This window comes from Esox lucius, chromosome 13 (assembly GCF_011004845.1).
Source record: "Esox lucius isolate fEsoLuc1 chromosome 13, fEsoLuc1.pri, whole genome shotgun sequence".
In the NCBI taxonomy this organism is placed as follows: domain Eukaryota; kingdom Metazoa; phylum Chordata; class Actinopteri; order Esociformes; family Esocidae; genus Esox; species Esox lucius.
In genome coordinates this window covers 3,179,838-3,324,016 of record NC_047581.1, presented here as the reverse complement: position 1 = coordinate 3,324,016, position 144,179 = coordinate 3,179,838, and the positions used below count along the sequence as shown (strand labels likewise).

Genomic DNA, 144,179 nt, shown 5'->3' with positions numbered 1-144,179 from the left:
TTCACCTATATAATTTACATCTGATTTTGTTGCATCGGAACTACAATCAAATTCATCATTGTTTCACATAAAGGATCAAATACCTTATTTAAAATCAAACATTTCACACCATCTTGAAGGTCAGCTATCATAACTGTTATTTAGCCTAATTTCTCTACAAGATGAAACTCAGTGTGAATGTCTCCAAATCTCTTCTTATTATCCTAGCACATCAAACACACTCTGAAATCCTGTCATAAATCATGACCCTTTTACGCCTTTATCACCTCAGGGCTCTCCCTGGAGTGGGGGGTGGTCTACTAACCTAAGGGCAGACCCTGGTCTTGAAGAATGCTCACCTTGTCAATAAGGGACACATTGTTATCTTGAGAAACAACCCAGGCATTGACAATAGTAAAACAACCTTTTTTCTCTTCATTGACCTCAAAGAAACCTCTGTTAACCATTAACTTTACAATGATTGCCTACTAGGACAGAAATTAAATTAGAATTAGAATACCCAATTTTGATAATGTCTGTTTCTCTTCTAAAGAGTCCAAACAAGTTAAAATCCATCTCAAACTGTTTTTTGTTTCAGTGAGTGGAGTGCTCCAGTGGGTCTGTACCTCTCTTTACAAGACTTCTCAACTTGGTTTTCCCGAAATATAACTTGATGCAGAATTATTTTCTCAATATCAATTGAAACATGGCAAAATTTAGTAAACATGTAAGAAATAACAAAATGTGCTCCCTGCACGTTTTTACCCACTTATTCCATAATGCATGAGATTAATATGATTACTTCTAATCAAATATTAAACTAACTGAACAGTAACACACCCTTCAAATTAGTTATTGCTTAGCTAAACCATTTCAAAATGGCAAGATGTATTCTACTCAACCATAACCATGTTAGATTTCGCATAAAACATTTTCAATAACCCAATTAGACAAATAGATTATTCACGTAACTTTTTAAGTACCTATTTAATTTGCTTTGAACTCTAAGTTCAACTCTTTTTCATTTGAACTCCAAGTTCAACTCTTTTCCACTATAGATAATCATTTCATACAATCCCCCCTGCTTTCAAGACAGAGTCAACGAAAATGACTCAAAGTGAAAGCAGAACCATTACAGAACCGAAATTAAAAAGAAAATCGATAGTTAGGAGGAATCTAACATACATCCAGTAAACGTCGCTTACTGAATATCCAACCAAAACAACCGAAAATAAGAAAAACATCCTCAAAGGAAATAAAAAACTGTACCACACACACGGTCGCTGAAACATCTCCCAAATTAGCATATCAAAATTAGCATTTCCACAGGCAATGGCCAAACTAAATTGAGACCAACAAACATCATGACTCAATTTACCTCCTAAAGTCTAGGGAATTTACTCAATTTTAGATGGCTATGTCACTCAAAATAGTGGCGGTCAGCCAAACTCGCTACTTTTACGCATATCTCATGCAAAGACATCGAATTTGTTCTAGCAATTAACAATGTTGGATGACTTAAGGTCTCCACCCTTACTACAATTTGATTCGAAATCATAAATGTAAACATTAAAGCCAGTGAGAGGAAAACTTATTTAGCTTTCACTTAATGTCTGATTAACCCAAAACTAAACATGCTTGTGTTGGTAAAATTACCACGGGTGAGAACAGGCTGAACACTCAAATTTAACCCTTAGTAATATGCTACCTTGATGTAATGGGAAAAGTTGCTACTCTGAGCTCCACCCATTCATGGTAGGCCATCAAAAAGGCCAAATGTTCGTTTATGGTCCTCAGACTATCCTATCAATTTAGCCTACATCGTTCGTTAACTGAAGATTTTAGATTTAGTGTCCAACCTATCTAATATTTTCGCAGTTTGTAAAAATGTGCTTATCATTATCTATACAACAACTCAACATTATGGTGGAAATTCTACCGAACAGCTCAGCACACAACAGTCGGCTACCACATGGTGGGCCTTCCTTAAGGCCTACCTACATCGTCGTCAGACCCCCCTTGAGGCCTTACGGTTTTAAACATTATCATCAACGCAATAAATACGTTTGCCTCAAAATGACATATGTAGACATGACAAAGCACAACTAAACAGGTTATTTCTTGAATACCTATTAAAACATGGCCAAGCATGACAGAACAAACCAGGCTATTTCGAATGCCTATTAAAACATGCTATATAACATCCAAGTGCTTCTCAAACTACATGTAATATTCAATTAAATAAGCTTGGCTATTACCGAGGAAGGTGATCAGGTTTCCTTGATAAGTTCCAGCTTCATTTAATGGTTAGACACGATACATTTTAGGAAATAAACATTTAAGGAAATCAATGATTATGAAAGCACACCTCAGTTTCAAGTATCGTCCATGATTCCAGAGACCCCATCTTGAGACTGCTGTTGTTCCCATAGTGTACCAAATTAGAGAAGCAGCATTATACCAATTACCAATCTATCCCATTTATTAAATTTAAGACATTACTTTCGCATACACCCCAGTGGACACCAAACAAAGGAAAACCTTTCCAAGGTAACAACAACCTTGAACAAATACACATATCCCACCAAGGAACATACAATGCAGCCAGTCGGAACCCCCGTGCACAGGGATTACCAAAATGGACAAATGCATTTACTAGATGATGACCACAAACAGATAATGACAAATGACCGTGACTCGGGCCATAACCACATACAGAACAAAGACAATTGGCGCGCGCATACACAACGTCAGTAGCATAACTACTGATCCAAACCATAAGCTGACCAACAATTGCGGCAATTTACAGGAGCAATCCCTACTCCCTTACAGGCACTGAAAGTATGAGATCCAATCTCAATTGCATATTTAAGTCCAACCTAAATTGCAGATGTTCAAGCAGTCCAACCGCTTATAATCCAATACTAATCGCAACGCAATAGGTTAGCTGCATAGGAATGGTTGTCAGGCCTAACTACAGTCGCTATTAACCAAAACACCACAAAAATAACTTCTATTTACCATACTTTCTCAAATCCATCTATCAACTTCCACAAAACCATCAAATCTGACATACAAAAACAACCACATTGTTTACTAAAGCATATGAAAACTGTATTAAGGAACAATCTCACCGGTTGATGCTCCCTCTGGTCCCCTGTCTGACCGTCCGGACCCCTCCCTCAGGCGGTTCAGCGTTCCTGCGTGTTCCCGTTGGATCGCTCATGGCGAGGCCAAAGATTCTTGAGGGAACAATACATCTGTACAGCCGTTGTCTTGATTCGCACAGGCATCTTCCCAAATCCAATGTCCAGTCGAATGTCTAGCGGTAGCTTCATAACTTTAAACGTAGCGGTTAGCACAGTCTCTTCCTCAACCTCAATCTGTAGTCTTCTTTGGTCTCAGCCGCAAACACCAGAGATCACGGATGTGTACACCTGGTGTGTACAACTCCCCACTTATGGAACTTTTCTTGACTCAAACAACGAAAAAAGTCCATAGAGCTTGGCCACATCGACTGTACAACTCCAACGATGCAGTCGCCGGGCAGGATGGGACCATGTATCGGTCCAGCTGAACTCCGCGGGGTGGGGTGACGGGCGATCAGAGGAGAACGAGCCATCTAACCTGAGCAAAAAAACTAATACACAGATCAATATACTCCACACAAACTTTCCCAAAGCTTCCATCAGTCAACACTCCCTACACACCGTAGCCTACGCCTTCCAAACAACTTCACATCATGCCACCTGCAACTCCCATACGTTACCACGTCCACCAACCCCCAAGCAGCCCGACAGGCCGCGCATCCATCACCGAACAAAAACGCCAGTCGCGGAAAACCTAATAACACTCAAAGAACATTTGTTCACATGTCTAAACACCAGAAACAGAAACACTGTCGCCGAAAACTCACCACAACGCTTACCCAACATCAAAAGTAGCAAAAAAAACAAACGCAGCAAAACAAACTCTATTCCATTAACAAATCCCATAACCATCCAAACCTAATGTGCCCTAACACAAATACCAGCGCCCTAACGCTGTCATCTCAATCAACGTGCCCTAACATCGTCGATAGACCCGTCGGCCCGTAAGTGAGATGTTCAAGGCCCTAACCTTGTCCGCAGAATTTAAATGTGCCCTAACACATACACTTGCGCCCTAACGCAAAAAGGAGCCCTAACCCCAAGTATACTCACGCCCTAATGCAAAAAGGAGCCCTAACCCCTAGTATACTCGCGCCCTAACGCAAAAAGGAGCCCTAACCCCAAGTATACACGCGCCCTAACGCAAAAAGAAAGTGCCCTTACCTCCCGAGTTCGAAATTTAAGTACGGGTACCTGTACTGTGGAATCCCAAAAAGTAGGAGACCACAGGATCAGTAACCGAGGACCAGCCCCCAAATTGTGATGGTAATTCCATATATCGACACTCGAAGTAAGGGACACTGAGACAAAGTTCTCTTCGTACATTATAACCGTTTTATTAATTAAAATGCACAGAGACTGTTATGAGAGACACGTCAACCGCTTACACACACATAATCGCCTGAGGACTCTCTAACTCCATATAGCTCATTCAACCGTATATATCACATAGGAAAAAGGGGTGTGGTAAGATGCTGCCATCTGTCTCATGTCAATCAAACACATTCCCTTTTGTTCTATCACACAAGTCAAATACTATCTTCCCCCACCTTATCCTTTCTGCCATAAATTACCTCTTCAATTCTTAGAGTTCTTACAGTATCTGGACAGACAATAGATGCCCCCTATGCAAATACCAGATCCCCCACATTCCTTTACCTATCTATACAATGGGACTCAAGTCCTTTAATCAGTAAGAATGCATCAGGCTTCAGAAACTTCCCCAACAGCACACATGCCCCTATATAACTGAGTGACCCCTACACTCAGCATCCCTTTTTCTTTAGCAAGCCTTACATCACTACTATTATAGCAGTTTTTTTGCCGCCATTCTTTCTTTATGATGGCGTGGTCAATTGACAACCTGATCGCGGCTGGATGCCGCTGCTCTTCACTGGCTGCTCCTGCGGACCCGCATGACTCCTGTGTGGCGTGCCTTGGACCGGAGCCCGCTAGGATGGGCCTGTCTGACCCCCCGGAGTGTCAGAGTTGCGCCCTCCTTTCCGTTTTGGTTAGGAGAGAGGGTCTTTCTTAGAGGAGAGGGTTGCTTTAGAGGAGGTCCTCTAAAGAAGTCGGCGCCTACGGCCTCTACTGCCTCTCTCCCCTCCCAAACCCCTGGCCATCGGGACAGATGCGCAGACGCACCTGACTAGGCGTGGCTGCGGAGTTCCAGCTGTGCCCCGCCTCCCAGTAATGTGTTTTTGAATTGTATTAAAGCTACGGCCGATAATTACATTTTCAAAGAAAGACGAGTTTCCCTCCAGTCTCAGCCTCCTGAGGTTGCGACTGTTATTCCCCTGACTTCCCAGCCCCATCCCCTGATAGTGGGCAGAGGAGATCACACTTCGCACAGGCCCTGCGGGGTCAGGACGTGTTGGTGTGGTCAGACAACCGCAAGGCGGTCGCTTACGTGAACAGGCAGGGCGGGGTCAGGTCTCTGCCCCTCCACTTGTTGGCGGTGCAGATTTGGGAATGGGCGCACGTGCACTTCAGGTCTCTGAGGGCCCTTAACATTCCCGGAGAATTCAATGTGGGCGCGGACTTGCTGTCCCGGGGAGGTCCCCGCGACAACAAGTGGCGTCTTCATCCCGACGTCGTGGCCGAGATCTGGAGACGCTTCGGGGAGGTGCAGGTGGATCTGTTCGTGTCCCGGGTGGACGCGCACTGCCCCCTGTGGTATTCTCTTCGAGCGCGAGACAGGCCACCGTTGGGCGTGGACGCGTTGGCTCACCGGCCGTGGCCGAGAGTACTGTTGTATGCGTTTCCCCCTCTACAGTGCATTCTCCCTGTCATGTCTTGGGTGCGTTCGGAGGGGTTGTCGCTCATACTGATCTCCCCCTTTCACCCGGGTGCCCTGTGGTTTGCATAGGCGGCCCAGATGGCGGTGGGGACGCTGTGGCCGATCCCTTACCGCCACGTTGTCACAGGCGAACGGTTAAATTTGGGACGTTCCCTGTGCTGGGTCAGCTCCTGAGAGGGCCAGGCTGCTGCGCCAGGGACTGACTGCGGAGTTGGTCACGACCATTCAGGGAGCGAGGGCAGCCTCGACGTCGGCTAGCTATACTAGCCGTTGGGGTATCTTTGCCCACTGGTGTGAGGACGCTGGGGTTGACCCCCTCTTTTGTGACGTAGGCAGTGTCCTGTCATTCCTGCAGGGGCTTTTTGAGCAGCAAAGGTCCCCTGGCACGCTCAAGGTGTATGCGTGTGCAATCTCAGTGTGTCATGAGGGGTTCAATGGAGTGTCTGTGTTTAGTCACCCCTTGGTTAAACGGTTTCTGGCCGTGTCCCGCCGTCTCTGGCCGGTGGCCCGGCGGACATTGCCTCAGTGGGATTTGGCTTTGGTTCTGGAGGCGTTGTGTGACGCGCTGTTCGAACCGATTGATCAGATACCGTTGAAGATGCTGTCCCTTAAAACTGTGCTTTTGTTGGCTCTGACCTCTGCTAAGAGGGTCAGTGATCTTTGTGCGCTGTCGACGCAGCCTGGCTGTCTCGCCATCAACGGCGATGGCAGCAGGGCCGTGTTGCTCCCTAACCCGGATTTTCTGCCCAAGGTGATCAAGGCGTAATTTCGTTCCATGAAGATGGTGTTGTGGGCGTTTTCTCCTCCTCCTGGAGGACATTTGTGCTTCCGCGTCTTGAGGGACGCCGTCGCCGTTTGTCCGATTTTATTTGCGTTACATGGCCACAGGCACGTTGGCTCATTCTGTGCTCAGTGTGGCTGAGTCTCGGGTGTGAGTTGGGTCCGTTGAGCTACTGGGACGGCACATTTGACATGGGTCCGTCTGCTACTCCGGTGTGCCTGTGCACTTTTGTGTGTGACGCTCGCGTTGTGTGTGCTTGAGCGTCTACTTGTGCGCTGGGTCCGGGTCTCGGAGTGTTCTATGGGCTGGCATCGGACTCTTCAATTCAGTCGAGACTGATTGAGGAGGTACAGGATGGGTTGGTGCCGTGACTACATTCGTTTGGGGGCTGTGGTCAGCACGCAACCGTATGTGTTTAGTGTGAGCCGGGTGGCAGCGGCTGAGTGTTGTGGTTTCCACGCCTGGGTCGTCCTGTTTGGCACTTATCTCTTTGGAGAGGTGGGTGACATTTTCATCGCAAAAGTCAACAGGCTTCATCTTAATAGACTGATGGTAGCTATGGTTGTAAACATGGACCAAATCTTGAATCACATCAACATAACGAAGTGTGTTGGCAGCCATGAGATATCGCCACATTTGTGATTTAATTGTTTTATTAAATCTTTCAACGATGCTCGGTTTGACATAATTTCCCGTAGCTAAATGTTTTATGTTGAACTTCTTCATTAACTATTCAAAATGTGAATTAAAAAACTCCTTCCCCTTGTCTGTTTTGACTTTTTGGGGGGTTCTTCCTTCTTTTAATATGTATTCAAATGCCCGCTTTACTTCTAGCACTTCTATTTTTCAGCACACGGACCCAGGCGTATTTACTTAATACATCTATACATGTTAACATAAATTTCATGTTATCATTTTCCGCACTGTAAGCAATCATGTCGACCAAATACAGTTGAAATTGTGAATTTATATTGTACACAATAACTATGTTTCTTTGAAAAATAATAGCTACAGATCTGTGTAGCGTGTATGAATCCTGGGCCAATAGCCAATCATTTGCCACACCATTTTTGAGGATCTCCCCAGTTTTTAGCACCAGGGTTTGCCGGGTCATAAATACTTTTCATAATCTGTTCAGATATCGTAGAGCATTGGGTCATAATGAGAAGTAATACGTGTTTAAAATCATTTCATTCAAGTCCTTGGATTTTTACACATCATCCAAGAATTTGCTACGCAGACATTCAGATTTCTGCTGATAAGAAAATCTGAAAACCATACCATCATCTACCGCTTATCCGAGGCCGGGTCGCGGGGGCAGCAGTCTAAGCAGGGATGCCCAGACTTCCCTCTCCCCAGACACTTCCTCGAGCTCAGACATAGTCCCTCCAGCGTGTCCTAGGTCTAACCCGGGGTCTCCTCCCGGTGGGACGGGACCGAAACACCTTCGGAACACCTTCCCAGCAAGGCGTTCCGGAGGCATCCGAAACAGATGCCCAAGCCACCTCAGCTGACCCCTCCCGATGTGGAGGAGCAGCGGCTCTACTCTGAGCTCCTCCCGGGTGACCGAGCTTCTCACCCTATCTCTAAGGGATCGCCCGGCCACCCTGCGGAGAAAGCTCATTTCGGCCGCCTGTATCCGGGATCTTGTCCTTTCGGTCATGACCCAAAGCTCATGACCATAGGTGAGAGTAGGAACGTAGATTGACTGGTAAATCGAGAGCTTCGCCCTGCGGCTCAGCTCTTTCCTCACCACGACAGACCGATACATCGACCGCATTACTGCAGAAGCTGCACCAATCCGTCTGTCAATCTCCCGTTCCATCCTTCCCTCACTTGTGAACAGGACCCCTAGATACTTAAACTCCTCCACAGGCACTCTCCACCAACCTGAAGTGGGCAAGCCACCCTTTTCCGACTGAGGACCATGGCCTCGGATTTGGAGGTACTGATTTTCATCCCCACCGCTTCACACTTGGCTGCAAACCGTCCAAGTGCATGCTGAAGGTCCTGGCAAGAAGGGGCCAACACGACAACATCATCCGCAAAGAGCAGAGACGAAATCGTGTGGTCCCCAAACCTGACACCCTCCGGCCCCTGGCTGCGCCTAGAAATTCTGTCCATAATAATTACGAACAGAACCGGTGACAAAGGGCAGCCCTGCCAGAGTCCAACATGCACAGAGAACAAGTCTTAGCAAAGGACCCAGGACCCCATATTCCCGAAGCACTCTCCACAGGATGCCGCGAGGGACACAGTCGAATGCCTTCTCCAAATCCACAAAACACATGTGGACTGGTTGGGCAAACTCCCAGGAACCCTCCATCACCTCGTAGAGGGTATAGAGCTGGTCCAGTGTTCCACGGCCTGGACGAAAACCACACTGCTCCTCCTGAATCCGAGGTTCTACTATCGGCCGTATTCTCCTCTCCAGAACCCTGGCATAGACTTTCCCGGGGAGGCTGAGAAGTGTGATCCCCCTATAGTTGGAACACATCCTCCGGTCCCCCTTCTTAAAAAGAGGGACCACCACCCCGGTCTGCCATCCCAGAGGCACTGTCCCCGACTGCCACGCGATGTTGCACAAGCGTGTCAGCCAAGACAGCCCCACAACATCCAGAGACTTGAGGTACTCAGGGCGAATCTCATCCACCCCCGGTGCCTTGCCACGAGGAGTTGTTGACCTTACGGCCGCTTCGGTGGAGAACATGGTCCACTCGGACTCAATATCTCCAGCCTCCCTCGGGATCCAGTCAAAGCTCTGCCGGAGGTGGGAATTAATGATCTCTCTGACAGGAAACTCGGCCAGACGTTCCCAGCAGACCCTTACAGTACGCTTGGGCCTGCCGAGTCTGTCCAGCTTCCTCCCCCGCCATTGGATCCAACTCACAACCAAGACATGTGGCCACAGGTCAGATGAAACGACAACAAAGTCGATCATCGACCTGCGGCCTAGGGTGTCCTGGTGCCACGTGCACTGATGGACACCCTTATGCTTGAACATGGTGTTCGTTATGGACAAACTGTGACTAGCACAGAAGTCCAAGAACTGAACACCGCTCGGGTTCAGATCAGGGGGGCCGTTCCTCCCAATCACGCCCCTCCAGGTGTCACTGTCGTTGCCCACGTGGGCGTTGAAGTCCCCCAGTAGAAGTCCCCCACTTTCCAGCACCCCTCCCAGAGACTCCAAGAAGGTCGGGTACTCTGCACTGCCGTTCGGCCCGTAAGCACAAACAACAGTGAGAGACCTATCCCCGACCCGTAGGTGCAGGGAAACGACCCTCTCGTTCACCGGGGTAAACTCCAACACATGGCGGCAGAGCTGGGGAGCTATAAGCAAACCCACACCAGCCCGCCGCCTCTCACCATGGGCAACTCCAGAGTGGTGAAGAGTCCATCCTCTCTCAAGGAGTGTGGTTCCAGAGCCCAAGCCGTGCGTAGAGGTGATCCCGACTACCTCTAGTCGGAACCTCTCAACATCACGCACAATCTCAGGCTCCTTCCCCGCCAGCGAGGTGACATTCCACGTCCCTAGAGCTAGTTTCCGTGTCCAGGGATCGGGTTGTCTAGGCCCCCGCCTTCGACTGCCGCCCGATCCTCTCTGCACCGGCCCCTTATGGTCCCTCCTGTGGGTGGTGAGCCCACGGGAGGGCGGCCCCATGTCGCTCGTTTGGGCTGGGCCCGGCCGGGCCCCATAGGGAAAGGCCCGGCCACCAGGCGCTCGCGAACGAGCCCCAACCCCGGGCCTGGCTCCAGGGTGGGGCCCCGGCTGCGCCATGCCGGGCGACGTCACAGAACACACGATTTCTTTCATCATTAAGGGGCTTTTGAACCGCTCTTAGCTCTGACCCGTCGCCTAGGACCTGTTTGCCTTGGGAGACCCTACCAGGGGCATATAGCCCCAGACAACATAGCTCCTAGGGTCTCTCGGGTACTCAAACCTCTCCACCACGTTAAGGTGGCAGTTCAAGGAGAGGAAAATCTGAAAACATTTTAGAAATATATTCTACACCCACAGCTTCATTACTCAGCAATTTTAACATACAAACATCTGTTACATATGTAAACACACAACTGGTTCCCAATTTTAAAGTCTTTGTTGTCAGCATTTAAAAATGTTAGATGTTCATTAATAAAGTTGTTTCAAAAAAAAATCTACACAGTTTGACACCAATTGCAGCCAATCATCAGATGTGTTCCTGACCATTTCCATTTGCTATTAAAACATGGTCTTGGTTATTAAAAAGTCTACAATCATCAAATCCACTCTTGATAGCTTTGTGCATCAACTGTTTCATCGCTAACGCCACATAGAATTTGTTTAGATACATGTAAACATGACAGCTGAAGTTACCTATCCTTAGACGACAGTCTCCTTGTATTCGTTGCACCAAGACTCTTCTGCATTGCATACAGCTTCCTCAATAAATGTATCCATGTATTCATCCCTATTCTCACTCAGTCTCTGTTTGATGTTCGGGTCCAACTTGAGTTTGTGCATTAAGTTCTTTGCTGCCACGTGAACTTTGATCAGCGGTGCTTGAAAACCAGATGCATTCAATGCCTTGACCAGCACCAGTTGCGCTGTTAAAACTGTCTCCACAATGTCATCATAATGGATCGCAAAAAAATAATCCGTCGGTTCGAGACAAGAATGTCTTCTCTGGCCCGGGTGGTCCACTTCACATCCAATGCATGATTTGTGTAGATTTGGCCGCAACAACGTGTTCCAGGATCATACCCAATGTTGCTTTGATGATCTTTAAAACCTGTGGTGCGAGGCTTTTGTCCATTTTGTGATATCTCTTGTCAGCCTTTGAAAGGTATGATAGATTAAGAGGTCCTAGCTGAGCAACAAGCCAGTCAAGCCAATGGTAGTTTCTTGGTGGGTATAACAGTGGAATCGAGCCATCAGGGTCCAGGGTACCATAGCAGGGTTCAGCGTTGTCATCCAAGGCATCACACAGCCAGTCCTCAGCCTTGAGTTGTTCAGTTGGTTGTATTCTTGGGTCATGTTTTGTAAAGTCTGCTGGCTGCTTGATGGTAACAGACGGTCTGTCAGTTATTATGCTGTGTTGAGGAATGGGAAAGGGTTGTACGTCAGTTGAACAGTGTGCAGACACAATCACACTCTAAACTGCTGACATTTTCCGGAAATAGCTCCAATCTAACAGAGTCATACAGCTTCATTCCTTCGATGACTTTAAACAACAAATCCATCATATTATGGGTACCCGGTTTTGGCCCCAGATAAAACACTTTTTGAAAGGTGCTCCATAAAATAGCACTAAAGGTAATTTGATCAGCCAAACCCTGTTTAAAGACCTCGCCTTCAGATAATTCATAAAATCAATTGAAAATGTATCCACCGATTTGCCCGTCTTCCAACTTCCACTCTTGTGCCAACGTATCCTGATGTAGTTGATTAACAATTTTATTCTCTTGCACAATTGCTGTGCAATTGTTAAACTGTTAACCTTGTTTTTATGGTAATTTTGAACGAAGGTGCATTTGAGAAATGTCTGCTTTTCTATTGCCTGGTATGTAACTATTTTCTTTGATTTTGACATACGTCTGTATAAATATCAGCATCACTAGGTACTTTGATAATCTATTCTTCTGCCTAGACCAAGAAGGGTATCAGTTCTTTGTTCCTTTGTAATGTGGCCTTTGGGGGATGTAGGGGCAGTTAGTCTCTTTAGGTAAACACAACAGTAAACATTATGTCAGGAAGGATAAGGTGGGGAGTGTTGAAGTATAACACTTCCCCGAGTTGGTTTGTTGGAAAGGAGAATAAAACACCAGGAGTCAGGGCAAATACCGTATTATACGTCCATTTATTACAAAAGCTTTTGGAGACAAGGTGTCGCCGCACAATGTCTAAGGATCAACAGTCAAAACATCATTTTTATACTTCTACTACGCCCAAAAAGATAGAGGCGTTAACTTACAAAGTGTGTGCCATTGGCCCAATTTATTCCTTATAGGATATCTGCAAGTATCTTCTTGTCTCCTCCTGGTATCTGTCTGGCCTGTCAGACTATGTGTGTGTGTGTCTCTAACCTGTGTCCTGTTTCTCACAAAACAGACATACTAAATCTTTCTCTCCCCGGCAACTGCTTAACCAGGGTTTCCTATTCTCCTACTTGCTCCTTCAGTTTCGGTTCATATTACAGACATTTAATATTTTGTTTCATTGGTTACAACAGCTTATAACAGTTCACTAACTTATATAATCAATACATCTACATTGGTTACAACAGCTTATAACAGTTCACTAACTTATACAATCACTACATCTACAGGAGACAGCCCCCCCTTTGGTTAAAACCTATGTGACACAAGACAGATGGGCAGCATCTTACCACACCCCTTTTCCTACTATGAGTACTGATGATTGTCATGTATTAAGTTAGAGACTCCTCAGATGATTATTTTGTAAGCGTTTGACGGGTCTCTCTATTTGCAAATAAAGTATAACATTTTGCCTAGGGTTTAGTATGTTTGATGGAAGTAGATAGGTGGTTTAGAGAGTACAGTTTGTAGGAGTAATCTTTTAATAGTATTTCTGTTGTAGTAACTGTAGTGAGGAAACAGTCGTTGTTGTTCCGTGTCCTTTAAGCCCTGGTAACGCTCTCATGCTGTCTTTGCGGGGCGATTCGTGCAGGATTTTAAGCAGCTCTCTGTTGGTGAAATTGGTTTCTGTGCCACTGTCTGTACAAAATTCAAGAAAGATGTCTCATTTGTTTTTCGACAGTAGGGGAATTGTGCCCCTATGGCTCCTCTATAATCTGTATTATAGGTTAGGGAGATTCAGGCTAGCGGTGTGCAGACCTTGATTTCCAGCCACGTAGTAAGAGCACCGATGGCTTAGGGGCTATATCTGTTGCTCATCTATGTGGTGGGGTATAACCACATGCTATGCTCAGAGGACCTCGCAGATTTTATCCAGCTCTCTCCGCGGAATTGAAACTTGCCTTCTAGTGTTGTGCTGGTGTCTGGCACACATGGAGGTATTCGCCTGATAATTTAGGATTGTATACGAAAATATATATTTTATTAGAGGGATAGATTTGAAATTGGTACAATGATGCTTTCCTAATTTGGTAAAATATGATCTTGTGGTTTCATTGGCCCTCATTTATCAAAAGTGTGTACACCAAATTTCCAGCGTACACCTGGCGTACACCCAAAACCACGGTGACTTTGAGATTTATCAATATGGACGTTGGCGTACTCTCAAATCCTACGCCAGCTCAGGAGGTGGTGTACGCACGTTTTGAGTTAGTGCGGAAATGCGCATGTTGAGTTATATGTTCTCATCATTTATGTCATATTATGTTGTTTAATTATGAAACTGACTGTTGTATACCCAAAATTGTGCAAGAGTTAATTGTGCGCATATGTGAAGAGACGGGACTTTTATTTTGACCTGTCTCAAGTAAAAAATGTGTAGCCGTATACTCAGCCCCTGCTGCAGTTCCCTCGTGCACTGATGTTATGCCAGTGCAAAATAAAACAGTATTAATAGTTATATTTGGAGTGATCTTTGGTGGATGGATGACAACAAAATATTGCACATGGACATGGCGGAGAGAAATGAAACCTTAACAGCGCAGAAAAGAAAATCCTAACGCACTGACAAACTAAAAGATGTGATATATTATGACCTACTGTAAAAAAAACAACAACATAATTACAAACTTCAGTGTTTATTTTTGTGCAACATGGACTTCAAGGTTTCATTTGTGTGACTTTACCAAAGCATTTGACTTATATGTATTCCTTCAGATGCGAGTCTGTGCGCTTTACATGACGTTTCAGGGTTAGGCCCGGCAGTTGCGCATGGACTGGGTTCAGTAATAAAAGGCTTTGAATTACCAAAATATAATTCATACTGACAAAATAATAAAAATGACATTCTTCTTCTTTTAGACAATAATATAAATAATAATAATAACGACATTCTTCTTCTAAATAACAATAAACGTCATTGATAAATATCATGAAATAATAAGACGAATATTACAAATTGTCATGCAGTTATTAATGTGAATGAATGGTACTCCACATCACATCATCATCTTTTATTCCGCTTTTTAAACTGCCAAATGAAACAATTTTATTTCTTTCTACCTCCCTGGTGATCGTCTCAATCTCCACGTCAGAGAAGTTTCTCTTTTTTGCCGTCTTCCGTGTGTCCATGGCGTAAAATGAGGGCATGGGGGAAGCGGAGACTTGAATAGGGCGTGTTATTCTAATGAAGATCGTTTTCATCCGCGGCATTTATCAAGGGAAGGTATTGCGTACACCTGGATTTTAAAGGTACGCACAGTTTCATAAATCAGGCGATGAGAGGAGTGTAAGCAAAATCTTACGCCAAAATATACGCCCGTTTCTACGCAAGAATGATAAATGAGGGCCATTATGAGGGGTTAAAATATTGTCTTTCTCTCTCCTTTGTCGTGGAAAACCCAAGTCCACAACGACTAAAGCAAAGAGCACTTCAACTCAGAAACTTGTGAAACCAATAGACTTTAATGAAAATCATACAAGAATGACAGACATTAAAGCCAGGTCCTTCTGCAGATAAACCCCCCAACTACTGAGTCTGGGACCATGGCTTTTATACAAAAACTTCTACCCAGAACGCCATCTGACCATCTTTGGAGAGTCCCCTGAGGTGGGGCCCTCTCCCTTGTTCTCTAGTTCTTCCTGCATGTTCTTAATTAAGATTGTGCTTACTCTTGACAACCTTATGGTTCACTTTTGGGTCGCCCCTCCAATGAACTCATCATAGTCATACATTTTCAGGGTCGTAACTGTTGTGATGGCAATTTCTAAAATTCCAAAGTTCTATGAAAATGGTAGGTAAGACAGGAGAAATCAATTGCGCAATAAACGGTTTTAATCTTGCTTGCAAGGAGAAAGTATACAGGTTACAAAGTAACGGTGGATAGTTTCTATATAAAAACATCATTTCGACAGTATTTATTACATAGGAAGAAGGGGTGTGGTAAGATGCTGCCATCTGTTTCATGTCAATCAAACACCTTTCCCTTTGTTCTATCACACACGTCAAATGCTATCTTCCCCCACCTTATCCTTCCTGCAATAATGTTTACCCAAAGGGGCCAACTGACCTTACTGCCCCCTTGCTGTATCTTCTCCTATCCTGTCCTAAAACCCATTGATCTCCATCTGGACAGACAATAGATGCCCCCTATGCAAATACCAGGTCCCACACATTCCTGTACCTATCTTAACAGTGGGACTCAGTCCGTTATACAATCAGAATACATTGTATAAGAAATTTCCACAACAATCCATCCTCTTGATACCATGTCAAACCTTGGTATCAAACCTTAAACAGTTCACTCATTAGGATGTAGACTGCAACAAAACAGTACTCTTTAACAACATGACCCAGTCAATATTATTATCCTTAGTGATTAGAGAACTGAGCAAACTGAAATGTCTGGATCCTCCCTTACATTCTTCTAGATCATTACCTTCCGTATAAACTCCAAGATCACACATTGTCATCATACAGAATCATAACATAGTACAGCAAAACTTTTATGTTAAAATCATCATAAACACCTATCACTGAATGCATCCTTCAATTTATCACTGTTACAAAGTTCTCTCATGCCAACTGCTCAATTCACTGAAAAGTCCTCTCCATGGTTCCATTTGGATGTCATCTCAAATGTTCTGCTCTTCCAAACGTCAGACAGTCAGTTATGAACCATTTCTTTGACAGGTCGATGTAACAGAACGAAAAAGTCAGATGTATATTCCAAGGTGTTGTCCTTCATAGCTCAAATGCAGACACAGCTCTTGTTGTCTCCATTCTAGCTGCTTTATCAGCCAGGCCAGGAGAATCTGTGTGTTCTCCTTTGTGAACTCCAAGATGACCAGTTTTAGCTAAAGGTTCTAGAGCTAAAGGCCATGTAGAAAGTGACTGTTCACTTTCCCTCAGTGACTTCAATTCACTGTGTCTAACCTTCAAACACTGCAATCCTCGTGTAGCGTGTCGTCGACCCCAGGTTCCTCTCTCAGCTACCTGGACAGCAGATGAGATGTACCTGGTATGGACCCAATCAGCGTAGCATGATGTTGTGCAGTAGATCTTTCCTACGCCTCCATCCTCTCGGTCGGAGGTTGCCTTCTCCATCACATTGCAGAATCATCAGGACTCGAGTCAGTCCAGCTCACAGGAACTCAGCATCCTGTAGACGTGCGGCACCTAGACGTGCAGCGCTCCAGAGTCGACTCCTCTCTCAGCTGTAGGACAGTTTGTCTGTGTGTCTGTGAGATCTATCTCACCTCAGCCACCTCACAGTTGTCCTTTTAAGCCAAGCTCAGTCTCTCTCTGGGCTCCAGCAAGTCCTCTGTTGCCGAATCGCTTTCAAGTGTTCTGTATCTGAATGTGTGAATTATCCTTGAGAAGATTAGTTCCAACTGCACAGTACATCATCACATATGTCCATCACGTTAGCTTGTTGCATCTCGCTGATACATTTGAACCACACACTACCAAACACTCAAACCCTATATTTCCAATATCTCTCTACTTCTTCTCTCCAAATAGATTAGAACAGTTGAAATCAATAACAGTATCGTTAAAACATTAACATCTCTGGTGCTTCTGTTCTGCTAGTGTAGCAAAATAACAATTCCAACCTTTTCTATAGTTGGTGTAACAACCAACACAAAGAACAGAAGAACACAATTTCACATTTCTTATTACTGTTCCAAAAACTCATCAGTTAAGATAGTTTGCTACCACTCTCTAAGAGCAGTTCATGAACAATTCTCAGTTCACCTATATGATTTACATCTGATTGTGTTGTATCGGAACTACAATCAAATTCACCCATTGTTTCACATATAGGATCAAATACATCATTTCAAATCAAACATTTCACACCATCTTGAAGGTCAGCTAACATAACTGTTATTTAGCCTAATTTCTCTACAAGATGAAACTTAGTGTGAACTCTCCAAGTCTCTTCTTATTATCCTAGCACATCAAACACACTCTGAAATCCTGTCATAAATCATTACCCCCCCTTTTTACTCCTTTACCACCACAGGGCTCTCCCTGGAGTGGGGGGTGGTCTACTGACCTAAGAACAAACCCTGGTCTTATCAATAAGGGACACTGGTGTTATCTTGAAACACCCCAGGCATTTGACAATAGTAAAACAACCTTTTTTCTCTTCATTCACCTCAAAGAAACCTCTGTTAACCATTAACTTTCCAATGATTGCTTACTAGGACAGAACTTAAATTAGAATTAGAATACCCAATTTTGATAATGTCTGTTTCTCTTCTAAAGAGTCCAAACAAGTTAAAATCCATCTCAAACTGTCATAGAGTGGAATGCTACAGTGGGTCTGTACCTCTCTTTATGCAATTTAGACTATGTAAGACTTCTCAACTTGTTTACCAGAAATATAACTTGATGCAGAATTATTTTCTCAATATCAATTAAACCATGGCAAAATTTTGTAAACATGTAAGGAATAACAAAATGTGCTCCCTGCACGTTTCTACCCACTTATTCCATAGTGCATAAGATTAATATGATTACTTCTAATCAAATATTAAACTAACTGAAAAGTAACACACCCATCAAATTAGTCATTGCTTAGCCAAACCATTTCAAAAATGGCAAGATGTATTCCACTCAACCATAACCATGTTAGATTTTGCATAAAACATACATTTCAAAAACCCAATTTGACAAACTAGATTATTCACGTAACTTCTTTAAGTACCTATTTAATTTGCTTTGAACTCTAAGTTCATCTCTTTTTCATTTGAACTCTAAGTTCAACTCTTTTCCACTATAGATAATCATTTCATACAATCCCCCCCTTGCTTTCAAGACAGAAAATGACTTCAAGCTTGAAAGCAGAACCATTACAGGACCGAAATTAAAAAGAAAATCGATAGTTAGGAGGAATCTAACATACATCCAGTAAATGTCGCAAACTGAATATCCAACCAAAACAACCGAAAATAAGAAAAACAAAGGAAATAAAAACCGTACAACACACACGGTCGCTCGTGTGAAGGAACTCCCAAATTAGCATATAAAAATTTGCATTTCCCCAAGCAACGGCCAAACTAAGTTGAGACCAACAACATCATGACTCAATTTACCTCCTAAACTCTAGGGAATTTTCTCAATTTTAGATGTAAGTCTACGTCATTCAAAATAGTGGCGGTCACCCAAAATCGCTACTTCCATGCATATCTCATGCAAAGACATCGAATTTGTTCTAGCAATTAACAATGTTGGATGACTCAAGGTCTCCCCCCTTACTACAATTTGATTCGAAATCATAAATGTAAACATTAAAGCAACCAAAAGGAAAACTTATTCTGCTTTCACTTAATGTTTTATCATCCCAAAACTCAACATGTGTTGGTAAAATTACCACGTGTGAGAACAGGCTGAACACTCGAATTTAACCCTTAGTAATATGCTACCTTGATATAATGTTAAGGGTGGCGGAAGCCATCCCAGTGGACCTGCCCACCCTTCCTGAAGCTCTGAGCTCAACACATATATGGTAAGCCATTAGCAAGGCCAAATGTTCCTTTATGGTCCCCAGACCATCCTCTCAATTTAGCCTACATCGTTCGTTAACTGAAGATTCTAGATTTAGTGTCCAACCTATCTAATATTTTCGCAGTTTGTAAAAATGTGCTTATCAGTATCTATACAACAACTCAACATTATGGTGGAAATTAAGAAACTCTTAAGAATGGCAATCCAGGCAGAAAACAGATTTATGACGTCACTATAATCAAGGTACAATAAGTAATCCAAAGGAAAACTCAATGTAGCCTTAAACACCTTTACATCAATACCCTATTTGTTCACAAACGTACCATTCCAGAATTTAAATTCCATGAACGAGTAGCAGGCGCTGGTTTTTTAAAAACACAAGTATTATCCCAGTTATCGTTGGAAAACACCTTTATTTAACCAAACTCAATTTAGCATTTAAAATAGGACGTCTAATTTTACGGTTTTATTTAAACGGGGAATAAACTGGCTTTGGCTATTTGGGGAATAAACAGACCGTAGTCATTTTACCCTCTTTTGCAGGCTATGACTATATTGGCTGAATCCAGTCTTCATGGAAAACAGCATGTTATCTTAATACTAAAAACTTTTGCTATCGTCTGCTTCCCACTCCATACAAGGAGAGAGAAAACACTATTTTAACCCCTTATTACGAAACTACATTTTACCAAATCACAGAATCATCATTATACCAATTTCCAAGCTATCCCTCTAATTATATTTCGGACAATATTCTCTTAAACACTTAAGTTAGCAGGCTAACACTCCCACGTGTGCCAGCCATCAGGCAAATTCAATTTCAACACAATTTCAGCACAAAGGGAAAAGCCAAAAGAGTAGGCCTCGCATAATAACCATGTTAACAACGCAATGTAAGCGTTCGCCCAAACGCACACCAAACAAGAAGAAACATTGCGATTACAAATACTTCCAAGTTAACACCAACCTCGGTAAACGAGATCCAATATTCTATCAAGGAATACTCAATACAGCCAATCGGATCCCTCGTGCACACGGAATACCAAAATGGACAAATGCATTTACTAGACCGACCACAACCAGACAATGACAAATGCCCTTGACTCGGGCCATAACCACATTCAGAACAAACACGAGTGGCGCGTGCATATACAACTTCTGTAGCATACTGATCCAAACCATAAGCTGACCAACAATTGCGGCAATTTACAGGAGCCTTCTACAGGCACTGAAAGTATGAGATCCAATCTCAATTGCATATTTAAGTCCAACCTAAATTGCAGATGTTCAAGCAGTCCAACCGCTTATAATCCAGTACTAATCGCAACGCAATAGGTTAGCAGCATAGGAATGGTTGTCAGGCCTAACTACAGTCGCTATTAACCAAAACACCACACTTCAACATCCAAACATACAGGAGCACGCTATACTCCATCACGCAGTCCAACTGCTGCACGGGAATTGGTGTCAGGACATGGAACAAAAACGACATGTTTCTAACTACAGCCGCCCTGACTGCAATACTCAAAACTTCTAGTCACAATACTTACTCAAATCCATCTATCAATTTCTACAAAACCATCAAATCATCAACCACATTGTTTACTAAAGCATATGAAAACTGTATTAAGGAACAATCTCACCGGTTGATGCTCCCTCTGGTCCCCTGTCTGACCGTCCGCACCCCTCCCTCAGGCGGTTCAGCGTTCCTGCGTGTTCCCGTTGAATCACTCGCGGCAAGGCCAAAGAGATTACGGGTGTGTACACCTGGTGTGTACAACTCCCCACTTTTGGAACTTTTCTTGAAACTCGTAGACATGCTCAACACTTCCAAAGCGGAGCAGAAAACGGCCTCCAGCGGCCCACAGCATTTCCACGTTCACAACGAAAAAGTCCTCAGAGCTTATGACTCCAACGATGCAGTGTCCCGATCGGGCCTCCAAGGAGACCCACCTATCGGTCCAACTGAACTCCGCGGGGTGGGGTGACGGGCGATCAGAGGAGAACGAGCCATCTAACCTGAGCAAAAAAAACTACAACACAGATCAATATACTCCACACTGTCTACACACCGTAGCCTACGCTTTCCAAACAACTTTTCATACGTTACCACGTCCATCTACCTCCAATCAGCCCGACAGGCCGCGCATCCATCACCGAATGAAAAAGCCAGTCGCCGGAAAACCTAATAACGCTCAAAGAAACATTGTTCACATGTCCAAACACCATATACGTCAGTGATAATTTTTGCCGGTCCAGCGTAAACACGAGAGACCGGCAAAGATTTACTGTCGCACGTCCCCATGTTTCAGATTTACCCAGTAAATCTAATTTATACTCAACACAACCAGAAAGCGAAGTCAAGCTCGTCAGCCCACAAATGAGATTTTAAAAAGGTCCAACCTTTTACTGCAGATTTTAAAAGTCCAACTTTAAGTTTTTAGACCGAATTGCGTTCTTGCCTCCAAATTCAATTTCCGCAGGAAACCTGTACTGATCAAGCACGAGTCACAGCTCCCGTCAGGCACTCTTTCTCAGCCCGTCAAAGGATAAGCCTTTTCTGGACGGTACTAGAATTCCAGAGCTTTCTCTGGCCGTGCACGGTTAACCTGTTAGGAAAGGACTCGAAACCGATCAGGATTAGGATCTCGGACGTGCCCCCAAATTGTGATGGCAATTTCTAAAATTCCAAAGTTCTATGAAAATGGTAGGTAAGACAGGAGAAATCAATTGCGCAATAAACGGTTTTAATCTTGCTTGCAAGGAGAAAGTATACAGGTTACAAAGTAACGGTGGATAGTTTCTAAATAAAAACATCATTTCGACAGTATTTATTACATAGGAAGAAGGGGTGTGGTAAGATGCTGCCATCTGTTTCATGTCAATCAAACACCTTTCCCTTTGTTCTATCACACACGTCAAATGCTATCTTCCCCCACCTTATCCTTCCTGCAATAATGTTTACCCAAAGGGGCCAACTGACCTTACTGCCCCCTTGCTGTATCTTCTCCTATCCTGTCCTAAAACCCATTGATCTCCATCTGGACAGACAATAGATGCCCCCTATGCAAATACCAGGTCCCACACATTCCTGTACCTATCTTAACAGTGGGACTCAGTCCTTTATACAATCAGAATACATTGTATAAGAAATTTCCACAACACTGTCCGTGTACAGGAAGATACTATATTAGGGAGTCTTCCTATGGTGACCCCTGGGTCAAGATGCACATATCATGGTGAGGGCTCACTGTTCAGCTGAGCGTGTGGGTGGAATATATCATGTGGGGAGTTGCTGCCAGTGTGTCTGGGCTTCACATTAGTAATATTTCATAAACTTAAACATGCATAATGATATATTCATAATACGTGTGATTATAAGCAATTTGCAGAAAATTCCCTCACACCTTGTTTGGAGTAGAATGCAGAACCACATGGCGATAGTCTTTAACGTTAAGAAAACAAGCTGTTACCCATGAAGACTGGATTTGCATCCAATATAGCCACGCCCCGTTTATTCCCCAAATGGCCAAAGCCCGTAAAATTAGATGTTGAATTGGGTTTGGTTGAGTAATGTACAATGATAACTGGGATAATACTTGTGTTTTCAAGATACTCTTAACTGGTGTTTAAATTCTAACCTGGTAAACTGAAAAATGGGGTAGATTGATGTTACAGTGTTTAGAGCTCTAGATTGAGTGTCCTTGGGATCACTCACTGATTGTACCTAGATTTTAGTGACATCTTGCATCTGTTTTCTGTTAACTTGTTTTTTCTTGAGAGTTTTTTCTCCCTGCTGTTACTGTGTGATATTAAGTTTTTTTTTTACAAACAACAACGATATTAGATGTGTAGGGTACTAACTCTGAACCTTCAGTTAATGTAGGTTATCGATTAAGTTAAAAGCATGACGTCTTTTATTACAGACTGTCTGACAACCATGTCACGTTTTTGTGTGGAAACTTCAGTTTCATGTAGATTTTAAACAATCCTTTGGGCCTTTATGGCCTACCAGAAGTAGGTTGTGATGGTAATTCCATCGATCGACACTCTTAAAGGAGTAAGAAACAGAGATAAAATTCTCTTAGCACAATTAACAGTTTTATTAATTATTTGCAAATAAGAGAGACGCGGTGTTCAGTTATTGGACTTCTGTGCTAGTCACAGTTTGTCCATAACGAACACCATGTTCAAGCATAAGGGTGTCCATCAGTGCACGTGGCACCAGGACACCCTAGGCCGCAGGTCGATGATCGACTTTGTTGTCGTCTCATCTGACCTGCGGTCGTATGTCTTGGACACTCGGGTGAAGAGAGGGGCGGAGCTGTCAACTGATCACCACCTGGTGGTGAGTTGGATCCGATGGCGGGGGAGAAAGCTGGACAGACTCGGCAGGCCCAAGCGTACTGTAAGGGTCTGCTGGGAACGTCTGGCCGAGTCTCCTGTCAGAGAGATCTTTAACTCCCACCTCCGGCAGAGATTCGACTGGATCCCGAGGGAGGTTGGAGATATTGAGTCCGAGTGGACCATGTTCTCCACCGCCATTGTCGAAGCGGCCGCTCTGAGCTGTGGCCGTAAGGTCTCCGGTGCCTGTCGAGGCGGCAATCCCGAACCCGGTGGTGGACACCGGAAGTAAGGGATGCCGTCAAGCTGAAGAAGGAGTCCTATCAGGCCTGGTTGGCTTGTGGGACTCCTGACGCAGCTGACGGGTACCGACAGGCCAAGCGGGCTGCAGCCCGGGTGGTTGTGGAGGCAAAAACTCGGGCCTGGGAGGAGTTCGGTGAGGCCGTGGAGAAGGACTATCGGCTGGCCTCGAAGAGATTCTGGCAAACCATCCGGCGCCTCAGGAGAGGGAAACAGTGCCCTACCAACGCTGTTTACAGTAGAGGTGGGCAGCTGTTGACCTCAACTGAGGATGTCGTCGGGCGGTGGAAGGAATACTTCGAGGATCTCCTCAATCCCGCTGTCACTTCTTCCATTGAGGAAGCAGAGGAAGAGGGCTCAGAGGTGGACTCGTCCATCACCCGGGCTGAAGTCACTGAGGTGGTCAAGAAACTCCTCGGTGGCAAGGCACCGGGGGTGGATGAGATCCGCCCTGAGTACCTCAAGTCTCTGGATGTTGTGGGGCTGTCTTGGTTGACACGCCTGTGCAACATCGCCTGGCGGTCGGGGACAGTGCCTCTGGGATGGCAGACCGGGGTGGTGGTCCCTCTTTTTAAGATGGGGACCGGAGGGTGTGTTCCAACTATAGGGGGATCACACTTCTCAGCCTCCCCGGGAAAGTCTATGCCAGGGTTCTGGAGAGGAGAATACGGCCGATAGTAGAACCTCGGATTCAGGAGGAACAGTGTGGTTTTCGTCCGGGCCGTGGAACAATGGACCAGCTCTATACCCTCTACGGGGTGTTGGAGGGTTCATGGGAGTTTGCCCAACCAATCCACATGTGTTTTGTGGATTTGGAGAAGGCATTCGACTGTGTCCCTCGCGGCATCTTGTGGAGGGTGCTTGGGGAATATGGGGTCCTGGGTCCTTTGCTAAGGGCTGTCAGGTCCCTGTACAACCGAAGCAGGAGCTTGGTCCGCATTGCCGGCAGTAAGTCAGACTTGTTCCCAGTGCATGTTGGACTCCGGCAGGGCTGCCCTTTGTCACCGGTTCTGTTCGTAATTTTTATGGACAGAATTTCTAGGCGCAGCCAGGGGCCGGAGGGTGTCAGGTTTGGGGACCACACAATTTCGTCTCTGCTCTTTGCGGATGATGTTGTCGTGTTGGCCCCTTCTAACCAGGACCTTCAGCATGCGCTGGGACGGTTTGCAGCCGAGTGTGAAGCGGTGGGGATGAAAATCAGTACCTCCAAATCCGAGGCCATGGTCCTCAGTCGGAAAAGGGTGGCTTGCCCACTTCAGGTTGGTGGAGAGTGCCTGCCTCAAGTGGAGGAGTTTAAGTATCTAGGGGTCTTGTTCACGAGTGAGGGAAGGATGGAACGGGAGATTGATAGACGGATCGGTGCAGCTTCTGCAGTAATGCGGTAGATGTATCGGTCTGTCGTGGTGAAGAAAGAGCTGAGCCGCAAGGCGAAGCTCTCGATTTACCAGTCAATCTACGTTCCTACTCTCACCTATGGTCATGAGCTTTGGGTCATGACCGAAAGGACAAGTTCCCGGATACAGGCGGCCGAAATGAGCTTTCTCCGCAGGGTGGCCGGGCGATCCCTTAGAGATAGGGTGAGAAGCTCGGTCACCCGGGAGGAGCTCAGAGTAGAGCCGCTGCTCCTCCACATCGAGAGGGGTCAGCTGAGGTGGCTTGGGCATCTTTTTCGGATGCCTCCGGAACGCCTTCCTGGGAAGGTGTTCCGGTCCCGTCCCACCGGGAGGAGACCCCGGGGAAGACCTAGGACACGCTGGAGGGACTATGTCTCCCGGCTGGCCTGGGAACGCCTCGGTGTCCCCCCGGAAGAGCTGGAGGAAGTGTCTGGGGAGAGGGAAGTCTGGGCATCCCTGCTTAGACTGCTGCCCCCGCGACCCGGCCCCGGATAAGCGGAAGAAGATGGTATGGTATGGTATAAGGGGTGTGGTAAGTTTTTGCCCATCTGTCTTGTGTAACATATACCCAAAGGGCGGGCTGTCCCCCCACCTTAACCTTCTCAACTCCTGAGGAGACACAATGTCTGGATAATCAACAGAGATACTAAAGAGTTATACAGATTTACGAGTAACCCTCTAATCCACCGGTGCCGGTCAAGAATGTCTCCTATTCAAACACCAGATCCCTCTCGGCATCTTTAACTAGTAACTCATTCATACATGTATAGGACGACCAAGAATACATTAGTTCAAGAATTTCCACAACAAGGTATACTCCTGGGCTCTAGGAAGAGGGGCATCTACCAACCTTTCCCATTAAATCAAAGTAGTTTAGTACTAAGGGTTAAATTCAAGTGTTCTGACTGTTCTCCCCTGTGGTAATTTCCCCAACATGAGTGTGTTCGGTTTTGGTTTAATCAAATGTTAAGTGCAAGCTGACTATGTTTTCCTCTCAATAGCTTTCATGTTGGAATGTATGATTTTACACCCAACTTATAGTGACGGGAGAGACCTGAAATCATCCCCCATTGTTAATAACTAAAACAATCTCTCTGTCAATGCTTGAAATCTGAATAATAGTTGTGATTTTGGCTGACATAGACATGCACCAAAGTTGGAAAAGTTCCCTGAACTTTTGGAGGTTAATTGAGTCATGATGTTTGTGTTGTCACCACATGGTTTGGCCCTTGCCTGTGACAATGCTAATTTTGGTTACGGTCCATATGCAAATTTGAGGGTTGTTTAAGACACATTTGTCGATGGTTTATAATTCCTCCACACGAGCGACCGTGTGGCACATTTGTAGTTTTTGGTTTTGTTTATGGATGTTTTATCATTTTCAAATTAGTTTTTCGATGAATATTCAGTTTGCGACTCTTTACTGAATGAATGTTAGATTCATACCAACTATTGATTTTCTTTTTTCATGTCAGTCCTTTAATGGTTCTGCGTTCATGCCTGGAGTCATTTTTCATTGACTCTGTTGTGAAAGCAGGGAGAGAATGTATGATATAATTATATATGATGAAAAAGAGTTGAACTTAGAGTTCAAAGCGAATTAAGTAGGTATTTAAAGAGTTGCATGAAGATTTGAGTTTTTCTGTTTCTAAAGTTATAACAGAAGATTGGCATCTGTTAAAATTGGCATCCCTTAGTGTCCATTCACAGTATTTGTCTAAATTTGGGTTTTTGGTTTGATGTAAAATCTAACATGGTTATGGTTGAGTATAATACATCTTACCATTTTAATTCGGTTTAGCTAAGAAAGAACTAATTTGTTGGGATGAATAGTGAATATGAGAACGTGTTCAGTTTGTTTGATATTTGATTAGAAGTAATATTAATCTCATGCATGAAATAAGTGGGTAAAAAGGTGCAGGGAGAACATTTTGTTATTCCTTACATGTTTACTAAGTTTTGCTATGTTTTAATTGATACTGAGAAAGCAATTCTACATCGATTCCTAATCTAGAAAACCAAGTTAAGAAGTTTTAGATAAATTGTAAAGAGAGGTACAGACCCCCAGGAGTGCTCAACTCACTCACACAAACACCAGTGGGGGGGGCGGGGGGGTGTTTAAATTTAGACTAATTTGAACTCCTTAGAAGAGAAACAGACTTACTGGTGACATTATCAAAATTGAGTATTCTAATTCGTCTACATTATTCTGGTTTTGACTTGATGCAATCGGAAATGTCAATTACGTGTTTATTTACATATTCAATGACTCTTCATTATTTTTTAGAGACATATATACCTATGTACTTCATTTCTGTCCTAGTATGCAATCATTTGAATGTTAATGATTAACAGATGTTTCTTTAAGGTGTGAATGATGAGAGGTGTGCTTGCTATTGCCTAGCTGGTTTGTTTCTCAAGATAACACCAATGTGTCCCTAGTTGATAAGGTGTCCATTCTTCAAGACTAGGGTCTGTTATCCTAGTAAACAATACCCCCTACTCCAGGGTGAGCTCTTGGGAGATAGGGCATAAGGGGAGGGGGGGGTCATGATTTATGACAGGATTACAGAATGTCTTTGATGTGCTAGTATAAATAAGAGGCTTGGAGATTTCCTCACTGGGTTTCATCTTGTAGAGAAATTAGGGTAAATAACAGTTGTGTTAGCTGACCTTAAAGATGGTATGAAATGTTTTGATTTGCAATAAGGTATTTGATCATTTAATGTGAAACAAATGTGAATTTGATTGTAGTTCTTAGACAACACAATCAGATGTAATTATATATCCATTGAGATCTGGTTAAATTATGAACTGAGAATTGTTTGTGAACTACTCTTTGAGAGTGATACTTCAACGTAAGCCAACTATGTTAACTGATGATGAGTAATTGGAACAGGAATAGGAAATGGTGTTCTTCTGTTCTTTTTGTAGATTTGTTAATTGTTGGTTGTTAAACCAATCATAGAATGGAGTGGAGTTGTTATTTTTCTACACTAGCAGAACAGAAGCACCAGAAATGTTAATGTTTTAACTATATTGTCACAGTTTACAACTGTTCTGATCTATTTAGACAAAGGAAACAGAAAGACATAGGAAATATAGGTTTTAGTGTTTGGTTGGACTGGGTTCTAATGCATTAACAAGATGCAACAAACTAATATAATTGACATATTGTTGATTGTGTACTGTGCAGTTGCAACTAATCTTCTGTTGTGGAAATGTCTTTAATAATGTATTCTAACTGATTAAACGACTGAGCAACTGTTTAGATGAGAAAAGGAATGTTGATTGTGCTGTGGGAAAGGAAGTATGAGGTGTTGAGGTAAACGGGAAGCTCCAGCAGGATGGGGGTAGATGCAGATCAATGGGTTTTAGGACAGGATAGGAGAAGATACACAACAGGGGGTAGGAAGGATAAGGAACATATGTGGTTTTATGGTGCGACCATGTGGGTTCCTAACACCACCCATTTCTCTATAAGTATTGAATGTATTGAATGTGCTTTAGAGACTATTCACTGTTACTTTGTAAACTGTGTACTCTCTCCTTGCAAGTATATTAAACCGTTTATTGTGCAATTGATTTCTCCTGTCTTACCTACCATTTTCATAGAACTATTTGGACTTTAGAAATTACCATCACACTTCTCAAGGAGAATTCACTGACAGGTACAGGACGCTTGAAAGCGATTCAGCGATAGAGGACTGGTTGGAGCCTGGAGAGACGGAGTTTGGCTCAAAGGACAATTGTGAGGTGGGCTGAGATAAGATGGATCACACACACACACACACACACACAGACTGTACCACAGCTACAAGGGGACTCTACCCCGGGGTGCCACACGTCTACAGTAACACCTAGTTCCTGACAGCTGGACTAATTCTAGTCCTGATGATTCTGCCATGAGATAAAGATGGCAACCACCAACCGACGGGGGAGCTAAGGAAAACTCTGGTTCTGGACAATGTTTACTGAGGTGCGGAAAGACCAACTGCACGACATCATGCCATGCTGATTGGGTCCCTACTAGGTACATCTCATCTGCTGTCCGGGTAGCTGAGAGAGGAACCTGGGGTTGACAACACAAGCAACAGGAGGGCTTCAGTGTTCAAAGATTAGGCACAGTGAATTGAAGTCACTGAGGGAAAAGTGAGTTTTCTGGTACTGTTAACCATCACTTCCGACCTGCAGCTATAGAGCCCTTAGCTAAAACTGGTAATTTTGGCATTTACAAAGGAGAGCATACAGATTCTCCTGACCTGGCTGATGAAACAGCTAGAATAGAGACAACTAGAGCAGTGTCACGGTAACCTGCATTTGAGCCATGAAGGACAACACCTTGGTATATACATCTGACTTTCACGTTCTGTTACAATGGTCTGCCAAGAAATGGTTCATTACTGACTGTCTGACGGTTGGAGGAGCTGAACATTTGTGATGACTTTGGAAGTACATCTAATTGAAACCATGGAGAGGACTTCTCAGTGAATCAAGCAATTGGCATAAGAGGACTTTGTACCAGTGACAAATTAATGGATGTATTCAGTGATAGGTGTTTACACAACCATGTGTCGATCCTACATACCCCATACTGTCATATATGTGTCACTTGAATTAATTTCCTTTGACCGATGATTTTAACATGAAAGGTTTTGCTGTACTATGTTATAGTTCTGTACAATGAAAATGTGTGATCGTGGAGTTACTACGAAGGTAATGGCCTATTTGAGGATCCAGACATTTATTTATATAAACATTATGACAGGAAGGATAAGGTGGGGGGACAGCCCACCCTTTGGGTAAAACCTATGTGACATAAGACAGAGGTGCAGCCTCTTTCCACAGCCCTTTTCCGCCTTAAAGTACTGAAGATTGTCCTGTGTTGATTTAGAGACTGCTGAGATGATTATCCTGCAAGCTTTTGACACGTCTCTCTATTTGCAAATAAACTATTCAATTGTGCCAGGAGAATTTTGTCTCTGTCCTTACTCCTTTAAATGTTTGATTGATGGAATTGCCATCACAGTGTTTCAAACCCAATGTTGATCGCTGTGGAATCCTCCATGTTTTTTAATGCACATGTAGGTTTACTCAGGCTAGTCTGAATGGCCAACACCTGGGGTCTGTGTGGTTTAAATATACTGACCAAGCCAGCCACCTATGCCGTTGTAAAATCATGGGAAAGGTACCAACAACTGGTTATAGATCATTTGTTGTAACATGATTGCCTGCGGAATTAAACATTCCAGAAGCCTGGCGCCCTTTTGTTGAACAGCAAACATACCACTACATATCGTAACATCTTATGCCTTGGAAATTTAGTATTCCCCAATCCGGTTTGGATGATGGTTTTAACAGACTGATGGTTTTAACAGATTGACAGATTGATTGAGGACCCAATGATCCACTGATACCATTCAATGATGACCATTAACAAATACCAGGTCCCCCTCTCCTACATTCCTTTTCTTATCTAAACATGAGGACTCAGTACTTTTAACTAGTAACTCATTTATAGAATTAAGTATACATGAATTAATCATTTCCATCATTATGCTATTTAAACATCAGAATGCAACTTTTACCTTAGCCATTACATTTTTGCTGAAATAACGTGGACGACAGAACATTTATTAACGGAACTAAATAGTTGTCTTGTACAAAGATTGCTGTAGATGGCTAGCTAATAGCTGTACAGCCTACTTATAACAAAAACAATGACTCCAATCTTTCCACTGCTTATTTGTTTCTTTGGAAAACAATAACAGTATATAAGGGTCACATAAAACAATTATTCTCTTAAATATATGAGAATCATGGTATTGCAGAGGAGATATATATATTGTTGTGTGAAGGCTGAAAAGTACAGAGGGGATATACATTTCTGAAATACAAAATTTGGAATCAGAGGGGAATCAAACCAGGGTCAGAATATAGAACAACCAGGATGTTCCCACTATACCACAAAGGCTGCTTGCAGGCCCCATTGCTCTCTATCCTCTCCAAATGTAAATGTTACCCCAGCAATTACAATTTTGCTGGGATAAAGTGACAAAACATTTGTAAACAGAAGCACATAGTGGATAAACAGTCCTGAGATAAAGAATTTGGTATGTCTGAGAAGGGAATCAAAACAGGGTCACAATTTTGAAAGACCAGGATGTTCCCACTACACCACAGGGCCTGCTGGCAGTCACTGCTCCTCCGAATAGTCTCAAGGGGTTGTGATCTATAATACCCCAAATAGCACCCACAGATGCATACTTTGAAAATCCACCAGAAACATTCACAATATAACCGTAAACCATTTTGTTTTAGGCATACTATAACACAGCTACTGAAGGTTGCAGCCAGCACAGTGCAAACTTGTCAAAAGTGTCTACTAAAAACTCATCTCTACAGCACAGTTTATAATTAGGTGTAGCCTGGCCCGGGGCCTGAAGGTGACCAGTAGGCTTGATACTGTCCACCCTTGCTGTCTTGCCAGGTGGGCTCTCGTCGCCACTGGGATGCCCTCCCTCCAATGCCTTTCAGAGGAAGAGTCACTGGCTTGTTGTTGACTCTCTGTTGCGCACTTGTGCAATTGGGCTGTACACTGCTGGCAATACTCGGCCCTCATTCAGGGGGGTTGCGGTTGGTGGGTGTCCCTTTGGTTGATGCCTGGCAATGTGGTTGGATTGATTTCCTGCCTGTTGGGCCCTGTCCGGGGCCTCCCCCGGGTAGGGCCACAGTGTCGCCGGACCCCCCCGTCTCAGTTCCAAGGTGTTACGCTGCTATATTATTGTGCTGGGGGATATGAGGAATGCACTTTCTAACTTTTCTCAGTCTCCTCCAGTTTTAAATTTTAGGAGGAGATGAGGTCCTGGTCCACACCTGCGGATTACCTGGTTTGGGGGACCCGTTGCTGTCCCTGTCCTTGTCCACCTGGTCATACTTTTGACCTAGTCTAGAATCAAATAGGCTCTGGATTTAGCCCAGAGAAATGTATTTATTATTCTAATTGGACTCATAATATCTCACCCGGCACAGCCAGAAGAGGACTGGTCACCCCTCTGAGCCTGGGTCCTCTCTAGGTTTCTTCCTAAAATTCAGCCTTCTTAGGGAGTTTTTCCTAGCCACTGAAATCCAACACTACTGATGTTTGCTCCTTGGGGTTTAAGGCCGGGTGTCTCTATAAAGCACTTTGTGACAACTGCTGTTGTAAAAAGGGCTTTATAAATACATTTGATTGATTTGCCTATTCTGAACAAATCTTAATACGTAATTTGTTTTGTTTTTAGCAAGGCTAGAACAGCAGTTGGCTGCATGGCAGTCTGTGTCTCTAACCACTACGCTATTTAACAAGGGATAGCCTGTCACTCCCTCACTTACTCAGTAAGAGACATTCGTTCTTCTTGGCTGGCTTCGCTTACACGGTCTGGCAAAAACCATGTGTGTATAGAGTGGAGAATGTGTGTATGTGTTATGTGTAGCGATATGGGACATAGTGTTTGTGGGAGAGGAGTCGGGTTTCTTGGATGAAAATAGGAATGTCTGTATGCTGAGTGACAGGAGAATGTGTGTGATTTTATGTGGAGATATAAGAGAGTGTGTAAAGAGAGACGATTTAAAGACAATGGTCCAGTGGTCCTTCACACCAATAGTCATCCAAATCCATTTTCCGGTTTCTTCTGAGATGTCGTTTAAGTGTGTTTTTATCAATGGCATCCCCAAGCGGTATTTCTGTATCAAACTTTTCCTGTCCATTCCTAGCAGACAAATTTCTGAGTATCTTTTGTTTCGTAGCTGTTTGATGTTCCATTTGGGATTAATGAACTTCTAAAGTCATAGACCCGTGTGATGGCAATTTCTAAAGTCAAAACGATTAATAAATTTGGGGTAAGATAGAGGAAAACTCAAGTGCACAATAAACAGTTTATTCTTGCAAGGAGAGAATACACAGGTTACATAGTAACAATTAATAATCTCTAAATTAGTACAGGACAATCGTCAGTATATAAGGGAGGAAAAGGGGTGTGGTAAGATGCTGCCCATCTGTCTTATGTCAATACAACACATTCCCTTTGTTCTATCACATATCCTAGGCTTCACACAAGTCACATGTTGTCCTCCCCCACCTGGGTAACCTTCTCAACCCTTGAGGAGGACTTAAAGCATCTGGACAAACTACAGATACAATTATGATTACCCTAAAATCTGCTGATACCAATCAAGAATGCCCCTTTAGACAAGTACCAGATCCCCCTCTCCCACATTCCTCTACTTATCTAAACAATGGGACTCAGTCCTTTAATCAGTAAGAATGCTTCAGTTTAAGAAATTTCCCTGACACCCGCCCAGCTCAATTTCATTCCCTGATTTTGGCAATACTGTTTGAGATATCAACTTTCCTTATATAACTTATAAAGATATTGGTTCAAAGGTATTTCACACCAAATGGCATGCAAATCCGTTCAGTGATCTCAGAGGTTTCTTGGTCAACATGAGATGGGGTATATCTGGAACTGAATGTACTTGCATGTTACATTGCAATAATAATCTGGACATTTACCTCAAATGGTATTATAATACAATATTCTGCATCAGATAAAAATGCATGCTTCATATGTCTGACACTATCAGAGCAGTATAACACCTTAAGCACCAAACAATGTAACTAGGTAGTTGCTTGAAATTTACAGAATGTAATAAATGTAGCTTAATTGTATAGTAAAATAACTGAATGGATGTGTAACAGTCTTCCCCAGCACAGAGCAACTTAATGAATTCACCTTTTGCTTGTTGTATGATAATGATGGTGTCAGAAAAGATAATCATTATAATTTTCAAAGGTATGTTTACTTAAGTATGTATATTAACATTAATGACTGAGCAAACTATTTCTTTTAGAATTGCTAATTTCAATGATCAAAAGACTACTATAGGTAGCAACAATAAAACCAATACCTTTCCAGATTTTCATTTATTTGGAAAATGCCCTCCCTATTCTTACTATAAAAATATGTTGACTTTGGTAGGGCATGGGCATATAGCCTATGTACCCATGCTTTATTGTTAAATTACAACTCAGATTTCATTTTAATCTAACTGTCATGTCTACTATTTAAAGGTGCAATTGATAAGTTTAGCCATCAGTTACAAGTGGAGCTGTAGAAAACATTGAAAAAAGAGAAATTACTTTACTGAAAATGGATTATCCACTAAGGCTTAAACACATAACACCCTCTCTACCAAAGGCACATTTTTAAGAGCTAAATAATTGGTTATAATGTTCATCTAACCAAAATGATTTAAGGTGAAATAATGATAGTTTAGACTGAGACTCTTCTAGCATTTATTTTTGATGAAATAATCATGGCAACTTTGCATTCCACTAAACATTTGCTTATATTAGCAAGTCATTCTACCAATGAAAACTGAGAATTAGCTTAGCTACATGAGCATAGATTAGCTACTAAGGCTTAAAAGCATGACACCATTTCTAAATGGTCAAATAATTATTTGCTAAAACATACAGTAGCGAGAACAAGTATTTGACACACTGCCGATTTTGCAGGTTTTCCTACTTACAAAGCATGTACAGGTCTGTCATTTTCATCATAGGTACACTTCAACTGTGAAAGACGGAATCCAAAAATCCAGAAAATCGCATTGTATGATTTTTAAATAATTAATTTGCATTTTATTGCATGACATAAGTATTTGATCACCTATCAACCAGTAAGAATTCTGGCTCTCACAGACCTGTTAGTTTTTCTTTAAGAATCCCTCCTGTTCTCCACTCCATCCATCCATCCATCTTCTTCCGCTTATCCGGGGCCGGGTCGCGGGGGCAGCAGTCTAAGCAGGGATGCCCAGACTTCCCTCTCCCCAGACACTTCCTCTAGCTCTTCCGGGGGGACACCGAGGCGTTCCCAGGCCAGCCGGGAGACATAGTCCCTCCAGCGTGTCCTAGGTCTTCCCCGGGGTCTCCTCCCGGTGGGACGGGACCGGAACACCTTCCCAGGAAGGCGTTCCGGAGGCATCCGAAAAAGATGCCCAAGCCACCTCAGCTGACCCCTCTCGATGTGGAGGAGCAGTGGCTCTACTCTGAGCTCCTCCCGGGTGACCGAGCTTCTCACCCTATCTCTAAGGGATCGCCCAGCCACCCTGCGGAGAAAACTCATTTCGGCCGCCTGTATCCGGGATCTTGTCCTTTCGGTCATGACCCAAAGCTCATGACCATAGGTGAGAGTAGGAACGTAGATTGACTGGTAAATCGAGAGCTTCGCCTTGCGGCTCAGCTCTTTCTTCACCACGACAGACCGATACATCGACTGCATTACTGCAGAAGCTGCACCGATCCGTCTGTCAATCTCCCGTTCCATCCTTCCCTCACTCGTGAACAAGACCCCTAGATACTTAAACTCCTCCACTTGAGGCAGGCACTCTCCACCAACCTGAAGTGGGCAAGCCACCCTTTTCCGACTGAGGACCATGGCCTCGGATTTGGAGGTACTGATTTTCATCCCCACCGCTTCACACTCGGCTGCAAACCGTCCCAGTGCATGCTGAAGGTCCTGGTTAGAAGGGGCCAACACGACAACATCATCTGCAAAGAGCAGAGACGAAATCGTGTGGTCCCCAAACCTGACACCCTCCGGCCCCTGGCTGCGCCTAGAAATTCTGTCCATAAAAATTACAAACAGAACCGGTGACAAAGGGCAGCCCTGCCGGAGTCCAACATGCACTGGGAACAAGTCTGACTTACTGCCGGCAATGCGGACCAAGCTCCTGCTTCGGTTGTATAGGGACCTGACAGCCCTTAGCAAAGGACCCAGGACCCCATATTCCCCAAGCACCCTCCACAAGATGCCGCGAGGTACACAGTCGAATGCCTTCTCCAAATCCACAAAACACATGTGGATTGGTTGGGCAAACTCCCATGAACCCTCCAACACCCCGTAGAGGGTATAGAGCTGGTCCAGTGTTCCACGGCCCGGACGAAAACCACACTGTTCCTCCTGAATCTGAGGTTCTACTATCGGCCGTATTCTCCTCTCCAGAACCCTGGCATAGACTTTCCCGGGCAGGCTGAGAAGTGTGATCCCCCTATAGTTGGAACACACCCTCCGGTCCCCCTTCTTAAAAAGAGGGACCACCACCCCGGTCTGCCATCCCAGAGGCACTGTCCCCGACCGCCACGCGATGTTGCACAGGCGTGTCAACCAAGACAGCCCCACAACATCCAGAGACTTGAGGTACTCAGGGCGGATCTCATCCACCCCCGGTGCCTTGCCACCGAGGAGTTTCTTGACCACCTCAGTGACTTCAGCCCGGGTGATGGACGAGTCCACCTCTGAGCCCTCATCCTCTGCTTCCTCAATGGAAGAAGTGACAGCGGGATTGAGGAGATCCTCGAAGTACTCCTTCCACCGCCCAACGACATCCTCAGTTGAGGTCAACAGCTGCCCACCTCTACTGTAAACAGCGTTGGTAGGGCACTGTTTCCCTCTCCTGAGGCGCCGGATGGTTTGCCAGAATCTCTTCGAGGCCAGCCGATAGTCCTTCTCCATGGCCTCACCGAACTCCTCCCAGGCCCGAGTTTTTGCCTCCACAACCACCCGGGCTGCAGCCCGCTTGGCCTGTCGGTACCCGTCAGCTGCCTCAGGAGTCCCACAAGCCAACCAGGCCTGATAGGACTCCTTCTTCAGCTTGACGGCATCCCTTACTTCCGGTGTCCACCACCGGGTTCGGGGATTGCCGCCTCGACAGGCACCGGAGACCTTACGGCCACAGCTCCGAGCGGCCGCTTCGACAATGGCGGTGGAGAACATGGTCCACTCGGACTCAATATCTCCAACCTCCCTCGGGATCCAGTCGAAGCTCTGCCGGAGGTGGGAGTTAAAGATCTCTCTGACAGGAGACTCGGCCAGACGTTCCCAGCAGACCCTTACAGTACGCTTGGGCCTGCCGAGTCTGTCCAGCTTCCTCCCCCGCCATCGGATCCAACTCACCACCAGGTGGTGATCAGTTGACAGCTCCGCCCCTCTCTTCACCCGAGTGTCCAACACATACGGCCGCAGGTCAGATGAGACGACAACAAAGTCAATCATCGACCTGCGGCCTAGGGTGTCCTGGTGCCACGTGCACTGATGGACACCCTTATGCTTGAACATGGTGTTCGTTATGGACAAACTGTGACTAGCACAGAAGTCCAATAACTGAACACCACTCGGGTTCAGATCAGGGGGGCCGTTCCTCCCAATCACGCCCCTCCAGGTGTCACTGTCGTTGCCCACGTGGGCGTTGAAGTCCCCCAGTAGAACAATAGAGTCCCCAGTCGGAGCACTTTCCAGCACCCCTCCCAGAGACTCCAAGAAGGTCGGGTACTCTGCACTGCCGTTCGGCCCGTAGGCACAAACAACAGTGAGAGACCTATCCCCGACCCGTAGGCGCAGGGAAACGACCCTCTCGTTCACCGGGGTAAACTCCAACACATGGCGGCAGAGCTGGGGAGCTATGAGCAAACCCACACCAGCCCGCCGCCTCTCACCATGGGCAACTCCAGAGTGGTGAAGAGTCCATCCTCTCTCAAGGAGTGTGGTTCCAGAGCCCAAGCCGTGCGTAGAGGTGATCCCGACTACCTCTAATCGGAACCTCTCAACCTCACGCACTAACTCAGGCTCCTTCCCCGCCAGCGAGGTGACATTCCACGTCCCTAGAGCCAGTTTCCGTGTCCAGAGATCGGGTTGTCTAGGCCCCTGCCTTCGACTGCCGCCCGATCCTCTTTGCACCGGCCCCTTATGGTCCCTCCTGTGGGTGTTCTCCACTCATTACCTGTATTAACTACACCTGTTTGAACTCATTACCTGTATAAAAGACACCGGTCCACACACTCAATCAAACAGACACCAACCCCTCCACAATGGCCAAGACCAGAGAGCTGTGTAAGGAAATCAGGGATAAAATTGTAGACCTGCACTAGGCTGGGATGGGCTACAGGATAATAGGCAAGCAGCTTGCTAAGAATGCAACAACTTTTGGGGCAATTATTAGAAAATGTAAGAAGTTCAAGATGACGGTCAATCTACCTCGGTCTGGGGCTCTCATGGGGCATCAATGATCATGGCCAACAACCTCCTTCCCTCAGTAAGAGCATTGAAGATGGGTCGTGGCTGGGTCTTCCAGCATGACAACGACCCATAACACAGCCAGGGGAACTAAGGAGTGGCTCTAAAAGAAGCATCTCAAGGTCCTGGAGTGGCCTAGCCAGTCTCCAGACCTGAAGCCAATAGAACATCTTTGGAGGGAGCTGCAAGTCCGTATTGCCCAGCGACAGCCCCGAAACCTGCAGGATCTGGAGAAGGTCTGTATGTGTGTACAAACCCCAAAATCCCTGCTGCAGTGTGTGCAAACCTGGTCAAGAACTACAGGAAACGTATGATCTCTGTAATTGCAAACAAAGGTTTCTGTACCAAATATTAAGTTCTGCTTTTCTGATGTATACAATACTTATGTCATGCAATAAAATGCAAATTCATTACTTAAAAATCATACAATGTGATTTTCTGGATTTTTGTAAAGTGGTACAATTTGGACTTGTCATAAAAATGTCATTAAGTTTGTCAAATACTGTCAAAAAGATGTAAATACATCTGTCAAATGCTTTTAAATACCTTAACAAAAGAAATACATTTCCTTTATTGTTTTTGCACAACAAATGTTTCCCAAAAAAAAATACATATCTTTTTTTTCTACAATCCTACTTTGGTAACACTTTCCGATAAGGGTACATGAATAACAAATGCAGTAGTTACCTTGAACGAACACTGATGAAAAATGATTAATAAGACATTAACAAACGGTTAACAATGATAACCCTTACTTTATTAATTGTTTAAAAATGCATTAACAAACAGATTGTATTGTCATTCGTTCATGTTGACACAGGACATAAACACATGTCGTTTTTTGCAAGAACACAGTTAGTACTGTAATTTCTTAAGGTTGATACAGGACATCCATTCATGTACAGTACCTACTTCTTTGCATGAACACTAGCCTAAATAATAACCTATTCACTATAAACAATTCATAACATAATCACATTGAAAACATTATTTATCAAGTAGACTAGACAGTTTAACAAATTACCTTCATGTTAACACAAATAGAACATGGCTGAGCAAGTTAGCAAAGTGCTACCCGGAACTGACAAACACTTGACTGGAACAAGCATACAGCTAACTGGAGCCAGCTAATAACCAACCGAAGCCAGCTAACAACAAGGAACAAGAAACTAGCTAATTGCTAACCCTTACAGTCCAACGACTGCAAAGTTCCTGAACAATACAGTTACAAAATTCAATTATATTATTTCTAGTGATATTGTCAGGAGTGATGTTTTTGGAAAAAAAACTATTCCGTACAGTACAGTAACAAAGGAATGCACCACCGTCATGGCATTTTAAATAGACATGGGTCTCTGTCATAGTTACACTATTGCCACGCTTTTCCAACCCTCTTCACACACTTTAACAGGCAAGTTATCAAAGTGTATCGAAAGGTCCAGTGTACTTTTGTACTTTACCGACCAGGAAAAACTGATAAATTATGAGAAAGACATGTCTTTTCCTTGAAGAGTTCAGAGAACGCGTAGGTGTTTTGATCATTACCAGTCCCAACATAACCTCACCATGTCAAACGGCCCCCTATAGGCCAACCATAGTACAAACCCGATTCCAAAAAGGTGCTGAGTATGAGCACCAGTCTCAGGATCAGAAAATGCCCTTTTATGGCAGACAGAATAGTGTCTAAATCAGGGATGTCAAACTGGTTCCATGGAGGAACTGCAGAGTCTGCAGGTTTTAGTTTTTTCCTTTAAATTGGTTCCCAGTTCAGACCTAAACAACCAGGTGAGGGTAGAAACTAACCAATTAGTGAACTAATTAATCAATCAAGTACAGGGTGAGAGTGAAAACCTGCAGACACTCGGCCCTCCATGGAACTGGATTGACACCTGTGGTCTAAATAGTTTCTTCAAGTTTGATTGTTTAGGCCCATGTTTATGACAGGTTATGTTGTCTTGGTTACTGTCATGTTGTCATAAAAAAAGACACTGATATTTTATGTTGTCTCAGTTAATGTCAAGTTGTCATAAAGACATTGACAGGATATTTTGTCTCAGTTAATGTCAAGTTGTCATAACAAAGACCTCCCAAACAATATCAACCTTGCATAAAAAATGACATAATCAACCGAATGACACCTAATGACAACATTCATAAATGTTAAAAATTATTCCTTCGTGTGTCATGTCATGGTTATGACGGAATCATGACTGTGTCATGTCACTCTTATGCACACCCCTTCAAAATAAAGTGTTACCGACAATACCTTTTTCTGACCAGCTTGCACCACTAGTCTATATCTAGCTAAAAAGCAATGAATAGTTTTCTTCCAAGCAATAGTTGCTTATGCATTGGGTTTTCCAGCAGGACATGGAATCAAGGAGTATCTGATCGAACACATAACATAGACAGCTAACATTAGCTAATTTTCCCGACTGCAAAAGTGTAATTCCAGTATGTTTTATTTACATTTGTAACAAGGCATTGTGTAATTATATATAAAATAAAATGAACTTACCTTTGATTTCTCTGGCGATGACTTTGCCAACTAATGCCATCGAAGTGTACTTGTTATGATTGTCAGATGTTGGTTTTCCAAGACACCTTAAGAGAAATGCACTTACTGTACGTCGCTCTGGATAAGAGCATCTGCTATATGACTTAAATGTAATAAATGTACAAAATGTTTGTGTAGTGTATTTCATTTCAATGTGTTTGGGTTTTATGCATTGTCTTATGGTTGTCTGTCTTGTTTTTATACTTTCCAGGAAATCTACCTGCACCTGTTGAATAAAATGTTAGTTGTGACTAGTAACATGTCTTTTCTGGTTCAGTGCACATTTCACAGAAGTCCAAAGCTTTATTTTATTTTTTTGAAGAGTTGCCTGTGTTACAATGAGCTCTTCCAAGATCACTTCAAGAGTTTATTCAGTCTTCTTTCAAATACAAAAAAACATATCTCTTCATCAGACTCTAACATAAAGACCTTCAATAATGAGTCAAAAACAATCATTCAGACCCGATTCCACCTGGAAGAGAGAATAAACTACACATCTGTTTGCAAGGTTATTTACACAACAGTATTTACATAATGAACTACAGTTGAAACATGCTTTTAAACAGAAAAGATATACAGTCTTGAAAAACCTTTACAGATGGTCTCAAAACCATCTCCAAGTAATGACTATACTTCTCGGTTCTACATGCAACTCAGTGGGCTATCACAGACTTTTTCATACATTTTCCTCTTTCATCTCAGTTGTGTCATATCCAATTCTCCATTATGAGCTTGCCTGACAACAACTCCACAGTAGGTATTGAATAGTTAATGATCAAGATAAGCTTTTTGATTTATATCACACTAATCGCTCAACCAGACATTAGCTAATACAGTGTGCCTGCGGGTTTGACAACCACAATTGAGATGGCAGCACCCATCCTTACTCAAAGGAGTCACTAAAGCATAATGTGGCAAGTATGCCCTGTCTAAATTTCCACCCATCCACCCAGGACAGTGCTTATTCAAATTGAAAAGCATTGCTACAGGTTGGAACCCCAGGCATCAATGTGCCACCGTGACACAGTTGTACTGCAAGGACAGCAGCTTAGATCACCTGGTTTTCAAGTGTTCTTACCTGGATTTCACCTATTGGATTGATTACATATACAGAAATAGATCAGACAATAGACTTAAATTGGTACATCTGTTCCATGCAATATATTTCTAGGCACGAAATAATTCAGGTGGGTATCTATTTGTATGCAATCTATTTCTATACATTTAATAATCTGTGATTATTGCATATACTATTTTCATAAGAGAAGATGATAGAGAGATGATAAAAGAGAAGGTAATGCAGGAAACAAAATGAAAAATATAGCTAAAACAATGTACAAAAATAAGATATTTAAAACAATGTATGGAACGAATATGGCAAAAACAATGTACAAAAATAAAAACAAAAGATGAATTACAGTTGTGTACAAGCAATTTGGGGATCTGTGTTAAAATGTATCTTTAACAGAAATACAACAATGCAAATTTGTTTTGACACATTTACCAAACGTTTTATTACTGCCTTGCCTTCCTTGCCTTACCTGACTTCCATACCTTAGACTACCTCAAGCACTTGCTCAGACAGGGGTCTACCTTGAAACAAGCACCTGGCCCTTTGCCCATCCATTTGTTCAGTGCTCTTTTCAGTGGTGATACATTTTTTGGTACCTTTATATTATACTCAATACTTCCAAGTCAGTAATTAGAAAGATATAAGTAATAGGGACTTTCTAATTGTTATGACATTTCACATTATTTCTCAGATGCATTAGTGGGGATTTTGTTTGTCCTCCATTATATTCACATTTCCATATTTCTGTATATCTATTTAAAATAAAATGGGATTGTGTTAACTGCGCCAAAGGAATGTCTATAACTTTATGAGCCAACCAGCCTTTGTACTGAATAAATGGGATTATTTGTGTAAAAAAAAAGAAAAATATTGACATTTCTTGGTAAAATATGCATGAACGCATATGTACGCATATACAGATCTGGAAAAAATTAAGAGTGGTCTCTTAATTTTCAACCTTCTGTTCCTCATTCAAAACCTTCCTTTCCAACTTTTTTGGAAAGGAAAGAAAAAGGTGCAGTGGTCTTTAAATTTTTTCCAGAGCTGTATGTGTGGTTTACATCATGATGAAATGACTGCAAAGAAAATGTAAAACAGCTATTGGGATTTTTAAAACACACAATATGTTCTTATTTGTCTGCTTGGTCTCAAACACATTGTTTTATTCATCTTTTTGTGGGCAGTCATTTTTATTTAACAAACCAATTAGCCATTTTGACCATATATCTACATTTGATTCATGTATTTATTTTGTTTTGAGAATATTGATGTAGATTGAAAACATATTCACTGTTACACAAAGCCAGAGAGTTCTGTCTTATGAACTCTGACAACATTGATCCCCAAAACATTAAATGTTTTTTTATATAATTATAATTATATAATTTGAAATATAATTCCAAGCTCAGAAATATATCACATCATATATGGAGAGAAGCTCTGTCTACAATTTGCTGTATCTACATTAACACTAGGGATGTGCATGACAAATATTTTCACTATCAATAATTCCTCAGCTTTTGTCGTTGAATAGTCGACCCCACCCACTCATGCCAAAAAGAGAGGTACTAAATGGAAAGAAATAATGTAAATTGTTATATGCTATACAATAAATTCAACCTTTTATTTAAATGTATTTAACAACCTCATTAACGTTTTAGTATAAACAATTTGGCTAGATATACTTTTACTTGGGAGACATTCAGATTCAGAAATTCCTTAACAGCAGCAAATAACCTAATGCATAGGCCTGTCAAGTCGTTAGTATTTTACAGAAAGTGATTTATTTCATATTATTGTTGCAAGCTTTTAAATGAATTACAATTGCAAATGAACAATAAACATCTTCAAAAACGTGCATTGTCTCCCATGAATTAGCACAGAGATATGTATGAACTGCATGAATTGAACTACACTTTCCAAAATAAACTACATCTAATATATAGAATAACAGAGTTATGTCCTTGGAAGGAAGCTTAATAGGAATAAATACTAGAAAATTAATGAACAAAAACCAAACTAAATCTGGCTAGCGCATCCATAGATGCAAGATCTGAACTAAAATGAATCATCAGGCAATGTCCATATTATTGTGGTATGATTGTCAATCAGTTAGACAGTCGGTATTACAGATTTTCTTTTGTAACTTTTGAAAATTTGATTAACTTGTTGATAAATGCCAACCTTGACTATTTGTTCTCCACCCTAATTAATACCAGATGTCATATTATACAAAGTAATGCATAGACTACCATTAAACCTCAAATGGCTCCTTGACTCTATTCTGGCTCTAGTTCTACGAACTTGTAAGAATGGGACATAAATACATTTTGTTGGTTGGTTATGATCTCCTTTTAAATCTTCTGACAAGGAGCAAAATGGTTTGCTTCCAGAGATCATTGTGAGAAATGATCAACTCTGTAAACATGGAAAATGTACACTGTTTAGAACTCCAACAGACTTCTAAGAATGTGGGGTCCTTTCATCAATCTTCTGGCTAAACTGATTGTGAACTCTATGTAAAAGTGTATGTTAGATTACTTAAATGGAAACGTAACTCTTACATTAATATAGTGTTGTTGTCACGATATATTGTTGTGGCATTGTTCTTGTATGCTTCTGGCATACATTGTATACATGTATACTACTTTATATATAAGAAAATTAAAAGACCACTGCAAATTGAACGCCTCTGTTCCTCACTCCAAACTTTCCTTTTTTTTTTTTGGAAAGGAAAGACAAAGGAAGGTGTCTCATATTATTTTTTCTAGAGCTGTGTGTGTGTATATATATATATATATATATATATATATATATATATAAACTAAACTCAGATAAACATTTTCCTCTCAACAATAACACGCTCTAATTCAAAACATGATATAAAACAGCAAAAACCTCTGAATAAGTCTATGTAGCTGAAGCACTTACAGTTCTTCCTCTCTCATTAATGTCTGTCTTAACACTGAGACAGTTTATGTCCAGATACAGCTCTATAGGCACAACCCTCATCAACAACAACAGAATACCAGCACTATTATCTTCTGGAGAGGGGGGTCCATAAAACATGCTATCGTGTGTGTTTGTATATTTATAAAATCCAAAAGTTCTTCCATGACATAACTTGCATAGGGCTAGCCGTACTCTGTGAAGTCAGGCACCTTTAAGGTCATGCTGATTTTCAGGCTACCTGGCTGCTCCATCCCAAATACAGGGTGGCATGGTTGCATGAAGCAGTGGGGGAGGGTCCCTAGCAGTTGGCCACTCTGGGCGTTATAGAAGGAGAGACGGCCATTCTGGAAGTCCAAAAATGTGCCAATACGAGAGGGCACATCCACCACGAACACATCAGTTAGAACATTGCCATGAAGCAGCTCAAATCGACAACTAGAGAGAGGCAAGAGGGGAAAAGAAGTGAGATATTAGCATGGTGGGAAATTATTGTAAGATATTATTTGTCTAGCAGCATTCCTTTGTGTCATAATGGCTTGGTAAAAATCAAAGCAACTCAATGTTTTTCAATTGGTGTAGAACACTGTGGAAGGCTTGAAAATCGAATTAAATTGAATTAAGCGCATATACTTCATTCAACATATCTAGACATTGCCAGTGAAATGATAACTTATCATACTATCTCCAACCATACAATAAAACATAAAAAGGATAAAAATAAGTTAAGTACCTAATAAAAAATTAATCGATCTATACAATCAATCAAGCAAGTTTATTTATATAGCACAATTCATAAACAGAAGCAATTCAATGTGCTTTACAAAGAAAATAAAAAATATATAAAAATAGCATAAAAACAAATACTCAAATGAAAACATCAAAACAACATCATAATAATAAAACATAGAATAATAAAATACTGTCCTGGAGAGTCCTACCCAATTTTCCAGCCTATCTAGAAGTGTTCTATGATCTAGAGGGTCAAATGCTTCACTGAGATCTAATAAAACCAGAGCTCTTATTTTATCGGAATCAATATGCAGCCATATATAATTAAAAACTATTATCAGGGCCATTTTAGTACTGTGGTGAGATCGGAAGCCTGACTGAAATTTGTCTAAGAGACCGTTTGAGTTCATAACATTGCTGAGTTCACTGAAGACAACATTCTCCATGATCTTGGCTATGAAAGGGAGATTTGATACAGGTCTATAGTTCTTCAATATACAGCTCTGGAAAAAATGAAGAGACCATTTGTAATTTTTCTTAAATCAGCATCTTTACATGTGTGGCAGCCATTCCATTCCAGTGTCTGATAAATTCCAACACAGGCACACCTCATTTTACTTAATGAGGTACTGATTTGGTGATTACCTGAACCAAATCTAATTTAACGAGGAAAAGTATATAAAATCCACTATCCTCTTGCAAAAGGACCAGCTGGGTGGCAAAAACAGTGCAAGTAGTATCTCAAAGGTAATTTGAATAAAAAAATGACTATTCAACATGACAAAAGAGTTGAAAAGAAAAGCTTTGATTGAGGAAAAGAAGGGTTTAATTCTTGCAAAAGACCTTAAGGATTGGACTGTCGAGGAATCAGAGGTGGGGGACTCGAGTCACATGACTTGACTCGAGTCTGACTCGAGTCACAATTTTCAGGACTTGTGACTTGCTTGATTAAAGTATGAAAATGACTTGACTTGACTTTGACTTGAGAACAAGTTGCTTAAGACTTGACTTGACTTGAAGTGGAAGACTCGACAATGACTTGAACTTATAATAAACAAACAGCAATAAAATAATTATATATGTTGTGACATCAGCACTACTAATCACCGTATGTGCCTTTAACGCTGCACAATTCAAACCGCGCCAAACATGGCAGACAGTAACGTTAGTCGAGCTCCACAAATTGTACCATTTGGATACAAGGACTTTAAACTGGACCGTGTGAATAAAAAAAGATTTGCCAGATGCAAAATATGCAACAACGTCAAATTTCATTCGTCATTTTAAGAACCACAAGGAAAGGTAAGAAAGTAATCTCTTTATATTCAGTTTCACTAAGATCTATAACGATTAAGTTACTAATGTAATTAATTAATCTTTTGTTTGTCAGAATTTGGCCTTGGTTGCATTTTATGTTTTTTTTTTCTTGTTAGAAATGTGACCATTATCATTACTGAATACGTCTGGTAAATAGATGTAAGGGAATTTGACTATAACAGTGGCATAGCCTGAATTTTAATGTTGATGGGCATCTTAAAATGAGCGGGCATGTATATTATTACACGTAGGCTATAATGTCTGTATTAAATGTGCGCATTTTCAAGTGTTTGTGGACTGCGTGTGGAAACTTAAAAGCATTGTGCTTACACCATAACAGTTAACTTTACTGCATGAAAGGCTAACATGGAGGCGCCGATGTGATTACTAGCACCTAAACATTTCGAAGAGTTTTTTTTTTTACTCATACAGACAAGAATAATTACAGCGTAATTACATATTAGGCAGTTTTTCAATCACAATAATTAGTTTATAAGGTTGTTATTATTAGTCCTTATTACATGGATTGGCTGAATTCCAGTGCAGAATGCGTGTTATTTCTTGATAACAGACCGTTGCCATGAAAAACAGCGCGTTGCTATGGACGCAGCAGGATTCTAATATTTTGTGCTAATTATTGATTTATTTGGTAGGTAGCCATGTAATAAGCGGGATAAGGTATAGCGAGGTGGTTGTTATAGCGAATACAACCCCTTCAGGCTGATTCAAGATCCCTCCGCTTCGTCCCCCCAAAAAATTGTACCGCGGAAGAGAAAAATATTTGATTTTGAAATCGAGGTTCGCACCGAGCGCACGTCAGAAACAGAGGACAGTGTGTGTGTGTGTGTGTTCATCTTTTTAGTACTGTGACTTGACTTGACTTGAAACTTATAAGGACTCGACTTGACTTGCTTAGGGTGAACCCTTGACTTGACTTGACTTGCTTGATTTATCTGGACTGTGACTTGAGACTTGACTCGAGACTCGATGGTTAAGACTTGAGACTTGCTTGGACTTGACCATGACTTGTCCCCATCTCTGCGAGGAATCGAGTAAGGTAGTCAAGTTTTCAGATTTGCCCAACAACTGGTCATCTATTGGTTAGAAGGAGAGCTGGAGAGGCCTATAAGCCACAATGTCTCGCACCCACTGTTACATTTGGTGGAGGATCGGTGATGATCTGGGTATGCTTCAGCAAGGCTGGAATCGGGCAGATTTGTCTTTGTGAAGGACACATGAATCAAGCCAAGTACAAGGTTATCCTGGATACTTCTGATCTGATAATGTTCCCAACTCTGAGAATAGTTTTTTCCAGCAGGACAATGCTCCATGCCACACACGGTCAATCAAGGTGTGGATGGAACACCACCAGATTAGGACCATGTCATGGCCAGCCCAATCTCCAGACCTGAACCCCATTGAAAACCTCTGGAATTTGATCAAGAGGAAGATGGATGGTCACAGACCATCAAACAAAGCTGAGCTACTTAAATTTTTGTGCCAAAAGTGGCATGAAGTCACCCAACAGCAATGTGACAGACTGGTGGAGAGCATGCCAAGACACATGGAAGCTGTGATTAAACATCAGGGAAATTCCACCAAATATTGATTTCTGAACTCTTATAAACATTACTATTTTTTTGTTGAAAAATGAAAATGAATTTGTTTTCTTTGTATTATTTAAGGTTTGAAAACAATGCATTTCATTTTGGTTATTTTGACCATGTAACGAGGACGCGCGCCACCCCTCCCGACATGGTGTTCGGCGCGCGTCATTGCCGGCCTTCTAGCCACGCCGCTCCTCCTCCCACGACACTGTCCTGTCTTGTTATTGCACACACCTGGTGTCCATTCCCTCATTAGATCGCATATATAAGTTCCTGTGTTTCTGGCTGTCTTTGTGTGGTATTGTTCTATGTGCGGTGTACATTGTGTAAGCTGTCTGCACGCTTGTTTTGCGCCTGTGCGCCTGAGTATTTTACGCGTGCCTTTTGAATAAGAATATAGAGATCGAAACTTCCTCCCCTGCGTTGGCTCCTTATTTTACACACCTACTACACCGGTTACAGACCAGTTGTTATTTTCTACAAATAAATACTCTAAATGACAATATTTTTATTTCGAATTTGGAGTAATGTTGCCAGTAGTTTATAGAATAAATCAAAACTGTTAATTTCACTCAAACACATACTTATGAATAGTAAAACCAGAGAAACTGATAATTTTGCAGTGGTCTCTTAGTTTTCCAGAGCTGTAGATGCATCCAGTGTTCTCTTTTTTAATATGGGCTTAATATTTGTATAGAAATATAAATCACACATTCAAATTCATTTCAAAATGCCTTAGAAATATGTAATTTGGTTTCACATTTGATATGTACAATGCCGTCCGTAAGTATTTGTTTTGTTGTTTTGGCTCTATTCCCCAGCACTTTGGATTTTGAAATGTTACAATGACGATGGGGTAAAAGTAAAGACTGTCAGCTCTCTTTTTGTGTTAGGGGGGTGGAAAACATTTAAATAACTATTTTCTACACTGTTCACTTTTAATGGACTCTCAGCTTTGATTTCTGAAGTGATTTCTGGAGTTTACGGCGCTACTGACACCAGATCAAGGGAAGACTTTTCTTGCCAAAGACATTCAACATTATGTGTTGTCACTTAAAGCCTGAGAAGCTCTAGATCAGCTACTCCAGCGTAGCAGTGAGGAACTTGGAGCAGAGCAATGGCAGCAATGAACACAAAGAATCCACTCGCACTAATATATACTAATAAAGCATGAAATTCACACAGACACAGCAGCCCCTATCCTGATCGAAGGTTTCAAATGGCCCCAAAAGTCATTGGACGACTCCCTGTAGTGTAGTTAAGGAAGAAAGACGTGTCCCTACAATTCAGAATGATGGATTATTTGAGTAACGAGAAGCATACCACAATATGTTATTTGATTTTTTTTTTAAATGTAATTTGCTTATGTTAGGAAAAATATATAAGAAAAACTGCGATCCTGAAAATGTATCTCATACTGCATTTATATCCAATGTCAGGCCACTTTTGATGATGATTAAAAAAAAATTATAACTTAAAAATGTGCAACGGTGGAAAGCCTTTGAAATGCAAGTGACAAAAGTTTTTATTGTATCTATACAACATAATATCTATGAATAAATTATTTTCTACATGTATAGTAAATTAAATAGAAAAATAATCGTGATCAATTATTAACTAATTGACTGTCCGTAGTGGTTCCGTCTATACTTCACCAAACTGTAACACGAGTCAGTAAATCAGTGCTACCTTTGTTAACGTAACAATTTGTTAAGTACTGTGAAATTTAAAACAACAGATAATGAAGAGGAAGTAGATTAATAAATACATTTACCTGGAGGGTGTAGGGACACAGTGCAGACACCAGGACATGGTGTTCTCCCCCAGTGGGCTATCTCTGTTGGCTGTCCCATATGCAACTCCCACCCGGTAGGCAGGACTTTCAGTCACAATGGTCTCCCAGTAATGATGCCCTGTCATGGGTAGTAACTCACCCAGGACAGACAGACATCTAGGGGTTAAACACAAACCAAACTTTAACAATTACCATTACATTTCCCCAGAGGCCTAACATGACAGCCAAGTAAAATCATTTAAAAACGTAACTGAACATTATATTAAGGACAACGATGCACACACACATACAAGTTATCCAAGCAAGATTAAACTCACTCATTAGCTGCTTCATCTCTCTGTTTGTATGTGGCCAGGGGATAGTATATGGTGGTCTTGTCCTCTGATAGTTTCAGGATTGGGTGAACCGAACCTTTCAATAGATGGAACCTAGTTCCTGGATACAGAGTACATAGGTTAGTGTGCTTGTATGTAGCTTTGTGTTTGCAGGTGTTGTGTCAACCTCTCACCCCTAGTAGATATGAGAGCAGCCTCGCTTTGTTCACTGGCTCCGGCTTTGTTGACAGCTTTGATGTAGAAGAGGTAATTCTCATTTGGATGCAGTAGTACCCTTTGTTGTCTGCCCAGGATACCGGAGATAGACCTGCAATACACATACATTCATGCAATCATTACACACCCAACCACACACATACAAGTGACATAGTTTGACAATAAAGAGAGTTACTAATGTTATAGAAGTTCCTGAACTGATGTGTTTTTTGTGTTCTACAAATGTGTCAAGGAATTGTTGGTTTAATTATTGAGTTCAAGAAATGTTACTGAGTCCCTGTGAATAACAAAAGGAAGAATGTTGGTTGTGCTGTAACTGTGGGAATGGAAGTGTTGAGGTAAATGTAAAACTTTTGTCAGGATGGGGGTAGACACAGATCAAAGAGTTTTAGGACAGGATAGAGGAAGTCACAACAGGGGGTAGGAAGGATAAGGAACATATGTTGTTTTTGTAGTACGACCATGCAGATTCTTAACCCCACCTATTCTTGTATAAGTATTGAATGTACTTCCAAATGCTTTAGAGATTCTTCATGGTTACCTCGTGACTATGTACTCTCTCCTTGCAAGAAATAAACTGTTAATTGTGCAATAGAGATTTCCTGTCTTACCTATAATTTTTGTAAACTCCATGGACATTTGAATTGTCATCATACTAAGCATTTTAATTCTCAAAAAACCCATATAAAAACATTTACATTATTTAAATATAAAGGATTTATGCTCATGGTTTGTATGGGGAAATTATAAAAAAATCTCTGAAAGTGCAGAGAAAATTGGCATAGCTTTCAATTGCCACTGTTCTTTTTTTCATGTCCTATTTATATTAATCTCAAATTCTAATTTAAGGTCACATTAAAGCTAAGATCTTCAGCGGTTTGAAAGCATGAAGCCAAATGCAAGAGTAAAAAGTTGAGCATTCTGCATGTCTGAACTTGCTCAACAACAAACAACAGCATTGACTTGTAACCACTGTTCCATGAACTAAAGGGCAATGCAATCAGAAATACTTTTTAATGAGGAATATACCTCATATCAAATGATGGCTTCAAGACACATCTGTGAAATCAATCACTTCCGAAATCAAAGTTGAGAGTCCATTAAAAGTGAACCGTGTAGAACAGTGGCATGCTATGCGTTTATGTTTGACAATGATGACAGATGTTTATATGGGGTGTGCATGCCATGAGGGTGCTAGTGTGAGACCCACCTAAGCCCTTCTCCTTCGAGAGCATACTGTCTGCAGTATTCCAGGTTGTAACTCTCTGCTTGTGTTTGGTTGGTCGCACTCCAACGCAATGTGGCTGAGTCCCACAGTATCGTACTCTGCTCCGTATCAATCATTGGCACCGATGGGGCTGTCAATCAATTAATCCATGCACTAGTACATATCACAACAGTATGACTGCAGACAATGTTTCAATGAGGTAGTATTTTGAGGTATAGAAATCATGGTGACTCACAAGTTCTGAAGGGTAGTCTCTCACTAGGTAGGGAGCAGCCAGTGTAATTGACAGCCATCACCCACACTTTATACACCTTGTCAGGCTCAAGCTCCTCTAGAACACAGTAACTCTCCTTCACTGTCACACGGTACTCATCTGAGACTGCTGAACAAAGAACAAATGCAGAATGGTTTGAAGGTGTGTGCACTTGCTTGACTATACTGTTGAGGACACAAAATAAAATCGAGTATTAAAACAGCTTTAGTTTCCTACAAGGAAAAATATTTTCTAGGTAGGGGTTAGGTTTAGGGTAAACATTACAATTGGGGTTAGGCATTTAGAGTTAATGTTAGGTTGAAAGATAACTTTTAAGTAATGGTTTTAATGTCTTTTTTTAACTGTTTACTCCATGAGAGCCTCTCACTCAGTGAGAGCAAAGTCTAACTAGCGTAAGTGCAGCGTCAGAGGTTTACACTACTCTCCCCCACTAAAGTGATTTCATAGAACTTGAAAAACAATTATCTGTGAAATGTTCTGTGACAGATGAAATACAAAATTAGGGAAGCCAAATCGAATGTGGTACATGATGTATACATTTTATGTGAAAAATGTGGTTAGGGGCTTTTTTAAGTTTATCTGTTCTAACATCTCTAACATCACATATTTACAGGACACTTTTGCATGGAATTTCTTTTTGTAGGCTAGAAAAAATAGCTAAAATGTATGTGTATTTACCTCTTTGTGGGTCCTCCATACAGTAGACCTGAAAGCAGTCTATGATGTCTCCCGAACTGACTGTCCAGTAAACAGTCACACTGGTGCTGTTGGCAGAACCACACTCCTGATGTTGCAGAGATGGCTTCTGAGGAACTGAGATATACAGAAAGGCAATTGAAGATGCTTCAGAGATTGAGAGTTAGATAGAGAGAGCAATGTTGTATCAATGAAAGACAGACCCACCTGGGATTCCCTTACGTTGTGTCTGTTTATTGGCTGTGTTGCCTTTGGCATAGTCTTCAAACACTAGTAGGCCCTGAGAACCCAGTTCTAGAGACATGGCTGACTGTAGTGCTTTTTTTAATCTGGAAGAGGATAACAAATTTGAGATTGTGTGTGTGTGTGTACAGTTTTGTCTATAGTTTTGCGACCACTGAGAGTTGAAATGAGAGGCAAAAAAGTTAAGTGATGGAGATGGGTAATTAACCCTGGTTCCAAGCAGGGAGCCTATATGCACATGGAGCCAGCTTTATCGCTTGAACATGGCTCTGCACAGGGAAAATAGGATTCTGAATGGCAATAATGTTTGGATGCGCATAAGGATAGTGATATCTTAAATGCAGGCCTTGCGCTAGAACAAACATGTTGATTTCCATGGGCTGGCACGTTTATCCTACTTACCAACTGATTACCAATACCAATTAATTAATAACTTTTGCTTGATGGACGGATGGCTAATAATTTTAACATGCATGGCTTACTAAGGCTAAATAATAGCCAAATACACAGTTGTCAATTACATTTTACTAAACAACAGTTGTTACACATTCTTTGTAGCTTAGTGCTCACATCACTTGCTGTCTTCAATCGCATTTACTTATCAAGGCAAGATAGCTACATTTCCGACAGTAATTAGTTAAGTACACTGTTGGGTAGCATAGGAAATGTTATATTTCAAAACCAGAACAGTACTTTATACGCTATATGCCTGCCATAACATAATGTGTTTGTGCCAATGATAGTTTTGGACTAATGGTTCTTTTCAGAACAGCCAAAGTAGAACCCCACTATTATTGGCATAATGGCAAAATATTACTGGCTAATATAAAGCTTTTAAAACAGCCAGTGGCAAAAGTAATCCAGTTCATAGATACAATTATGGTGGAGGTAAACTTAATAAGAAACACACAATACTTTAACACAATGCTTAATGGTGTCTAGCGACATATTGAAATGCCTCAGTCGATATATATGTCTGTGCTGAAGTTGTTAAAGATACTGTCTTATACGTGGGAGACCTGGGTTTGAATCCAGGGTGGGCGTCAACGATCATACATTTTTATTGCGGGCCAGCTGAACTAGGCTTGCCTGGTTTCTTGTTTTCAAGTGTGTAGCCAGATATTATATAAAGTATATCACAGAGAGGAGCCTAGTGGAGCATGGGATAGGGAAGGTTGGGGTACCAACGTTGCATAATTTTGAGCCAGGAAAAACCCTGTTTACAGTTGTGCTTATACGTTTGTATACTCTGTCAGAAATTGTATTTTATTCACGGATAGTTTATTTACGGATAGTGATCATACGAAAACATTTATTATCACATGGCTCCTTTTTAAATCACAATGATAACAGAAATCACCCAAATTGCCCTGATCAAAAGTTTACATACCCTTGAATGTTTGGCCTTGTTATAGGCACACAAGGTGACACACCCAGGAGAAAATAGCAACTAAAAAAGAATTTCCAGCACCTGTGACTTTTTAAAATTAAATTAGTGATACCAAGCCAAGGTCAGGTAGACCAAGAAAGATTTCAGCCAAAACTGCCAAAGGAATTGTTTGGGATACAAAGAAAACCCCACAGGTAACCTCAGGAGAAATATAGGCTGCTTTTGAAAAGGTCAGTGTGGTTGTTTCAAGGAGCACAATACGACGATACTTGAACAAAAATTTGCTGCATGGTCGAGTTGCCAGAAAGAAGCTTTTACTGTGCCAATGCCACAAAAATGCTTGGTTACAATATGCCTGACAACAATGACTCACAGCTTCTGGCACACTGTAATTTGGAGTGATGAGACCAAAAGAGAGCTTTATGGTCACAACCATAAGCGCTATGTTTGGAAAGGCGTCAACAAGGCCAATAGTGAACAGAATACCATCCCCACTGTGAAGCATGGTGGTGGCTCAGTGATGTTTTGGGGCTGTGAAAATTGATGGCAAGATGAATGCAACATGTTATCAGAAAATACTGGCAGACAATTTGCATTCTTCAGCATGTTTTGTTTTATGATTGTACCATTCTGTCAATGTGAATCCCATAAGAAATAAAAGACGTGTTTTGTCTGATCACTCATGTTTTCTTTACAAATGGTACATATATTACCAATTCTCCAAGGGTATGCAAAAATCATTTTAATACCTACCTTTCTGGTTACAACAAATGATTAAGAAATGCTTCATCCAGTTTGAATTTGCATGCTTACATACCTAACAATACAGAAATCACTGGTTCCATTAGAAGTTGTAATAATTAGATTTGTACCTTAACATAGTGTAATATGCAAACAATGGGGGTATTCACAATGTTTTCCAGAGCTCCTTTCCAACACGTCTCCATGACATTGTCATAGTCTGGGTGGAGTTCCATAAATATCTTTACCGGATCTATTCTGTCTTACAATCTGCATATTTTATGCTATTACAGTGGTAATCCAGTATAGTAAATACATATTTAGTTACCTCATGTAGATGTCTTTGGACGTCTGAGGAAAGGAAAGAGAATTTTGTTATATACATGACCCACAATAACTCTACCAGTGAACCTAATGACAAACATAAACCCTAGACTGATGATGTATTCAAATACACACGTTGGTAATATTTTGACTACCAGTAGGAGCAGTCCTACATATATACAGTGGATATGAAAAGTTTACACACTCTTGATGAATATACAAAATTTGTTGATATTAAAGCTGCAATCACAACAACAAATCAGACCAGTATTGACAATTTAACCTCAATATATGTGGAATTATACAGTCGGAACGGTTCAGACTTTGTCTCAAAGAAATAGAATCAGTGGACCATCTGCTCCGGTACTGTCCATTTGCAGCAGACATCTGGAATTAAGTTGTTGGAATCAGCCAGATCTGTAATATTCTGATTGTATTATGAATGTATGCTGTTTTATAATTAAGCTAATCTAAATATTAAGGACGAAGAGGCCATCTTTGTTTATAACCTCAGTCACAGAATGAACGGTGAACCAACTTCCGGACGGTGAGATATTTACATTGACTATTTGGCTTGGGAGTAGAATGTGGTAGAGTAGTATTCAGTCCAAAACAAACAGGCTACAGGACCGCTTCTTTTCACAGGCTGTAAAGCTGCACAACTCGGGAACTCCTCTTCGCTTCCATCCATAGCCCATGCACACCTGTCACTTTAAATCATGCACAACTGCCACTTATATCATGCACACCTGTCACTTTTACATTGCACTGCGGTTGTATAGTTGTATAGTTATTATTATTGATGTTATAGTAGGTGAGAAAGGACCCAAAAGCAAAATGCAATAATACAATGTCTTTAATAATGAAAGATTTATTTGTGACCTAATTTGTTTGACCCATGTCTTGCTCCTTATATAGACAAGCTTTATTCGATTGGAAATCTGTGAGTCTGAGCTTACCATTTCTCTACTTCCAAGTTGACGTTAGCTTTTGAATGGTTTGCACAATCAACTATTATGACCCCTGAAATTCAAGGTAAGATGGTCAGGGAAACTCAGTTCTATTTAACTGTTAAGGCTATGTGATGGCTGCTCCTCATGGCTCTCTCCTCAACTCGCCGGTGTATTAACCACCCACTGGAGCAGATGGCAGCAGCGCACTCAACACACCTGTTTTCAGTCAGCCATTATGATGTCTATTTTGGTGCCTAGTTTTCACCCGCACCTCACAGGTTATTGTGCCCATGTAGTTTGTTGACCGTGTAGGGCTGTGTTACTTTAGTTTTTTGCCTCTTCATTACGCACTCGCTACCTTCACACCTCACAGGGTAAGGTGCTCCTTAGTGAATATGGATTAATTGTAGCCCATTATGCTCAAATGGGCCCAGAGGACTAGAAGTGCACTGCTGTTTTTGAAATCTGAAAATAAAAATAGTTCAGAGAATTTTTCTATGCACTGTGTTATGTTCCTTTCTAATAACCGACTATTTGGATATTGGAAGATAAATAATACATTACATAAAGACAAAACATTTCAATACTTTTTTGGGAAAACAAAATGGATAATGTTCAAGATTCAAGATTAGAGAAATGGCTGTTAAACGAAGTAAAGACATTAAAAAGGCTTGTAATGCAAAGGAAAAATAATTATGGAAAGTTTGAAAATGTTACTTATGGTATGTCTTTCTGAACATGAAAAATTAAAACTACTGCAACTCCAGAGTGCAATAGACAATTTATATATCCAGGGCAATAAAGTTAGAAAAAGGTGAAAAAAACACCAATAATTTCTTTGCATTGGAAAAATGCAATCATAAAATAAATAATATTTCGACTTTAAAAACAAACAACAGTGTTAGTACTAATCCCAAATAAATATCGGAAACATGTAAGATTGTTTTATGAACAATTATACACCTCTACATTTGATCCACAAAACTGTGGAAAATATCATTAAATAACATTAAAGGATACACACTCACCTAAAGGATTATTAGGAACACCTGTTCAATTTCTCATTAATGCAATTATCTAATCAACCAATCACATGGCAGTTGCTTCAATGCATTTAGGGGTGTGGTCCTGATCAATCTCCTGAACTTCAAACTGAATGTCAGAATGGGAAAGAAAGGTGATTTAAGCAATTTTGAGCGTGGCATGGTTCTGAGTATTTCACAATCTGCTCAGTTACTGGGATTTTCACGCACAACCATTTCTAGGGTTTACATAGAATGGTGTGAAAAGGGAAAGACATCCAGTATGCGGCAGCTCTTCTATCAGCCTTGTTGATGCTAGAGGTCATAGGAGAATGGGCCGACTGATTCAAGCTGATAGAAGAGCAACTTTGACTGAAATAACCACTTGTTGCAACCGAGGTATGCAGCAAAGCATTTGTGAAGCCACAACACACACAACATTGAGGCCGATGGGCTACAACAGCAGAAGACCCCACCGGGTACCACTCATCTCCACTACAAATAGGAAAAAGAGGCTACAATTTGCATGAGCTCACCAAAATTGGACAGTTGAAGACTGGAAGAATATTGCCTGGTCTGATGAGTCTCGATTTCGTTTGAGACATTCAGATGGTAGAGTCAGAATTTGGCGTAAACAGAATGAGAACATGGATCCATCATGCCTTGTTACCACTGTGCAGGCTGGTGGTGGTAGTGTAGTGGTGTGGGGGATGTTTTCTTGGCACACTTTAGGCCCCTTAGTGCCAATTGGGCATCGTTTAAATGCCACTGTCTACCTGAGCATTGTTTCTGACCATGTCCATCCCTTTATGACCACCATGTACCCATCCTCTGATGGCTACTTCCAGCAGGATAATGCACCATGTCACAAAGCTCGAATCATTTCAAATTGGTTTCTTGAACATGACAATGAGTTCACTGTGCTGAAATGGCCTCCACAGTCACCAGATCTCAACCCAATAGAGCATCTTTGGGATGTGGTGGAACGGGAGCTTCGTGCCCTGGATGTGCTTCCCACAAATTTCCATCAACTGCAAGATGCTATCCTATCAATATGGGCCAACATTTGAAAAGAATGCTTTCAGCACCTTGTTGAATCAATGTCACAGAATTAAGGCAGTTCTGAAGGCGAAAGGGGGTCAAACACAGTATTAGTATGGTGTTCCTAATAATCCTTTAGGTGAGTGTATAGCCTCGACTATTGCTTCATAGGGGACAGTTCTTTACTGTGTTTAAACACCACCGTGTCTGTAGATGGCGCTATAGTAACGAATTGCGCATGTTTAAGGCAAGACCATATGGGCATCTTGACGCCATTTGGATTCCACGCTGTTGTACCGTGCGAACTAGAACATTCATTTTAGCGACTTGGTTCTTTTTCGTCAACTCTTGTTCAAAGTGTATGAGCTATATGCTCTGAATTGGACAATACAACATGTGGATTATCACATTGTTTTACTACAATTTGATGAACTCCCGAAACAAATGAAGATCAAGGATTTTTCTGATATCAGACCGAAAATTGTTGAACGCCGAGTCACCTACATCTATGGTGAGTTCTGTTCTGTTCAATTATAAATAACTAGCGTTAAGTATTGTTAGGATATTGAGTAAGAACGTAACAGTCACTGTTTTGTATTAAACAATGACTGTTTGCAATATTCTATTAACATTCTAATTATTTAGTCAAGTTACTGTTGACGGGAAAAAGAGTTAGAGAAACTGAGCCTGAAAAAAACAAAAAGAACTGCGTTGTCCTGAGATTAAATACCTACAGTAACCCATGTTTATTCCTGTAACAAGTTTGGTTGCTTACTATATTTTGTTTTTTCGTTTATCCTCAAGTTCGGATGTTTTGTGCTTCGCAGTTGAACAGGTATGGTAAAATCTTTAACTAACTTGTCAAAATCGTGTTTCTTAGGGTATCAACAAGTTAGAATTTTATAATATGTGCTTACTCCTTGTAACTTTTATCAACTGATACGTAACTTTGGCTGAATCGTGTTTCTTCGTGTAACGTTATCCACATCATGTAGGTAACGTTACTCTTGGTAGTAAATTTAGATTAGCTAAACCTGGACCTGTTGTCTGTGTATCCACATTGTTCTTAGCTAGCCTGTGTGTCTTATGCTGCCGGTTTTTTAAACTTATTTTCTAAACATTGAATTCAGGTGATGATGTTTCCTGTAGTTTTGTTCCTGGAGGAGGAAGACTGTGGCAGCAGTTCCACGCCAGGTATGTGAATTACATGTTGATCTCGTAATTGCTGCAATGTTTACTTGGTTTCACCATATTTACCTGTTCACCAACTATTATGTTTATTTTTAGGATGGAGCAAGCGCAGTACTCCAAGGCACCAGAGAGGTACTCCACGCCACCATGTAGAGGATGGCTACATGGATAAGTGTGGGTTCATTCACTTAACCCAGATGCTTAACTTGTTATTAAAGCATGTTGCTTCCAATTTTATTTACATACATACATACATCTTCTTCCGCTTCATCCGGGGCCGGGTCGCGGGGGCAGCAGTCTAAGCAGAGATGCCCAGAGTTCCCTCTCCCCAGACACTTCCTCCAGCTCTTCTGGCGGGACACAGAGGCGTTCCCAGGCCAGCCAGGAGACATAGTCCCTCCAGCGTGTCCTAGGTCTTCCCCGGGGTCTCCTCCCGGTGGGACGGGACCAGAACACCTTCTCAGGAAGGCGTTCTGGAGGCATCTGAAACAGATGCCCAAGCCACCTCAGCTGACCCCTCTCAATGTGGAGGAGCAGCGGCTCTACTCTGAGCTCCTCCCGGGTGACCGAGCTTCTCACCCTATCTCTAAGGGATCGCCCAGCCACCCTGCAGAAGAAGCTCATTTCGGCCGCCTGTACCCGGGATCTTGTCCTTTCGGTCATGACCCAAAGCTCATGACCATAGGTGAGAGTAGGAATGTAGATTGACCGGTAAATCGAGAGCTTCGCCTTGCGGCTCAGCTCTTTCTTCACCACAACAGACCGATACATCGACCGCATTACTGCAGAAGCTGCACTGATCCGTCTGTCAATCTCCCGTTCTATCCTTCCCTCACTCGTGAACAAGACCCCTAGATACTTAAACTCCTCCACTTGAGGCAGGCACTCTCCACCAACCTGAAGTGGGCAAGCCACCCTTTTCCGACTGAGGACCATGGCCTTGGATTTGGAGGTACTGATTCTCATACCCACCGCTTCACACTCGGCTGCAAACCGTCCCAGTGCATGCTGAAGGTTGTGGTTTGAAGGGGCCAACACGACAACATCATCCGCAAAGAGCAGAGACGAAATTGTGTGGTCCCCAAACCAGACACCTTCCGGCCCCTGGCTACGCCTAGAAATTCTGTCCATAAAAATTACGAACAGAACCGGCGACAAAGGGCAGCCCTGCCGGAGTCCAACATGCACTGGGAACAAGTCTGACTTACTGCCGGCAATGCGGACCAAGCTCTTGCTTCGGTCGTACAGGGACCTGACAGCCCTTAGCAAAGGACCCAGGACCCCATATTCCCGAAGTCCAATTTTATTTGTCAATTTCAATTTATTTTTAAGGGCAAGAAGGCAGAGGTAGGGGGAAGTTTTAGCTCTGCACATGAAGGTAAGAATGAACATTTTGGTGGACATGGCAATTTAAGTTTTGATTGTAAAATAACCAGATATTTAGGACTGAATAATTAACTGTCTGTCTTTACTTTCAGAACATTTGGAGAAGATCAAGTGGCTGGCTGACTGAAGAGAATTTAGGTGAGCTCGTGCAAATTGTAGCCTCTTTTTCCTATTTGTAGTGGAGATGAGTGGTACCCGGTGGGGTCTTCTGCTGTTGTAGCCCATCCGCCTCAAGGTTGTGCGTGCTGTGGCTTCACAAATGCTTTGCTGCATACCTCGGTTGTAACGAGTGGTTATTTCAGTCAAAGTTGCTCTTCTATCAGCTTGAATCAGTCGGCCCATTCTCCTCTGACCTCTAGCATCAACAAGGGATTTTCGCCCACAGGACTGCCGCATACTGGATGTTTTTCCCTTTTCACACCATTCTATGTAAAGCCTAGAAATGGTTGTGCGTGAAAATTCCAGTAACTGAGCAGATTGTGAAATTGTGAACCCGTATAGCACCAACAACCATGCCACACTCAAAATTGCTTAAATCATTCAGACATTCAGTTTGGACATCAGGAGATTGTCTTGACCAGGACCACACCCCTAAATGCATTGAAGCAACTGCCATGTGATTGGTTGATTAGATAATTGCAGTAATGAGAAATTTAACAGGTGTTCCTAATAATCCTTTAGGTGAGTGTAGATCAAGTTGAGCTGGTACCATGTAGTGAAAAATGGCCATTAGTTCGTGAAAATATTATGGTAAGCAATGGCGAGATGTGTTTACTGTACATGTCTACACAAAGTCCTTTACACAAGCAATAGTGTCAAAGTCTATTTTACCTAAAAACTACCAATGTTGACCAATATTCTGTACACTAAGATTTAACAATATTAAAATAAATCAAATAATCAGTACAAGAATAAAAGGGGTACAATAGCATCTCTGCTGGAAGAAAATGGCAACACAAGCAGATAAAGCAGACTAAAGCACACGCCCTCTTTTCGGCGGCTAGCCGCCAGCATAACGCAGTCGGGCCGCTGGTGGAAAGCCGCCTGAGATGCAAATTAGCTTATGCAAATTGAGATCAGGAGAAAAGCGGCAAAAGATGGTGGCCCGCTGGCTGTATAACATTATAGCCGCCGGCGATTGCCCACTGGGTGGAGCCGATTTAGAGATGACTATAATGCCCCCATGTACAAAGAATTACAATAATCTAGCCGAGAAGTAATAAAAGCATGGATAACTTTCTCAAAATCTTTGGGAGAGAGAGAGACCAGTTTGTCAGGCCCTAATAAAGGGACATTCCCTCCTATGGGCAGGCTCCACTTACGCGGTCCTGCAAAAACTTCAGTAGTTCTGAAGTGGAGGTATGTCATATTCAGTAGCGTCAGTAGTAGATATAAAATAACCAAAAAAGATGCATGGGATGCTATTACTCGTTCACTGAAGGCTTTATCCGGAGAAGGGCGCACAACTGAGGAAGTTAAAAAAATATATAGATATCAGAAATCTGAGGCCAAAAAGGTATAGCCAAACACAGACGAATAATGTACATTCTTTTTAGAAAATATTGTAAATTATGAAATACTATTATTATTTCAATCATATATATATATTATAAGACTGTAGAATTGAGGAAAATACAATAACTAATTATTTGGCACAAACACATCACCACTCAAATGTGTTCTCTTGACTGTGCATAGATTATGTTCTTAACTAAGAACAAATGCCAAAAAAGAAAACATTGATGAATGTAAGAATGTAAGAAAGTGGGTTTTATGAAGGAATTTCTTCTTAAGGACGTTTGGTGAATGAGGCCCATTGTTATATTCATTGTTATGTTGTAAACCACTCAAATGCCCTAGAGAAGGCGCTAGGTACAACTCTTCCAAGTTGTTATTGAGAAAGGAAGAAGGATTTGAGAATAGTATGGCGGATGAAAATTTAAGAAGCATATTGTGAACATATGTTCTGCTGTTGTGTTTTATGATCCATCCACTACACCTCAAAGAAGCAACAAGGACGTCCCTTCTTTACCTACAACTACCTTTTTCTGGAAGGCCCAGGTGAACCTAAAATGGCTTTTAAAGTGTGGAAACGACTGATAAATACCTCCTTGCTATCGGAGGAAACTACTTTGATGCTGCTCGAAAGAGAACATTGATCATTTATTGCTTGGGAACAGAAGGACAACAAATCTATAATAAACTGCCACTGGTCCTAATCTGCAAAAGCCTGTACAGGTAAAACATGTAGAACAATTTGAAATGTTTCCAGAAATTGCAAGTCAGCCTCAAAACCGGTGAAAGAACTTGATGTCCCAGAAGTAACAGTTCTTTGTATACAACGCTGCTCTTCACCTCTTAATGAACTGCTGTGTACTGCTGTACACAACAGTAAAGTCTGGATGTGCGTGCTGTGATGCTCCGGTAGTGTCACCTAGACAGCAGCAGTGTGAACAGAGCATAGCCTGGGTGACTGTAGTATTTGATGATGTTCTGTGCTTTCCTAAGGCATTGTGTGGGGTAGATGTCTTGCACAGAGGAGGGATGGCAGCCAATGATAGCATCCGTATAATTCACCACCCTCTGGATGGACCATACCAGGAATTAATGCAGCTTGAGAGGATGCTCTCTATGGTGCACCTGTAGAAGTTGGTGAGAGTTTTTGCAGACATACAAACTTCTTGAGTTTCCTCAGGAAGTATAGTCGCTCTTGGGCAGTTTTATCTGCAGAGTCTGCTTGCCTGGACCCAGTGAGGTTATCTTTGATGTACACAACAAGGAAGTTGAAGTCGGACACTGTCTCGACATCAGATCCATCAAAATGTATGGGGGCATGACCCCCTCCCTGCCGCTTCCTGAAGTTCACGATCATCTCCTTAGTCTTACAGATGTTGAGAGAGAGGTTGGTTTCTTGGCACCATTCTCTTCCCCACACTGTAAGCGGTCTCATCATTGTTGGAGATGAGACTCAGGATGGTTGTGTCATCCGCAAACTTAAAGATTACGTTGGAGCTGTGTGTGGCCACGCAGTCATGCATGAACTGGCAGTATAGGGAGTATTAAGTCCCAGGGTCCTGAGCTTAGGAACAAGCTTAGCGGGCACAATAGTATTGAATGCAGAGGTGCAGTCCACAAACAGCATCATTATGTATGTGTTGCCTTTTTCCAGGTGGGAGAGGCTGGTGTGTGTCGTCATGGAAATGGCATCGTCCGTATATCTATTGGGGCAGTATGCAAATTGAAAGGGGTCCAAGGTGTCAGGAAGGGTGGAGCAGATGTAGGTTCCGACCATCTGCTAAAAGCACTTAATGATGATGAAGGTCAGCGCAATAGGGCGGTAGTCATTGAGGCAAGTGATGGAAGGTTTCTTCGGTACAGGGACAGTGGTGGTCTGTTTGAACCAGTTGGGGACTGCCGACAGAATCACAGTTTGGTACATTTTTCAGGGAGTACATTTTTGGCTTGCTCGATCCGCCGTGAACCACTAGGAGCAAAAGCCCCTCTAGGGGGCGGAGCTCCATGACATATAATGTTAGTTACCGGGAATGTAACTCTGGTTATATGAGTGGAGCAGAGCCCCCTAGACCTGTTGCCCTGCCGTCCCACGAGTTAGGCTGAATAATCTCGGGAGGGCGTTCTCTGGGCTCACGGATCCTATATAGGGGTAAGATTGGCTGACGCATCTTGCATAATGAGTGTTCAGCACGGCCGCGGACGGGGCCAGGGTAAACCACTAGGAGTTAAAGCCTCTCTACGGAGCTCCACTCCACTCATATAACCAGAGTTACATTCCTGGTAACTAACGTTTGTAACTGTTTTGTATTTGTCAAGAGTCTGATCTCCCGCTTGAAAGGGTATGTAGACTGCTGTGATTATAGCTGAGCTGAATTCCTGTGGAAGGTAGAAGGGCGGTACATCTACAGTTAGTAACTACAGGTCTGGTGAACAGTGTGTAGAAGTACTGCATCATCCAAGCCCCAGTAAGAGTTAACCATAATGCAGACGGTCCGCGTTTATCTTTACCTGACTCACACAATATTTTGCAATGTCCCACTCAAAGATAATCCGAGCTGTAGTTTTTCTATTTTACTGTCCAGGGATTGAACATTTGTGAGTAAAATGCTCATTAATGGCAGATTGCAGTATCTCACCTGAGACCCTTCACATTTTTGTAAAAAATTGATTATATCTGTTCATGTGACAACACTGAAGAATTGACAGCTTGTATAACAGTGTAAATTTGATGTCCCCTCAAAATAACACAACACACAGCCATTAATGTCTAAACCGCTGGCCACAAAAGTGAGTACACCCCTAAGTGAACATTTCCAAATTGGGCCCTAAGTGTATTCCGTTTGAGGATGCACTACAGATGCTCAATAGGGTTTAGGTCTGGAGATATGCTTAGCCAGTCCATCACCTTTACCCCCACCTTCTTTAGCAAGGCAGTGGTCGTCCTGGAGGTATGTTTGGGGTCGTTATCATGTTGGAATACTGCCCTGCGGACCAGTCTACGAAGGTAGGGGATCATGCTCTGCTTCAGTATGTCATAGTACATGTTGGCATTCATGGTTCCATCAATGAACTGTAGCTCCCCAGTGCCGGCAGCACTCATGCAGCCCCAGACCATGACACTCCCAACATCATGCTTGACTGTAGGCAAGACACACTTGTCTTTGTACTCCTCACCTGGTTGCCGCCACACACACTTGACACCATCTGGACCAAATAAGTTTATCTTGGTCTCATCAGACCACAGGACATGGTTCCAGTAATTAATGTCCTTAGTCTGCTTGTCTTCAGCAAACTGTGTGAGGGCTTTCTTGTGCATTATCTTTAGAAGAGGCTTCCTTCTGGGACGACAGCCATGCAGACCAATTTGATGCAGTGTGTGACGAATGGTCTGAGCACTGACAGCCCCCCCCCCCCCACCCCTTCAACCACTGCAGCAATGCTGGCAGCACTCCTACATCTATTTCCCATACTTCTGAAAATGGAGCCAACCTAACCCAAATGGCAAAAAATGAAGATATCATAGAAATTACCATGCATGATGAAAAGTATCAATTTGTTTATTACTTAGATATTGTTGTTACAAGATCTTAAGGGTGAATAACTAATTTGTCTTGATTTCAGCCCTAAACAAATGCTGAATTTTCAATAAGGGTGTGTAAGCCTTTGATATCCACTATAAAATATATATCTGTATATATTTATATAGACTTTCATTTGTTTTCCCCATTTCATTGTAATAAAGTTGCCAGAACCAAGCAGTCTGCGAACTGATTGTCTTAAGACAGGTATTACCTGTGTGTCTTGGTCTGGATCTAGCTCTGCCTCTCTAGCGGTGGTCTCCAATGTGACCTTCGCCTGGTCTATACTGTCCTGGAAGGAGATAATCTGGTCATAGAGCTGCTCCAGCTTGGCCTTCTTCTCATCCTCTATGCAGAGAGACATGGTGTTGTACTGCTCCATCACCAGAGCAACTATCTCCTCATTCTGAGCCTCCATCCCCACCTCACAATTCCGGCAATGGTCCTGGGAACATACAGATTGGAGAGGGCGGGACGAAGTTATTGAAAAGGGAAAGAAAAAGGGACATGGAGAGGGATTTGAGAGACGAACATCAGGGAGGTCAGGTTAGATTAGATCAGATATAGTCTAAACTATGTAAATAAAATTGGAAGCAACATGCTTTAATAACTGTTGGAAGCAAAACTGGAAAAGAAGGGATAAAGATTTAGGATTTAATTTACCAAGATTCCTCCTTGGATTTGTACTTTTTTTTAAATATTCTGATGTTTCATTAATTACTAAACTCCTATAAAGTTGATCTGTCTGCAATTGTTTTTTTGATAATTATTTTTATTCAATTAAAGACTTTGTGAAATACTTTTCCCACTTTTTATCCTACTCTCTGCCCTAAAAGCTTTAAACCATATTTCCAAAGAAAAGTAATTATTGTACATAACACAACAAACACATAATGTGAATAAATAGGTAGATACAGTACTTACACCCCATAAAATACAAAATGCTGCAGCAGTATAAACTCACCTAAAGGATTATTAGGAACACCATACTAATACTGTGTTTGACCCCCTTTCGCATTCAGAACTGCCTTAATTCTATGTGGCATTGATTCAACAAGGTGCTGAAAGCATTCTTTAGAAATGTTGGCCCATATTGATAGAATAGCATCTTGCAGTTGATGGAGATTTGTGGGATGCACATCCAGGGCACGCAGCTCCCATTCCACCACATCCCAAAGATAGGGTTGAGATCTGGTGACTGTGGGGGCCATTTCAGTACAGTGAACTCATTGTCATGTTCAAGAAACCAATTTGAAATGATTCGAGCTTTGTGACATGGTGCATTATCCTGCTGGAAGTAGCCATCAGAGGATGGGTACATGGTGGTCATAAAGGGATAGACATGGTCAGAAACAATGCTCAGGTAGGCCGTGGCATTTAAACGATGCCCAAATGGCACTATGGGGCCTAAAGTGTGCCAAGAAAACATCCCCCACACCATTACACCACCACCACCAGCCTGCACAGTGGTAACAAGGCATGATGGATCCATGTTCTCATTCTGTTTACGCCAAATTCTGACTCTACCATCTAAATGTCTCAACAGAAATCGAGACTCATCAGACCAGACAACATTCTTCCAGTCTTCATCTGTCCAATTTAGGTGAGCTTGTGCAAATTGTAGCCTCTTTTTCCTATTTGTAGTGGAGATGAGTGGTACCCGGTGGGGTCTTCTGCTGTTGTAGCCCATCCGCCTCAAGGTTGTGCGTGTTGTGGCTTCACAAATGCTTTGCTGCATACCTCGGTTGTAACGAGTGGTGATTTCAGTCAAAGTTGCTCTTCTATCATTTCCGCCCACAGGACTGACGCATACTGGATGTTTTTCCCTTTTCACACTATTTGTAAAGCCTAGAAATGGTTGTGCGTGAAATTCCCAGTAACTGAGCAGATTGTGCAATACTCAGACCGGCCCGTCTGGCACCAACAACCATGCCATGCTCAAAATTGCTTTAATCACCTTTCTTTCCCATTCTGACATTCAGTTTGGAGTTCAGGAGATTGTCTTGTCCAGGACCACACCCCTAAATGCATTGAAGCAACTGCCATGTGATTGGTTGATTAGATAATTGCATTAATGAGAAATTGAACAGGTGTTCCTAATAATCCTTTAGGTGAGTGTAAATTAAACACGTTTAATACAAAACAGTGATTGTTACGTTTACGTTGACCCAAAGCTCATGACCATAAGTGAGAGTAGGAACGTAGATTGACCGGTAAATCGAGAGCTTCGCCTTGCGGCTCAGCTCTTTCTTCACCACGACAGACCGATACATCGACCGCATTACTGCAGAAGCTGCACCGATCTGTCTGTCAATCTCCCGTTCCATCCTTCCCTCACTCGTGAACAAGACCCCTAGATACTTAAACTCCTCCACTTGAAGCAGGCACACTCCATCAACCTGAAGTGGGCAAGCCACCCTTTTCCGACTGAGGACCATGGCCTCGGATTTGGATGTACTGATTTTCATCCCCACCGCTTCACGCTCGGCTGCAAACCGTCCCAGTGCATGCTGAAGGTCGTGGTTAGAAGGGGCCAACACGACAACATCATCCGCAAAGAGCAGAGACAAAATTGTGTGGTCCCCAAACCTGACACCCTCCGGCCCCTGGCTGCGCCTAGAAATTCTGTCCATAAAAATTACAAACAGAACCGGCGACAAAGGGCAGCCCTGCCGGAGTCCAACATGCACTGGGAACAAGTCTGACTTACTGCCGGCAATGCGGACCAAGCTCCTGCTTCGGTCGTACAGGGACCTGACAGCCCTTAGCAAAGGACCCAGGACCACATATTCCCGAAGCACTCTCCACAGGATGCCGCTAGGGACACAGTCGAATGCCTTCTCCAAATCCACAAAACACATGTGGATTGGTTGGGCAAACTCCCATGAACCCTCCAACACCCCGTAGAGGGTATAGAGCTGGTCCAGTGTTCCACGGCCTGGACGAAAACCACACTGTTCCTCCTGAATCCGAGGTTCTACTATCGGCCATATTCTCCTCTCCAGAACCCTGGCATAGACTTTCCCAGGGAGGCTGAGAAGTGTGATCCCCCTATAGTTGGAACACACCCTCCGGTCCCCCTTCTTAAAAAGAGGGACCCCCACCCGGTCTGCCATCCCAGAGGTACTGTCCCCGACCGCTACGCGATGTTGCACAGGCGTGTCAACCAAGACAGCCCCACAACATCCAGAGACTTGAGGTACTCAGGGCGGATCTCATCCACCCCCGGTGCCTTGCCACCGAGGAGTTTCTTGACCACCTCTTTGACTTCAGCCCGGGTGATGGACGAGTCCACCTCTGAGCCCTCATCCTCTGCTTCCTTAATAGAAGTTGTGATGGCAGGATTGAGGAGATCCTCGAAGTACTCCTTCCACCGCCCGACGACATCCCCAGTTGAGGTCAACAGCTGCCCACCTCTACTGTAAACAGCGTTGGTAGGGCACTGTTTCCCTCTCCTGAGGCGCCGGATGGTTTGCCAGAATCTCTTCGAGGCCAGCCGATAGTCATTCTCCATGGTCTCACTGAACTCCTCCCAGGCCCGAGTTTTTGCCTACCCAACCACCCGGGCTGCCGTCCGCTTGGCCTGTCGGTACCCGTCAGCTGCCTTTCCAGCACCCATCCCAGAGACACCAAGAAGGTCGGGTTCTCTGCACTGCCGTTCGGCTCGTAGGCACAAACAACAGTGAGAGACCTATCCCCGACCCGTAGGCGCAGGGAAACGACCCTTTCGTTCACCGGGGTAAACTCCAACACATGGCGGCAGAGCTGGGGAGCTATATGCAAACCCACACCAGCCCGCCGCCTCTCACCATGGCCAACTCCAGAGTGGTGAAGAGTCCATCCTCTCTCAAGGAGTGTGGTTCCAGAGCCCAAGCTGTGCGTAGAGGTGATTCCGACTACCTCTAGTCGGAACCTCTCAACCTCACACACGATCTCAGGCTCCTTCACCGCCGGCGAGGTGACGTTCCACGTCCCTAGAGCTAGTTTCCGAGTCCAGGGATCGGGTTGTCTAGGCCCCTGCCTTCGACTGCCGCCCGATCTTCTCCGCACCAGCCCCTTATGGTCCCTCCTGTGGGTGGTGAGCCCACGGGAAGGCGGCCCCACGTCGCTCCTTCGGGCTGAGCCCGGCCGGGCCCCATGGGGAAAGGCCCGGCCACCAGGCGCTCGCGTACGAGCCCCAACCCCGGGCCTGGCTCCAGAGTGGGGCCCCGGCTGCGCCATACCAGGCGACATCACAGAACTCAAAATTTTGCTCATCAATAAAATGGAAGTGGTATGTTGTTTCTCAGATGTAGATAGTTAACAATTTTATGAAGCTGACATTAGCCAGTTAAGTGTAGCTACGGACAGTTAAGTGTAGCTCAACATATGCAACCATCGAGAAGGCCCTGCTCATTTCAGCAAGACACTGCCAAACAAAGTCCAATAACTGAACACCACTCGGGTTCAGATCAGGGGGGCCGTTCCTCCCAATCACGCCCCTCCAGGTGTCACTGTCGTTGCCCACGTGGGCGTTGAAGTCCCCCAGTAGAACAATAGAGTCCCCAGTCGGAGCACTTTCCAGCACCCCTCCCAGAGACTCCAAGAAGGTCGGGTACTCTGCACTGCCGTTCGGCCCGTAGGCACAAACAACAGTGAGAGACCTATCCCCGACCCGTAGGCGCAGGGAAACGACCCTCTCGTTCACCGGGGTAAACTCCAACACATGGCGGCAGAGCTGGGGAGCTATAAGCAAACCCACACCAGCCCGCCGCCTCTCACCATGGGCAACTCCAGAGTGGTGAAGAGTCCATCCTCTCTCAAGGAGTGTGGTTCCAGAGCCCAAGCCGTGCGTAGAGGTGATCCCGACTACCTCTAATCGGAACCTCTCAACCTCACGCACTAACTCAGGCTCCTTCCCCGCCAGCGAGGTGACATTCCACGTCCCTAGAGCTAGTTTCCGTGTCCAGAGATCGGGTTGTCTAGGCCCCTGCCTTCTACTGCCGCCCGATCCTCTTCGCACCGGCCCCTTATGGTCCCTCCTGTGGGTGGTGAGCCCACGGGAGGGCGGCCCCACGTCGCCCGTTCGGGCTGAGCCCGGCCGGGCCCCATGGGGGAAGGCCCGGCCACCAGGCGCTCGCATACGAGCCCCAACCCCGGGCCTGGCTCCAGGGTGGGGCCCCGGCTGCGCCATACCGGGCGACGTCACGGTACACATAATTTTAATCATCATTAAGGGGTTTTTGAACCCCATGGGCTAGCTAACGTTAGCTAAAAGACAACAAGCCTCGTTAATAGCCATGTTAATAGCTAGCAGGTGATCGTTAGCTAGAAGTTACCAATTATTTTTGTATTAGGCCTATTCTAAATTAAGGTTAAACATGATGTAAGTTAGGCTATAACATATCGTCTAGGTTTAACAAGCAAAGGTTGTTGTAATGTTTCTTAGGTAGGAAGCAGAGGCAAGTGCAATCAACAATAATTTAATGGAAAATAGTCCAAAACAAAGACTTGTCAAGCTTAGAAACGGCACATGAAACAATAATCCACAAACAGTCCTTGAACAACACTGGCTAAATACCATACTAACAAGGCAACTGGAAACACCTGTTCACAGTGCTCTGGTGCTGATAGCACAGAGATAGGTAGAGGACTTGTAGCTTGACTATAACACAGGACAGGACTGAATGTAATAAGAGCAATAACAACAAAACATAACTAGTACTCCGGGGAGGATGAACGGTAGACAGAGGGGATGGCAGGGGTGGTCGTTACATCACCCCCTCTCCAAGGAGCGGCTCCAGCCGCGGAGGAGGGCAGAGTGCGAGGACGACCACGCCGGCGAGGGCCAGGACGGTCGGGACGGCGACGGTGAAAGTCGTGGCACAAGGAAGGATCCAAGACGTCGCAGGCGGGCACCCAACTCCTCTCCTCTGGCCCGAACCCCTCCCAATCGACGAGATACTGCAGGCGCCCCGCACGCCTCCGGGAGTCCAGCAGGTCACGCACAGCATAAGCTGCCTCACCGTCGACATCCAAAGGAGCGGGGGGGTCTGCGCCTCCCCCTGTTGCATCAAGAGGACCCCTTACCGCCGGCCTGAGCAGGGAAACATGGAAAACGGGAGAGAGTTTCATGTGTGCCGGGAGCTGTACCGCAAAGGAAACGTCATTCACCTGCCGCAGGATGGGGAACGGCCCAACGTAACGGGGAGACAACTTTCTGCATGGGGTGTGCAGTTTCATGTCCCTGGTGGAAATCCACACCCTGTCACCAGGCTGGAAGATAGGGGCGTCGCCCCGGCGACGGTCTGCATGTGATTTGAAGCGTCGGACAGCACGCTGGAGGCGTGTGTGGGCAGCGTTCCATAGAGTTTCAGCGCGCCTAAACCACTCATCGACAGCCGGGACCTGCTCAGAACTGCGGTGCCAGGGTGCCAATGCTGGTTGGTAACCAAGAACGCACTGGAAAGGTGTCAGGGCAGTGGAGGAGTGGCGAAGTGAGTTCTGGGCGATTTCAGCCCAGGGTAATACATCTGCCCAATCGCCTGGACAAGAGCTGCAGTAAGACCTCAGGAATCGCCCTATTTCCTGGTTGGTCCGTTCCGATTGGCCGTTTGACTGTGGGTGATAACCAGATGTTAGATTGACGGCTACCCCCAGTTTTCCCATGAAAGATTTCCATACACGTGACGTAAATTGAGGACCTCTGTCTGTCACAATCTCTTCGGGCAATCCGTAGATACGGAACACATATGTGAACAATGCTTCCGCTGTTTGCATGGCTGTGGGCAATTTAGGAAACGGAACCAGTCTACAGGCCTTAGAAAAGCGGTCTACAATTACCAGGATGACTGTCGAACCCTTAGATACGGGGAGGTCAGTAATGAAGTCCACAGACAGGTGGGACCAGGGTCTCTGTGGGATAGGTAAGGGCTGCAGCTTACCGTAGGGTAGGTGTCTTGGTGTAGTGCTTTGGGCGCACACCGAACAGGAAGAGACATACTGGCGGACGTCCTGGGGCATCTGGGGCCACCAATATTTTGCCTGTAGCGTGCCCAAGGTGCGCGTAATGCCTGGGTGGCCTGTGGCAGGAGACGTGTGTGCCCAGACCAAAAGCTGATCTCTATAGGTCTCTGGAACATAGAGACGCCCCGGAGGGCAGTTAGGAGGTGGGGGGTGTCTCACCTGTTCCTGTTGTATTTCCGTATCCACCTCCCACTGGATGGGTGCGACGATGCGCGAGGGGGGTATCACTGGCGTCTCCACAACGTGCCTCTCCTCTCCGTCGTGCATGCGCGATAGCGCATCGGCCTTCCCATTTTTTGTGCCTGGTCGGTATGTGACTGTGAAATCGAAGCGGGTTAAGAAAAGAGCCCATCTAGCCTGTCTGGGATTCAACCGCCGGGCCTCCTTCAGATAGGCCAGGTTGCGATGATCTGTCCACACCTGGAACGGACATCGGGCCCCTTCCAGCCAGTGCCTCCAGTGTTTGAGAGCATCCACGATCGCTAGCAATTCTCTGTCTCCCACATCATAGTTTTGTTCCGCTTGGTTGAGTTTCCTGGAATAGAAGGCACAAGGGAACAACTTGGGTGGCGTGCCTTGTCTCTGTGAGAGGACGGCCCCGAGTCCTACTTCGGAGGCATCCGCCTCCACGATGAAAGGAAGATCTGGGTCCGGGTGTTTGAGTATCGGGGCAGTGGCAAAGCGATCCTTCAGAGCGGTGAAGGCCGCCCTTGCCCTGTCATTCCACTTCAAGCGCGGCGAGTTCCCCTTTAACAGACTGGTGAGAGGATTAGCCACCGTGCTGAATGCTCTGATGAAGCGCCGGTAGTAATTAGCAAAACCCAGAAATCGTTGTAACCCTTTTATAGTAGTGGGTACCGGCCAGGTTCTTACCGCCTCCGTTTTGTCAACAGCCATGTCCAGCCCGGTGTCTGTCAGTTGGTAGCCCAGAAAGGCCACAGACGTTGTGTGGAAGAGGCACTTCTCCGCTTTCACATACAGATGATGGTGCAACAGCCGTTTCAGCACCTCTCGTACTTGCTGCACGTGGGAGTCATATGAGGGTGAGTAGATGAGTATATCATCGATGTACACTAGAACACATGAGCAGAGTAAATCCCTGAATATGTCGTTGACAAAAGCTTGGAACACAGAGGGAGCATTCGACAGACCATAGGGCATCACCATGTATTCATAATGACCCGAAGTGGTGCTGAAGGCTGTTTTCCACTCATCCCCTTTTCTGATCCTGATCAGATTGTACGCACTGCGTAGATCTAACTTAGTGAAGTACTTGGCACCGTGTAATCTTTCGATGGAAGATTGTATGAGAGGTAACGGATATTTGTACTTTACCGTGATGTTGTTAAGAGCGCGGTAATCTACACAAGGACGGAGCCCCCCATCCTTCTTCTTGACGAAGAAAAAGCTGGAAGAGACTGGTGAGGTGGAGGGCCTTATGTATCCCTGTGCTAGGGATTCGGCTACATACTTTTCCATGACCTCGGTTTCTGCTATGGAAAGGGGGTAGACATGGCTCCGTGGATACTCTGCGTCCTGGAGGAGGTCAATGGCACAGTCCCAGGTGCGGTGCGGAGGCAGATGTGAGGCCTTCTTCTTACTGAACACCTCTTGCAGGTCAGTGTATTCCGGTGGTACAACTTCCGATAAGACCACCGCTTCATCAGGACTCTCAATGGAAGTGGACTGTATAGACATGGGCACAGAAAGGCATCTAGAAGCACAGGCGGGTGACCATTGCGACACACATCTATCTTGCCAGGAGATGGTGGGGTTATGTTTCACCAACCAGGGCATACCCAGCACAACAGGATGGGTAGGAGATGGAATAATATACAACCTGAGCCGTTCTGTGTGATGGTCACCCAGTCTAATAGTCAATGGTGTGGTGCGCTCTGTGATCTTACCGCTGCCGATGGGTCTACCATCCACAGCCAATACCGGGATAGGGACAGACAAAGCTTCTACTGGCATGCTCCACGAGCGCACCAGGCCTTCATCAATAAAATTCCCTGCTGCCCCCGAATCTATTAAGGCCGCTATAGGACTCAAGGCGGGGTAGTCAATCAGGGCAACGTTAAAGGTAAGGACGTTTTTGGATAACGTGAGACCAGAGAGAGTGAGTCCTACCGTTGGGGGCGAGGAAGGAGAAGCCTTCTGAGAGCGCTGAGGACCGCGTAGATGATGGCATTGAGAGACCAGGTGTCCGCTTTCCCCGCAGTAAAGGCACAGACCCATAGTCAAGCGGCGTCTCCTCTCTCCTGGTGACAGGCGGGTTGAGTCCATCTCCATGGGCTCGTCGAAGGGGGGGGTGACTGGGGTTAGAGGAGTGCGGCCTGCAGGCTTCCGACGAGCACGTAACAGACGATCCAAACGGGTGGCCATTGCGATAAGCTGGTCCAGAGTGGCCTCGTCGTCCCTACACGCTAACTCCACTTTAACCTCGTCTCGTAGTCCGTCTCGGAACAGCGAAAGCAGGGCGGTGTCGTTCCAGCCGCTGGCTGATGATAGAGTGCGGAACTCTAGTGCATATTCCGCCGCCGTCCTGCTTCCCTGACGAATATGAAGGAGACGGTCGCCTCGCTCTCTGCCCACCGCTGGATGATCGAAAACCGCCTTGAAGAGCTCCACAAAGTCCCGATAGTTGTCGAGTTCGGGTCCTTCACCTTCCCATAGAGCGGTAGCCCACTCTAGAGCCTTGCCTGTCAACACTGAGACTACAGTAGCAACCCTGGCTCTATCTGATAGACGGGAGCTGGCGCGGTGCGTAAAGTACAGATCACATTGTAGGAGGAAGCTCCTACAACGCTCAGGGTGCCCATCATATCGTTCGGGTAGGGCCAGGTCGGCTCCGCTGTGACTACCAGTAGGCACAACGACAGGAGACTGGGAAGGAGAACTGAGTGAGCCGGTAGCACTGGTAGTGTCCATGCGTCGTAGCCTATGCAAAACCTCATCCATGGCTACCTCTAGGTTAGCCAGCTTGTCGTGGTGTTGACGCAACACCCTGTCTCTTTCTTCAAGAGCCCCAGAAAAATCCTCTTGTTGAGCTGCCTCCATATGGGTGGATTATTCTGTAACGTTTCTTAGGTAGGAAGCAGAGGCAAGTGCAATCAACAATAATTTAATGGAAAATAGTCCAAAACAAAGACTTGTCAAGCTTAGAAACGGCACATGAAACAATAATCCACAAACAGTCCTTGAACAACACTGGCTAAATACCATACTAACAAGGCAACTGGAAACACCTGTTCACAGTGCTCTGGTGCTGATAGCACAGAGATAGGTAGAGGACTTGTAGCTTGACTATAACACAGGACAGGACTGAATGTAATAAGAGCAATAACAACAAAACATAACTAGTACTCCGGGGAGGATGAACGGTAGACAGAGGGGATGGCAGGGGTGGTCGTTACAGTTGTACTGTACTTGGACTTGCGATTGATTACGGTATGCGCATTCTGCGAGGGAGATTGAGGGCGGGGCACAGGGGTGGGGCCGTTGATTTCGCGGCTTTACGGCTTTACTTCCTTCTCGCTACTGCGCATAACTACTGCGCAGAACTGGTCCCAAGATCGCTATCTGCGCAGACGCAAGTCCAAGATATCAGCGTCGTATCAGGACACTGGTGGCTTCATTTTTCACCAATGGAAAAGAGCGAAAGGGCGTCGTCCATTATATATACAGTCTATGGTAAAAGGCAGTAAAACAGATACATTTTGGCTTTATAAGCCTGGAGAGGTAAACAGGAAAATCAGTATCCAAACTTTAGTCACGGAGTTCCTAATAGACCAGTATTCCCTTTTTGAACAAAAGGTAAGTTTTATGATATTATATGTATTCTTTAAGAGTTACATTTGCTGAATACTATGATGAAATAGTATATTTCTTGCTTTTGTTTTTAATAAGTTTATCAAAAATGCCTTTTGCAGGTGTAACACTTTGTCGTGGTGTAGTGTTGAAGGAACCAGGCGCAGGCAGATATCGCGTTCGTTGGTTTTATTAAAAAACAAACAAACCAAACACGAACGGAAAACAATAACTAATCTACTGACTGAAAATAAAGTGCGCGACAACGCGACTTAACAACTAACATACAAACAACTCTCACCAGGATACAGACAGCAACAGCAACAATGATCCACAATGTGGGGAGCAGAGGGGAAATATTTAAACACATACAAACGATACAAATTGGGACCTGGAGTGGAAGATTGAAAACATGTGACAGTCCGGGATGTGTTTGTGAGATATGGGAACTTGAGAAATTATGGCACTGTAGCGCTGCTGCTCACCACACCATGACAGCAGGAGTGATAGATTTAACAACAACTTCACGGGCAGAAGTATTGGATATCGAGGAAGGCAATTCATCTCCGTCCAGATACTTCGTAAGTAAACAAATTATGCATAATTTACTGTAAGTTTTAATTAATGAATGGCAAATACTACTTATGTATAATTAAAACGATAATATTGTGATTACAGCTGACACGCCCCCACGGGATCCAGTTCTCTGTATAGTCCTTACGATCTACAATCCCATCAAGTAGCCCGCAGATCCGTGGAAAAGTTTAGTGTAAGAGAGGAAGATGATCCACTGCCATTCTGTACAGCCCCAGGATTTCAGATAGACAATTCACAAGACTTGTACCGACAGACAAGCCGCCTGTTGTGCCGGACAGAGAGACAGACTTCGACTGGTTAAATGATGACGGATGGGCTCAAGATACTTTTGAATATGGTATGTATAGTGTTATTATTTTTTCTTTTAAATATATATAAATTCAGCATGCATAATTTTATTAATATTCGTTTTAAAATCAAATTGCAGAGTTAGATGATCAACCGTCGGAAAACAATAGGCCTACGCGTGCCTCTCTACAGAAGGGGCGCCTTAACCAACAGATGCTGGACCAATTCTTTCATAACACACGAACTGTGAGGAATGGTAAGTAATAAAAGACGTTGTGATATATTATACTGTACTACAAGGCATCTATTAATTCGCTCTATTTCATGAAAACATAGCTGCATCTTCCGAAGAACCCCAAGGTGGCCATGGTGATGGATCTGAGACCAGAGAAGGTTGTGATGGCCAATATGACCCGCAAGGGGACAGTGGTGAAGTTGTGAATATCACCATTGATCAGGTCTGTCACAATTTAAGGAGACGGAGGCAAACACAGAGTCGAAAAACTGAGCTTTTAATGTAAACATAAAGAAAACAAAAAGTGTTGTGCACTAAGATACAAAACAGAATAAACACTGGAACATGGAACGCCACAGTAACAACACACAACACAATGACCGACCAGAAACACTGGGGCAGGATTAACTTAAATACACAGACTAACAAGGAGAACAGAAACAGAAATACAGTACCACGCAACCATTCTGATACTGATATAACCACTGATGAAGAATCTACACCAAACCATTCAAATTACTCATTGAGCGATGAAGATGAAAATTAAATACATTACCGTTTTCGAAAATACTTTTCTAGTGCTTTAATAGCAAGGCTATAAAGCATTGATTGATCAAATTAAGGAATTAAATCCTGAGCCCGTTCAGTGTCTTCTATACAACCAAATCCAGAGCCAGCTCGTTTAGAGCCACATGCTCCCCATTCAAGTTCATATATTAGACAAGGCAATAGTCTTGATAGAAATGTTAATATTGTTTATCGTAATAAATTCAACAATATTGAACAATATCCGACAGCATTTCAGTTTTACTCCCATTAATGAAATGTATTATTCTGGTTTCTATGTCAATCAGTTAGGTACGCTTACAGAACTGTTAGAAAGAGCTACTCTCTATGCTGAGGCTAGATATATACTACAGCTAGAAATTTGAGGGGATATTATTCAAGGCAATATTTCTCATGTTATGGTTAATGGTGATGCAAACATAGACCAGTTTCTGGCTATGATAGAACATCTTGTACAGTCCAATTTATCGATCTTAGCTGATCAAAATTTAGAACTGATTGTGCAAGTGGTGAGAAACCTACAAGGTGGTCGCAAGAGGAAGGTTCAGTCTGATGAAATCTGAAATAATAAACAGCAAAAGGGCCCATCTTATTATCCCTCAGAAATCAAACAACAATTTATGTTTTGCCATATGTTTGGCACATTTGATCTTCCCCGGTTGTACCGATATTGAGGGTTTACAGAAAGCTATTGATTTTCAAAGGGGTGTAGGTTTATCCATTTATCAAGATTTTGCTTTCTCTGATATAATAAAATGTGGAAACTTACTAGGTATAAAATTGTGGTTCTGTATCAGAGTAGACATGATTCAGCCATCTCGAAAGTCCAGAACACACCTACCCCCCATCTACAGATGCTGTATTTGTTTGTACATCCTGTCACATAGGCTATACTACACTCTGCGGGCATTCGTGTTTGTACAACAGCTCCATTTGCATTGATGCAGATTGCCCATATCAGCCCCTGCAGCTCACAAAGTGTCATGATTGTAACCGTACATCCCGTTCAGCTTATTGCTATGAAAAACACAAGCTTGCCTCATGGCATCCAGTGGCAGCTAATTTTGCCAGCTGGTGTGAAATCAATAAGAAATGCCCATTATGTCATGCCTAATATAGCTTAAAAAATGTAAATCCCGAACCACACAAATGTGCCATAAAGTGTTGTCTAATATATAAAGGGCTTTTGGATGACGTTGGTCTATTTGAGAAGCCTCTGAATGTTATATTCAATAATTGTTCAAAAAGAAGCCATATTTTTTTTTTTATATGACTACACAAAATGACTCTTCAGGCTTACACCTACCAGTATATGTGTGTAGCATGACCTTTAAGTCTAGCATGACCAAAGGGAGCCAATTGGCTAAGGGAGCCAATTGTGCCGTACAGTTTTTAAAACACTTTAGGAAGCCCTAATATAGGAAATATACACTAATCGCCCACAATTCACAAGCTTATGATTCCTACCTTCTTCTGAGCCCCTTGGTCAGACAGGGCATTACCCAAGGAATTACCCAAGGAAGCAAAGTGTTGTGTTTTGTGGATCAGACTTTTGATCAGCGATACATTGATAGCCTAAGTTTCTTGCCCATGAAACTGTCTCAAATGCCAGAGGCTTTGGGCTTCCAAAACTCAAGAAAAAAATATTTTTTTCCTCACATTTTCACTTCTGAGGAGAACCTCAATTACATTGGTCCTTATCCTGGTCCTGAAATGTATGGGGCTGATCAAATGTCAATCCATGACAGAGAAAGGTTTGTGACGTGGTACGAGAGATTTTGTATTGGACAATGATGTGGCTATTTTGCATGAAGGATGTCTCAAGTTCAGAGAGGAAGTAATGAATGATGCTGGCGTTGACCCCCTGAGTTGTATTACAATCGCATCAGTATGCATGAAGGCCTATCATACTAATTTTAAGACTGAGGAATCTATAGCCACGCCCTCACCTGATAACTACAGGAGGCAGTATAAAGCCTATTCAAGTGGCTGATTCCAGTGGTTAGAGTACATGGCTGAGACTAAAAACATCTTTATAAGGAAGGTGAGAGAAAGTTTGGGTCTTATCATGTAGATGGCTATGCAGCCGTTGATAGTGTTGAGACAGTTTTTAAGTACAACAGGTGTTTTTTCACGTTTGGATATCTTGCTTTTTGCCACAGGAAAAAATGCTCTTTTTAGCCCAAAAGAGCTTTGGAGACATGTATCGAGAGTTCCAAGATGAGCTCAAATCCTTACAGGCTAATTAAGGTTTGAAAGTGGTGGTATTATGGGAGCACGAGTAGCATCACTTGTAAAGATCAGATCCTGAAGTTCGAGCTTTTCTGCACAATTTTGGCATGCCAGAACCCCTTGAGTCCAGAGAGACCTTATTTGGTGGTCGCATAAATGCTTTGGTTTTAAGGTGTTTAGCCCAAGAGGATGAAACTGTAGAGTATAGTGACTTTAAATTCCTTAACTAGAAAATCTGACAAGACTCTCTCAAAACCTCTCAACGATACTCGCTTTGACATCATTTCCTGAAGCAAAATGTTTAATGTTGTACTTCTTCATTAACATTTCAAGATGTGAATGAAAAACTCCTTCCCCTTGTCCGTTCTGACTTTTTGTGGTGTCCTTCTTTTAATATGTCTTCAAATGCTCGCTTTACCTCGATAGCGCTTTTATTTCTCAGCACATAAATCCATGCATAATTGTTTAATACATCTATGCATGTTAACATAAATTTCATGTTATCATTTTACACATTGTAAGCACTGATGTCAACCAAATCCAGCTGAAATTGTGAATTTATATCATGAACGATAACTTTATTTCTTTGAAAATGTATAGCTACAGGCCTGTGTAGCGTGTATGTATCCTGGGCGAGCAGCCAGTCATCGGCCACGCCATTTTTGAGGATCTCCCTGGTTTTCTCCAAGTACGCTCATTTCAAACCTTTTCTACCCACATAAGCACCAGGGTTTGCCGGGTTGTAGTAAATGCTTTTCATAACCTGTTCAGACTTTGTAGAGCATTCCTGCAATAATGAGAATACATGTTTAATACATGTTTAACATCGTTGTATTTGAGTTTTTGAAATTACACATCCAAAAAATTCAGAAAAGTTAAACAAACATTCAGATTTTTCATAGGGCTTGTTTATATACATGTTAACATGAGAACTGAAGTTACCCGTCCTTAGACAACAGACTCTATGCTTTTATTGCACCATGACACCACTGCGTCGCATACAGCACCCTCATTAAATTTGTCCATGTATTCATCCCGGTTCTCGCTCAGTCTCTGTGTAATGTTCGTCTCCAACTTGAGCTCATGCAGAAGGTTATCAGCGGCCGCGTGAACATCAGTCATCGGTGCGTGAAAGCCTGATGCGTTCAAAGCCTTGACCAACATGTTTCAGTCGTCTGATGCATGCTTTGTGGAGAATAGCCCCAACAACATTTTCCAGAATCAAACCTAATGTTGCTTTGATGAACTTTTGGTGCAAGGTGTTTGTCCATTTTGTGATAACTCCTGTTAGTATTTGAAAGGTATGACATATTAAGAGGTCCTAGCTGATCACCAATCCGGTCAATCCAATGGTAGTTTCTGGTTGGGTATGCCGGTGGAATCGAGCTGTCGAGGTCATGGGTTCCGTAGAAGGCTTCAGCGTTGTCATCCCAGGCCTCACACAGCCAGTCCTCAGCCTTGGGTTCTTCAATCACCGCATGGTTGTAATCTTGATACATGTTTCGTAAATTCTTCCGACTGCTTGATAGTCACAGGCGGTCTGTCTGTTTTTATGCTGTTTGAGGATGGTGTTAACGTAAGGCAGGGCTTCAGGGTCTTTCGTCAGTCGAACAGTCCGCAGTCACAATCTAACCTGCTGACCTTTTCCGGAAATAGTTCCAATCTAACAGTCATACTGCTTCATCCCATCTACCGCATTATGTGGGCCTTGTTTTTCCAAAGGTATCCCATAAACTGGCATTAAAAACCATTTGATCTGTCACACCGGACTTAAACTCATGGCCTTCGGGTAATTCATAAAATGCAACCTCCGGTAGCTCTAGGTTGAAAGCATGGAACATTGTCCAATTTTCATTCCTGTGCCAACATATTCTGGTGTAGTTGATGGATTCGGGTTAAACTCTGCATCGGTTTCTTCGGGGCTGCCATGTTGATTGCATCTCTGCTGTCCAATTGTAATTTCTAACCAAATCACTGAGCTGCGTTTAAGATGTCAGCTTTCAACGGTGTTTCACCCAAAACATTGATCGCCGCCCAATCCACCATGTTTTGTATTGTGTAGGTAAGTTTACTCAGGCAAGACTGAATGACCATCACCGGTGTCTGCGTGGTTTAAATATACAGACCACACCAATCAACCCATAAAACATGAAAGGTTAACAACCACCGGTTGTAGGTCATCTGTTGTAACACTTGTCAGAAGATAAAACCCTGGAGGGTTTATAGAATTGCTGGACCCTGTCACCCTTTTGTTGAACACCATTCATCTTGCCGCTGACACAACATTTATTTATTGCCTGGGAATTTAAAATTCCGGAACCCTAAGACCCATTTGTTAAACATCAAACATAACCCACCTGTTATAACACTTGTCCGCGTTGCTCATCAGTCATTGTAAAACATCAAACACGTACACATGAATGTAATCATAAATTACAAAGTCACCGGACATGCATACGTCACTCCAGAAGTCCCACCCTAACACACATCATACAGGAAGTCCATACGTAACAACGGAAGTCCCACCCTACAAACCGGATGTCCCCCCCACCTGTCACATCAATCTAGAAGTCCTGCCCCCCATAAATCACCATTCTGACACATTATACCCTACATATACTACTGAGGAGGTATAAAAAGAATTACCTTAGGTCCCCCGGTAAGGTCAACTTATTGATTGCTGCCTTTACAACAGCCTACGGACGTCGTGCATTGTACAACCTGATGGACCAGCTACAGAGGCGCATTTACCTCCTACAAAATAATTCTGAGGGGTAAAAATGGGTTCCATCTTTAAAAAAAAAAGGTTTGACTCATGAAAACATTCTGGGTGGTGTATGACAAGTAGGAACTGCTAGCAGACAGTACCACATTGCCATTTGGGTTTTGATTACACAAGATGAATACTGTAGAAGATTTTGAACCACATCTAAAATGTCCTTTCTGCTCTGGTGGCAGGACCTTCCAGCAGAGGAAAAACTTTTTTTGTAAAACTTTTTTTTAGAAAATTCTGGACACTCAGAAATAGATACAATAGAAAAAACCTTGCCCACTATATTTTTTGCCACATTTTTTTAAAGTGGCTTGGCGATGCTAAAACCGCTCTTCATAAATGGGATCAGCATCCTAAATAGATAATGGAATATACCGACCAACCCTGAACGGTACATGGTAGGGGTTCCACAATAGCCTGGAAGCCCATTGCCCACTTGATCAACGTGGTAAGATATGTCACAATTAGGGTCAAGGAGCGGACTGTGTAACATCTTTTAAAAAACGCATGGGACGAAAATTGAGTTTTGCCCCAATCGAATACTATATTTTGATTCTGATCTGTCTTAATCTTAACCTGAATGCTTTCAATATACCTTTTCGCTACCGGTAGTGCATGTGGCTGTGCATGATTAATTGTGACGACACCACTGTCTGTTCCCTCTATATGAACTGTATGTAGGAGTGGCACAAAACTATCTCCGACCCTTGGATAAGATATAATATCCATATACAAAAACATGTTATAAAATGTATACAGCATTATATATCATATATACCATTTATATCTACGGGCAATGGGCACAATTTTTATTTTGCCTGTAGCCACCTGATATGACTCATACCTAATACTTAGGCTAAACAACCATGAGTCATGATGGCGGAATGGGTTTCCTCACTAATAATTATCACTCACCTTTGAACTATGTCATAATCAAAAATTATGCCTTTAACCTTCTCATTTAAGGCCTGGTTCATCTCATAACAGCCCCATCTATGTTTGTATAGTAGCTGGTTCTAAGTTTGATAGCTACAGGAGGCTTCAACTCTTCTGTAGAATCTTTTTTTTTTTACGATATTTGCCCAACTATGTGGATATATTATCTCAACGAGACCTACTTCCCAGGCCCCTTGCAATTCTATCGGCTTGGCAAAAGTAGTTCTGAAATTGGAGCTCTGATTATTTGGGTATATGCCACCAGAGGCATTTCTGGGCAGTGTCAGATAAAACCTAGAGGTTTCCATTATCTACTAATCACTTGTGAATAACTCCCCCGTAGAGTTTGTGATTTTATGAGTCTTATACTTCAGATTACAAGTTTTTCCAGCAAACGAATACGTGCTTTTTTCCATTTACTTTCTTTCCTTTCATAATTTCCTCTACGTGAAATACCTTGTCTTTAGTTATCTTAACCTTTTGAAGTTCTTTCTCATAAAAAGTACCCTCTATAGATTCACCCTCATAGTCATTTATTTTATAAACCGGTGGTATACGGGGAAGACATTCTGTCACTGTAAACAATTTGTCACTGAAGCCCTGCTGGTATTTTTTATCAAATACACCTTGCAACTTTGAGATATGTACAATGTCGCCTTTTTCTAATTTAAAGAAAATAGTTTTCTTCCAAGGAAGGGGAAACAAACCATAAAGGATTTTAAAGACTTCAAATGTGTTCCAAGATGTGACGTCTGATGGCTTCATATGTATACATTTATGATAGCAATCATTATAACTCATTACTAAATCCTGAATCACATCAACATATCTATGTGTACTATGAGCTGTAAAATCTCTCCACATCCTGTCTTTCAAAGTCCTGTTATATCGTTATATCGGCTAATCGGCTGCTATCATCAGATACCATCCTTAAAACAAATCTTGTTTACTCTGAGAGCACCACCGAGAGCTCAATTCCAAGCCTGTGGACAGCTGCAGGCACCTGCTCACACCAACGATATCATCTGTCATCAGAGCACCCTTGGGTCAGGTCTAAAAAACTGTAACCAACCACACGCGGGCCCCCTGTTGGAGGAACCATGTACTGCGTGCCCTGGGAAACGCGGAGTGGACTCTACTGCTCTGCGCTCTCTGGCAAAGTGGACCCCATCTTTAATGTTTAGAATGGAATTGTTAAATTGTCAATCACTTACCAATAAGGCATCTTTTATACACAACTATATTTTCGATCAGAAGCTTGACATTATCTGCCTCACTGAGACCTGCCATAAATCGGAAGTGTATTCTGCACTAAATGAAGCGTGCCCCCCTGGCTATTCATACCTGGAAAAAGCTAGGGGTAATGGACGTGGAAGGGGTTTGGCGGTTATTTATCGCTCTGATTTGCACCTGTCCTCAGTGACCTTGCCAAAGCTGTCATCATTTGAATGCTTGGCTTTTACATGTAAAAAACCCATGCCCCTTACAACCATTCTCATATACCGGCCACCTAAATCACACCCATGTTTTATTTCAGAATTAACTGAACTACTTCTGTCAGTGTGTACCACATCAAACAATGTGGAAATTCATGGAGACTTTAATATCCATGTTAATTCTCCCACAAGTCTAGACACTACTGAACTATTACAACTTCTTGATACATTTAATACACTTAAACTCATGACAGTACCTACCCATACAAAAGGACATACATTAGACCTCATTATAACACATTTTTCTGTAAACAATGTTCATGTACATGATTTAGGCATATCTAATCACAATGCCATATCATTAGATTTTTCAGTTCTGACTTCACTTAATAAGCCTAATCACAAAATCTGCTTTCGCAAAACAAAAGAAATTAACCCTGAACACTTGTCTCATGACCTACAAAACCTGGCCATATTCGCCTATCACTCTGCTCCTGACGCGCTTGTCGACCATTACAATATTGGACTGCAAGAGATAGTTGATGCCCATGCGCCCCTCAAGACTCGGACTGTAACATTTACACGTTCTGCTCTGTGGTACACTGGTGCGTTGTGTAGACAGAAGGCGGCTGGGAGGGTCCTTGAGAGGCGCTATGTTGCCTCTGGGCTGACTGTCCATAAAATTGCTTATAGAGAGCACCAAAGAGCATATTCCAAATTACTCAGTCAGGCACGGTCACAATACTATTCCAACATCATCAACAATAATCCAGGAAATTCAAAACAGCTTTTTAAAACAATAAATTATCTTCTCAGTCCACCAAACCCAAGGCAAAATAACAATACTGAGGACCAGTGTAATACATTCCTTGATTCATTCATCACAAAAATAACTACCATCCACTCTAACCTAATACCTGGCAACATCATTCCATCCATCCCCCTAACCTCAGTACCAACATTCTCTCATTTCATTCTCCCCACACACAGACAGGTTGAGACTCTCATACACAACATGAGACCCTCAACGTGCTCATTGGATCCATTTCCCACATCCCTTATCAAATCAAATATGTGTTATAGCAGGTGAGAAAGGACCCAAAAATGAAATGTAATAATGCAATGTCTTTAATGATGAAAGAGTAACAGTCCAGGTGAACAGAAATCCTCTTCTATAAATAACAAACAGAAATTGCTGGCGATACGGGCGTTAGGCGAGCTAAAGAGATATTCCAGAAACAGAAGCAGGGTACACCAAAAGGTCCAGGTCTAGCGGCGTATAATCTCGGGTCTCACAGGATACAGCAGATCCAAACAGGACTAAGGCAGGAAGGGAAACAAACAGGTGAAAGGGAGCGCCTCTTGCATAGAAAACTCACGGAATAATCTGGCAAAGAAGCAGGGAAAAGGAGAGCTAGAAGTAGCAAACACAATCAGGGGGGGAGAGAGAACAGGTGTGGGAGAATTAGCGCGATCGCTGGTTGCAACAAGAAACAGCTGAGGGTGAATGAAGGTGCATGTGGTGTGTGTGTGCGTCATGGGGAGTGTGTGTGTGTGAGCGTGTGTAAGAGCGAGTGTGGCCAGAAGAGGGAGAAAGGATACCAGAACCATGACAATATGACCTTCTTTAGCCCTCTCATCACCACCATCATAAACTCTTCCCTGCAAACTGGCCATCTTCCGATCTCTCTGAAATTTGCACTTATCAACCCTCGGCTTAATAAACCCTATCAAATGACCGGCCCATCTCTAACCTTCCATTTCTTTCTAAAGTCATTGAAAAAGTCGTCAACATTCAAATCCACAATCACCTTCGCTCACACAGTCTTTATGAAAAATTCCAGTCTGGCTTCCGCCCATAGTACAGAGACAGCTCTGGTCAGGGTCACAAAAGATCTGCTTGTGGCTGCTGACCAGGGTTTTCCATCCCTCCTGCTCTTGGACCTCTCAGCCGCCTTCGACACCGTCAGCAACACTTTATCGGTATTTCACACACAGCACGTGGTTTCAGTCCTACCTGACTGATAGAGTTGCGTATGTCATCCTGGGTGGAGCCAGGTTGAGGCCCTACACAGTTACATGTGGAGTGCCTCAGGGTTCGGTCCTCATTGGGACCCCACACCAACTTCGATCCTTCCCCCTGACCGTTTACAAATTTTCTGGCCATGATGTTCCTCTTACATCCTCTATAACAAACTTGGGGGTTCAGTTCAACCCCCACCTATCATTTAACACCCACATCCAATTTATCTGTAAGAGTGCATTCTTTCACCTCCGAACATTGCCCCTTTCTCTCTCTTTCTGATGCAGAGAAGTTGGTCCATGCCCTTGTCTCCTCCAGACTTGATTGCTGCAACGCACTCCTCATCGGGATCCCTGGCAGGAGCCTTCAGAGACTGCAGTACATCCAGAATTGCGCTGCCAGGGTCCTGATGAGGGTGCGTAAAACTGAGCACATAACACCCATCCTCTATAAACTCCACTGGCTTCCTGTTAGGCTCAGGATTGAGTATAAGATCTGTCTCCTTACCTATCAGTGTGTCTACGGCAGTGCACCATTATACCTCAAAGAACTTATCAAAAGGCATAATCCAACCCAACATCTCCGTTCCTCTGACAGCCACACACTCCAGGTCCCCAAGTCCAAACTCCGCACTATCGGAGATAGGGCCTTCCAGGCGGCTGTGCCTCGACTGTGGAATTCCCTCCCCAACCACCTGAGGTCGGCACAGTCTTTAGAGGTTTTTAAAAAATAAACTAAAGACCTACTTATTTTCTAATGCATTTTCTTAATATAATTTTGTTTTTATACTGTTTTCAACTGTTCTTATGTTTTAGTATTTTTATCTGTGCACCTGTAGCACTTTGAGATGTGTCCTTCACGTGTAAAGTGCAATACAAATAACATTTATTATTATTATTATTATCTAAAGTTATCAGTTGTACCCATTTATGAGCCATACGCACACAATCAAAGATTTCCTCAATTCTTTGCACATGTTCAACATTAAAAAAAGTTTTGTATGTGTCATACACTTTTCTTTCAATAATTTGCATCATAAGATCTGTAACATTTCTCTGACTGTTCTCTGAAATAACATACATAAACAGTTGCACATTATATCAATTAAATATCAGTTATGGGTTTCAGGAGACAGATTTTGTTGTCGCCCGTGATGGAGTTTGATTCTTTCAACTCATTTAAAAGAACCTCTGAAATTCCACGAATCCGAGCTGGTTCAACTTGAAATCCCAAGGATTTCAGGGCTCTGGTCAATGCAGGTATGAATCGATACCTGCATTGACCGACCGCAATCGCTTGACCAGCTCTTCAAAATTGCAGCTAAAGCAGTATTTGGGACAATCATAGAGGCATGGTTAATGCGTTCTCTCTGAGGAACTTGATAGGCTTTCCCATTTGATCTCCATACTTGTATAGCAAGTGTAGCCTTTCATACTTTTCTTCATTTCAAGACGCACCACATGATGAAATACTTCCCAGTCGTTGATATGCAATTCAACCCCAACTGTTGCATTTGTATATTCAGTTCCTATGGCTAAACTGTACAGCTTTACTTTAGAGGCCGGGTAATCAAACACAAAGTCTAACATACTCCCATTAGGTATGTCATGCTGATCTGTTAACAGCTTAAAGGACGGCACTTGAGTTCTATACAAATTGAAGAAATGCTTCTTTGGAGCATCGTAGATTTCTGGTTCACATCCTCCCACTTTTGTATCCTCCATTCTGCAACCTGTTTCATAAGTCAGGGCTACCACAGGTGTATCAATCAATATCGAAGCCATTGTTGCTCTCACTATTCACACACAATCCTGCACTTTATACAGATCTTGAAATCCTGTGGAACCATCCCTGGTCAACCAACCTTCTGGGGAAAGAGGGGGCAAGCCGTGATCCCTTAGTCAATGTACAGACACATACACAATTTCTCCTTAGGCATCATGAAGGTCATAAAACCTAAATCGGTCTCTTCCTAACATGAGGTAGGAACCCTGGCAAACTCATGATCCCTTACTCAATGCACAGAAAACAAAGTCAATTTTAATGCACAAACCCCCCCTTAGGTAACCTAAGGTCATAAAATCTAAAAATATGCACAATAAGACCATAAACAATTCCCCACTTAGGCATCCTAAGTCCCTGTTCTAAATATAAATAGTCTTAAAAATATATATCTATATTTAATTATGCCCTAGGGCTCTAATTACACATTAATATCTATATTTAGCCACGCCTAAGAACTCAAAGGTAAAAAAAAAAGGTCAATCAAACACAGGCCTTTGAAGTTGGCACTAGGAATATTCTATAACTCTCTTCTATTGCTATTTCCAATGCATTTTGCTATATTTTCTATTACAATGAATTTAATGTACGTTTCCATGGAAAACAAGGACATTTATAAGTGACTCCAAACATTAGTTTAATGGTAGTGTACACACACACACATATACAGTGGGGAGAACAAGTATTTGATACACTGCCGATTTTGCAGGTATTCTTACTTACAAAGCATGTTGAAGTCTGTAATTTGTATCATTGGTACTCTTTAACTGGGAGTGACAGAATATAAAACAAAAATCCAGAAAATCACATTGTATGATTTTTAAGTATTTAATTAGCATTTTATTGCATGACTTAAGTATTTGATACATCAGAAAAGCAGAACTTAATATTTGGTACAGAAACCTTTGTTTGCTATTACAGAGATCATATGTTTCCTGTAATTCTTGACCAGGTTTGCACACACTGCAGCAGGGATTTTGGCCCACTCCTCCATACAGACCTTCTCCAGATCCTTCAGGTTTCGGGGCTGTCGCCGGGCAATACGGACTTTCAGCTCCCTCCAAAGATTTTCTATTGGCTTCAGGTCTGGTGACTGGCTAGGCCACTCCAGGACCTTGAGATGCTTCTTACAGAGCCACTCCTTAGTTGCCCTGGCTGTGTGTTTCTGGTCGTTGTCATGCTGGAAGACCCAGCCACGACCCGTCTTCAATGCTTTTACTGAGGGAAGGAGGTTGTTGGCCAAGATCTCACGATACATGGCCCCATCCATCCTCCCCTCAGTACGGTGTAGTCGTCCTGACCCCTTTGCAGAAAAGCATCTCCAAAGAATGAGGTTTCCACCTCCATGCTTCACGGTTGAGATGGTGTTCTTGGGGTTGTACTCATCCTTCTTCTTCCTCCAAACACGGTGAGTGGAGTTTAGACCAAAAACCTCTATTTTTGTCTCATCAGACCACATGACCTTCTCCCATTCCTCCTCTGGATCATCCAGATGGTCATTGGCAAACTTCAGACGGGCCTGGACATGTGCTGGCTTGAGCAGGGGGACCTTGCGTGCACTGCAGGATTTTAATCCATGACGACGTAGTGTGTTACTGTGACAACGGCGCCCTCTGCTGCTTCACCTCCCCCTGCAGCAGACAGGCTCCAGCGTTCGACTTCACCGGCCTTCTGACACCACCGTCCATCTCATCATGCATTTCACCTGTGTCTCGTTTAGCGCACCTGGTTCTCATCATCATGTCAAAAGAGCTGTGTTACGCTTCGTAGCAACATATTATTTCCACGCAATAGTATTAAAAGATACTACCCATCACGCCGTTCTCCTGCTCCTCCTTATTCCGCAACCCGAAGACGTGACAATTACTAATGGTTTTCTTTGAGACACTGGTCCCAGCTCTCTTCAGGTCATTGACCAGGTCCGGCTGTGTAGTTCTGGGCTGATCCCTCACCTTCCTCATGATCATTGATGCCCCACGAGGTGAGATCTTGCATGGAGCCCCAGACCGAGGGAGATTGACCGTCATCTTGAACTTCTTCCATTTTCTAATAATTGCGCCAACAGTTGTTGCCTTCTCACCAAGCTGCTTGCCTATTGTCCTGTAGCCCATCCCAGCCTTGTGCAGGTCTACAATTTTATCCCTGATGTCCTTACACAGCTCTCTGGTCTGGGCCATTGTGGAGAGGATGGAGTCTGTTTGATTGAGTGTGTAGACCGTTGTCTTTTACAAAGTTCAAACAGGTGCAGTTAATACAGGTAATGAGGAGGGCTTCTTAAAGAAAAATTAACAGGTCTGTGAGAGCCGGAATTCTTACTGGTTGGTAGGTGATCAAATACTTATGTCATGCAATAAAATGCTAAATAATTATTTAAAAATCATACTGTGGTTTTCTGGATTTTTGTTTAAGATTCCGTCTCTTACAGTTGAAGTGTACATATGATAAAAATTACAGACCTCTACATGCTTTGTAATGATAGGAAATGGGCATGAGAAACTTTGAACTCTGAACAAAGGACCATAGATAGGACGTGTTGTTATTGATGGGCCCCACACATCTTGTCCATACATTCTGTCCATATCTCCTGCTAGGAGTTGCCCATGTGACTGTCATAGATTCTATCGATAGACCCATGGACCATAGGGCAGGTTGGAACATACCATGATAATAGACTGTGTAATGGTTGGCTACAATCATATGTATCCTGGCATAAAAGACTGTGTTGCCTCTGTAATTATGGAAGAGATAGAAATGAGAAATGGAAGGTCAACATCATTGACTCATGCTGAATAAAGATGGCTCTCCCCTGACTTCTGGTTGCCTTTATTTTGTTGATGGATCAAACTTGGACAGACCCTAACAGTAAGTAGGAAAACCTGCAAAATTGGCAGTGTATCAAATACTTATTCTCCCCACTGTATGTTATTCAGATTTTTGTTATAGCCAGCATAAACGCTTGAAGCACCACAAAAGTATGGATCGTTGGGTTTGCAGGTGTGATCGATTACAGCCGTTATTACAATGTTAGTATTAACAACTATAAAGCTCACAGGTGCACGGCTAACATGTGTCCCAATTGTAACGTGGATCTGGCGGTTGAAATGAATCATCAGTGTTTTATAAAACCCTCCAAGCCCGAGGACCCCAGTGAGCTCTACATATTATATGATTGTGAGACAATTGCCAATCCGGTGAATTTTGTGTGCACAATAAGCTTTGATAATGAGATGTGGTGTTCAGCCGGAGATGGTTGTGTCACTGCATTGTTCCAAAAGTTTAGGCAACCGAAATATAATGAATACACATTTATAGCACACAACTCTAAAGGTTTTGATTGTTTCATCTTGATGCAGTACCTTGCTAACAATGGTATTGGCACAACACTTTTTGTTAATGGTAGCAAGCTCATGATTTTTAAAGACAGCACATTCAATCAGAGATAGTCATTGCTTCCTATGATGAAGCTGTCTGCCTTTCCAAGTGCTATGGGTTTTAAGGATTCGAAAAAAGGCTACTTTCCTTACAAGTTTAACATCAAGCAGAATGAGAACTATGTTGGCCCCCATCTGGAACCGCATTACTATGGTGTGAATACCATGATGGCAAAAAAAAAAAAGATTAGTTTTTGCAATGGTATGCAACTGTTTCCACAGACCCCTTTGTCATGCAGGATGAAATAAAGGCTTACTGCGTGAAAGATGTGGTCATCTTGAGAGAGGGTTGTATGCGCTACTGATTCGAGTTCCTGGAGTGTGGTGGTGTTGACCCATTCCGGTCAATTACGATTGCTTCGGCTTGCATAAAAGTCTTTTGCAACAGACCCTTCACCAAGGACACCATTGCATTGGTTCCCTCAGACAACTACAACCATTGTCAGAAGACATTCTCAAGCAGCTCAATCCAGTGGCTTGAATATGTGGCATCCGATGAGAATATATCAATACAGCACGCCCTGAACAGGGGTGAAGTGAACATCGGTGCCTACTACGTTGATTGATATGCTGAACGCGATGGGTTGAGCACGGCCTATGAATTTCTATGCTGTTTCTGGCACGCTCATCCAAAGTGTCATTGTTCAGCAAGCATCAATCCAGTGACAAAGATTCAATACGGGTTGATGCACCACCAATGGCTGACAAAGCTAGAGGCTTTAAAAGAACAACACAACGTACATGTTCAATACATATGGGAGTGTGAGTGGAATCAGCTTAAAAACACATCTGCAGATGTCAAAGCTTTCTTGAAGACCTTTGATGCTCCAGAGCGCCTTGATCCTCGGGACTGACTTCTCGTACCAACGCAATTCATTTGATGTTTAAGGCTCGAGAAGGGGAGACAATTCAGTATAACGATGTCTATACGTCTAACGTTACCCATTATGCAACAAGACAAAGACTTATCCGATTGGGCATCCAGACATAATCTTTCAAGATTTTAAACCGCTAGACACCTACCTTGGTATTGTTAAGGCTACATTGTGTCCACCGAATGGCCTTTATCACCCTGTTTTACCGCACAGGGTCGGCAGTAAGCTGTTCTTTCCCTTGTGTAGATAATGTGCAGAGTCTGAAAATCAGGTAACTGATTGTTCACATGCTGATTCAGAAAGATCTTTTACCGGTGCCTGGGTTTCTATTGAGCTGGTTAAGGCTGTTGAGAAAGGTTATTGCATTGTGAAAATATTTGAAGTCTGGGATTTCACCAGGACATCAGATTATCTTTTTGCAGATTACATGAGAACATACCTGAAGCACAAGCAGGAAGCTAGCGGCTTCCCGCCATTTGTGGTTGACGATGAGGCTAAAGACCAGTATATCCGTGAATATCATGAAAAATAAGGAAAACAATGTCGTAAACAGTGCTAGGCGATCTTTGGCTATATTGGCAATGAATAGTCTTTGGGGTAAGATGGGTGAGCAGACTAACCTTATGAACACAATGCTAATTACAGATCCGGAGCAGTTTAGCCACTACCTTTTTTCCAGTGAAATAGAAGTTGGTTATTCCTCTTTCATCTCAGACACAGTTGTGATGGTACAGTGGCGTTAAACAAAACAGACACCAATCAAACTACGTAACGGCAACATTTGTATTGCCGCCTTCACAACCGCTTATGCTAGACTCGAAGTTAGATAGACGTGTACTCTACACAGACACTGGTTCCGTGGTCTTTGTCACACGCCTTGGGGATTGGGTACCCCCACTGGGGCAATTCTTGGTCGACTTGATCGATGAGTTACCGGATGGTGACAGCATCGCTCAATTTGTTAGTGGCGGGCCAAATACATACGGTAATAAAACCGTTAAAGGTCTGACCTTCCTCAAAGCAAAAGGCATTACGCTCAACAGCTACAACACAACCATTGTTAACTTGGAGACACTAAGACGACTGGTTGATAACTGAATGGGGAGAGGGTGGTGATGATGATCACGTCCATGCTAATGCAGACAACTGGGAAAAGAACATTCACATTTAAAAGCAGATTAGTATTTTAGGCAGACAGATATACCCCGGTCTTGGGAAAACATGTAATATCCGGGGGGTTCACCACACCGGTCAAATCTGCGGTATTAATTTCCACACCGTTTTCGTAATAGTAGTCAACCATGACTTGTCTCCAGTTTGACACTTCAACAATGGAGTCAAAGATTGAATAAACAACCAAATTAATTGTGTGGGGTAGTGGTTGACTGAAACTTATCTCAAGTCGTACATTCCTTGACTTGATCAAGGATAGGTGTTGACCACATTCCTCATCCGGTGCACAGTTGAATGGTTAAAGTGCATAGCCGTGTAAGAAGTCCGAACTGTCAATAGCCAAGGCTTGGTCCTTTAGGTTTTTTTCTGAAGCTAAAGCAAATTGGTAAAATTCTCGCATTGCTGACCCTGTTGTGTAATTTGGTTGGTTTGCTAGGAAATTGCTGACCATCTACACACATAGCCATAAACTCAAAATTGTAAAGTTTGAAATTAAATGGATTTTTTGTGTAACTCCCTGTAAAAATGTCATTGTCCACCAATCCGATGACAATACATTTTGGCAGAGGTCCTAAAAATAGGTTTTCCTGTTTGCAAACGCGACCCCAAGACCAGTAAACTAAAGTCTTCATACACACTCTTTCAATTGGGTACTTGGCATTGGTTGAGAGTAGCGCTTGAGCGTGTCCAATTTTCAGGCTGGCAAAACAGACACTTTCTTGAAAACAGTGACGCAGATAATATATTCAAACATTAACACCCATCCCGGACCCCCATAAGGCGGAACTCATCTTTACCACGGACCATCCTCACCTTTATGTCAACGCCGTTTAACATGAGTTTCTTTTGAAAGAAGATATCGCTATGAACAGGGCCGATCATTTCAAATGCGGTACTATCCGCTGAATAGGCAGCCCTTTTCGTGAGTCCATCATTCTTGCCTGCAGGGTCCGTAACATCCATGTGACCTGTTGAGTCCTTGTAAAACAATCCAGCTGAAAACTGTGTCTTTAAAATATCACATCCATAATTTAGAATGCTCTCTGTAACAGCTCTGTAGGGGTATGTGTTGCTACTCTGACTAATTAAACGATCACCCAAAGAGACATCCACTTGTGAAAATAGGTGGCTATCGGATAGTTGATAACCCCAACACATGCTCCGGCATCAATATTAGTTCTGTCCGGTTTAGTGACTTTTACGCGTAGGTAGGACAAAGTATTGTTTAGATCAACGTAGTCTTTGCCTTTCCCGGCAATAAAGAACTCCAGAGGGGCTGCGTCTGATATTGCTGATAGGGTCGGTATTTCAATGTATGTATTTTTCTCAATAGATGTCTGTGTGAAGGGAACTGTGAATAAATCCAACTCTGTTTTCATACATTCACCAGACATACGGTGTAGGAGTGCCATCTTTCTAAAATATATTCTTAATCAGCTTTGCGGTGTTCCCTTTGAGTGTCCTCCAAGCTGTATATCTTCTTTTAACCGTGGCTCTTGTGTTTGTCTCATTCTTGTGTTTTTTACTGTTTGGTAGGCTCCTCCTACCAGGTGGTGTCTTTCTAACATCTCGAGTCATAACCATCAATCGTCCTGCTTTTTTGTTTGTCGTTACATAACACTGTTGACAACATCGCCAAATATATTCCTAGCCGTATCCTTCAGATGTGGTTTTGCTATTGAGAACCCTCAATTCAAGAAAGGTATTGCCATCCGGAAAAGCCCTCAGAAAAGGCCCCCTAGACCAGCCACATACATTGCAGCGCTACCATGATACCCCGTTAAACCGTTACCGGCCTGTGTTGTGTAGTATTCAACATACCTTTGAGGATCATCATAGAGTTTCTGAGGCTGCATCTTAAAATCTAAAAGATTGTTTGACGGGTCTGAAGTGTAATTTTGCAATCACCTTCCCCACTGCAAATGAAACCAGCTGGTTTTGATCAGATTTTACCTCAATACAGATCTCATCAAATTGACTCTTACTAAGAGGTACGTAGTGTGGCTTGTTATACGTCACTGTGACAACTTCATACTTTTTCCCAGCAATATGTACAGTTTGATCAAGGATAGGTGTTGACCACATTCCTCATCCGGTGCACAGTTGAATGGTTAAAGTGCATAGCCGTGTAAGAAGTCCGAACTGTCAATAGCCAAGGCTTGGTCCTTTAGGTTTTTTTCTGAAGCTAAAGCAAATTGGTAAAATTCTCGCATTGCTGACCCTGTTGTGTAATTTGGTTGGTTTGCTAGGAAATTGCTGACCATCTACACACATAGCCATAAACTCAAAATTGTAAAGTTTGAAATTAAATGGATTTTTTGTGTAACTCCCTGTAAAAATGTCATTGTCCACCAATCCGATGACAATACATTTTGGCAGAGGTCCTAAAAATAGGTTTTCCTGTTTGCAAACGCGACCCCAAGACCAGTAAACTAAAGTCTTCATACACACTCTTTCAATTGGGTACTTGGCATTGGTTGAGAGTAGCGCTTGAGCGTGTCCAATTTTCAGGCTGGCAAAACAGACACTTTCTTGAAAACAGTGACGCAGATAATATATTCAAACATTAACACCCATCCCGGACCCCCATAAGGCGGAACTCATCTTTACCACGGACCATCCTCACCTTTATGTCAACGCCGTTTAACATGAGTTTCTTTTGAAAGAAGATATCGCTATGAACAGGGCCGATCATTTCAAATGCGGTACTATCCGCTGAATAGGCAGCCCTTTTCGTGAGTCCATCATTCTTGCCTGCAGGGTCCGTAACATCCATGTGACCTGTTGAGTCCTTGTAAAACAATCCAGCTGAAAACTGTGTCTTTAAAATATCACATCCATAATTTAGAATGCTCTCTGTAACAGCTCTGTAGGGGTATGTGTTGCTACTCTGACTAATTAAACGATCACCCAAAGAGACATCCACTTGTGAAAATAGGTGGCTATCGGATAGTTGATAACCCCAACACATGCTCCGGCATCAATATTAGTTCTGTCCGGTTTAGTGACTTTTACGCGTAGGTAGAACAAAGTATTGTTTAGATCAACGTAGTCTTTGCCTTTCCCGGCAATAAAGAACTCCAGAGGGGCTGCGTCTGATATTGCTGATAGGGTCGGTATTTCAATGTATGTATTTTTCTCAATAGATGTCTGTGTGAAGGGAACTGTGAATAAATCCAACTCTGTTTTCATACATTCACCAGACATACGGTGTAGGAGTGCCATCTTTCTAAAATATATTCTTAATCAGCTTTGCGGTGTTCCCTTTGAGTGTCCTCCAAGCTGTATATCTTCTTTTAACCGTGGCTCTTGTGTTTGTCTCATTCTTGTGTTTTTTACTGTTTGGTAGGCTCCTCCTACCAGGTGGTGTCTTTCTAACATCTCGAGTCATAACCATCAATCGTCCTGCTTTTTTGTTTGTCGTTACATAACACTGTTGACAACATCGCCAAATATATTCCTAGCCGTATCCTTCAGATGTGGTTTTGCTATTGAGAACCCTCAATTCAAGAAAGGTATTGCCATCCGGAAAAGCCCTCAGAAAAGGCCCCCTAGACCAGCCACATACATTGCAGCGCTACCATGATACCCCGTTAAACCGTTACCGGCCTGTGTTGTGTAGTATTCAACATACCTTTGAGGATCATCATAGAGTTTCTGAGGCTGCATCTTAAAATCTAAAAGATTGTTTGACGGGTCTGAAGTGTAATTTTGCAATCACCTTCCCCACTGCAAATGAAACCAGCTGGTTTTGATCAGATTTTACCTCAATACAGATCTCATCAAATTGACTCTTACTAAGAGGTACGTAGTGTGGCTTGTTATACGTCACTGTGACAACTTCATACTTTTTCCCAGCAATATGTACAGTTTGCAACAGCGGGACTTGACTGTCACCAACACGTTGATAATCAATTATATCTGTGTAGATGTATAGGGTGATAAACCCAGCCAGAATATCTGTGGGGAATGTTCCTTACCATGGGGCGTACCACTGCTCGCCTGGTTTTAAGCCCAATATCTGTTCCAGTTTTGTACTACATTTCAAACTAAAATAGGGCTCACCTTTTAGAAACATTCTATTTTTAAACTCATCATACCCCGCCCATACACCATATGGTTTTATATAACTGTTGAGCTCTACCACTAGTTTCACTATGCCATTGTAATAACCGGTGTTGAGTTCATATTTCCAAGTTTTGTCGTTATTCGAGTCATGTAGTTCAAATGCGTTTTCACCCCATGTAAAAGTCTTCCATGTATACAGGTATTGGAATTCTATCAAAGATACTTCCCAATCACCTTTCAAATCTAAACCTTTGGCAAATTTTGTGGTATAGCTCGAACTCGTATTGCTTGGATAGACACGGCCCGATGAGATACTGGGCAGCGTTATGTAGAAGCCAGCGTCATCCATGCTGATCGCAGTCAATGTAAATGACGTGATCCTGAAAATCCTGGAGTTTTATCCAGTTTCTAGGTCTAGCAACAGTTGGTATCCGACTGTTGAATTTCTCAGACCAACAAACCATTTCACAAGACTCTTTTTCTCCCCTTTCTGTACTTTCTCAACAAAAACTGCTTCCACTTTAAAAGTGTTATCCTTAGCCATGATTATTTTCAGTAATTCCTGTTCATAAAAGGTCCCAACTATCACATCACCATCGTAATCTTTTATTCTGTATACAGGAGGTACCCGCGGAATACATTCTGTTATTGTAAAATATTACGAATTTACTACGGGTCGTAGTAAATACTTTCCTAACCTGTTCAGACATCGTAGAGCATTCAAGCAGTAATGAGAGGTAATACATGTTTAACATTGTTTTATTTGAGTTTCCGAAATTACACACCCAAGATATTCAGAAAAGTTACACAAACATTCCGATTTCTCATAAGGTTTGTTTATATACATGTTAACATGAGAACTGAAGTCACCCGGCCTTAGACAACAAACTCTTTGCTTTTGTCGCACCATGACGCTTAGGCAAAACTGAATGACCATCACTGATGTCTGCATGGTTTAAATATACAGACCACGCCAATCAACCCATAAAACATGAAAGGTTAACAACCACCGGTTGTAGGTCATCTGTTGTAACACTTGTCAGAAGATAAAACCCTGGAGGGTTTATAGAATTGCTGGACCCTGTCACCCTTTTGTTGAACACCATTCATCTTGCCACTGACACAACATTTATTTATTGCCTGGGAATTTAACATTCCAGAACCCTAAGGCCCATTTGTTATTCATTAAACATAACCACCTGTTATTACACTAGTCTGTTTTGCTCATCAGGAGTTGTAAAACATCAAACACAGACACATCAATGTTATCATAAATTACAAAGTCACCGGACATGCATACATCACTCCTGAAGTCCTGCCCGAACGCACGTCATACAGGAAGTCCAACCCTAACACATGTCTCAACGGAAGTCCCACCCTACAATCCACTTCTGCCAAACTTACTCTTATTCAAATGACCATCCTACCCATTTTAGACTACGGAGATACCATTTACAGGGTTGCCTGCAAGTCCACCTTGTCAAAACTTGACTCTCTTTACCATTCTGCTATCAGGTTTGCCACAAATGCGCCTTACAATACACACCACTGCGCTCTCTACACATCTGTCAACTGGTCCTCCCTTCACAATCGCCGTACAATTCACTGGTTCACGTTCATTTACAAGACCCTTCTTGGCCACTCACCACCTTACATAGGTCACCTGCTGCAGCCTAAGCCTGCCACTTATGATACCCGGTCTTCACTTTATCTTCAATTAATAATTCCAAAAACCAAAACAGCTATTGGTCTAATATCATTTCAATCTGCTGCTGCTCGGGACTGGAATTCGCTACAAAAAATTCTCAAAATTGATAAGCTAATTTCAATCTCATCATTTAAAGCTGTTATATCACACTTGTACACGGACACATGCAGCTGCTTCTCTTCATAGTCATAAATAAAAATAGGAAAAGGAAAGGATAGGAAGGAAAAAGGGAAGGGGAAAGGAAAAAGAAAGATGAAGGAAGGGAAAAGAGGAAAAAAAAAGAAAAAAAAAAAAAAAAAAAAAAGGGATTGGGAAGGAAAGGGAAAAGAAAAAGGACAAATCTATAATAATACACAAATAGATAGGGAGAAGGATTGAGAAGTTATTTTTATTTTTTTTATTTTTTTATTTTTTTTGGAGCAAATAGTTCTATGTAGAGCTATTTATCAATTCTATATACACATACCTGGTTAAAGTGGTCTGTTGTCTATTGTGTTGAGTTTGCAATTGTATTTATGTAATTGCTAACTTGTAAGTATCTATAAAGTTTGTTGTCATTTTAACTCTACTTCCCCTTTTCCTCTAAGTGGTTATTCCACTTGTCAGGCCGCCATTGTAAATAAGAACGTGTTCTTAATGACTTGCCTGTAAAAATAAAGGTATAATAAAATCCGGATGTCCCGCCCACCTGTAACATCAATATGGAAGTCCCGCTCTCCAGGGCCATAAATCACCATTCTGACACATTATACCCTACATTTATTACTCGAGTCTCCAGTAATGCCTGTTCCTGACAGCTGGACTATTTCTAGTTCTGATGATTCTGTCTCAAGATGAAGATGGCAACCTCCAACCGATAGTGGGGCTAAGGAAAGCTCTGGTTCTGAACATTTACTGGGGCATGAAACACCAACTGCACGACATCGCTGGTTGGGTCCATACCAGGTGCATCTCAGCACACAATCTGCTGTCCAGGTAGCTGAGAGAGGAACCTGGATCCAGGCCACTCTGAGGGCAGAGTGAGTTTTTGGTGCTAGTAACTGTCACTTCTAAACCAGCCTGCTGCCATAGAGCCCTTAGGCAAAACTGGTAATCTTGGCATTCACAAAGGAGAGCACACAGATTCTCCTGACCTGGCTGATAAAGCAGCTAGAGTGGAAAACTAGTGCTGTGTCATTGTGACCTGAATTTAAACTATGAAGGACAACACCTTGGAATGTATCTGACTTTTATGTTCTGTTACAATGGTCTGCCAAGAAATGGTTCACAACTGACTGTCTGACATTTGGAGGAGCAGAACATTTGTGATGACTTTGGAAGTACATCTTACGGGAACCATAAGAGGACTTTTCAATGAATCAAGCAATTGGCAAAAGAGTACCGGTAACAAATTGAAAGATGTATTCAGTGACTGGTGTTTACACATCCACGTGTCAATGCAACCCCATGATGGGTTATATAAGTCAACTGGAATTACCTACTTTTACCATTGTTTCTATCATAAAACATTTTGCTGTACTATGTTATAGTCCTATGTAATGAAAACATGTGGTTTTAATGTTACAACATAGGTAATGTTCCAGACTCATGCTGACAGATGCTGACGAGGACCCAGGCATTTTCAGACTTGTTCTGTTCTCTAATTATTAGGGTGATGATATCATAAAAGATCAGGTTGTTAAAAAGTACTGTTGCAGTCTAAATCCTAATGAGTAAATTGTTTAAGGATTGATACAGAGGGTTGTGTCGGTATCAAGAGGACGTATTATCATGGAATTTCTTGAAACAATGTACTTTTTAGCATTGTCTGTGTTCCTATTGCCTGGTATGTGACTCTGGTCTTTGTTTGTGACATGTCTGAATGATATCAGTAGATCATTGGGTTCTCTGACCATCTATTAATCTGCCTAAACCAATAAGCATATCTGTCCTTTGTCCTTCAGGAATGTGGCTAGATGTCTGAGAGTGACTTTTACAATGATCCCCTAGCCCCTTGAGAGCAAACACCTAAGAGAGATAGAAGAAGACCATGGTGGTAGGAAGGATAAATGTTGTCTTTAGAGAATGAATGAGCAGTCTTACCACACCCCTTTTAACTTTAATAAATACTGACTGTTCTGTGTTTTCCTCATAGATTCCTCACAGGTTTATTTTGTAAGCTTTTGACGCTTCTCTCTATTTGCAAATAAACTGCTTATTATGCTAAGAAAATGTTGTCTCTGTACATACTTCTTAAGAGTTTCTATCGATGGAATTACCATCACAAACCCTTTTACACATTAAACCACTTGTGTTCAGGCTCAGAGATCAACAGTTTGTAACTTTGTCCTTTTTGTGACTTTGTAGTACTCTGGGATATGTTCAAATCAGACTCTGTTGCCTTTGGCAAACGCAGGACTTTGGGTAACCAGAGAAACATAAACAGAGGCCATGTAAACTAGCCAAACAAACAGGAACATTTTTGGAACACTTTGCATTAGAACATGCAATATTCCATGCATTCGATGCCACACAGAGGTGGCTGCTTCAGTTACAATAGCTGTCGTCTTACCTCTACGGTGTTGTAGGCCAGTTCCAGTTCGGACACCAGATCTTCAATTTTCTCCGATCTCTCCTGCAGCTCTGAGATCCAGGCACTCAGCCTTTCCTATAGTACAAAAACAGTTTGAGAACTGTGATGAGTTCTTAATGTTTGCAAGAAACATTTGTCAGGAATACAAGTTGGTCATTAAATAGTTGGGAGTAATTTTGCATGAGCTGAAAGGTGTAACCTATATAACAGGAATGATCGTGGGACTGAGGTGATACCCTGTGTCTGGTTACATCAGATTGTATCCTCTCTTTCCAAAAAGTACTTTAGGAAAGCGCACACACATAATCCATCCTTCATGCTGCACCATCCTTCATGGTGTAGACCCTTTCTCCTGACTGGGACAGACACGGCTGCCACGATAACAACAGACCTCCACCACATTCTGGTTGCTATGGCACCTTTATGGCAGCCTAGGCTGATTTTAAAAGCTTTTTGTTGATTTATGTATTGTTTTGTGCATATTTCCATATTTTTTGTTCTTGAGTTGCTGATCAGTTGTATATTTTTTTTTCTTTCAACTGTAAGAACTGAACAGAAATTGTACTTTTCTGCTATGAACTTATTGAAACTAGTTGATCATTTTCTTTTTAAAATTTGTATTGAAAATCTGCACTGAGGTTTCACCTATTATCTGAAGATCTACAAAGAACTGAAATGAAGGACATTCAGATCTACTCAGGAGTATTTCTTTATAGTTTTGGGAGAACTGAATAATTTCTCTTATTGATGAGCTTGGGGAACGACTTCTGCAACTAGGAATCCTTCAGAAAAATGCCAAACATTGAGGAGGACAGAGTGTGAGTGGGGAGGGGGTCAGCAGATTTGGAGAGGTCGCGGTCAGAAGGCAAGGTCCTGGTGAGACCTAGAACGGAGTGAGCTTTGCTGCCTGCCTGCCTCTGGAGGATCTGCTCGTCTCCTTCGTTGAACACATTTGTCCTAACTCTGCTCAAGCCATGTTCCTCTTGATGGTCATCAGACCTACTCTATCGTAGTCGCTTTACAAACGCGTTTCCAAAAAAGTTGGGACGTAAAATGCAACAAAAAAAAACAGAATGCAATGACGTACAAATCATTTATCCCTATATTTAATTGAAAATAGTACAAAGACAACATATCAAAAGACGGAGACATTTTAATGTTTTTAGAAAAATACATGCCCATTTCGTATATGATGCCAGCAACACATTTCAAAAGAGTTGGGACAGGGGCATGTTTACCACTGTGTTGCATCACCTCTACTTTTAACAATACTCTAAATGCATTTGGGATCTGAGAAGACCAATTGCAGTAGTTTTGAAAGTGAAATGTATTTCCATTCTCACTTGATATAGGATTGCAGCTGTACAACATTTTGGGGTCTCCATTTTGGGGTCTTCAGTGGGTGACAGGTCTAGACTGTAGGCAGGCCAATTTAGCATCCAGACTCTTACTACAGAGCCATGCTGTTGTCATACGTGCAGAATGTGGTTTGGCATTGATTCCCCAAAAATAATTTCACATTTTGATTTATCAGACCACAGGACAGTTTTGCATGGTAGAGTTCTAACTTGCATTTGTGGATGCAGTAACATACTTGAAGATCACGGCCATCCAATATTGGTTTTCAGCCTTGTCTCTTGCATACAGAGATTTATCCAGATTCTCTGAAGCTTTTAATTATACAATGTAACGTAGGTGATGAGATCCCCAAACTCTTTGCAATTTAACATTGAGAAAAGTTATTCTTAATAACACAGTAATAGCACAGTATTTCACAGTGTGGTGAACCTCTCCCCTTCCTCACTTCTGACAGTCACATCCTGTCTGGAATGACCTTTTAACACCCAATCATGTGACTGACCTGTTGCCAATTAACCTAATTAGTTGTGAGATAGGTTTAGTTTTTTAGCGATTACACATCTTGTTATTACACAACGTGTCCAGTCTTTTGTTGCCTCTGTCACCACTTTTTTGAAAGTGTTGCGGGCATATTTTTTTCAACATTTGATATGTTGTCTTTGTACAATTTTGTATTGAATATATGGTTTAAATGATTTGCACATCATTGCAATCTCTTTTATTTACATTTTATATAGTGTTCCAACTTTTTTGGAGACAGGGTCGTGAGTTAATATCTATATATGTTCTGTTTTGCTGAATCATCACAAAACAGATTTAGTCATTAGCCTGTTCATGTTGGAGTGAAGTAATAAAAAAATTGATTCAATAAAAAAATAAAAATAACATTTAATAAACGGATCTCCCTGTGAACAGAATATTTTGAAATATGTCAACTTCAAACCCAAACAAACATGTTTCTGTGAAACACGCCTGGTTTTGCAACCGTGTTCTGTTGAAACTGAAGAATTGAACATAAATAGTATTGCAGAACCCCCATTATGGGCATATCCAACAGCTAATTTCAATAACAAATGGTGGTGGGCTAGCTAAAAGGGTATATTTATTAAGAACATTTACATTTGTTTTCCACTGCATTTATATTTTGAACATTAGGATTTAGTTATCCGACCAAAAATATGCCAAGAATATGTGGTGGCCATTAATAGGGTGGCCATTAGCTACTATTTACAGAAGGGATCTCACTTCAGATGAGCGAGTTATGTTGAACACTTCAAACTTAACCAAACATGCTGCCAAATGAACGTGAATCTATACACATTTTTTATACAATTTGTAAGAAGTTTAACATGCAATGAAACAGTAAAAAAAAAAAAGAAAGAAATCACAGAGAAAATATATTGACTGATTTATTGATTTATTTAGGGGGGCCCAATTAATATTTTAGGGGGGTAAATCCCCCTTAAAATGGGCCTAGCGATGTCCCTGCATTCATCTGTCCTACAAAACAAATCTGGATCGCTGTTGAAAGATTAGTCAGGTCAGCGTAGCCTGCCCTTGTCCACACGGTGTCAGCAGTTGAGAGAGCAGAACAACCTGCTAGCTTCAGTGCAAACACACAACCACTTGATTCTTAAATTAATTCCTTTGGGAAAAGTCTGGTAATCTTTTGCCCCTTAAAATAGTGTTAATCTGTAAAATCAGGTGTTGATCTACCTTTTGACAGATTAATTTGTTTTTCCAAAAGATAAAGTGGGATGTCTGGATGTGACAATGAATTTGGCACGTATATAGCTAGAAACATTTGATTAAGTAATATTTGCTAGACATTCTTGCGGGATTGTGAAACCATTAACTAAACAATTTTCATTGCTAGGAAGCGGCATAACTACTTTACACCCCAAAAGCACATGCTTTTCCATAAAAAAAATTTGTGAACATACTATGCCAACATGACCAAAATAGCTGAAGTATCATAATTCCAAGAAAACCTAGAGGCAAAAAGTGATACGGGTTGGTTTCGCCTTGCTCCATTTATTTTTCCCATAAGGAATTTTAGAATCACTTCAAATAAGGTCTGAGTTACATTTTTGATAACCATTTATAACTTTTTATATCAAAAGTTTACATGCTAATTAGCAATATAGAATACCCAATGTAAGACTACAATTCCCTTCATTAACGTCCCAACAAGCTAAGGGCTGTCAGGTCCCTGTACAACCGAAGCAGGAGCTTGGTCCGCATTGCCGGCAGTAAGTCAGACTTGTTCCCAGTGCATGTTGGACTCCGGCAGGGCTGCCCTTTGTCGCCGGTTCTGTTCATAATTTTTATGGACAGAATTTCTAGGCGTAGCCAGGGGCCGGAAGGTGTCTGGTTTGGGGACCACACAATTTCGTCTCTGCTCTTTGCGGATGATGTTGTCGTGTTGGCCCCTTCAAATCACAACCTTCAGCATGCACTGGGACGGTTTGCAGCCGAGTGTGAAGCGGTGGGTATGAGAATCAGTACCTCCAAATCCAAGGCCATGGTCCTCAGTCGGAAAAGGGTGGCTTGCCCACTTCAGGTTGGTGGAGAGTGCCTGCCTCAAGTGGAGGAGTTTAAGTATCTAGGGGTCTTGTTCACGAGTGAGGGAAGGATAGAACGGGAGATTGACAGACGGATCAGTGCAGCTTCTGCAGTAATGCGGTCGAGGTATCGGTCTGTTGTGGTGAAGAAAGAGCTGAGCCGCAAGGCGAAGCTCTCGATTTACCGGTCAATCTACATTCCTACTCTCACCTATGGTCATGAGCTTTGGGTCATGACCGAAAGGACAAGATCCCGGGTACAGGCGGCCGAAATGAGCTTCTTCTGCAAGGTGGCTGGGCGATCCCTTAGAGATAGGGTGAGAAGCTCGGTCACCCGGGAGGAGCTCAGAGTAGAGCCGCTGCTCCTCCACATTGAGAGGGGTCAGCTGAGGTGGCTTGGGCATCTGTTTCAGATGCCTCCAGAACGCCTTCCTGAGAAGGTGTTCTGGTCCCGTCCCACCGGGAGGAGACCCCGGGGAAGACCTAGGACACGCTGGAGGGACTATGTCTCCCGGCTGGCCTGGGAACGCCTCGGTGTCCCGCCAGAAGAGCTGGAGGAAGTGTCTGGGGAGAGGGAAGTCTGGGCATCCCTGCTTAGACTGCTGCCCCCGCGACCCGGCCCCGGATAAGCGGAAGATGATGGATGGATGGAACGTCCCAACATCTTTTCTAACTGACACAAAGAAGCTAACATAGACCAGCGCGATCATTCCGAATCCATGTGCTGTTGTATTGAAATGTATGAATAGTATTGCATTTCTTCCTTCCTCTTTCTCTGAATTAGCCAGTCTTAGACAGACATTGCCTTTAAGGAGTGAGTTAGCAGTGCAGTAACATATTTATTTTTTCTTATACTTATAGAAATGTTACTAATAGTTTGTACAGTGTCAATGTTGGTTTACATTTGAGACCCTATGTCGTTTTTATGGATGAACATTTAAGGGGGAGAAGTATGGCCGTAAGTGCAGAAAAAGTGAGGGTCAATTTAGCTATTTAGTTTGGGCCAGCATGAATGATGAAAGTGTATCCAGTTTTGGTGAGTGTAGCTAGTAATGTACATAACATTTGTAGAAAGAAATATCGATATAATTGCTATATAATAAATAAACATTATCCGGGATACTACCTTGAACAGCATAATAATCTGTTATCTGTGATAAGCACAATACAGCCAGTGCGAGCCAGTTGTCATCAAAAGTGATAATTTGCTCACTAAAGATGGTTATGACACCAAACAGCTGTAGTTGCTGAAGGTGACAAGCATTCAATTATTTGGGTGTGCCAAAAAGTTTCATTAGCAGATTACCCCACAAGAGGAGATGCCAGATGTGAAGGTGCTGCACTGGTGTGGTTACATGGTCTGCATTTGTGAGGCCTGTTGAATGATGTTGAATGCGGCTAAGAATAGAGAAATTAATGTTATTTCTGCAGTCACTATGCCAGTTGCCTGATCCTCAAACTGTGGCATTGTGTTAAGTCAGTGGTTCCCAACCAGGGGTACTAGGACCCCTGGGGGTACTTGGCCTTTCCACAGGGGGTACTTGAAAAGGTTAGAAATGCACAAACTCAGTGCAAACTTTCAAGTGTCTACTAAAAACTAATCTCTACAGCACGGTTTATAATTATGTGTAGCCTGGCCCAGGGGCGTGAAGGTGACCAGTAGGCTTGATACTGTCCACCCTTACTGTCTTGCCAGGTGGGCTCTCGTCGCCACTGGGATGCCCTCCCTCCAATGCCTTTCGGGGGAAGAGTCACTGGCTTGTTGTTGACTCTCTGTTGCGCACTTGTGCAATTGGGCTGTACACTGCTGGCAATACTCGGCCCTCATTCAGGGGGGTTGCGGTTGGTGGGTGTCCCTTTGGTTGATGCCTGGCAATGTGGTTGGATTGATTTCCTGCCTGTTGGGCCCTGTCCGGGGCCTCCCCCGGGTAGGGCCACAGTCTTACCGGACCCCCCCGTCTCAGTACCAAGGTGTTACGCTGCTATATTATTGTGCTGGGGGATATGAGGGATGTACTACTAACTTTTCTCAGTTTCCTCCAGTTTTAAATTTTAGAAGGAGATGAGGTCCTGGTCCACACCTGCGGATTACCTGGTTTGGGGGGCCCGTTGCTGTCCCTGTCCTTGTCCACCTGGTCATACTTCTGACCTAGTCTAAAATCAAATAGACTCTGGATTTAGCCCAGAGTAATTTATTTATTATTCCAATTGGACTCTTAATATCTCACCCGGCACAGCCAGAAGAGGACTGGTCACCCCTCTGAGCCTGGGTCCTCTCTAGGTTTCTTCCTAAAATTCGACCTTCTTAGGGAGTTTTTCCTAACCACTGAAATTCAACACTACTGTTGTTTGCTCCTTGGGGTTTAAGGCCGGGTGTCTCTGTAAAGCACTTTGTGACAACTGCTGTTGCAAAAAGGGCTTTATAAATACATTTGATTGATTGAAAACACGCATGACACCATAGACTTACTAGTTAAATGAAAATGAGGGGGTACTTCAGGGGTACTCCAAGCAGTGCAAATTCTTTTTGGGGGTACAGTAACTGAAAAAGGTTGGGAGCCACTGTGTTAAGTGATGAAAGTACACATTTTAAAGTGTCCTGCTATTGTCCTCTGCACAAGGTGCATCTGCGAAATGATCATGCTATTTAATTAGGAGCAGCACAAATGTTTATTGACAAGGATGTATGCAAATTTGCGCAGGCAGTTTGAGAGAAATATGCTTTTTGTATATATGGAAAATTTCTAGGATGTTTCAGGTTATGAAACACTGGACCAACATTTTATATGTGTTTATATATTTTTTTGTGTGTAATTAATTACTGTGTGTTTAATTGAGAAGTTAAAAGCTTTGGTTACTTAGAGTTTTAGTCCTCCCGATTAAGTAGGCCCATTATTTCTCCACTCCAAATACATTTTCTTTCAAAACAATTCAATAACGATTTTCCTGGTGATGATAAAGTCTTGAATTAAATGTTAATTATGTTTTTTCTCAAAGTTAACATTTGCAAGACCATTCAACTTTTCCAATATACAGCTTTAAAGTAAGCCATGTTATATTACTATCTTATTTGTCACAATTCCATTAGAACATGCAACATCTCTGCCTACCTCAGGCTAGCTTACCTCAGGCTAAACATCATCACTACAGGCAACTTTCATAAGGCTGTGAATTACCTAAGAGACAAGGCAAGAATGATGTTCTATGCCATCAAATGAAATATAAAAATGGATATCCCTGCTAGAATCTGGCTTAGAAAAATGTAATCTAAAATAGAGCCCATTACACTCAATGGATGTGAGGTATGGGGTCCACTAACAAACTAAGAGTTCACCAAACAGGAGAAACACCAAATTGAAACCCTACAGGCAGAACTGGGTAAAAACATACTTTGAGTCCAACGTGAAACCCCGAACAATACCTGCAGAGCAGAATAAGGACATTATCCATTTATAATCAAAACCCACAAAAGAGCCATTCAATTCCACCACCACCTTAGCCAAAGTGACACACAAAGTGCTTGCCTGCCAAGAAAGGATCTCAGAAAGGAGCCCCCCTAACCAGCTGGTCAGGGGGCTGCACTTGCAATATCTCAAACCATGACAGAAACAAAATAAGACCAAACTAAATTATTAAGAAACAAAGAGAGACATACAGAACATATTGAGAAGAGACCACAAAAAAACAAACTATCATAGTAGTTAATACAGGGTTCAGTCTGTCACTTTTGGATGAATTGATTGAGAGTAGATGGGATTTCCGGTTTGGGGGGCAGGACTTCCGGTTTGGTAGGTGTGACTTCCTGTGTGACATATGCAGGGGTGGGACCTATGTTTTGGGGTGGTACTTCTGGCTTGGCGTGTTCTGGGGTGGTACTTTCGGGTGTGGTGTGTGTTCCGGGGTGGTACTTCATGTTTGACGTATATTAGGAGTTGTAACTTCCTGTATGACATATGTATATCCAGGGGATGAAATATGGTATTGGGGGAGAGTGTGGTTTGTAATTTGATGTTAAACAATAGGGCTTTTTAAAAAAAAAAATCCCCCTCAAAGACAATACAAACTATATAGGCTACTTAAAACACATTACTGTTTTTCAATAGGAGATTCAGCTTAGTGTGTAGGAAAATTCATCAAATGTAAATCTACTAATGTATTATTCTAAAAAAGTATTCACTAAACGAAATACCAAGGATATTGTTTAGCAGTCACAACTCACTAATTCAAGAATGATATTACAACTTACTGTTTTTATTTTAGGAGAAAAAAAGAAATTAAATCACACACACATCCGATCGTCTCCCTCTGAATTTTCTCTGCTTATTTTACTGAAGATAAAGAAATTGCGTACTTTTTCATTTGTTACACATACATGTCTACCTCGGGAACCTAATCTAATCAAATCTAATGAACAGCAAGGGAATAGCAATGACGTCAGCGGATGAATGGGCAATATCCCCCTCATCAAGCCAGACACACCTATTCATGTGACTGAAGTGTGATGATGAGTGTAGAAAGTGCAAGTCAGACACAACTCAATCATCAAATGTATTTATACAGCCCTTTTTACATCAGCAGATGTCACAAAGTGCTTTAACAAAACACCTGGCTTTAAACCCCAAGGAGCAAACAGCAGTGTTGTAAGTGGCTAGGAAAATCTCCCTAAGAATGCCAAAATTTAGGAAAAAACCTAGAGAGGACCCAGGCTCAGAGGGGTGACCAGTCCTCTTCTGGCTGTGCCAGGTGAACATATTATTGTAATTGTAATAATTAATAAATGCATGTGGGCTGAGTCTAGAGTCTATTTAAACTTAGTCCACCAACCGCAACCACCCTGAATGGGTGCCGAATATTGCCAGCAGAGTACAGCCCAATTGCACAAGCGTGCAACAGAAAGACAACAACAAGCCAGTGACTCCGCCTCTGAAAGGCATTGGAGGGAGGGACAGCAGGACAGCAAGGCTGGAGAGTATCAAGCCTTTCTGGTCACCTTCACGCCCCTGGGCCAGGCTACACCTAATCATGGACTGTGCTGTAGAGATGAGTCTTTAGTAGACACTTGACAGTTTGCACTGAGTTTGCATTTCTAACCTTAACTGGCAAATCATTCCACAGTAGTGGAGCTCTGTGAGAAAAGGCCCTGCCTCCAGCTGTTTGTTTAGAGATTCTAGGTAAAAATGAAAGGCCTGCATCTTGCGATCGTAGGTTACGTGTAGGTATGTATGGCTGGATCATTTCAGTAAGGTAAGTAGGAGGAAGTTCATGTATTGATTTATAGGTTAACAATAAAACCTTAAAATCAGCCCTAACCCTAACAAACAGCCAGTGTAAAGAGGCTAGGAAAGGAGTAGCGTTCTTGGTAGTTAGGATTCTAGCAGCCATGTGTAGCACTAATTGAAGTTTATTTATTAATATGTCAGGGTAACCGGAAAGAAGAGCATTGCAGTAATCTAGTCTAGAAGTAACGAAAGCATGGATTCGTTTTTCTGCATGAGTTTTTGTTAAAAAGTTTCAGATTTTTGCAATGTTTCGAAGATGAAAATAAGCAACTCTTGAGACATATTTTCTATGTTCATCAAAGGAGAGGTCAGGGTCAAGGGTAACGCCGAGTTTTCTTGCAGTTTTTTGGGATACGACCATGCAGCCATCGAGGTTCACAGTGAGATCTGGTAACAAAGTCTGGGCAGGGCTGGATTAAGAATAGACACAAGACAGAAATCACAAGGGTAACATATAAGATAAAGAACATAAACTGGACGAATGGCACACATGCTTGGCTACCTCCGCCCCTTGCTTTCTAGGCGTATTCGTAGTATAAATAGTACTTGTGTTACTGCTGATATTCAGACATTGTGGGGCGTCACTCTGTCTCCAGAAGCTTCTGTAATAAACGGATGGTACGGAATTGGTAATTGACCTGACTCCTGGTGTGTTATTCTCCTTTCCATCAAACCAACTCGGGGAAGTGTTAGACTTCGACAAGTGTTAGGGCAGCTTTTTGCGTTAGGGAGCAGGCATATGTGTTAGGGCACATTTAATCTGCAGACAAGGCTAGGGCCTTGAACGTCTCACTTACAGGCCGACGGGTCTATTAACGATGTTAGGGCATGTTAATTGAGATCAAAGTGTTAGGGCACTTCTATGCGTTAGGGCGCGGGTATATGTGTTAGGGCACATGAAGTTTAAGTGGTTCTGGCGTGAGGGGCACGCTCACATGTAATGAGATGTATTAATAAAGAAGGGTTGGTTTCGCCGGGCATGTTTTTACTGCATTTGATGATGGGTAAGCGTTGTGGTACGTATTTGGCGACAAAGTAAATGTTTCTGTTGTCTGGGCATGTGAACAAATGTATCTTTAAATGGTAAATGGCTTTTTCGTTCGGTGGTGGATGCGTGGCCTGCCGGCCATATTGGAGGACTATAGCCGTGGTGACGTATGGAAATTGCAGAAGGTATAATATAAAGTTGTTTGGAAGGCGTAGGCTCTGGTATGTAGACAGTGGTGACTGATGGAAGCTTTGGGGAAGTTTGTGGGGGTTTCTTGATCTCTGTGTTGTAGTTCCTTTTGCTCAGGTTGGATGGATCGTCCCTCTGACCGCTCCCCCACCCTCCCGCGGTGTTCCACCCGGCCGATCACTGGGACTCCTTGGAGTTTTGTGTGGTCCCATCCCGCCCGGCGACACTGCATCGTTGGAGAACATTTCCCTACAATCGATGTAGCCAACACCGCTGGTGGCCGAGATAGCCCCCGATTGGTTTCGCTCTATGGACCTTTTTATTGTGAACGTGGTGATGCAGTACGCCGTCTGGAGGCCGTTTTGCTCCACTTTGGAAGTGTTGAGAGAGTCTACGCGGGTAAAGAAAAGGTCCAAAAGACTACAGACCCAAGGTTGAGGAAGAGACAATGCTAACCGCTACGTTTAAAGTAATGGAGCTGCCGCTAGTCATTCGACTGGACATTGGGTTTGGGAAGATACCCATGGGAATCAAGACAATGGCTGTTTAGATGTTGTGTTCCCACCAGAAAAGAGACAGTTCCGGCTGCCTCTTTGGCCTCGCCACGGGCGATCCAACGGGAACAAGCAGGAACGCTGAACCACCTGAGGGAGGGGTGCTGACGGTCAGAGGAGACGGACCAGAGAGCATCGACCGGTGAGATCATTCTTTAACACAGCCCTGTTTTCGTCTCTGATGAATTTAGATTAAACAGGATTTATACCTTTTCTTAGGATTTAGTAAACTAGGTGGTTGGTTTCGGTATGTCACGATTGATGGATTTGAGAAAGTATGGTAACTACAAGTTATTTTTAGGGTATTTCAGATATAGTAACTGTAGTGAATAAAAGGCTGTTGTTGTTCAGTGTCCTGATAGCACGGGTATCACTCCCTTGCTCTTAACCTATTGTGGAACGATTTGTGCAGGATTTTAAGCAGCTCTCTGTTGGTGGAATTGGTTTCTGTGCAACATTCTGTGCAAAATGCGAGAAAGATGTCTCGTTTGTTTTTCAACAGTAGGGGAATTGTGCTCCTATGTCTCCTCGTGCAACCTGTATTATAGATAGGGGAGATTCGGTCCGGTGAGCAGGCCTCGGGTTGATTTCCAACCACGTAGGAAGGGCACTGATGGCTTAGGGGCTATATCTGTTGTGCATCTATGTGGTGTGGTATAACCAAATGCTGTGCTCGGAGGACCTTGTGGATTTTGTCAAGCTCTATGTCCACCAATTTAAGAGACTGTAGGATGGAGTAGGGATTGCTCCTGTAAAACGCCAAAGTTGTTGGTCAGCTTGTGGTTGGCCAATAGTAGAGTTAATGAAGTTGTATACGTGCTTGTGCCGATTGTGCTTGGTCTGTATGAGATTGTGGCCCCAGTCTCATGCATTTGTCAATTTCTGGTTATGGTCGACCTAGTACATGCATTTCCATTTTGGTATTCCCTGTGCACGAGGGATGCATTGTGTATTCCTTGGTGGAATATTTGATCTGGTTTACCGAGGTTGTTGTTAACTTGGAAGTCTTGTAATCGCAAGGTTTTGCTTTCTTTGGTGTACACTTGGGTGAGCGCACATCGTTAATGTGATTCTTTGGTGAGGCCCACTCTTTCGGCTTTTGCCTTAGTGGCGAATCCGTGAAATTGAAATTTGCCTTCTAATGTTGTGCAGGTGGCTGGCACACATGGAGGTGTTCGCCTGATAATATAGGACTGTATCCCTCTAAATTTCATTAGAGGGATAGATTGGAAATTGGTACAATGATGCTTTTCTAATTTGGTAAAATCTTGTGGTTTCATTATAATGGGTTAAAATATTGTGTTTCTCTCTCCTTGTGTGGAGTAGAATGAAGAATCACATGGCGATAGTCTTTAACGTTAAGTACACACGCTGTTTCCCATTTAGACTGGATTCTCATCCAATATAGTCAAAACCTGCAACAAAGGGTAACATTAGCCAAAGCCCGTCTATTCCCCAAATTAATTCCGTGTGGCCCAGTTGTTTTTAGATTTTCTTTGTGGATGTTTTTATCATTTTCATTTGTTTTTGTTGCATATTCAGTTTGCACTCTTTACTGAATGAATGTTAGCTTCATCCCAACTATTGATGTTATTTTTCATGTCCGTCCTGTAATGGTTCTGCTTTCACGCATGGAGTCGTTTTCCATTGACTATGTCGTGAAAGCAGGGGGGGGGGACCGTATGAAATTATTATCTATAATGACAAAAAGTTGAACTTAGAGTTCAAAGCGAAGGTGTTTGAAATTGATTTTTGACTTGTTTGAACTCTTTAGAAGAGAAACAGACTTACTGGTGACTTTATCAAAATTGGGTATTCTAATTTGGCTACATTGAATACTTGGTGTTCATTATTCTGGTTTTGACTTGAAGGAACCAGAAGTGTCAATTCCATGTTTATTTATATATTCAATGACTCTTCATTATTTTTATAGAAAAACGGGTGTGGTCGCCTAGTTGCAGCTCTCTGAATCTCACTCCCACGACTTATGTGTTTTTTTTGTTTGATTCGACCGGCTGACTTCATTATGGCTACTAAAGGAACTAGATCTAATCTAAAGAATCAAAATGCTGGTTTGGCTGTTTCTGAAGAAGTCACCAGTGAGCTAAATCTGGTGACTCTTTCTAGTCTCCTGGATGACCTTAGGAAATCGATCGCAGTGGATTTTAAAACATATTTTTCTTCGCTTGAAACGAAGCTCGACTGTATGCAAGAGACTTTGTCTGATCATGCTTTGAAAATTTCAGCACTCGAGACTAATGCTAATCTTCAAGACGAGCGTATTTCGACTTTGGAAAAGTTCAGTGCTTCATTGACGGCAAGTAATGCTAAACTGCTGGCTAAAGTGGCCGATTTGGAATCACGCAGCCGGCGTAACAATATTAGGCTACTCGGCTTACCTGAGTCTATCGAGGGTGGCCAGCCCACTTCCTTCTTCTCCGGGCTTCTGATGGAGGTATTCGGCGAAGGTGTTCTAGGATCCTTACCAGATTGTGACATGGCCTACCGTGCTTTCTCTGCTAAACCAAGCCCAGGACAACGACCTAGGCCAGTTATTATTCGTCTTTTAAGGCACCAGCAGAAAATGACTATTATACGTGAAGCCAGAGCTAGAAGAGGAAAGCTTCAGTATCGTGGGTCACCTATCGTGATCTATGAGGACTTCACTCCTGAAGTAATGGAACTGAGATCAACGTATCGTGAAGTCATGTCTGATTTCTATAAACTTGGACTTAAGCCCGCGCTACTGTTTCCTGCAAGACTTTCCATCAGTGCGAAGGAGGGAGGTAGGAAAATGTTTTCCTCTGCTGATGAGGCCAGAAACTATGCAGCATTACTCCTTTCTGATAAGTAGAGTCCTCTGGTGTTTTTTGTTTTTTGTTATTGTGCCTTGTAGCTTTGTGCTTTGCGATTTGGTTTGTTTTTGTTCTCTGCTTAAATCAATGATTATGTATCGTACAGAGCCGATAGATTTCCCAGTGATATTGGAATCTTTATGCATTATGCTACTCATAATTTGCAAATTATTAATCTACGGCCTCAAATACACCCAACTTTGATTGGATTAAAGATTGATAGAAAAGGGAAAAAGGAAAAAAAAAAAAAAGTATCCCTTTTGGTTATGTGGGCTTTGAGATTCCCTGAGATAATTGTTTTTGAATTTAATTTAATGACCACTGAGCAATTGTGCTCAGTTGAAATTTTGTTTGTTTGTTGTATGTTTATCTGTTTATTTTTTTTTTTTTTTTTTTTTTTTTTTGTTTGTTTCCTTTGCTGTTTGTTTTGTTTTGTTACCATGGCCTTTTACACCTTCCTCTTCTATACTTTTTACTGTGGCATTATGACATGTTCTTCACTTTTCACTCTCAATGGAATCCATTAAAGGTCTAAAGGTTGTTCACATGAATATCAGGAGCCTTACTTTAAAAATTGATTATCTCAGAGCCTGGGTTGTTCAGTACAAACCCAGCATTATTACCATTTCTGAAACCTGGCTAAATAACTCTATTTCTGATAGTGCTATAGAAATTAGCAATTATGTATTGTACAGAGCTGATAGGTTGTCCAGAGGAGGTGGAGTGGCCACATACATTAATGCAAATCTTAACTCTGAGCGTATTACTCCTGAAGTTGATCCAGTTAACTTTGAAAGTATTTTTATAAATATTATTTTTCATGCAAATAAACACTTAATTATTGGCAATATTTACAGACCTCCGTCTGCCCCATCAGATTCCACAAAGTGCATTTTGTCTACCATTAACTCATTAGGGAGGCATAAAGAACTGATCATTCTTGGAGATTTCAATTGCAATTGGTTGAATCAATCTTCCGCTGGGGACAAAAACTTATTTAGTAGTATTAATCTGACTCAACTTATTAAGGAACCTACTAGAGTAGATAGTCGGTCCTCCTCTTTGCTTGATCTGATTTTGGTTTCTAATCCGGAAAGGATAGTTAAATCTGGTGTCTTAGCTGATTGTTTTAGTGATCATTCTGCTATTTACTGTGTCTGGAAAATCAAAATGCCTCATTTCCCTCCTAAATATATTAAAATACGTCAAAGTAGAAATACCAATGTTGATTGCTTTATACAAGATTTGAACTCTATTAATTGGGACAGGTTCCAGCTAATTCCGTTTGTGGAAGATGCATTGACTTTTTTTAATTCTGAACTTATTAATGTAATTGACAAGCATTTTCCATTTAGAAATGTTAGAGTTAAAGGGAAGCATTTACCCTGGATTAGTTCTCACTTAATTAATCTTTTTAAGCAAAGAGATAAGGCATGGGCTAAATATCGAGCTAGTAAATCTGACCCTGACTGGGATTATTATAGATCTCTTAGGAACCAGTGCAAGACTCACACTCGAAATGCTAAATCCAGTTACTACAGATACTGTTTTCTTAAAGATTTTAAAAACCCTAGACAGTTCTGGGATCATTTGAATCGAGTTCTCAATAGGAATACTAAAAATCCTGTTAATCAACTGAAAATAAATAATGATACAATTTCTGATCCTTCTCTTATTGCTCATGCTTTTAATCAGCATTTTACTGCAATTGGTTATTCCAATCATGTTTATTCTCATACTAATGACCAGGTCTCAACATCTTCTTTTATGCCTGGTTTATTTAAATTTAACAAAATTATGCCCATTGACGTGTTTAATGCTATAGCTGATCTGAAGGAATATAGTAGTGCTGGTCCGGATGGGCTTGAGGCTAGGTATATTAAACTTGCAGCTCCTATACTGATATTTCCACTTGCTGATCTTTTTAATCTGTCTTTAAACACGTTTACTGTCCCTGCTACATGGAAATGCGCGAAAGTTATTCCTTTATTGAAAACTGGTGATGCTTCTATTATGAATAATTATCGTCAATTATCTGTTCCACTGCCAAAATATTTGAGAAAATTATTTTTAATCAATTATCGAAATTCATTACTCAGAATAATATCTTATCACCATTTCAATCTGGCTTTAGGCCTAATTTTTCAACCACTACAGCTTTATTAAAGTTCACCAATGATACTTTCTCTGCCTGTGACAAGGGACAGTTAACTGGTGCTATTTTTATTGATCTTTCCAAGGCCTTTGACATGGTGGATCACTACATTCTCCTTGATAAGCTTTATGGAATTGGTTTGAATCAAAGTGCTTTATTTTGGTTCAACTCCTACCTTCATAACAGACGGCAGTGTGTTTCGTTTAAAGGTTCACTGTCTGATTACTTACTGGTTGATAAGGGTGTTCCTCAAGGTTCCACTCTAGGACCACTTTTGTTTTCGATCTTTATTAACGATTTATCACACATTTGCACCATGAGTAAGATACATCTCTATGCTGATGATACAGTGATTTACACTGCTGACCCCGATATTCACCAGATCCAGAATAGGTTACAAGTTGACTTTAATATGATTCAAAAATGGCTTCACAGAAACAACCTACTGCTGAATACTGAAAAATCGTGTTGTATGCTGTTTGGGACGAGGCACAGAAGACCATGTGCTCTGAATTTACAACTGTATTTTGCTAATGGGTCTTCTATGATGAATTCTACAAAATTTAAATACCTTGGGCTGTTGTTGGATTCTGAGCTTACTTTTAAACCTCACATTGACTATATCATAAAGAGAATATACGGGTGTCTCAGTACACTTTATAGATCTGTCAATTGTTTTACATTGGAAGTCAGGAAAAGATTAATTTCTCAGTTGATTTTGCCGATTATGGATTACGCTGATATTATTTATATGAACACCAATGATGCTGCTCTTAAGCCGCTTAATGTTGTTTTTAATTCTCTATGTAGATTTGTTTTGAGGTGTCCTTTTAAAACACATCACTGTGTAATGTATGCATCATTGAATTGGATTCAGTTGAATGCAAGAAGAGACTTTCATTGGTTTCTTTTTGTTTTTAAGTGTGCCTAATTTGATTGTCCTCCTTACCTGAATTGTTCATGAACTACTCTTTGAGAGTGATACTTCAATGTAAGCAAACTATCTTAGCTGATGAGTAATTGGAACAGTAATGGGAAATGGAAAATTGTGTTCTTCTATTCTTTGTGCTGTTTTGTTATTTGTTGGTTGTTAAACCAACTATAGAAAAGAGTGGAATTGTTATTTTGCTACACTAGCAGAACAGAAGCACCAGAAATCTTAATATTTTATCGATACTGTTACTGTTTACAACTGTTCTAATCTATTTAGACAAAGGAAGCAGAAAGACATTGGAAATATAGGTTTGAATGTTTGGTAGGACTGGGTTCTAATGCATCAGCAAGATGCAATAACCTAATGTAATGGACATATTTCTGATTGTGAACTGTGCAGTTGCAACTAATTTTCTCAAGGAGAATTCACTGACAGGTCACTCTTTTATACCCAGCCATGACACAATCAACCTAGCCATAATGTCTGCCTGACCCAGATAAAAAAAAAGATTAACCCTGGTTGTTTATAAACCATGTGTTCTACACTTATGTTAGCATCGATTGTCTGTGGGATTAAATATTCCCGAACACTGGCACCCTTTTGTTAAACACCAAACTACCCATACGGAAAATATAAAAAATATATATATATTTTTGAAAACATTTTTCAAATGCATGTCTAAATATACTGTAGCATTGTGCAGGCTGTGTTTTGAACCTGCAACAGTAAGGCGCATTGACCACTACTCCAAACAGGATTATTTTATTTGGAAAGGCAAGTAGTGGAATTAGCAAATTTGTCAAAGTACATTAAGATGAAATGTATTTCCACATCCCAGAGTGGCCTTTTATTGTGGTCAGCCTAAGGCACACCTGTCCAATAATCATGCTGTCTAATCAGCATCTTGATATGCCACACCTGTGAGATGTATGGATTATCTCGGCAAAGGAGAAGTGCTCACTAACACAGATTTAGACAGATTTGTGAACAATATTTGAGAGAAATTGGCCTTTTGTGTACATAGAGAAAGTCTTAGATCTTTGAGTTCAGCTCATGATAAATGGGGGAAAAAACTAAAGTGTTGCGTTTATGTTCAGTGTGTGCACAAACTACGTGAACATACTATTGCAATAGAAACAGGTTGCTACAGACAACCTGGGCTCCCAAAGCATGCAACAAGTTGAGACAGAACTACACTTCCTAACATCATGCAATAATTACTTCGAAATGAGAGACACATACATCACTAATCTTGCAAACACTGTTAAAGAATTGGAAATAAAAAACATGCAGAGAAGCTCCACTACCTCTAGGTGAGAAGACAGTGTGCAGTCACCATCAAATATTTGATAGCATGCCACAAGGGCAACCAGTGGGTCACAAACACCCAACAGGATGTAATATACATTCATTTACTCAACTTGCACATTTATTCCAAAATACTGTACATGATTTATAATACCCTATAAAGTCTCTAATCTATATTCTTAGTTTGGTACATTTTCACTGTATGTTTGACTGTTTGTTGTAATAATGCTTTCACAATGTAACCACCTGTTTGTCATGCCAATAAAGCTCTTTGAATTGAATTTCTTACTCTACATTTGACCAGAAATTCAAAAACGAATAAAAATAAAATATTTCCCTTTACTTCTCCTTGATCCCCATACTCTCCCTTTCACCAAATGTATCTGTCTCTCCCTTCAGTCTGTCCTTCTCCTGTCTTTCCTTCTACTCCATCTTTGTTTTTGTGACCTTGATTTAAGCTGAAATAGCATAATAATACCAAGCAAATTGCTATAATTTTTGCGGGACCGCGTAAGCAGGAAGAGCAAATGTCTCTTACTGACTGACTGACTGACTGACTGAGTAACTGACGAATAACCCTTAAATAGCGTAGTGGTTAGAGAAACAGACCTCCGAACTATAGGTTCCAAGTTCGTATCTCCTCGCAGGTGAAGCGAAGTACGCATTGTAATTTATTCCATTTTGATGAAGACTTTGCTGGCTGAAACAGTTATATTGCTACTGTTTCTGGTGTGGAATCGTTTATCTTCAGTCTCGCTAGCAATTGCTAAATTCTTATGATTATTTCTAGGAAGTTAGTAGATACTATTAAGCCTATTACTGGCTAATAAGCTGTTAAAATGGCCAGTGGCAAAAGCAATTCAGATCATAAACGCTATTTGTGGCAGTGGTAAACTTAATAATAAACGTTAGTCAGTTGAACACAATCCATAATGGAGTTTAGCGACTGCTGAAGCGTGGCTTGCCGTGGCGTAGTGGTTAAAGATAGTGCCTCTCATGTGGAAGACCTAAGTTCGAATCTATTGAGAGCAACAATATTTATTCATCATTTCCGATAGATTCTACGATTCTCTCGTCTTTTCACTTGATGAAAAAGTTCGTTATCCTCGACTTTATTTATACTTATTGTATAAATGTCATTCATGAAAGAAAGAAAACTGTACGCTCTTATACCATGAAATGAAATCGCTTTGGCAGACTCGCTAGCAATTGCTTAATTCTTATGACTATTCCAGTGCGTTAGTAGATACCGGTAAAGCTTATTACTGGCTAATACGCTGTAAAAACGTCCAATGGCAAACATAATACATAGCCACTATTTGCGGTGGAGTTAAACTTAGTAAGAAACGTTAGTCAGTTTAACTGTATCAATGTCATTCACAAATGGCCAATTAACTATTAAAACGGCCAGTGGCAAAAGAGGATTTACCCTGTAAATGTACAGCTCTGTGGTGCAGTGGTTAACGACACTGCCTTTCATGTGGGCGACCCGGATTTGAATCTTGAGGTCGCAACATTATCAATTGCGGGCCGGCTGAACTAGGCTTGCCTGGTTTTTGTTTATTTATCAATGTAAGATTCTAATTGTTATTCTATTTTTAAAATAAATATGTATTATATTTAAAAGCAGAAGTGACTCACACTTTGAATAATAACAATATTTACATAAATTATCATATTAATAAAGAAAGATAAGATACACAGCAAGGAGGGTAAGAGCTGGGTGTAGGCCTGTGCGCCAAACAAGTAATTAATAAAAAGGTCTTTCTTTGTCTGCTTGAAAACTTAAACAAAATCAGGCTAAAAATATTGACAGTACTACATAGAACCAACAATTAATTTTGATCATACTTGGAAATTATATCTATTGTTAATACTCCTGCAGTTTTTTGTTTGTTGTTTCTCTTCACACAGGGCTCATTTTGTTTTGGTTACATCGGATCGGTACTGGACCCGGCTTGAATTTTCAGGTCTGATGACAGCTCTACCATTGCTTGACATATGGAACACCAAAGGGGTCACAATCATCACCTTTTGATGATACATCAGGTGACGTTATCAAAAAACAAACTTTGGCAGATGACACGTGTGGTGGACATTATCGAAGCACACACGTTTGAATGGGCTATCTATATATTTGTAAAATAATTTAAATTAATCTTCTCAATCTTTTTCCCACAAATGAGCTTATTCATTTGAATCACAGACAACAGCAAATTCAATTTTGAGCTACGGACGGATTGTAGGCCTATATAAAACTGTTATTGTATTAAAGTATAAAATATATTTTATGATTGTTTGTTCTACAAAACTCAAAATTAATGAAATGATCCGGTCTCGCATTGTTTGTTTTTTCCATAATCACTGATTCTATAGTGTTGAAACAATGATTCCATGTGGAAACACGATTTAAGAATGAGCAAGCCAAATAATTCCGACTACTGATAACATAATTCTAGATGTACACTACTGAAATTAGTGACCTCCAAAAACAGCAGAGGGAGTGGTCCCTAACACATAATCAATAATCAATATACAGCTCTGGAAAAAATTAAGAGAGCACTGCAAAATGATCAGTTTCTCTGGTTTTACTAGTCACTACTCATAGGTATGTATTTTATTCTATAAACTACTGACGACATTACTCCCAAATTCCAAATAAAAATAGAGCATTTATTTGTAGAAAACAACTGGTGCATTGTTTTCAGACCTCAAATAATACAAAAAATAAATAGAATTCCACAACAAAATACTAATGTTTTAACTTAGGAAGAGTTCAGAAATCAATATTTAGTGGAATAACACAGATTTTTAATCACAGCTTTCATGCGTCTGTCACATTGCTGTTGGGTGACTTTATGCCACTCCTGGCACAAAGATTCATGTAGCTCAGCTTTGTTTGATGGCTTGTGACCATCTATCTTCCTCTTGATCTAATTCCAGAGGTTTTCAATGGGGTTCAGGTCTGGAGATTGGGCTGGCCATGACAGGGTCCAAATCTGGTGGTCCTCTTTCCACACCTTGATTGACATGGCTGTGTGGCCTGCTGGAAAAACCAATTCTCAGAGTTGGGAACATTGTCAGAGCAGAAGTAAGCAGGTGTTCTTCCATGATAACTTTGTACTTGGCTTGATTCATGCGTCCTTCACAAAGATAAATCTGCCCAATACCAGCCTTGCTGAAGTATCCCTAGACCATCACCGATCCTCCACCAAAATGTCACAGTGGGTGCGAGACACTGTGTCTTGTAGGCCTCTCCAGGTGTCCATCATTAGATGACCAGATCTGGAGAGGCTTTGCACGACTTCAGCCCTGCCCCTAGGAGCCTGTTTCAAACTGTCTTCGCTGTGCACTTCACCCCAGCTGCTGTTTGCCATTCTTTTTGTAAGTCACTTGATGTCATCCTACCATTGCTGAGTGACATTCGAATGAGTTGACGGTTATCTCGGTCAGTGGAAAGTCGTTTTTGCTCTCTACCAGTCTTTAGCTTTGTTGTCCCCAATGTATGTTGCTTGATCTTGGAATTTAACAGACACTGGAATGGAATGGTTGCCATACATGTAGATATGCTGATTTAAGAAAAAGTAGGAGTGGTCTCTTAATTTCTTCCAGTGCTGAATATAATCATACATTTTGACAAAAGGAGACCATGCTAGTCATGCCACTGATTTTAGTGTAGATTTTATATACAGTACTATAAAGAGTCATGTGCCATGACCCTCCCGTCATTTTATGAACTGAGGAAATACAGTTTCAGTTTACTTGAACTGAGGAAATACAGTTTATGAAAATGTCATGATAGCATTATGACCATCCTGTGTCACTTTACTTGAACTGAGAAAATACAGTTTTTGAATATGTCATGATAGCATTATGACCATCCTGTATCATTCTGTGTCAACTGACAAAATACAGTTTATGAAAATAAATGTCATGATACCATCTGTTGCTTGACAATGTTCTTATGAACCACCGTCTTTGAAATCTTAAGGATGGAAGCAACCTGACGCTTCCATCGTTATCCCTCTGCCAGTAAAGCCAGAATTGAATCCTTCTTTTCCTCACTCATAGCTTTTCTTTTCAACTCTTTTGTCATGCTGAATAGTTATTTTTTTTTATTTAAATTACCTTTGGTGTACTACTTGCACTGTTTTTGCCATTCAGCTGGTCCTATTGCAAGAGGATAGTGATGACCACAGCAGTGGTTTTTATACTTTTCCTTGTTAAATTAGATTTGGTTCAGGTAATCACCTAATCAGTACCTCATTAAGTAAAATGAGTTGGGCCTGTGTTGAACAATCCTGATATGTAACATTGGAGTATAGACACTATGAAATTATTTTCCCCTTGAAAGCCATTTGTTAGATTTGAGTTGCAATATGCAAAATTTTTATATTAGCATCCTGCACTGGCTCCACCTTTTTTAGTATTATGGATTATGTGGTTAAAATACAATCAAACACTTTACCTGCTGCTACCCAGTCAAACATGCGTTTTTATAGCCTCTGTTGATCTTTGTGGAGTTAACTGTGTATGTGATCAACTAAGACAGGATTACTGGTCACAACTTGTGACAACGTAGACTATCTGTGGTTTGATTGGTCTTTTGAGATTACTTGGGAGCTGTGATAAATGGGAAATATAATACATTCAAAAGATGTATCTAGACACTAATTCAAGTATTTTATGATTTTCTGTAATTTCCTAAGGCATCGTGTATGGTAGATGCCTTTTACAGAGGGGAGATGGCAGCTGATGGAGCCTAAGAGGATGCTGAGAGTTTTTACAGACATACACAGGTGCATCTAAAAAAAATATGAATATCGAGGAAAAGTTGAAGTGGAACATGGCAAAAAAAATTCTTTTTTATCTTGATGATTACAGCTAACGGCTCAAGGGAATAAAAAATCCAGCATCTCAAAATATTAGAATAAGATATTCAAAATACAGAAATGTCGACCTGAGAAGAGCTCTAATCAGCTAATCAGTTAGAAACTCCTGCAAAGTTTTCCTAAGTATCCATCCATCCATCTTCTTCCGCTTTATCCGGGGCCGGGTCGCGGGGGCAGCAGTCTAAGCAGGGATGCCCAGACTACCCTCTCCCCAGACACTTCCTCTAGCTCTTCCGGGGGGACACCGAGGCGTTCCCAGGCCAGCCGGGAGACATAGTCACTCCAGCGTGTCCTAGGTCTTCCCCGGGGTCTCCTCCCGGTGGGACGGGACCGGAACACCTTCCCAGGAAGGCGTTCCGGAGGCATCCGAAACAGATGCCCAAGCCACCTCAGCTGACCCCTCTCGATGTGGAGGAGCAGCGGCTCTACTCTGAGCTCCTCCCGGGTGACCGAGCTTCTCACCCTATCTCTAAGGGATCGCCCAGCCACCCTGCGGAGAAAGCTCATTTCGGCCGCCTGTATCCGGGATCTTGTCCTTTCGGTCATGACCCAAAGCTCATGACCATAGGTGAGAGTAGGAACGTAGATTGACCGGTAAATCGAGAGCTTCGCCTTGCGGCTCAGCTCTTTCTTCACCACGACAGACCAATACATCGACTGCATTACTGCAGAAGCTGCACCGATCCGTCTGTCAATCTCCCGCTCCATCCTTCCCTCACTCGTGAACAAGACCCCTAGATAATTAAACTCCTCCACTTGAGGCAGGCACTCTCCACCAACCTGAAGTGGGCAAGCCACCCTTTTCCGACTGAGGACCATGGCCTCAGATTTGGAGGTACTGATTTTCATCCCCACCGCTTCACACTCGGCTGCAAACCGTCCCAGTGCATGTTGAAGGTCCTGGTTAGAAGGGGCCAACATGACAAACATCATCTGCAAAGAGCAGAGACCAAATTGTTTGGTCCCCAAACCTGACACCCTCCGGCCCCTGGCTGCGCCTAGAAATTCTGTCCATAAAAATTACGAACAGAACTGGTGACAAAGGGCAGCCCTGCCGGAGTCCAACATGCACTGGGAACAAGTCTGACTTACTGCCGGCAATGCGGACCAAGCTCCTGCTTCGGTTGTACAGGGACCTGAGAGCCCTTAGCAAAGGACCCAGGACCCCATATTCCCGAAGCACTCTCCACAAGATGCCGCGAGGGACACAGTCGAATGCCTTCTCCAAATCCACAAAACACATGTGGATTGGTTGGGCAAACTCCCATGAACGTAGAGGGTATAGAGCTGGTCCAGTGTTCCACGGCCCGGACGAAAACCACACTGTTCCTCCTGAATCCGAGGTTCTACTATCGGCCGTATTCTCCTCTCCAGAACTCTGGCATAGACTTTCCCATGGAGGCTGAGAAGTGTGATCCCCCTATAGTTGGAACACACCCTCCGGTCCCCCTTCTTAAAAAGAGGGACCACCACCCCGGTCTGCCATCCCAGAGGCACTGTCCCCGACCGCCAGGCGATGTTGCACAGGCGTGTCAACCAAGACAGCCCCACAACATCCAGAGACTTGAGGTACTCAGGGCAGATCTCATCCACCCCCGGTGCCTTGCCACCGAGGAGTTTCTTGACCACCTCTGTGACTTCAGCCCGGGTGATGGACGAGTCCACCTCTGAGCCCTCATCCTCTGCTTCCTCAAAGGAAGACGTGACAGCGGGATTGAGGAGATCCTCGAAGTACTCCTTCCACCGCCCGACGACATCCTCAGTTGAGGTCAACAGCTGCCCACCTCTACTGTAAACAGCGTTGGTAGGGCACTGTTTCCCTCTCCTGGGGCGCCGGATGGTTTGCCAGAATCTCTTCGAGGCCAGCCGATAGTCCTTCTCCATGGCCTCACCGAACTCCTCCCAGGCCCGAGTTTTTGCCTCCACAACCACCCGGGCTGCAGCCCGCTTGGCCTGTCGGTACCCGTCAGCTGCCTCAGGAGTCCCACAAGCCAACCAGGCCTGATAGGACTCCTTCTTCAGCTTGACGGCATCCCTTACTTCCGGTGTCCACCACCGGGTTCGGGGATTGCCGCCTCGACAGGCACCGGAGACCTTACGGCCTAAGGGTCTGCTGGGAATAAGGGTCATTCCAAAGTATATGTTAATTTATTCACTGAATACTTGGTCGGGTATCCTTTTGCGCGAATTATTGCATCAGTGCGGCGTGGCATGGAGGCAATCAACCTTTGGCACTGCTGAGGTGTTATGGAAGCACAGGTGTCTTTGATAGTGGCCTTCAGCTCATCTGTGTTGTTGGGTCTGGTGTATCTCATTTCCTCTTGGCAATGCCCCATAGATCCACTATGGGGTTCGGGTCAGGCGAGTTGGCTGGCCAATCAAACACAGTAATACTATGAGCAGCAAACCATTTACCAGTCATTTTGGCACTGTTGTCAGCTGCCAAGTCCTGATGGAAAAGGAAATCAGCATCTCCATAAAGCTTGTCAGCAGATGGAAGCATGAAGCGCTCCAAAATCTGGTAGACGGCTGCATTGAGTCTGGACTTGATAAAATAGAGTGGACCAACACAATCAGTTGAAATGGCACCACAAATCATCTCTAACTGTGGTAATTTCACACTGGACTTGGATTATGTGCCTCTCCACTCTTCATCCAGACTCTGGGACCTTGATTTCCAAATGAAATGCAGCATTTACTTTCATCCGAAGAGAGGACGTTGGACCACTGAGCAACGGTCCAGTTCCTTAATCCTTCACCCAGGTAAGACACATCTGACATTGACTCTGGTTCAGGAGTTGCTTGACACTAGGAATGCACTAGGAATGCTGATTTCTTGGGCATATCTGTGTGTGGGGGCTCTTGATGCACTGACTTCAGCCTCAGTCCACTCCTTGTGAAGCTCCCCCAAGTTCTTAAATCGGCTTTGCTTGACAATCCTCTCAAGGCTGTGGTCATTCCTGTTGCTTGTGCATATTTTCCCTTCTAGTCAACTTTCCATGAATATGCTTTGATACAGCACTCTGCGAATGTGAGGGAATTTTCTATAAACTGCATATATAATCACATGTTTTATGAATATATCAATATGCATGCATAATCACACGTTTTAGGGAATATATTAATGAGTGATCCCAAAACACTGAGTTCTTAGATGATGCAGCCCACGCACACAGACAGAAAGGCCTAAGAAAACATATGGCCTTGAGATTGGGGTATTACCCCACCACCACCCATTCCCTCGTTATCCCTGTCTACTTAACCTGTCTTCTCTGATTGTTCCAGCTGCCAGTTCGTCTTATGTTTCCAAAGTCGTCCACACTTTCTTGTTTTCTAGTGGTCACAGTGTCCGTTCCCAGTATTCCTGTGTACCAAACCTCTGCCTGTCGACCAAACCAACATTTCTGCTCATCGTATGTCTGTACCTCTGCGGAGTCATCCTATGTACGAAACCCCTGTCTGATTATAGTATCTGATCTTCCATAGGTCATATCTGGACCTCCTCAGAGCCTCCAGGTCCCCGGAAATATATGTAGAGGACCGTGCTCTGAGCATAACACGGGCATTACCATTAACCCATGTGCTTTTTGTTGGAAAATGTCTGGACATTTACCCTCAGTACGACAACAGTGATGCACTTGGAGATATGCTAAGAGAGAGTCTGTATAATTATCAATGTCCCAATTGGCTGCATCACAGAACATCAGGCCAATCTGTTGTTACAGTATGTTGAAAGTACTGCAACATGCAAACCCAGCAAAAGTTAACCATAATTCAGACCCTTCTGCCTGTACGTTTACCTGACTCCAAATTTTGTCCTGCTGGTAGATAGAAAAACCAACAGGGGTTATGGCTGAGTCGGGCACCATAGGATCCAACCAGGTCTCTACAAACGTTAGTACAGTTCGCAATGTCCAGCTGAAGGTTAATCGGTGCATGTAGTTCTTCCATTTTATTGTAGAGGGACTGAACATTTGCGAGTAAAATGCTTGGTAATAGCGGGTTGCAGTATCTTGTTCGAGATCTACATACAAACCCTATTCCAAAAAAGTTGGGACACTGTACAAATTGTGAGTAAAAAAGGAATGGAATAATTTACAAATCTCATAAACTTATATTTAATTCACAATAGAATATAGATAACATATTGAATGTTGAAAGTGAGACATTTTGCAATGTCATGCCAAATATTGGCTCGTTTTGGATTTCATGAGAGCTACACATTCCAAAAAAGGTTGGGACAGGTAGCAATAAGAGGCCGAAAAAGTTAAATGTACAGATAAGGAACAGCTGGAGGACCAATTTGCAACTTATTATGTCAATTGGCAACATGATTGGGTATAAAAAGAGCCTCTCAGAGTGGCAGTGTCTCTCAGAAGTCAAGATGGGCAGAGGATCCCCAATGCTGTGGCGAAAAATAGTGGAGCAATATCAGATAGGAAAATTGCAAAGAGTAAAAATTGCAAAGAGTTTGAAGTTATCATCATCTTCAGTGCATAGTATCATCCAAAGATTCAGAGAATCTGGAACAATCTCTGTGCGTAAGGGTCAAGGCCGGAAAACCATACTGGATGCCCGTGATCTTCGGCCCTCAGACGGCACTGCATCACATACAGGAATGATACTGTAATGGAAATCACAACATGGGCTCAGGAATACTTCCAGAAAACATTGTCCGTGAACACAATCCACCGTGCCATTCACCGTTGCCGGCTAAAACTCTATACGTCAAAAAATAAGCTGTATCTAAACAGGATCCAGAAGCGCAGGCGTTTCCTCTGGGCCAAGGATCATTTAAAATTGACTGTGGCAAACTGGAACATTTTCTATGGTCAGACGAATCAGAATTTGAAGTTCATTTTGGAAAACTGGGACACCATGTCATCCGGACTAAAGAGGACAAGGACAACCCAAGTTGTTATCAGCGTTCAGTTCAGAAGCCTGCATCTCTGATGGTATGGGGTTGCATGAGTGCGTGTGGCATGGGCAGCCAACACATCTGGAAAGGCACCATCAATGCTGACAGTTATATCCAAGTTCTAGAACAACATATGCTCCCATCCAGACGTTGTCTCTTTCACGGAAGACCTTGCATTTTCCAACATGACAATGCCAGACCACATACTGCAACAATTACAATGTCATGGCTGCATAGAAGAAGGATCCGGGTACTGAAATGGCCAGCCTGCAGTCCAGATCTTTCACCCATTGAAAACATTTGGCACATCATAAAGAAGAAGGTGCAACAAAGTAGATCTAAGATAGTTGAGCAACTAGAAGCCTATATTAGACAAGAATGGGACAACATTCCTATTCATAAACTTGAGCAACTTGTCTCCTCAGTCCCCAGACGTTTGCAGTCTGTTATGAATAGAAGAGGGGATGCCACACTGTGGTAAACATGGCCTTGTCCCAACTTTTTTGAGATACCATGAAATTTAAAATCAACTTATTTTTCCTTTAAAGGGATAGATTTTCTCAGTTTAAACATTTGATATGTCATCTAAGTTGTATTCTGAATAAAATATTGAAATTTGAAACTTCCACATCATTGCATTCTGTTTTTATTCACAATTGTACAGTGTCCCAACTTTTTTGGAATCAGGTTTGTAGGATACCGGCACGTTCGTCTCTCTTCTTTCTCCTCCGTCGGCATTTTGGTGAACAAATCTGCGGCAGGACAAAAGTATCAAAGTAAATAGTGTAATAGTCCGTATTCAATCATGAATTAATTTCCAAAAGTGGTAGTCGTACTGGATGAGCGACTGTGCAGAATTAACAAAAAGAAAAATTTAAACAGTAATAAGCAAACCAGAAAAGGAACCAGGCAAGCCCAGTTCAGCCATGCCGACGATTAGAAGGGGTGAATGTTGTTTCCCTGGCTGATTTCGATCTTCAGTTTTATATGTGGCAGACTGGGAACACTGGGAATGCAAGTATTACTTCAGTCATTACATTTTTGCTCAAATACCGTGGACAACAGAACGTTTATTAACGAAATGAAAGTGTACTCAGTTAATAGCTATATAGTACCTATAACGAAAACAATGACTCCACACACTCCATGGCTCTTGTTTCTTTAGAAAACAAGTATGAAAGGGTCACATAATACAATTATTGTTGTAAATATGAGATTCCTGGTATTACCGAGTGGATATAGTGTTCTGCGACAGCTGAAAAGTTATTATTTCAGAGAGACAAAAAGTCTAAGAGGGGAATCCAATTTGCGTCAAAATATTGAAGGTCAGGGATCTTCCCACAAGACCACAGGGGTTACTGGTAGTCTCTCCACCAGCATACAGTCTCATACAGCCATTACATGTTTGCTGAAATAATGCGGGCAACAAAACATTTATACACAGAACTAAAGTGTACAATTGTACAAAGATTACTGTAGATGGTCGTCCATAGAATCACAACTGAATAGCTAAACCACTAGGCTATGTGAACTACAAGGAAACCTCAAATTGCATACTAACTGCATTTCGTTGTACTGTACTCATACTGTTCAATGACAAAGTTGAATCTATTACATACAACGTACTACAAGTACGTACTTTGCGGATGATAAAGTATATACTATTTTGTATATAGTAATCTAATATGCCAGTACTGGGACCGATTGGGACATACCACCTCATCAGAAAATTCCGACTCGACATTAGATTGTTTTGTCATGCATTAAAATCACACCAAGTTTGAATATTTAACTAGACACCATTAGTCATTGTGTTAAACTAACATGTCTTATTAAGTTTACTTCCACCACACATAGCATCTATGAACTGTATGCCGTTTATTAGTCAGTAATAGGTCTACTAGTATCTACTTACTACCTGTAACAGACATAATTGAGCAATTTCTAGCGAGACTGAAGATGAATTTTACACTGCCAATGCTATTTAATCATTATTACTTAAACTGAAATATAATTATTAGACTGAAATATGAAATATTTAGATTCAAATGTGGTAAAAGTGTATGCTTAACGCAATAAACAGATTTTCGCGTCCGATCTTAACATTTCTTCATTCGAACACGCCTTTGCCTTTTATGTTCGCCTCATTACAATGTCTTCCCACCTTCGTTCAAGTCATTTATCTATCAAGAATTTAAAAGTGGTGGACTTTCATTTTAAGAGCACATTCTTATTTTCAGCAACAACCTGGAAGCAATTGTTGCTTATCTCCTTTCTTCAATGACAGAACAAATAATTTTTCACCTTGCTGGCTCAGGGATTAGACACTGCAACATTTAGTTTACTGGCGCAATGCTCTCAACAACTAGGATATCCTGCTGCACCAATTCCATGATGACAAAAGAAATCCTTCATGCTTATTGTATGACTATGCTTATTTGACAGCCGTGTACAGAGTCGATATAGGTCATGTTATGGATCCCACAGAACCCAACAACGTATTCACACCAGGGACAAGGAGGGGCAAGGTCAGATATCACTGTACCATTTCAAACCACACTGTGTGCACAATTATTAGGCAAATCGTACTCCTCAAGATTTATTTTATTGTGGAACAAACACAATGCTCTCAGTCAATCCAAAATATTATTGAACCTCAAACCTGAATGTTTTACAAAGGAAACATTTGTTTTGATCTTTCTCAGGGGAATACATAAGTGTGCACAATTATTAGGCAACTAAATAAAAAATCTCCAACTCACTTGTTTATTCTCAGTTTTTTGTGCAACAAAAAAGTTACACAAAATGAAAATTAAATAACATTTCTGGCCTTTCAAAAATATTCAATGACCAATATAGCCACCCTTCTTTTCAATAACTGCCATGAGCATTCCTTCCATGCAGTCTGTCAGTTTCTTGATCTGTTCACAATCAACTTTCGCTGAAGCAGCAACCACAGCCTCTCAAATGTTGTTTAAAGATGTGTATTGTCCTCCCTGACTGTAAATCTCACATTTGAGAAGGGTCCACAAGTTCTCAATAGGATTTAAGTCAGGGAAGGAAGGGGGCCAAGTCATTATTCTGTCATCTTTGTGGCCCCTGCTTGGTAGGCAAGCAGTGGAGTACTTGGATGCATGCGATGGAGCATTGTCCTGCATAAAGAACATGGCCTTCTTGAATGCTGAGGACTTCTTCCAGTACCACTGCTTTAAGAAAGTATCTTCCAGAAACTGGCAGTAGGTATGGGAGTTGAGATTTAGTCCATCTTCAACTCGGAAAGGTCCAACTACATCATCCTTAATGATAGCAGCCCATACCAGGACCCCTCTTCCACCTGGCTGGTGACTGACTCAAAGTGGTGCCCTGTGTCCACAGGCCCCTCCATCTGATCCATCGTGTGTCACTCTCATTGCATCTATCCATAAAACCTATGAAAAATCTGTCTTCAGGAACTTCCTTTGCCCAATCTATATGCTGCAATGTGTGAATTTTATTCAGTGGGGGTCTTCTTTCAGCTTTCTTGACCATTGCCATTTCTCTGAGCACTTGACACCTTGTACTTCTGGACACTCCAGGTAGGTTGCAGTTCTGGAATATGGTGGCACTGGAGGATAATGGGTTCCTGGTAGCTTCACGCTTAATTATTCTCAGGTCTTTTGCAGTTCATTTGCATCTTTTCTTCTCCATGCATTTTTTGCACCCCAGTTGACTATTTGCAACAAAACGTTTGAGTGTCCGGTGGTCACAACAACATTTTTTTGCTATTTCAGAGTGTTGCATCCATGTGAAAGACATTTTACAATTTATGACTTTTCAGTGTCAGTTAAATCTCTTTTTTGGCCCATTATACCTGAGGTCATGAAGGCACCTAATAATTATGCACACCTTGATATAAGGTTTTATTCACTGTTGCCACACCCTCCCTCATTACACAAATACTTATCACCTGAAAATGATTCAATCCAATGAACATTCAAGTTTAAATAGTTTGGAGTTGGAAAATGTGCATAGAAATTATCATACAATCAGAATACTCACTTGCCTAATAATTGTGCACGCAGTGCATGCAGATCATCCTTGTCCTGGATACAAATTTGCAGAAAAGGTTTAGCAAATTAGTTTTTTTTATTGCAGTCTGTCTTATGAGTCGTGAGATAATCATGAGAAAGAGCAAATCATTTTCATGGGTCATATTATCAATACTCAAATCACAGACACACACACAAACTCACAAAAGCAGTCTGGGTGTTACTGAAATAACTGAACTGTGAGTACAGCGCAAACAGATAATGGATCAGTGTCATAGCTTAATGATGTCATATCGAACCTTTAAACTGAGCACTACATGTGACACTTTCTATACTTGCATCACTAGTGCATGAGGAGAGGATTTGGCACATTTCTGAATGGGTGATGGTTGAGCCATCTATTAAAAGAGTACGCCCAGGTTTGAGAAGTGCCACCATTTTAAAGCCTTTAATCTCCAATTGTTGATGTTTTGTTACCATACGGCAAAACTCCTTTGACCATACTAAAATTACCTTCTGCAACTTTAAAACTCACCCTGATATCTTCAAATGCTGTCTCTACGCTGGTGACTTCATGGTCCTGGTGTCCTCCAGACAGTGTGTCAGTCTCAGAAAGCAGACAACCACAGCCCAGACAGAACCAATCCATCCCCAGCTGGGCAATGACTGCTTTGGCCTGGCTTTCCTCCTCTTCATCAAAGATCTCAAAGTCAGCCTCAATAGGGTTCTCGCTCTCCTTTAGAATCTGATTTCTTCTTTTCCTTTTCTCCCCATGTACATTCTCCCCTTCCAACTCCATCATCCTCTGCCTCTCCAGTGTCTTCTTCTCCTCGACCTCCTGTCTCCTTGGCCTCACCCTTTCTCTCCCCAGCATTAACTGTCGCTCCACCTTCAGCCTCTGCTTCTCCAACTCCCTCTCCCTCTCCAGTCTATCCTTATCCTCCATTAGTCTACGCTTCTTCCTTTCCCTTCCCTGTTTCTCCTCCAGCCTCTCACTTTCTATCTCACTCTCCTTCTCCCTTTCCTGTCTCTCCTTCAGCTTCTCTCTAGCACTATTTCTCTCTTTCTCCTCCCGCATCCTCTCCCTTTGTCTTTCCAACTCCAACTCACTCTCCCTCTCCTGTTTTTTTCCCTCCTGTCTCTCCTCCATCAGCCCTTTCCTTTCTTTTTCTTTCACCAACCCCAGCTGCCTTTCCCTCTCCAGTCTCTCCTTTTCCTCCTCAATTAGCCTATGTTTCTCCCTTTCACTCTCCTGTTTCTCCTCCAGCCTCTCCCATTCTCGCTCTCCCCCCATTCTCTCCTCCTCTCTTTCCTGTTTCCCCTCCTTCAGCTTCTTTCTAGCATTCTCCCTCTCCTGTCTCTCTTTCTCCTCTTTCATCCTCTCCTTTTCTCTTTCCAACTCCAACTGTCTCTCCCTTTCCTCTCTATTTTTTTCCTCCATCAGCCTTTTCCTTTCTTTTTCTTTCACCAACTCCATCTGCCCCTCCAGCTTCTCCTTCTCCTCCTTTAGCCTATGCTTTTCTCTTTCCGTCTCCAACTTGTCCTGTTCTCTCTCTTGCCCCTTTTTCTCGTTTTCTTCCCTTTCCTGTCTCTCCTTCTCTTCCCTTTCCTGTCTCTCCATCTCTACCCTTTCCTGTCTCTCCTTCTCTTCCCTTTCCTGTCTCTCCATCTCTACCCTTTCCCGTCTCTCCATCTCTTCCCTTTCCCGTCTCTCCATCTCTTCCCTTTCCCCTCTCTCCATCTCTTCCCTTTCCCGTCTCTCCATCTCTTCCCTTTCCCGTCTCTCCATCTCTTCCCTTTCCCGACTCTCCATCTCTTCCCTTTCCCGACTCTCCATCTCTTCCCTTTCCCGACTCTCCATCTCTTCCCTTTCCCGTCTCTCCTTCTCTTCCCTTTCCCGTCTCTCCTTCTCTTCCCTTTCCCGTCTCTCTATCTCTACCCTTTCCCGTCTCTCCATCTCTTCCCTTTCCCGTCTCTCCATCTCTTCCCTTTCCCGTCTCTCCATCTCTTCCCTTTCCCGTCTCTCCATCTCTTCCCTTTCCCGTCTCTCCATCTCTTCCCTTTCCCGTCTCTCCATCTCTTCCCTTTCCCGTCTCTCCTTCTCTTCCCTTTCCTGTCTCTCCATCTCTACCCTTTCCTGTCTCTCCATCTCTTCCCTTTCCTGTCTCTCCATCTCTTCCCTTTCCTGTCTCTCCATCTCTTCCCTTTCCTGTCTCTCCATCTCTACCCTTTCCTGTCTCACCTTCTGCTTTTCCTTTTCATTCTCATGTCTTTCCTTCTCCAGTTTCTCTTTAGCACTCTCACTTGCCTGTCTGTCTTTCTCTTCCATCCTCTCCACCTCTCTTTCCAACTCTAGCAATGTCTTTTTCTCTTCCTTCTCTTGTGTATCCTCCTCATTCAGCATTTGCGTCTCCCTTTCTTTTTCTTGTCTCTTCTCCAGTTTTTCTCTTTCATTCTCCCTCACCTGTCTGCCTTTCTGCTCCATCTCCTGTCTCTCATTGAACCTCTGCTTCTCCCTTTCTCTCCCTTCCCTCTCCTTCAGCCTTTCTGTTTCTCTCTCCCTCTCCAACTCCAACTGTCCCCCCCTCTCCTCCTCATTCAGCCTTTGCTTCTCCCTTCCTCCCTCCTGTCTCTCTTCCAGTTCCTTCAGTTTCTCCCTTTCACACTCCCTCTTCTGTCTTTCTTTCTCCTTACCGTGTCTCTCATTCTCTGTGTCTTCTCCCTCCTTCCCTTTCAGCCTTTTCCTTTCCCTTTCTTTCACCAACTCCAACTGCCTCTCCCTCTCCTGTCTCTCTTTCTCCTCCTTCAACCTCTGCTTCTCCCTTTCTCTTCCAAGTCTCTCCTTCTCCAGCCTTTCATTTTCTCTCTCCCTCTCATGTCTTCTGATCTCCTCCTTCTCCCCCATCATCTCCCTCTCCCTTTCACTCTCCCGGTGTTGACTCTCCTCTTTCAGTCTTTTCCTTTCTTTTTCTTTCACCAATTCCAACTCCATCTGCCCCTCTCTCTCCTGTCTCTCTTTCTTCTCCTGCTCTTTCATCCTGTCCCTTTCTCTTTGCAACTCCAACTGTCTCTCCCTCTCCTGTCTCCCTTTCTCCTCATTCAGTTTTTGCATCTCCCTTTCTTTCTCTTGTCTCTCCTCTAGCTTCTCTATTTCAATCACCCTCTCCTGTCTGTCTCTCTCCTCCCTCTCCTGTCTTTCCTTGAGCCTCTCCATTTCTCTCGCTCTATCCAACTGTGTCTGCTTCAATTTGTCCTCTCTCCCTTTCTCCAGCTTGTTCCTTTCTCTCTCCCTCTCCAGTTTCTCTTTCTCCTCCAACTTTGGAGCCTCCCTTTCTTTTTCCAACTCCAACCCTCCCTCCCTCTCCATGCTCTCATTGTCACGTTTCGGTTCCGACTCCTGCCCTCTGTTTAGATCAGATTCCAGGCCTGTGCAAATATGTTGTCTTTCTGTCTCAGACACCAGTTTCTCGATTCTCACCAGATGCGGAATCATTACATATTCCAGCTCTTCTGAAGTCTCACTGTGCACCTCTGTTTCTGTAACCGTAGCCTCAGTCTGCAGCTCCACCTCTGTGAAGTTCCTGAGGTGCGTGAACAACCACTCATCCTCACTCTCCATTTCATTCCTCTTCATAAGCTCTACCTCCTTTCCATTGTCTTCCTCAGAAGGAGATGGTGCTAGTGGCCACTGAGGGGCAGTTTTCACAACTTTCGCTTCAAGATTGTGTATGAAACCTGTAGTGGGCTCAGCTGTTTCAGTTTCGTTTGGTATTTTAGAAATAACTTCAGATAAATTAGTAACTGCCTCCTGAAAAACACAGTGTAGCTCCAGGTGGTTCTTGTTTGCTGATTCACAGCCATTTTCTTCACAACGACTTGGTTGCAGGTCTTCTGCAGCCCTAACCTCCTCCTCCTTACACACTTTACCCTCCCTTTCTTCATCTACATCCACTCTTGTTAAGAATCCAGTCAGCTCAAACCTTTCTGGCCACAACATTAATCCCTCCTTTTTATTATCTGCTTCTTCTGATCTGCATTCCACATATGGTGTTTCATCTTTCAGGATAAACTTCTCAAGATATCCATCTGTTTCTTCTGAGTCAGACAGGTGTCCATGGAGCGTTGTGTCTGACACAAGGCTCCCTGCCTCCGAGCCTTCCTCATCACTCCTCCTCCTCTCCCCTCTGGCATCCTCATAAAGGTCGGAGTACAAGAAGGACATGGCGGTTGGTTCTTCTAGAAGCCCTGGGTCAATGATCTTAGGAGGTCCGGGGGAGAGGAATATAGGAGTAAGGATGCTTTCTTCGCTGCCGAACAGTGCTGACCCACACTCCTTCAGAGACTTTAGGCTCTCCTTTCTCCCTTTCTTCCCCATCTCCTCTTTGTTTTCTTCCTCATTCATCAGATCCTCTGCGGTTGCATGACGCTTGTGCCCGTAGAACACTTCATCCAGACGCTCGCTGGCAATCTCCATGTCTGTGACAAATACAAAGTCATCGTTTGGAGTTGCACTGAGGCTGTCTGCGGCTGTCTTTTGCCCCACGTTATGTCCCTCTAGCTGGGGCATTGTATGTGCCTCTTCCCGTAATATCTCTGGAGCCTGCTTCCCAGGAACAATCACCTCTTCCAGCAGTGTAAATGCCTCAAAGTATTCAATTTCTCTCAAGCCATCCCTGCGGCTGCAAGGCCCCAGTTCATCTGTGGGTTTTAAAGGCTGAGACACTCTGACTACTTCTCCCTCTATGCCCCCCGGTGCCTCCATCAATTTTGGGTAGTCCTGAGCAGACCTGAGCACGGCCTCTGTACCACCTCTATATTTGGACCTGATCCTGGGCGTCTCCTCAAGGTAGGACAGGTTGTCCTTAAGCTCGGTGCTCTCCTCTTCATCCACTGTTGGCAGTTTGGATGGGACTTTGATGTTGAGGATCTCGTAACCCTCTGAAATCAGACTAAAAAGCTCTTGCTCTCTGTCCTTCCCTCCCCCTGATTCTGTGTCAGACTCAGCACTCTCCACTCTGATGTTGGGCACAGAGACCTCAGTCATCTCAGGCCTCTCCACCCCCAGTTCTGATCCAGACCTGGAGCACCCTGGTCTCCTCAACCTGTCCCTAAGTCGGCTCTTTCCTCTTGTCCTCTTCCTCCTGCTCACAATCTTTTCCTCATCAAAGACTATAGTGATTTTGCCCTGCGCACCACCAGTGGCTGAGCCATCCATGCTATAACTGTCTGAGCTGTAGCTGGCTTCCGATGCCCAGGGGGTGGAACATCTGCTGGAGGCCGTCTCCCAGACAATGCCGCTGTCCTCACTCTGCACCGTCACCATTGAGAAGGATGGATCCACCATCAAACACTGCAGCTTGGGTTTCACTGACTGGTCCTGGACCACCTCCCGCAGACTAAAGAAAATAAAAATAAATTAGCTTAGATCTGTGGTTCTTAAACAATGTGCTCGGGAACACACATAAGAACATAGACCTGGAATTGAAATGCACACTTGCAAAAAACCGCATCATTGGACTCTCAACAGATAACTGAAGAAGCATGTACAGTATCTCACAGAAGTGAGTACACCCTTCACATTTTTGTATATATTTTATATCTTTTCATGTGACAACACTGAAGAAATGACACTTTGTTACAATGTAAAGTAGTGAGTGCACAGCTTGTATAACAGTGTAAATTAGCTGTCCCCTCAAAATAACTCAACACACAGCCATTAATGTTTAAACCGCTGGCAACAAAAGTGAGTACACTCCAAATTGGGCCCAATTAGCCATTTTCCCTCCCCGGTGTCATGTGACTCGTAAGTGTTACAAGGTCTCAGGTGTGGATGGGGAGCAGATTGGAAGTTGGAAGCCACTGGAAGTTCTTTCTGAGGATCTGAAAAAAAGAAATGTTGCTCTTCATAAAGATGGCCTAGGCTATATTAGTTATAAAAATAAGCAATTTGCTTTGCCCATAGAAGCTGAGTTAAGGAGCATCTGACTCACAGTGATAAATGAGTTATAACACGCAGATGAGGTGTATAGGCATTATCATCATTTAAAACCCACTTCCGGTTTTCCAATCAATAATATATCTGATTGGGAGTATCCTGTGACAAATGGATATGATTACGCCTATGCCTATGAGGAGATTGGCACACCCCAATGTCTTGCAACACTGCTCTCTGATATAGGCCAATTATATGCAGAGCTCTTGATATAGTTGACCAGTGCACCATTACTCCACTTCCAGCCACTCTGCAGCTCCTTCAAAGTGACTGTTGGGCTCTTTTTAACCAGAAAATGTGACAGCATCTTTAATAGTTCACAAGTTGAGGCCAGTAAGGTAAGGTAATGGTTCAATTACTAGAAAACTGGAAATGTACAGAGCACAGGGGTGAAATACCTATGCCAGAAATATATTACACTTTTTTTTCTTACCTATAAAAATATCCAAAGATTAAACCAGTATCACCTTCTGAGAAGGAACAACCTTATATTTTACTAACAATCATACTATGGCAAAATCAGTCTTGACCATTTCTGCAACCTTAATGTATTGAGCTGCAAACACATGATTCAATGTTTGGCTATTAGTGTTAACGCGCAAGTGTACCTAAAAGTGGTTTTTGAGGGTATAAATATTAAATTATAAGAACTATAATTTAATATTACATGCATTGAGCATCCACTCTCCCCAACAGAAGATTTGCCTTGGCAGCAGAAGTGTTAAAACTGGGAAGTCATTGTGTTAATTATAAAGAAAAGGTGACTAAGACAACTATGTAGCTACAGCAGCAATTTTTTGCCCCACAATGCAGTCAAATTGTCTATAGAAATGTGTTGTCTGTGTGCCTGCATTTGAATGGAGTACCAAGATGTATAGGACAGTTCTTGGTTATGAAACGTAGCGTGGTAAAATTAACTACAAACCATGGGTTTAGTGTTAAAAAAGGATATAGATTAGTCACACATCAGATGTTCTGATATGTGACCTGTTATGGTCACAAGTATAGCACATTTTTTATTTCTGACATCTGAACAATGCAGTAAACAAAATGATAATGACATATCACAAGAAAACGTACACCTGTTTTTTTTAATCAAATGCTGTGGGTTATGCTAATATTATTAGACTATGTGTGACTATTTGTCCTTGCTTTGTAAAGAGTGTGTGCGTAAAAACAGTATTTCTGAAACCAATTTGTATCAGGACACAAAGTGACCAAGCTTGATTCAGTTACAACCCAATACTGTAATTGGCGAACATAAGTGAAAATGTATGCACATAATCATTTCTACAATATATTTTCCAGTAAATTCAGACTGTATTTAGATATTTTTATTCAGAAAACCATAACCCATTCAAATACACCCACGAGTTAAGAACAATTGCATTAACACAGCAAGGGACTTAGCTGAAAGAAGTACCTGTTTTGGAGTTCCTCCACCTCGTCTTCATCGTCCTGAGCCCTGGCCTCTAGCAATTCACACTGAAGCTCCTCTAAATCTGTCAACGCCATCTCAGGTTCCATACTCTCCCATTCCTCCATATTCATAGTTAATAGCAGGTTCCTTTAGTAGGTTTTACAATTTTCTCTTTAGTTTCAATTGTATTCAGTTTATTTCCTTGCGTTTGTTTTCTGGCCCTCTTAGCACTTTAGTCAGTCTCGCTGTTTGTGTGTTTGTGTCATTCCAAGCTGGGAGGTATTTGACTGACTGAGCTAGCGCTGAAAATAGACTGACAGAGTAATGGGAGAAAGCTAAAGGAAGAGAGAAGGAATAGAAAAAAAGGACAGAGGGTAAGGCACATGACAGTACACTGGGTCTTTCTGCCCCCTGCGTTTCAGTTTGTGGACTTAAAAAACAGAGATACAGCCTGTTGCTCACCTAAAACATTTCCTTCAATGCCAACAGTAACTTAAAGCTGTGGAAATGAGTTTGAGGAGCTTGGATTACAAATATCCCCAAAAGGATGTCTGCTGGTTAGCAGTAGATTTGTTGACAACACTTCAATAGCTTTAGGGTGGGTCATAGTGCCAATGTGT

The 144,179-nt window shown here is 42.6% G+C and overlaps 1 protein-coding gene and 1 long non-coding RNA gene across 2 annotated transcripts; one reads left to right on the top strand and one right to left on the bottom strand.

Annotated features, from left to right (window-relative positions):
• Nucleotides 1-41,362: 41,362 nt before the first annotated feature.
• On the bottom strand, nt 41,363-143,872 carry cmya5 (cardiomyopathy associated 5). Its single transcript, XM_029124866.2, has 14 exons — nt 143,563-143,872; nt 138,999-141,543; nt 136,683-137,513; nt 104,104-104,199; nt 66,828-67,058; nt 55,932-55,954; nt 53,437-53,558; nt 53,212-53,346; nt 52,495-52,641; nt 52,242-52,389; nt 50,989-51,122; nt 50,798-50,915; nt 50,460-50,636; nt 41,363-45,467 (listed from the first exon to the last, which is right to left on the bottom strand). The coding sequence occupies exons 1-14, from the start codon at nt 143,688-143,690 to the stop codon at nt 45,215-45,217; spliced, it is 5,088 nt and encodes a 1,695-aa protein (XP_028980699.2). The 5' UTR covers nt 143,691-143,872; the 3' UTR covers nt 41,363-45,214.
• LOC109615492 lies at nt 78,290-78,692 on the top strand. The gene is made up of 3 exons (XR_002196477.1): nt 78,290-78,362; nt 78,453-78,569; nt 78,650-78,692. It is a non-coding gene; the product is annotated as an uncharacterized LOC109615492 (long non-coding RNA).
• Nucleotides 143,873-144,179: the final 307 nt, after the last annotated feature.

What these genes read in the sequence shown, in the direction of transcription:
- cmya5 (XM_029124866.2), bottom strand. Translation starts at nt 143,690, where the DNA reads ATGAATATGGAGGAATGGGAGAGTATGGAACCTGAGATGGCGTTGACA. An exon ending in ATCCAGACCAAGACACACAG is followed by an intron (nt 55,955 to 66,827) that starts GTAATACCTGTC and finishes TCCTTTCCTCAG; the next exon opens with ACGTCCAAAGACATCTACAT. An exon ending in TGCTCTCATATCTACTAGGG is followed by an intron (nt 50,916 to 50,988) that starts GTGAGAGGTTGA and finishes CTCTGTATCCAG; the next exon opens with GAACTAGGTTCCATCTATTG.